Below are 115,765 nucleotides of genomic sequence, written 5' to 3' on the forward strand. Positions count from 1 at the left end.
GGGTCCAGTTACTCATTTACAAATTCCCAAATATACTTTCCTTAAACATCCCCTGTGATTCCCACCCTGCCACTGCCCTCCAGTAAATGAAGGCAGAAAGAGAGCCCTTAAAGTTAAAAAAAAAAATCTATTTTGCTTGGTTTAAGTGAGCAAGGCTCTGCAAGAAGTTGTGTGGATGCTTTTGCATCCCAGCAGGAGGTCAGACGAGGCGAGAGGAGCGGCAGTGGCCATCCATACCACTGCCCCGTGCTTCCCATCTGAGGTCCACCAGCCAACTCTGTTGACAAGAAGGATAAATTTTTACCAAAGGGTAGCAAACATGAGTTTGAACACCGTAGTGGGGGTGACACTCTGCTTTCTTGGCCAGGCACACAGCCAGGGTCAGCTGAGGTACAGAGCCGACCTTGCCTCACTCTTTCCCAGTGAACATTCTGAGTGATGGCTCTCCTTTGCCAATAACAAGGTAATGATGTTTGTTGTCATGTTGGTAAAGCAAAATAACCCTCATGCTGTCACCCTCCCACATCATCCCACTTCAATGTTGGCAGAGCCAGAGTCTGCTCCCAGTTGGCGCCGGTCCCCAACTCCACGTCTTGGATGGGAGGGCACAGGAACTCTTGTAATGCAGCCCCCAGGCAGGACCATTTGCAGGAGCTCAGCCGACCATGACCAACTGCAGGACAGAGGGGAGATGACATTTGGTTTTTTCCCAGATCCTGAATACCGTATTCAACCAGAAATCACGCATCAGACCAATAACATCACCTGGATGTAAAGCACTGCACCTCATTATTGCTCATACCGCATCTGCTCTCTGTGGGTGAAGGGTGTGAGCATTTCTCCTCATTTCTCAACTAGCAGGTGCTGCAGGAGTTCAGCGGCCAGGGAGTTATCAAAGGTGAGGGCCAAGGTGAGGATCATCTTATGAATTTGGCACCACCACCACACTTGTTCCAAGTGTTGCACAGGATTTGCAGCAGCAGTTCACCATCTACCTGCCTGCTAAATAAATGTCCTCGCAGCTGTCCTTCTTGCACGAGGAGCCCTGCCCTCACACACACCTCTCAATCCAAACATCTTCAAGCCAGTTTTTATACTGGCTTAAGTTGCCAGGGATTGATAGGCTGTCTGCTGAGTCTTAAAAATACCATGAGTAATAATCTACCCCGTACAGCCAGATTCTTCTTTCTCTCAAGGGTTTTATGTTGCCCACAGGCGGTGGGATCATTGGAGCAGCAGGGGAGCAGTAGGACCTTTCCTACCATTTCTGCCCTTGAACACTGAGCTCGAAGTAGCTTTCAGTATTGGAAGTAGCCCTATGTAAACCAACACAACCACATTTGCATGACAACTCTCAGTAGGCTCAGCTGAGTGCCTCCAACTCCCTCTGCCTCACATGAACAGAAATACTCCCACCTCGGCTGGCCCATCAGTATTTCCATGGCTGAGTAAAATTACTTTGGCACGCTGGTACTGGACCTCATGGTTCCCATTCATCATCCCTGCTCTAACTGGGATATTTCCATACCAAAATAGGATGGCACAGACAAAGCAGAGACCTCTGCCCAAATCAAGTTGGCCAAGATTCAGATTAGACATCAGGAAAAAAATTTTTACAATGAGAGTGGTGGAACACTGGCACAAGTTGCCCAGAGAGGTGGTGGATGCCCCACCCATGGAAACATTCAAGGCCAGGTTGGACGGGGCTCTGAGCAACCTGATCTGGTTGGAGATGTCCCTGCTCCTTGCAGGGAGGTTGGACTGAGTGGCCTTTAAAGGTCCCTTCCAACCCTAATGATTCTATGATCTTAAGTGCAAACTAGGTCCAGTTGATAACTCCCAGTCATGTACCGCTGAGGATATACCTCAGGGTAGACCCCAGCCTACGTGTTTTTCTCCTCGTATTGTCACTTTGAGGTGCTCTGGAGAGGTGAACAAAATTCCCATTAACCTGGATTATGGTGGCTGACCCTTATCCTGCTGCTATGAAAAAAGGGGCTCAACATTGCAAGGTTGAGCAGGTTAGTGTCATCGAAGTGCTGGTGAGCTGCTGCAGACAGAGCCCAGAAAGCAGGTTAACCTGTCGGCAAAGGAAATAAATTTCAGTCTAAACCATGTGGCAGGTATAAATAGGTAGATGTTGAAACAGAAGTCACCACCTGAACGTTTTGATATAATAGTATAAGAAAAATAAGTCCCCACTGCATCTACCCTCCATCTAGCTGCCCTCCATGCCAACATCTGAGGTGACACATCTTGGAGTGCCAGGATGACAGTGCCTAAATCAGCCCGTTAACCAATGTGCATCACCCTGAATCACTCATAAACCCATATGCATCAACCCAGATCACTCCTAAAGCTGCATGCAAAGGTCAGGACTGGCCTTGCACCCCATCTGTGTCCTTAATCCACACCAGGCACTGCCTGATGGATGCCAGCTCTCACACCTTTTCCCTACAACCTACCTACATTTGGCTGGGATCAGAAGTCACCTTTCAGGGAAGGTTTAAAGTGCCTTAAAGCACTTTTATTACAAATCTTGGGCCAATCCCAGCTCTTTCAAACTGGAAAGTGAGATGCACCATTTGCACAGCTCACCTGGTGACCTGCTGGCCCAACTCTGCTTGCTACTGAGTTTATAGGATTCATTCCCTCCCTCTACAGCCCTGGGGCCTGGAGAACTATCTCCACCCCATAACCAACTAGAAGATCCATCATCTAAGCAGAACAATACGGATGCTTCTTTGCAGATGGCTGCTTTGATGAATACAATTGTCATATACGTGCTCATGCGTACACACAAAACTCTACAGAGAGGGTTTTCACCTTGGTTTTTGGATGTGATATTTCACAAACTCAACCATATTTCAGCAGGAGTTTCCTTGTTCTGGCCCCTGCCCTGCTACGTGTCGCAGTGGCACCAGCTACAACGCAGTTGTAAGATGTGTATTGTAATTATTGGTAATTGTGTTCACTTACTCCATATAAAAATATCAGCGCAGCAACATGAATGATTTGTGTAATGATATATTTGCTGTTACTAGGACCTAATATGTTATGCCTGTAATTACATACTATGCCCCATATAATAGGCCTGGAATTGCTGTGTAAATGTTGGGTAATTACAGTAAACTATGCTACAAACAGGTCCCTCTAGACCAAGTCGAGCATTCACTACCAGGAAACTACCATTATTAAAGGCTCTGCAACAGACAAATCGATAGACTGAAAGCCAAAAGCTCTCTGAATGTATAGGAGTAAAGATGGGGGAAAGTAAAGAGTATGTGGGTATATTATGGGGAAAAATAATCAGCGCAGAGGAGCGAGAGAAGTACGAGTCCAGGTAGTGTTATCCCTGGGGAACATTTCTTCTGACTCCAACTTCAGCACTACTCCAACAAAAATCCAAGGAACCTCCAGTGGGTGCACCATAAGGTCCAAGAAGCACGGACGCATTCAGATGCCACTGTTTCAAAGGATTTAGAAGCCATGCTCATCATTAAAAAAGAAAGTTATAATGCTTGCCTCTAGGTTAAAAGTCTGCCAGAGGTCTTTACAGCTTAATGCATAGTCAGGCTTTTCTAAATCGGCTGGAAACATTGACATTGATTAAAATTTGTCCTCTCCTTCTCAGATCCAAGAGCTTTTCCAGATTTTAGCACACTTTTTTTTTTTTTTGTGAAGCTGATCCTTCCCCTCCTCATTGCAGTGTCTGCTCATCTTCAATCTAAAATCAATAGCAATAGCACGGTTCCCCCTGGGCTTCTCGCAGTCATGAATGTTTCTCCCAAGGATGGGACATGATGGGAAGAAATGAGAACAGCCATTTTTATGGCTGAGTGAATAGTTATGGGCTTTGAGAGCTTTCTCATGGTCATGAACCTCAGAGCAACTTCTGATTATTTTAATTTCACTGCAGCCTTCCAGCTTCACCATCTACACTGCCAACTTCTATTAAGGTTCCGTTAAAAGGCAATGAAACATAGGGCTTTTTACAATACCCTTGGCAGAACAATTTCCCTTTCTGGACACAGTGAAAATTTTCAGCCAAAAACATATCTTTTGGGTTAAAAAAAGAAGAGAGAAAGAAAGAGAGACAATTTCAAGCAGATCAAAATATTTCATAAAATGCTGTCAATGTATCAGCCAAAAAAAAACAACACAGAAAAGGTTAATTTTTCTTTTTCCTTTCTGCCTATTATAATTACATTTGTTTCCAGTTGCTTATGAAAAGCCCTACATTTTGGACAATATTTCATTTTGCATAGAGCTGCATTTTGTTCAGATCAAAATGTTTTCCACAATATTTGGTCGTTCATAGATGCTCCGTAATTTAATTTTACTGTACCTTTTCCTTCAATGACTCTAAAATCTCTTTGCTTTAAGTGTAACTAAATTTAGCAACAGAGAGAAGGACAAACCCTGCCCTCAGATATAACCAGGTGAATTAAAGCAAATCCTGATTGAAACAAAATGTGTAGTAAAAAGTAAGAGCTGAGGGGAGGATAAAATTTAACCCTAAATTACAGATAGAATAAGCTTGCCCTAGACACTATTTTAAGAGTTTTAATCCACAACATGCCAAAAACTTATAAAATCTGTGGCCTTCCATATCAGTATTGAAACAACGAGTCTGATTTGGGGGCATCCAGGCACATGGCTGATTTTCCTGAAGTTTATGGGACTTCTCACAGCCCTAAGCACAAGCAACCGCTTTGGTGCTCCAGCCATCCAGTGTGAGGGATGGGGTTTGCACGGCGAAGGATTGCGTAGCTTCAAATATTCATAGATATTAAAATTAAGCTGGCAATGTGCCCTTGCAGCCCACAAGGCCAGCCACATCCTGGGCTGCATGAAGAGGAGCATGGCCAGCAGGTCGAGGGAGGGGATTCTGCCCCTCTACTCTGCCCTGGTGAGACCCCACCTGCAGTGCTGCATCCAGCTCTGGAACCCCCAATATCAGAAGGACATGGACCAGTTGGAGCGAGTCCAGAGGAGGCCATGAAGGTGATGAGAGGGCTGGAGCACCTCTCCTATGAGGACAGGCTGTTCAGCCTGGGGGCTGTTCAGCCTGGAGAAGAGGAGGCTCCAGGGAGACCTTATAGCGGCCTGAAAGATGGGAAAGATGGGAAGAAACTCTTCAGTAGGGCCTGTTGTGATAGGACAAGGGGTAACCATTTCAAAATAGAGGGAGGTAGATTTAGATTAGATATTAGAAAAAACATTTTCACAATGGGGGTGGTAGAACACTGGAACAGGTTGCCTAGAGAGGTGGTGGATGCCCCATCCCTGGAAATATTCAAGGCCAGGTTGGACGGGGCTCTGAGCAACCTGATCTGGTTGGAGATGTCCCTGCTCCTTGCAGGGGGGTTGGACTGGATGGCCTTTAAAAGTCCCCTCCAACCCTAACAATTCTGTGATTCTATGAAAAGAGATGACTAGGGCTGGCCCCCATCCCATGTACGTAAGAGAGTGTAAAACATGGGCTTAAGCATAGGGGGTCTTTCCAACGAAGTAGAAGATCTCATTGCTCAATCCCTTTCCATGATACGCCTTATAATAGTACATAACTCATGAATTACACCATAAATCACTCCTCAGGTTGCTGTGCGGAGGAAAGCAAGAGAACTTTTTGGAAGAAGCCTGAAAGCGCTGAAAGTGAGACAAGTTGGCAAGACCCATGGACAGGCTTGAACCCCTGATTGAGGAGCTGGCAGTGGAGAGCAGGACTGCAGGCTGAGCAGGGCCCCGAGCAGCCAGGGCTGATGCGGGGAGAGTCGTGATGGACTGAGATCCCCACCTCATTGGTAGCACATGTGTTGGAGCAACCACGGTGCTGACACGAAATATTGTGTGGGTGCTCCTTGCGAGAGTGCTGCCTCTTCGGTGAGCTGAATGGAGGATCCTGCACAAAAATACAGCATCATGGTCATGAGACCATCATGAGACACAGGCTTGTGAAAGCTAAATGAAGATGGGAGATAAAAAACTTTATTCTGGAATCTCCTAACTTCTCCATGCTGGAGTTCATAATCTCAGTGCAGTTTATAGACATATACTACCTACGCACTCCAGCACTGACCTGAGTTTTACAGGCCACACATTTCCACATCTACAACTCAAACCTAATTGTGATGACCTCACATAAAATAGTAATAATCAACTATCAATAACACGCTGGTAATTGGGGGAAAAATAAAGGGAAATCCTCATTCTTAATAAAAACTAGTGCTGACGTTCAGGAAATTGAACCTTCTGCTAGCATTAGTTACAGGAGCCAAAAACATTGCTGCTGAATGTTTCTGGGGAGCATATGCTTTCTATACCTGAGAGATACTCTTCTGTATCAAGTATTTGTAATTGCAGAGACATGGAAAATAAAGGTAGAACCCATAAAGATTTCCTTTTCCTCTGGTAGCTAATCAGCCCAGGGTGTATTTATGTACAAGCAGAGAGCTGCCTTCATCCCAGCCTCTTTCCTCCCTGCATCCCAGTTAGCTGATGTCTTCCTAATGAATCAAACTGCTTGCTCCAGAAATACAAGATGCAGGGCCAATATTTTCAAAAGCTGCCTTTAAAACTCTGGCAGCAATCTAGTGTGGTCATGTTTCCGAGTGTGAAGGTCTTCATGTATGAATGCTTGCACTCAGGATTTATTTGCTTGGACTGCACTCACATCCGTGCGGGGAGCATGACCGTGAACCTGAAGTTTTCCATGTGTTATCTACTAGATGGGGAAAAATGGGTTTAAAGGATTAGAAACCAGGTAAGGACTGGAAATGTGGTAAGGATTTGCAAATCCAGGGTGGTGTTTAGGGCTATAGAGCGGGGAGTGCATTAGAGGAAAGGAAAATGAAAAAAAAAAAATTTACATTTATGTGAAACAAACCAAACAGTTTCGCTATATTCACTGCAATTTTTCTTTCCTCAGGCTTCACTAAGGGGGTGAGAAGTGCCTTTCTTCGTGCGTCTGGGAGCACAGTACATGGAGCATGGTGCACAGATCCCCGAGGTGGCCTCAGGCTTGGAAATGGTCTGCCCACATCAGCATCATCCAAAATCAAGACTAATTAGTCCTTGCGGGACCGTACCACCTGTGGTGCTGCCATGTTAACATGACAGGAGACTGCAGTCAGGACCTGAATGGGGACCCGCCGTTTGGATGTACTAACCCTTGCTGACTTTGCCTGGAGACCCCTAACACACCCCTGCCTTACACCTCATCTGTTTTCCTCTGTGCTTAGAAGGAAAGGGCCGCAGCTCAACCTAAACAATATGTTTGCACTGTGTATTTTTGAATGATTAGCGACATGAACCGTCTCAGATGGACAGGGCAGGACCATCCTGTATTGTGCACACCGTAAGTGCGAACTGGAAAGATGCCCCTTGCCCCAGCCCACACATGAATCTACTCCAGTTCTGTACCACCACCTCCATTTTTAGCCTTTTCTACTTTTAAAGAAATGCTGAATTTAATACAGAAATAAAACCACCAAGAGTCTCATGGCTTCTGTGGAGGAAAGTGTCCTTGCTCAGGAAGCGTGAAATTAAAAGCTCTCGAGCGTGCGTTTACTCGGCTCCACACCACGTGCACTTCTCCAGCTCCGCAACGGGCTGGGAGCTCGCTAATTCGCTCCATGGCCTCATCCTGCAAACATGCACCCCCGCAAGCGAGGCTTACTCATGGAAACACTATGCCTGCATTCCCGTTAGCGAGCAGCTCCGGGGGGAACCTGCTCTCCGGGCTGCCCAGGGGACGTGGCTGGCACCGTCCAAGCTGTCAGCCTGGCACCGTCCGGAGGGCTCCAGCAGCACAGCAAGCCACCAAGCCTGGCCAAGAGCATGGGATTCCCACATGCTCTGAAGGACACCCTCTGGCCATGCTCGAGGCCACACTTGGATATTTTCTGACAACAAGGTCTGCAAAATCTCTTCTTGGAAGAAAGTCCCTGCAAGCGGCTCTCAACAGGCTCCAGAGATACCCCCAGGAATTTTACTAAAACCAACTTGCCCACCCGTCCATCCCTGTGTTATCAGAGTTTGCTTTGTGGTATATTTTCTTCAGGAAAACTTGGATGTTGCTGTGCTCCAGCTCCCTCCAACAGCCTTCAAGTCCCCATGGCCAGGCGTGAGACACAGAACATGGGCCCCTGCCCGTTGACCTCCCAACCATGATAGTGCCTCGCACGTTTGCTAGGCTGCGTAGTGGTCAGTCTCCCACTTCGCAGCTTCGTGGGTCAGGCACAGAGGGGCAAGCTGGTCTTTGATTCACAGGCCACATTTTCTGAGGCAACACAGGATCACACCAGGTCTGGAAGCTGCGTTACCTCCCAGGGCTCTCAGCTCAGACAATCCCCATGGGAGGTCTTAACTGCGTGCTGTGACACAAGACCCTCTGTCCCTGCCTGCGTACCTTCCTATCCACTGCTGGGAGGCTCAACGTGTGCGATCTCACACTTTGGAAAATAAGGAAAATGAGGAATATGCCCTTGTTTGAAAGTTGGGGTAGCAAAAAGTTGTTTGGTTGCTTTTAAACCCAACAACGTTTGAAAGGTTTATGACCCCTGGGGACAAATCCTCCTGGGTTTGAGCTTTGTCCCCGCCATGGCAGAGGCTGAGGTACTCCCCAGGGCCTCAGAAATCCCCAGAGGACCACAGTGCCTTTGCAGAGGTTTGGGGAGCGCCTGCTGTGACCCCCTCCCGCGTGGCCACAGCTCTACTGGTGACGGTGCACCAACATGCACGTAATACATTCCAGACTCCTTCGGTTTGACTGATGCATATTTTGACATCTCAGAGAAAACATTTTGCAAGATGCACAGTCAAAGGCTCTTTCAAGCCGAGGTGTTGTGGAAAGCCGCCTGAGCTCTCCAAGGCGCTATCTGCCAGCTGCTCTAATGAAAGCTCCCTGTGCAGGCCAGAAGATACAGCAGGGAATTATACATTCCTTTAAATAGCATCCTAGCTGGCTTGAGGAGGCCATGAACATTTTAACTCACTTATAATCTTCCTGCGGTTCAACTCTCCCTCCTGCAGCATTCTGCTCTGGGCAGCGGGGATGAACAAATAAATGAGAAGCCTTTAAAATGGCATTAGCTAACCCATGACCGTTCGGGGAGTGCTTGAGTCCATGTCCTTTCCTGAGCAATACTACGCGCCACACAATACCTACCCTGTAGCGTGCCGCTTAGACCTTAATTACCAGGAGGCAACTGGCAGATGAAGATGTAGTGCTGAGGTCAGCAGGGGAGACCTTGATCTGCCAGGGATTGATCTCAAAGAGATGATCGCTTCAATAACACGTGGCGCTGGCCAGAAAATGCTCCCCTCACATCGTCCACGTGACATTTTTCCAGAGGCAAAGCCAGCCAAAGAGGTCCCTGAGTGTCCTCCTCCTTCAGACCCATGCAACCCTCTGTAAACCAAGTCAGTGAAAGAAAACACTTGAGGTCAAGAGGGGAAATAAATTAATTGAGATTAAAAACGCACAGATCCCATCTGCAACACGATCCACTAGCAATTCTTTTGGCGGAGCAGCGGGACAGCAAACTCCTAGCTGAGCAACAGCAGGAAAACGTTTGGGTCTGAGAAGCATTGGGATTCCCCTAAATCAGCCTGGCTTGAGGAGAAGCTTGTACACGGGACTGTCTCCTGGATGACTGGGAGTAGCATGAGGGCAATGTTGAGAGGTTTAGGATTTTTGAATAAAAAGAGTTATTTAGAATAATTTTCAGTCTGCTGCCCCATAGGAAATTTCTAATGAAAACTTAAGGTTCAGTGGCAACAGCAGTCTCCAGCCTAAATAAAAAAAATTAAAAAAAAAACACCAGGAAAATTTGTTTGGGAGAAAAGATATCAAAAGGATCATTATGTCTGCTGAAAGCTGAAATTCTTCCACGAAAAAAAGTCATTTTGCCACTCCCCAGAAAACCAGAAATAATGTCAACATTTTCCCATGGGCAATTTTTAATGGTTGCCTCATTGTCTTCAACGTCAATGATCCTTCTGCAGAGCCTCCCAGCCCTGCCCTCACCTCACTGCGCCCATCAGCTCGCGTACAGCTTCTCCAGGATGGGACAGGTTCCTCTCTCTTGCAGCTCACAGCACACTCGGTGTCGATGTTTATTTCAGATTATATTGCTGGTGGCAATACTCTGATACAGCCGTAGCTTTGCGATGCTCAACGCATGTGATACCAGAGCATGTCAAAGGTTCTGGGCTTGCTTTCTGGTTTAATTTCTCTGCACCACCCTGTGCTTCATATCTTGCTCTGTTACTTCCCTAAAATACATCTACTTCTCATCCCAAAAGTTCAATGTTACAGAAATAATTGATGACATTGTAATACTTTTCAACATTGTGAGGCAAATGGTGTCAATCAGCCCTAAAACATGTTTTACAGGGGAATTTTAGGGAATATCCCTAAATTTTATCGGGTGTTTTCCTTTGTTATGCAGCTCTACCAAGGATATTTAAGTCTTGGCATAGGTTTGCTTGCTGGTCTAAATTATTTGTGTTGCACAGGTCTACCAGCAACTTGTTCAAGATTATCATAGAACTATAGAATCATAGAATCCTTTAGGTTGGAAAAGACCTTTAAGATCATCAAGTCCAGTTGTAAAACTAGCACTTCCAAGTCCATTACTAACTCATGTTCCTAAGCTCCACATCTACACAGCTTTTAAACCCCTCCAGGGATGGTGTCTCAACTACTTCCCTGGGCAGCCTGTTCCAATGCTTGACAACCTTTTCACTGAAGTAATTTTTCTTAATGTCCAATCTAAATCTCCCCTGGTGCAACTTAAGGCTGTTTCTCCTCATCCTATCACTTGTCACTTGGTAGAAGAGGTTGACACCCACATCGCTACAACCTCCTTTCAAGTAGCTGTAGAGAGCAATAAGGTCTCCACTCAGACTCATTTTCTCCAGGCTAAGCAACCTCAGTTTCCTCAGCCACTCCTTATAAGACCTGTGCTCCAGACCCCGCTCCAGCTTTGTTGCTCTTATCAGAATAATGTTGCATCCTCATGGAAGTCTCAGCAGAACCAGATCTTCTCTTAGCTGGAAATATCTGGTTTCTGTATCAGCCTTTACCCTGAGAGAATGAAGTTCTTTATATTTGCTTTACAGTGAGCAATTTGGCATCTTGAGGGCCAAAATTACCTTTCCTCACTTATTTCCAAAGTTTGAGAATGGCCATGGGTTCGAGGAACCCTGACCATGGCTTGGCTCAATGCACAATGACCCAAAGCACAACTCCGTTTGCTAGAAATTCATCTCCATGCAGCATTTCCAGCACAAGGGGAAGAGATCAAAATAGCTTTTCATGGGAGCTGAACCTCTCCTGTGAAAGCTGCAGCTGTGTGAGAATGGACTCTTCATTTTAACTGTACTGAAATATCATGACTCTTCTGGTGACGGTGAGGACAGGTGGCCTTTCCCTGCTTCCCAAACTGCAACTGTCGCAGCCGCAGCATTTTACTTTGTCAAGCAGCTCTTTGGTAAGTTTGCGATGGTGGTGTGCACCGTGCCCTGGCACCAGCCTAGCACAATGGGGACCGGGGCATGCTGACAGGGAGAGGACCTATGTCCTGCATGCACTGCCACCAAAACTCCGTGTTTGAGGATTATGAATGCTGAGGAAACAGGAGCTGGAGGAGATGCAAACAAGCCAGATTAGGCACCAAATTTGCTCTCTTGTGAGCTTTCCCATCTTAAGTGTCTCACACAAATGCTGACCAGAGATGGTCACCTATCTCACTATCTCACTATCTCACTGTTCCCCAAACCATTCCCTCAAATTACACAGAGCTCCCAACACCACACCTGCTGGCACAGGAAATCTCCATTCACTCCAAAACTTTTAGGTCTTTCCTCACTTTCCACATAACTTGCACTTGTTTTTTTATTCCCCTGTCCTGCCATCAACCATGGGGAAGTTCAGGCTCCCCAGGAAGTTTAGGAAGTTCAGTTCTTTGTCTCCTGCCCAAGGAAGGGAATGTCAGAGCCGATGTAACCAAGAAAAAGAGTCAGTTATCCCAGTAAAGCCTGAAGCAAAGACAAATTCCTGCTCTGGGCTGGGTTCATGCCATACTAGCACCCAGGCAGATCTGTTCAATTTGGGTATTGTCCTATCACACTGCATTCAGACCCGTGTCAACCAGCACCCAAGCCATAGAGAGCTTCAAAAACTCTGTGATGGCACCATTATAATTTCATGCACAAGTCAAACCCTGCAGGAACACATGCAACATATTCCCTGCATGTCGGATTATCACACGCAAGGAGGCAGCTCATCTCTGGACGTGTCCTCATGGAGAGTGCATCATGGAGTAGCTAGTCTGAGGTCAGAGCTCAGTGTGTTCCCCATACTGTCACCACCACCGGTTCACTCCCTGAAACCCTCCAAATTCTAAACTTACTTGACGTGAACATTCAACTCATTGCCTTTCTATCCAACTACTGCTCTTGCCCTCAGTCTTTGCAATGTCTCAACCAGCTTGTTCAAGGCAGAGACACCGCTCTCCTCGGGACACCAGAAGGGAGAGGAGGAGCGATTACCCAGGACCCCAACCCTCAGATGAAGGCTGGTACCTGCGGAGGTCCCAGCCAGAGATGTCATCCCTGGAGATGGGTTGCCATCCCCCTGGCCTGGAAGGAGCAGCCTGCAAGCACATCCATCGCTCAGCTGCGGGAGCCTGCAGCCCAGCAAATTAAGTATTCAGCAACCACTAAACTCACAAATAGACAGTAGGCGCCAGAATCCTCAGCTGTGGTTCTTTGGACTACACTAGATGTAGGCTGATTTAAGACAGCTGAGGATCCACACCACCATCCGGCCCAAGTCCCGCTGGCCTACCTCAAGCTGATGGCTAGTTGACGTGACTGATTACTAAGATTTCCATTTAGCGTAACTCAAAGCATGAGCTGTGCCTATGTAGTGCTACCATTGTTGACTCCAGCCTTTTGTCTCGGGCTGTAACCGATAGGCCTAATAACCGAAATCATACTGCATGCATTCATTCACCCTCTTCGCAAACAGCATGTTATTGAGCTCAGTGGTGAAAAGGCATGCACAAACACAATGGAGCTGGGATTAAGCCCAGCTGCATTACCAAAGTAAATACTTTTGCTGCTGACAGTTTGTCTGTAGGGATTTGGAGAAAAGTTTTGTGCATCTACTTAGGCAACATATGGTTTTATTTTCCCTGTTAACAGAAACAGTAGTGGTCAAAAGTCAACACCCTCTGATGACTGTTCGGTGGCCAGTGTGGAATGGGCTTGGTGGTCTAAGTCCAGTTCCTTACATGTCCACATAAAAATGATCCTCTTCCTGCATTCCTCTCTCACTTGGCACTGTGGTTTACAGTCTCCGCAAGGAAGCTGAGGGGTTTTTGAGGTTAATCTCATCTGTCCTCCTTCCTGATTGAAAGCCATTGGTGATGTGGTTCGAGTTAAGATACCTTGCTAGCTTCTTTAATTCCCCTTGTGATGAAAACCCCTTCACAATCTCTTTCCTTGAAGACTGAAGAGAGTCAGAATTAATCTGTGTTAGCCAGCGGCCAGGGCATAAAAGCTAGTCAGACTTCTAAAGCAAACACAGAGTCGATGAGGACGAGCACCATGCCAAGAACACAAATGGTCTGAATTTAGCCCTTCATCTCCAAACCGAATGCGTGCTGTTCTCCAAAGATCTCTGCAACACTCAATCAACAGCTGGTCACCTTCACATCTGAAACCGAGAAGAAAATCCACAAGGGCCTGGCTTTATATTTGGCGATGACTTCAGTGGGGTGGTAAAGGGCAAAAAGTTGGCTGAGCTTCCATGGATGCCCATCTCACATAGCTCTGGTGAAGTTCTTGGCAGATACTGGCACTCAGCATCGCTGGGGAGAAAAAACCAACCACCACCAGCCAACCCTCCATAGCTGATACCCCTACAAAATTTTAAAGCTTTCAAGGTGCAAACAGGTCTTGTCTACACTGAGGTAATGAGAATTACAGCAGCTACAGAACAACTGGTAACTGCATCTGCAGGACCAGAGGCAGCCTGAGAACTGCGAAGGGGTGTTAACTAGACCTGCCGCATGAAGTAATTGTTTTTAAGGGAGTGTATCCAAGCTGGAACACAGCAGTGCAGAACATGCACACTAAGACAGGTGTAATCCCAGGCATGGTGGGTGGGAAGCAAGGCTGGAAAATCACAACTAAGAAGCCAAGTGGTGTTGCATAATCCAGACTTCCCCGCCAAGACGAAGGTAGTTTTATTCAGGGCCAGATCCTGCATGGTGACCAGCTACTCCTACAATGTGTTTGCCCTCCTCAGATGCTACTGACATTTCTGGAAGCTGAAGGTCCAAAGTATTTTACAGGGGATGATCAAACCTGCCTGTGGACAGCCAGTGATGGGCAGACAGCCAGTGCTGGAGGAGCTAAACCAAGAAGAGAAAATGCTGCAGCTCAGGTTGACACGCAAAGGGAGCTCGCAAACGGGCCATCACAGTCCCACGGTCGCACATGCATCCATCCTCAGAGGGAAAAGGTAAAGGCAGAGATTGTTTCTGTTCCTGTGAAAGACAATCAGAGAAAACAAAAGCTTATCTTAATGCTTTTCTGCAGAAGTTCAGGGGTGTTCATTCAAAAAGCAACAACTGAAAAATATTTGGTTTCTGGCAATCCAAAAGTGGAAACTTTTTGGCCACAAACCAACATAATTTGGGGTTTCTGGGTTTTGGTTTTGTTTTGGGTTTTCGCCAAACTCTTTTTGCTTTCTTTTGCCAAAAAAACTGCACATTTTTCAAGCTTTTTCTTTCTCAATGAAAACCCTAACATTGTTGTTGAAATTGGACATTTCCCACAGAATTTTTTAAATTTTTTTTTAAAGGCATTTTCGGCAAAAAGAATGTTTTGAATGAACAATTTCATCCAGCTCTGTAAGCAGATTCCTTGGAGGGACTATCACACCCTCACTTTTATCTCTTCTCCCCAGCTCATTCTTCTCACTCACAGGACTCAGAGCTGTGACCATGGTCTTGTTTTGACCGCCATGTGGCCAAGCTTTACAGCTGTGGACCAGTCGTGCTGACCTCCCTGGGGACAAACAACTCAGTGGTGGGAATGGCTTGAGCTTTTTTCTGTGAAATACCAAGTGTCTCTGTGGAAATTAAGAAATGTGTAAAGGAAAATTATTATCTGGAGTCTAGACTGAGCAGTTCTTGTACTTGGACAACATTTGGGCTCGTGGTTCTGGGAGATGAAGGTGCTGGTACCTGTCCTCCAAACCATGGATTCATTAGAGCTGCTGGCCCTGGGTCCACCATAAACTCCACAAAGTACATGGCTGATACAGTCTGCATTAATATTCAAGGTTTGGCACAGGAAAAGTGGATGTGAAAAACGGACAGGAAAAAATAGGTATTATGGACTTCTGACACAAACACAATACTAGTGACTAAAAAGAAAATTAAGAACTTCAATACTTTTTCACTCCAAGAACTGAACTCAGAGATGGAGCTGAAGAGCGATCCCAACTCAGAACTGAGAAAACCAGTGTTTGCACCCTGTCTCCAGGGATAGCTTTGATCTGACCCAATACTGAAACCAGAAACTGCACAGAAGTGAGGGAAATTTGGACTGGAGTCTGAGTTCCAGAGTTTAGACTGCACTTTTACGAGGCAGATCCAAACTACAATAACAAATCTCAACTTCCTGCAGTTCTATGAATGTGAATTTGGATCGGGTTTTGAATTTCACTCTTCCAACCAATCTCCCATTAAATGGCCATTGAAAGAGCCATTCTTTGCCCAGTTAAAACTAAGAGATCTTGGAATCTTTATAACAAAGCAGAGCTTTCTTATGACTGCTTTTTTCCTGGAAGTATCCTCTTTTTGTGCTTTCCAGGTCTGTTTGGATATTTTCTTTGGTTGGGACACTGAACTCAGTATTTGATGACCGAGCCAGAACTGGGACTCCTGTGAGGAAGGCCAGGAGTAGGAAGGCCAACATGGGAAGGGCAAGCACACATGTCAGTGGCAAGTGGAAGAGTATGCCAGGAGGGAGAGGGGAGGTGAAAAGTCGCAAAATTGCGTTTGTCACACAGCAAAATTGCCAGCTTGGAGGACTTTGAGCAGGATGTTTGGAAACATCAGCCAAGACAAGAGTTGATGACAGGAAGAGTTGGAGAAGAAAAGGAATTAAGGAATGGGTGGCTGAGGAGGAGGCAGGTCAGGGGCTGGTTACAAGGATGGAGATATCTGCCAGGATTTGGGGACAGGTCAGGGATAAGGACCAGGGTCAGAGTGGCTGGTAGGTTCTCAAAGGGCCGTTGAAGAGAAGAGGGTAATGAGTGATTAAGAGACTTGGGTGGTTGGTGAGGAAGAGGAGCAGATGATGTTTTGCTTTTCTTTCTTTTTTTTTTCCCCACATTTGGATAATAACAGCCCTCATACTATTTTTAATCTGATTTTCAGCAAAGTTTACTTAAGCCTTGACATAGTGTAACGCTGCCAGTCAGCTGAGCCATGGTTAACAGTGCTGTCCCCTAAGCCCAAGGCAAGCAAGGCAAGGGGAATAAATTAGTTTAAATCTCTGCAAAACATTTCCCCATTGCAACAGGCTGAAAGCACGGACGCAGTAAATTGCTTTGATTCAGCTTACTGCTAAGTCGTGCATCTGTATCTTCCAAATGCAGAAGATACAACCTGTCATTAATATAAACCTAGAAACAAGCCAAAATACCAGCACAGGCTGGTTTTGGAGGCCCTTAAGCAGAATTGTTAGCTTGGAAGGTGAGCTGGGGCTGCTTGTGATGAAAGCCCCACAAATGGAGAGGTAATTGAAGTGCCAGACAGCCCTGGGAGAGAAGGAAATATTTATATTGATTTATTCTGACATTTGAACTGTAATGTCCTTATAATAAACCAAGCCCTAGGAGTGGGTGTTATTTGGATTGTCTTGACACCAGATAGTGAGGAACCCAAGAAGGGGAAACTGAGGCAGGGCCAAGGTGTGATGTCCAGCTGCATAAGCTCTTTCTGTGGTCCTTTACCAGGACTGTTTTCACCCATCGTGCACTCACACAGTTAAGAGGATCTAGGAAGCTACGATTCCTTTGCTTTCCAAAGCCGTTACTCAGGAAAAGAGTAATTAAGTGGCGGTGTTATTACAGCAGGTCCTCGAGTCTCCAAACACAACCAGCGGCAATTAGACAGGCGTCAGCTACTGGGCGGGATTTCCCACTGTCCAGCTGTGTAATTATCATGGCAGTGAAGCCAAAATCACTCGACAAAGAAAACCAGCTGCAGGCTGCAGGTCTGGGAGATAACACATGTCCAGCAAAGAGAGAGACAGTAACCTCTTCTTCTCTGCATTTTTCCAAAAGATCAATGAAGACAACCACACCACATTCCTGTAGAGGAGCAGGTAGCAACATCGATTTCTGGGGAGCACCTGAAATAAGAATCAGGAGTACAATACAGCTCACTACGGGTTTTCTTGGAGAGTTTAATATTTTGAGGGCTGTCTTTAATAACCCCAATAAAGCACTGGCGTGGACTTTGAGTGATGGAAAAGCTTTGTCTTTGTTTCCTGAAAGCAGAAGATTTCTGTTGCCTGTGACCTTGAGTAGCCTCCTGCCTCCGTTTCCCCATCTCTAAAATGATCACATCTGTGTTAGGTACCTCACTGGTTCTCTCAGCCACATCGCATGATGCCTTTAGACAAACTGGATAGAGCCCAGCCCACTGGACAGAGCCCAGACAACAGCTCTGGGGCTTTCTTCTGCCTTTCTGTGCCACCAGATGGGTCTTCAAGAGGTGTCTTCCCTGTCTATGGTCACAAGGCTCTTGATTGTGTGTGAAATGGCCATTAGCATCTCCAAAGCTGCTCTTCCCTCCCAGCAACGAGCTGCCTGCCAGAAGGGATGGCTCATGCACAAGAGGGAGTAGAAAGCCAAGCACAGGAGAGACAAACTGGGCTGCTGGCATGCGTGGGAGAGGAACTGGAGATGTTTGGAAAAGCATATGCAGCTCCTTGCCATGGATCAGCAATGCGTTTACAGGTGTAGCAGAACAAAAGCAGGTTAAGAGAATGAGGAGAAGCTGCAACTAGGGAATACACCACCACCAGTGCAGTGTCACCTCCACCTTGCAAGCTACCCGCCAGGTCCAGCTGACCCATGTAGGTAGAGAGGCTTCCCCTGGTTGTTTCTGGTATGCAGGTGTCCTGGCACATTGCAGCATGTTGTAGATCTGGCTGTGAGGAGCTCAGCATGAGTCGCACATCCAGCATGTGGCAATGGCCGGGACTGGACACAGGACCCATCTGGACCTCCTGGAATGAAGGATGGTATGAGACACAAGGCCCTTGGAAAAGAAGGACAAGCACAAAAGCCAACATTTTCCAGAGAAACAGCATGAAGACATCTATTTCCATTTATATGTAGTAGTTCTTTACCCAATTCCCGTTTCATATCACCATCCAAAGCCATCTCTGCGCTTTCATCTGAATTTATTTGGAGCAATCCTCTCCTTTCCTTCAAACAGCCAAGCAGGTCCTTTTCGATAGGTCCCTAATGAACACTATTTACTTAGTGAACAAGGGACAGGCCTCACTTGATCTGCTGCATGACGAGCTTGTTGCTTTCGTGAAGGTCCCAGCCACAACCTCTAACTACATTCTCAGCATCTGTGCAAATCTGCTGACCATTAGCAAATGCCTTCTCAGAGGGCTCTTCAACCTGCAAATCCATTTGCACTTAAATTACCCAACGCACAGCGCTTGGCCTAGATGAGTAACGAAGTGTGTGACCTTCCGCCGATCAAGCATTGCTAATATCTCAACTATTTCAAATGTTTAATAACTTAATTTAATGCAGCGAGAACGATTTGATTGAATGCACAATACCTCTAGCAGCTAATTAACCACAGTAGCCCAGAGAGGTCTTGGACTTCATACAACCTTTCAATATAATTACACATTTTTAACAGCAAAATGAATTTAAATCCAACCTGACACAGCAATCCATCTTCATCTCCAGACAAAAGGCAGCACACGCGGTATTAACATTTAAACAAAGGCCATGGGCAGCGGAGAGAGACAAGGAGCATTAGCAGATGTGCAGAGTGAATTACTGACAGCGCTGCTGGAGGGGAGGGGTGGAAATGTGCATTGTGTTGTACAGGTCGGACGAACAACATGGCCACTCACTTTGCTGGCTTTGCCTGTAATCCAGAAGTTTATAGATTTCATGGCAAAGGCAGGGCCCTTTGGGTCTACCTACGTCTCTTCTGGAGGACCAGGTGTGTTACTGACTCATCCTCCTCGTTCATGTGCAACATGCCACACACCAGCAGGCATGGGCGATCATATCCTTGCTTCTATGAGAGCTTCTTCCCAGCAAAGTGAATCCAAACACAACAATCCCCACCCTCCTCTGTGCCTGGGTAAGCAAGAAAATGTCTCAATGCTCTTCTTACTCCCATCTTGCAGTGACCCATGGGATCTCTACCCTCCTGTGAGTCACTCCAGGAGCTTCTCCTGGAGCATCTTCTCTCCTACCTTGGCTTGCAGGGATGTGAGGATTTGAGTACGAAGTTTCTGGGGTCAGGAACTTCGGCGACACTTGCTGTAACCATGATGGGGATTATACTGGACTTTAGGACACTAGATGGGATTCATGGCCTCCTAATGTGGCATTTCAAGTAGTTCAGGGGAGTTGGAGGCATCTGTTCCTCTCCACTGGCTGTAAAACACAGATGTGTCAGATGTGTGATTCAGGAAGGGAATAGGTTTGGGTCCATCCTATATGCAGAGCATCTCTGAGCACAAAGCTTTTGTTGGCATTAATGGATGCAAGAAACGTGGCATGGGGTCACTTATTGCAAAGCCCTGACATTCAGTGGTGTCTGACCTGAAAACTCAACAACCACGAGACACCTTCCCAGCTACCTCCCAGGTACAAATAACAAGAGAGGAAGAATACATCTGGAGTTTTAATTTGCTTTCTTGGTTTGAGCCTTCTGCATTCAGAGAGCCTCTCCTAAAAGTCATGAAGGTGAGAAGCAAATTTTAAGTGAAAGGTGAGGGTTCTCCTTCAATAAGCAACCACCTGACCTCAGCTGCTTGGACGAGGCATTTTAAGTCTCTCTGGAGCCTGGACTACTGTAAAGTCCATGCAGTTCATTTCTGTGGAAGTGCTCCCAATTTACACAGGTGTAAATAAGAACAGGATTAGACTGACAGTAAAACAGACAAAAACTCAGTAAGAATAAAACACAGATGTCCTACAATCATGATAGTGAGTAGCACCTGTGGATATTAGTAGCTCAGAATAAATAGATAGGACATAAAGGAACTATTTGTTCTTGCAGTTAAGAACTTTTCAGATTCCTACTTAGCCTGTATCTGTCAAAGATGTTTTTTCTCCAAGAGTTTATGAAACATCACCATAAATCTGTCCCGTATAGAGTTTTAATTGCCGAGTTCAAAACTAGCCTGACTCTGCCAAATGTGATAGCATCAGCTGGTGGCGTCATTTGTCTTTGTTACAGGCAAATAAACCAGCGAGTTAATCAAAGGGGATGAAAAATGAGCTGGTTTCATTTTTTGGAGTCCTGAACCCAATTCCTTCTGCTTTCTTCTCACCAGTCTGCACCAAAATGCCAACAGCACCAGCTGGCCAAAAGGCACTCATTCAAAAATCTGTTGTAGACAACACATAGGCACATTCTCAGCTGATAAAATCAAGGACAAACGGGAGGAGATAACAGTAAGTAGGAGACAAAGAGGAAAAAAACATTCTCTGGACAATGTAGCTGAAGGAGATGAGCAGATAGGCAATCACTGCTGCTCAGACAGCACTTCAGTCCAAGCCCTTCCATATCAAACCGCCATGAGGTCTCTCTGGAAGGACAGAGTGGTGAAACGTATTATTCTGAGGGCCCCTTGGACTACCGCATAAAATAAGCAGAGATCAAAACCTGAATGAGTCCGAGGGTTTGGGAATCCCCTTTGTCAGCAATATCTTGCCTGTGAGTTCAGACGTGGGCTTCTGCTAATCCTACGCGAATCCCAACCACGAGGTGCTGTTTGACCACATGACCGCTGCCCTTCTCTTGCAGACAGAAACCGGGAATTATTGCTTGCAAATCTTTACTCTTAGCATGCCGGGAGACCTAACGTATTTCATGCAGTAACTCAAACTGATCGAGCAGGCTCCCTGTCTCTCAAGAGATTCAAAGTGGTCCCTTTACATCCCCTTTACATCCCCTTTACAGACTTCTAGCTCCTCTGAGTCACTGTGAAGTGATGTGACAAGTACCACACTGAAAGTCTGTGAGGACGCACAGGCACTCACGGATGACCCCAGTGATGGGTTTAACATTGGAACTGACAGCTGAGCGCACGCGCTTCTGGCCTGTTACAACTGCAAAGTAAATGTATGAGCTGAAACCTTTGCACCTTGCAATTGTCAATATGTGCCTTATGGTTGACCCTGGGACAGAGCCCAGGTCTTCCAAGTCTGCGGCCAACACCAGCAAGAGCATGTCTCCTCATTCTGAATGTTTTGAAGATGTCTTCTCATACTTTTTTTTCCCCATTTGTCCATCCCCTACTACCAAACTTTACAATGAATATAATGCCAATAATCCTGAGCCTACATTTGTGGAGATATGGAAGACTAAGAGCAAAAGAGGGACTTCTGCGCAGCTCTGTCCTCATTCTCCACCCAAATGCCCTTACTCCTGCTACAAAAGTCCCAAAATCTTGCTTGTATAACAGTTTCACATCTCCTGCTATTTCTCTTTCTTGGTTTTCCCTCTCTTTAACAAGAAAATCACACTGTACTTCCATCATCCCTTGACCTGAAGTTTGTTCAGGTAGGATCAGAACAGGTATAGGGTGAGGATCAGATACTTCTCCACAACCATCTGGGACTCCTTTTAACTCCATCTTTTTGGTATCTTCATATCTGGAGATGAGCAGGTCTGGCCCTGCCCAGGTGCTGCTCTCCTGGTTGGGGGGTCAGATGGGGCAAGGTGAGCTTTGCACTTTGAGATGCTGGAAGAAAAAAAAAGCTGTTTTCTTCTGCAATATACATGGAATAGCTTTCTCAATACATGTGGAAGAGGCGGAGAGAATAGTGACATTCTCTTTGCTCAGAGTTCCCACAGTTTTTAGGACTTTTAAGCTTTCCCCAGAAAAGTGAGGACTTTACCCAATAACACAACAGCATCTGTGAAAAAAAACCCAAAATGGTAATTTAAAGAAAAACAAAGTTGCCTCTCCCAGGGCTTGATCTTATGTTCTCTGAATTTGACCTCTCATCCACTAATGTGCATGAAAATACCCTCCACAATGAAACATTTCTTCATAGGCAATTATCTTAATTTTTATTACACAGGAATTCCTTTTCCTGTCAGACGGGATTTGGGTGAGCTGAGTGTTGCTCATGGCATCTCTAGTTCCTCCCAACAGATATTATGGTGGATGATCTCACAGAATGTGCATTTCCCCTCCACACAGGTTTCAAAATGGGACCACATCCCTACAGATTTCCTACAGCCTAGGAGGAGGGTGCATCTGTTTTTTCCCTCCAACTCAACAAGAGCAGTGGTCAGACATGCTACAGGTTTTTAGGAAGCAAAGATTGAGACAGAAGAAAGAAATGTCATTGTAATAAACAAGTGGATAACAAATATATGCTACCAAAAAAAAAAAAAAAGTAGTAAGCTGGAAGAAAGAATCAGTATGAAGGAAATTTGGAAAAACTGGTAGAGTAGAAAGTTTCTGCAGGTAGGACGTATGACTAGGATGCCTTCTGTTTCCCTAAAATGCAGCAACCAGCACACTGGCATAGTGCATACGATAGCAGTTGGCCTTAGAGGTCAAATCATCCTACAAGGCTCAACATCGTCGCTTTTACTACAATATCTTGAATCTCTTGAGCTGATGTCTACTGAAGATAGTCTTTGTATCCCCACTTCTGGCAGCGCAGAGCATTGGTCATGGTCTCAGACCCCTGTGCCAATGGCTCACTACATCGGCATGTTCCCTTTCTGAAAGCAGAAACCAAACCAAAACCATGTGTCGTCTTGCCAAAACTTACAACTCCACCCCAAATCTCATGACCTCTGAAATCTCAGATCCTAGAAGCAAGGCTTTTACCTCTACCTGGAAAGAATTCCTTGGTGGAGAGCATCCCATCCCATACGTTCATACAAAAAGGAAAATAGCGCATGTTTTCATTCAGCCCTGCCAATGAGCTCTCAGCCCCACTGAAGAGAGCCATTGTGGAGCAACTGCATTATAAAAGATGTTAAGACCTCTTCCAGACCATAAAATATGCAACAAAACAGAGTGCCAAATACCAGTCCTTTCCATGGCCCAAGACAAAGAGCCGCCCTGCAAAGCATTAATCCCTGCAGCTGCCTTGAACTATTCATGTCTCTCAGCTTTACGTAAGGAGCCATTCCATTCTGGCTACCACTCTCCCCGAAACAGAGATTTGCAGAGTCTTTAACACAATTAAAGGTCATTCTGTGAACACAGAACCCAAAGATTTGAATGAGAGACTGACTTCTTAGCAGACAAGGCCAGACTATTTATTTTCAGTGGAGATGAAATTTACCCAAAATTGAGGTTATGACTGTTTCTCCCTTACAAACATCAACACTCCTTTCTTTTATCTGATAGCTTCATGGTCAGTACATTCACTTAGACTACGAGGGACCCTGCTCCAATTTCCTTCTCTTCCTGGGACAATCTCAACATCTCCCATCTTGCTGCTCCAAACCACCAGACCACAGGACAGAGCTACACAACAAAGCATTACCAAAGCCCAGTGGGTTTTCTTATCAAGGTCAGCTCCTCAGGAGAAGCGTGCTGTCCCATGGGCCAGCTGGGAACCATGCACCATCTCCTGCTGCTGGAGATGGCAGCCTCCAGCTTCAGCTGACACCCAAGAGAATGTGACCTATAGAAGACACAAAACCACCTTCAGAAATGCATGAAGCATCGTCATTTGCTGAACTCTGGGCAAAATATACTCCCAATCCAGACACGGGCTGCAGTGTGCCATCTGAGTCAGCCTGTTATAGACCTCTGGTGGGATTTTTCATTTTCTCTTACTGACACTATTAAACTTTTGTTGCGCAGAGAGGAGGTTGATGCCCCATCCCTGGAAACATTCAAGGCCAGGTTGGACGGGGCTCTGAGCAACCTGATCTGGTTGGAGATGTCCCTGCTCCTTGCAGGGGGGTTGGACTGGGTGGCCTTTAAAGGTGACTTCCAACCCAAACTATTCTGTGATTCTATGATAATATTGGGAAACCTAATCTACAGGCTAGAGAGAGAAAGCCATCGTCTCTCCTTCTGTGGCAGAAAGGATTTTTAATGTTTTGTCACACAAAGCTCTAAGAAGTAGATTTGAAGAATATCCTCTGCTGAATATCATACAGCTTTGCAGTGGGACTGGTTACTTCAGAGGCTGAGTTTTGAAGCTGGACCCTCCACCAGTGGGAGAGGAAATTGCATTGAAGTTTCCTTCACTGTGGGTAAACGCCCAAAGAGATGGGCCTTTGGACATAAGGCAGCTGCCACTTCCACACGGATATTTGGTTCTTTGCTTTTTGTCTAGAGGCCTGCAAATAAAATGTTTTGCTTTAAACCGAAAGAATATTTGGCTCAACACAAGAATGTTTTTTTTAATTTCTTGGGTTATTGAAAGAAAGCTAAAAATTTTAAGCTTGGCTGGACCTAAATTTTTTACAAATGTTTGGTTCTGTAACTAAGGCACACAAACAAACAAACGAAAATCTGTTTCTCACAGCCCAGCTTCTCATCCCAATAAAAGATTTTTCTCCAAACCACTAGTTTTCACTGGGTATATGATGCCATCTTCAGTGGTTTGCTTATTGGGAGGCTGGGAGACCTCTGCTTAAAAGCAACTAGAAGAAATGGCCCCTAGTGAAAATAAGCCCACGTTTCTGGCACAAAAAAAAAGCATTTTGCACCTTCAGGTGGCAGTTTATGACAAGATTTGTAATAGTGAAACTCATTGCACCAGCAGCCAGGCCTTATCTCACGTATTTTAATTCAAAAGGAGGCAAAATGAGAGGCTGTGATGCTGCACTTCAGCTAGGGTAGGTCACTTGGAAAGGTCGAATGGGCAAAAGACTCCCTCTAGAAGGGAAGTCCCCAGCTACCCAGCACAGTCCCTCTGAGGAGCAAGTAACTTGCCCAAACCACTCACCAGAGTGCCCAGCTCACACCTTTGGAGGAGCACTGAAGACTTCCGGGACAAAAAGTAATTCAAAATCGCTAAAAGCTGGCAAGATAAAGCTAATTTGTGCTTCCTTGTGAGCCACCAAAATGTGTTTAAAAGGACCTTCAATAACAGAGTTCTCCTTGCTTGCACTGTCCATGCGGTCAAAGAGAGCTTCTGGGCCCAGGCATCATTTTATGGGCATCATTCTGAATAGGAAACAAAAATAAAGTTGCTTCATTAGCAAAGGGACTTGTTTTCCCAACCACTCCAGTTCCTCGCTGTCCCAAAGCCCATAACAGCTCTGATGCCCTTACCTGCAAATGCTCTGATGAAGTACTACCAAATCCCAGCTCTCAAGCCTATCCCACACCAGTTTTACGTGACAGCAAACCTTCAGTTTAGAGGCTCCTGGAAGTTCAATGTGCAGTGACTGAAATAACCTGTCTGTTTGGCGACCCGAAGTGGCTCAGACAATCACATATCCATTGGGATTCTCAGAGCTGTGGGGTGCACAGAAACCAGTGTATATTGAGCCGTCAGCTGTGAAAGCATTTTTACTCCTAAATGTGTGAATGAATTGGAGAAAAAAAAAAATTCAGGCCAATGTTTTTCCAATGGTGACGGCATTTGTGATCTAAATTTTCAGGTAAGCAAGCTGGATGCAACTGTAAAAGTCAGTCCAAATGTTGGTGCAGGCTCATCCCTCCTGTGTACCAGCTCCAGTGGGCTTAGAGAAGATGTTGCTCCAAACACCCAAAAGGGGGTTTATTAAATGCAGGCTGCTTTATACCTTCGTATGTCGGTGCACACAACTGTAGTCGTATATTAGGTAACCTTGTCTTAGAGGGGAGCCACATCAAGGGTTATACATCAGCAATTTGAGAAAAGCAACTTTTGGAGTCCTTCTCCAGCAGTGTCAAAGGATTATTCAAAAGAAGACACAAAGAAAGCAAAACAACCCCCTAAACAGATATATTTTAAAATGCACTGAAACAATGGACTAAAAAATTGGGGTGGCAGACCTAATGAAGCCTGTGTTCCTGACGACTTTTCACCTACAACATGTCCACACCATCCCAGGCCGGCAAAGACGTGGCCAGTGGTGTCCTACTAGCTGCCCAGCAGTGAAGGGGCTGTGGCCCCACTTGGGGGCATAATCCAGGTCTCTCCTGTCCCTCCCATGAGTTTGCACAAATCCATTAAAAACCAAAAAGACTTATGAGACCACCTTGCCTTTGTCAAATATGGTTGATCAAGTCATTCAGGTGAAGGTAATGACTGGATGGCAGAGAGGCTGCCGAGGAAAGGGAAAGGACCAAAGGTGGAACAAAACATATCCAAGATACTTGGAAAGATCCCAGGGCTTTCAGCTGGCTACCAGTTAAAAACCACAGGGAAATTGATTTGATACAGATTTGTGCAACAGGCTGCTTAGGAGTGCACACACTATTGAAATCCACGGGCAGGGACACATTTCACTGATATCGCACTGACCTGATTGAACTTAGAGGGACCCAGGCTTGAACTCTGCTCGGCTACAAACCCAAACTCCATTAGTAAAGGCAGTGGAAATCAGGACCAGGCTTTGAAATTGTGGGTAGCATAGACTTCTGTTGGGCAACTTCAAGTAGAGGTGCAAACCTCTCATGGTGGGTGGAGATGCTGCTTTCTAGGCAGTTGAACATCTGTACGGAAGATGTTCTGTACGGTAGATGCTACCTTGAGAAAAGCAGAGCTTGAGCTACCCCTTGAAATACCCTTGAAATACAAGTGCTGATGCCCAGGGGGTGGTGAGCAAGGGAAAATCCCTATGGATTTTCCATCTGATCACGAAACCAATTCCAAGGCAAAGTTCAATCACCAAAGCTCAGAGTGGAAATGTTTCGACCACTCGGGTCTCTTGGTCTCCTGGGCTGTGTTTGCCTTTCCTTGGCTTTATCTTCTTGCTGCCCTCATGTTCCTACCTCTCCTTGTTCTCCTCTTCCCCAGTCCAATCTCTCTTACCCAGCTCTCACTTTTATCTCTCAGCTTTTCGGAGAGAAACGAAAGGCTTTATACCCAGTCTCCGGGCTCATTCCCAGCACAACAAACAGCAGCAGTTCCCACAAAACAGGCTGCTCCCCTCTCCAAAATCCCAACTCAGCCTCCTTCACGGAGGAAGACAGATCCGTCCCGGCTCACGGCGTTCAGCCCAGACGCACGCCGCGTGGTCGATACAAGCATCGTTGGGAAAATCCCAAGCCAGCGCCACTCTGTTGTTAAAATACGCCTCATACTCAGCCAGCAAAGCCCTGGGGACTGATTTGGGTGCGACAATCATTGCTGCTGCTGCAGAGCTTTTTGCAAATATCCGATGGTACGGCCCCTCTCCTACAGGCAGCACAATATAATTAGGCGAGAGCGCGATGGAAGGAAAGATAAAAAGGAAACACGGGTAGATCTGGCACACAGCCTGCTGCTCTCTTCCTTTGTTTATAATACTTACAAGGGAGAAAGAGCAGAGGAGAAGAAAGGATTTTGTGTATTTGCAGTGCATGCAGGTCTCGCAGCATTTTTAGAGGCTGATTGCATGATCTGCAGTTTTACATTCTGTTCTTTCCAAGATTTGTGAAAAAGTGCACGGGACAGGCAAAAAAAACACGGTGCGAAGGGCCTCTAAATCTCTTTCCAAAGACAATTAACTGTTATGATAATTCACTAATAATGACTTCGTGTTTGCAAACTAGCCCGACTGCAGAATACGCTAAACATGTTATCATCAGCTCTGAGCTGGGCGAAACCTGATAGCGCTTCAAAACACATGGGGTTCCTCGCTGTGCGGAGCGTTGCTTGCTTTTTTATCTTCTGCCTCCAAATTTCAGTATTATTTTAAAACGATAATTGAACTTCAATGCTCTGTGTGTGTGTGTGTGTGTGAAGAAAGGAAACACTTCTCCCAAGATTTACTGCACGTCTGTTACTGTGTGGGCTGTTTTGACTCTGCAGCATAGCAGAGACCATGCAAACCGCGCGCTATTGGAATCGGTTCAAACTTTTACAGTCCTTCAAATTGGGGCTGGAGCCGGAGAGGAAATACTAAAATCCTGTATATACAACTTCTGTCTGTAAGGGGGAGTGAAATTCCATGAAAATTAAGAACTCAATGATGTATAAATTTATATTCTGTTTAAAGGGTGGGTTGGGTTTTTTCTTTTTTCTTTTCTTTTGAGTCTTTTTTTTTTTTCTGTTGAAAAAACAATTGAACTCTTATATAAGGAAACCTAGAATCTTTAAATAACACTGGGTCCTGCAAGCTGGTGGTAGAATAGGGTCTCAATCTTTTTAAGCCAAGCCATCTAATTAGCATGTGAGCCAAGTTTTATGAAGGTGGGTCAGTTTAGACGTGTTGCTCCTGAGAAAGCTGAGCCAATTTCTTTTAATGGCGTGTGTTGTGAGTAATTAAACTGGATTCTGCAATCAGGGTATTGTCCTTCCCGGCCGCAAACAGCTGCCAGCAGGCTACAGTCAACGGCACATCCACAGCAGCTCCTGCCCGGCAGGGACCCGTTAAGCCCCATGGCCAGGATGGAAAGAGAAGAGGATTCAGGATGCTTTTAGCACCCTCTGATGGTTGCACAGCCTTGCCCCAAAGAACCTTTCAGCACAAAAAATAAATCAAATATAATAACCTCATCTTGGGGTTTCCTATCCTGCCAGCGCGATGCCCAGCATCTGGTACCCAATTGGCCCTGCTCCACCGGTATGGTTCTAGCACAGCACTGGTTTTGGAGATGCAGATGCCATGACCCACCTTCAGTGGCTTTCCAAAGACATCTCACAGCCTCCCCAGCTTCTGCACAGGGCTCTCATCCAGAAGGAAGCTGCTCTAACCAGGACTATTCCCATATTTTTTCAATTATATTTTTATGACTGTCATGTGAACACAGGAAAAGGGGAGGCAGGGGAAGACAAATAAGAGAAAAAGAGAAGCGAGATGTCAAGTTGTCTCTTTGAGGAGCAAGCTCACAAAAATGCAACAGTCAACTCCCTCTAGCACGTACTTGCAAATACTGATAATCTGAGTGAGCACAGGCAGCCCTGCAATGGGAAGGACCAAGTGCTTCCTCAAATGCAGTTTTACAGCCTCTCTTGCATCCAAGAAGGCTACAGCCTCAGTCGTCTGTCCTTTTGGTTTCTTTTTTTTGGCCTGGGCAATTTGTTCTTGATCACACAGGTCAGAAGAAAGTAAGCACAGCAATTTGACAAACTGCTTTCTGCCTGGAAAGCCTCGCATGACTCCAGTGGGACACGGTGCTCAGCCCTTCCCCAACTGATGCCACGTGCTTGTGGTCCAGTGATGACACCACACGATCTTGTGGGTCACAGCATCGCAATGGGCACATCACTGTGGGCCCAGCACCGTGGTTATTTGCAACTCACATCTGCAGGGTCATGTTGACCGATGTGTGTCCCCAGACCCTTGCTTGCTGCTGGAGTGGGCCAAGCCATCTTGTCCCCCATCCCTGTGGCAAACATCTGACCCTGCTGAGGCCCATCTTGAAAATGAGATTATTTCAGTGTGGGTCCCTCAGCTGGCTGATACTAACAAGTTAAAGAAGTGCTGTGGCTCAGCCCCGGGTTGATGCCGCCATGCTAGAGCAGGAGAGCTCATGTCTCTTACCCCACACTGCTGGATGTCCATGCCACTGGGGTTTGGCTCTCCTGTGCTAGTCTCCATTGGTCCCTGCCCTTCCTCCACACACTGAAACATCTCTGGAGTTTATCTTGCTGCCAAAGGGAAGAAAAATGGGAGTTTCACTGAATTTGTCAAAAAGAAAGAAGCTTCCTAAGCTGGTCAGGGCATGGAAGGCAGAATTGAAGACTTCTCATTCAATAAAGAAATGAGTGGTGATATTGGGACTATCAAAGGAAGAGACAAGAGAGACAGATGAAAATGGGAAATCATCTTCTCCAAGTGCTTTTATTTAGTAAAAACCCTGCACCAGATGCCAGCTCTTTCTGTAACTGGTCCTTACTGTGATTTTTCTTAGATTTGTGCCTGGGAACCTCACCTTAACTCTTCAATATCTCTTGAAATAAAGCATGTACAGTCATCGCCGTCAGTGTATAGACAGGGCTCAAAGCAGCACATCACACACAACGTGGTTGCATCCAATACTCCTACAACATGACAATAAGCACCAGGTGCACATAACTAGGGTGGATTTTCTTGTCTGTATATGGCCACATGTTCATCAATATTGTTTTAGCCTTTCCTCAGAAAATGTCATTTTTGTCACAGAATTTTTTTGACCACAAGCAAACCATCAGACCCAAAATGTGCATCACAGTGCTCTATGGGATTTCCCTTGGGGTTTCTGAGGTCAGGAGGCACAGCCAAACCGTCTCCACAAGTGCACCACAAGAACATCTTTCAGCCAAAAAGGAGACATCAGGATGGGCAACCAGGTGGCAGAAACAAACCAGAACGGGAAAAGCGAATTACCGCTGCTACTTTCAGCTGCAACATTTTCAGTTCCGTTTTGACAGACCGAAAATGCTTTTGTTTTCATCAAAAGTCTCTACAAAAGAAAAATCACTTTCAGGCAAGGACTCATTGTTTCCTTCCTTTCTGCTGAGTGATGGCAGATCTTGCAGAAGTCCCCAAGCATAGGTGGAGTAGGAGAATCACATAAACATAAGCTAAAAATGCGGCTATACTTCCTTCCCATGAAATATCATCAACTCTTGTAAATTCTGCAATGTGAGCAGCTGGGTTGGAGGCAGAGGGGAACAATAAACAACGCAGGAAGCAATTGCTGGCATTGCTGGAGAAGCTCCTGGAAACCCCAAGAGTGGGTTCTCCTGCAGCGCTCCAGGCTGTGTGTTGGGTCCATGTGGTCCCCAGGGCAGTTACAAGCCAAAGAGATTACAAGAAAGCAGAGACATGGAATAGCTGCTGCAGGGTCACCTAATGCATCCATGGCAAAGCCGTGCTCTCCATTCCTTCACACTCTGTCTGGAGACTGGTGTGTAGACACCAGAATAAGTCAAAGATGGGCAGCAACCCCTTGCTCCCACAGTTTGTGCCTCTTTTTCCATTCACATGCTCTGTGATGGCTGGAGAGAGTGGGACAGGCTTCAGTATAATTTTTTTAAAGCCATACAGAGGTAGAGTTGCACCACCTCTCCACCTGAGTGACTTATGGTAGGAAGAGGCATCTCTGAATGGAAATGTCATGGTTTGGTCTCATGCTTGCACCACTTCTTAAAATTCTTAGGGCAAAAGTAAAATGATTGCCTTTGGGGTCTCTCCGCAATGGGTTGTTTGTGATTCCTGAAGCATCGGCACAGCTCCTTCCTCAGTCGTTAGCAATTTCTCAGCATCCTTTTGGATGTAGCACAAAGGCAGCGTGACTCCACTACGCAATGTAACATGGACTCCATCTCTTGGGCATCATCACACTCATGTGCTGCTACCTAGAACGTGCCGGCAGGGATATTGGTTGCCCAGGTTGCCCTGCGGCTCTTTGTTGGGACTGCACAGCCCCGACACCCCGGGGCTGCTACGGGCGCCAGCCACTGTCAGGCCAACTGAGATGCATCTACACATCTCTGCTCCCTAGGTAGTCATCTGCTAAAATAGCTCATTTAGGCCACAGAATGAAAGTTAAGAAGAGACACGGTTGCTGTCTATAAATACATCAGGGGCAAGCACCAGGGAGGCAGTTGAGCTATTGAAGCTCAAAGACAATGTTGGCACAGGAACAAACGGGTATGAAGAGGCCAGGAATAAATTAGGCGAGAAATTAGAGAGAGAAGAAAACCCTCTGAGAAAGCTCTCGCCTGGAACAGTCCTTCAATAAGGACTACAAGACACAAAGTGCTGTTCAGTCAGATGGATCTGACTAAACTAATGAAGATGTGGGGTGGACGTGGGATGGTTGTATGTCACTGCTGTCTGAAACACAAAGGGTCACAGTGTGCATCCAGACGATCCTTTCTAGTCCCACATCCCATGTTCTTATGAATGTGTGGGTGCCACTATGTGAGACATGTAGGCAACAGAGATTCAGCTGTAAAGGCTACATTTGACCTAAGCGGTTCCAATGACCCGTCAAAGTGTCGATGTTCATAGACACAACTAAGAGGCAAAAAGCCCACTATAACATTTTTTGTGAGTTTGGCCATTTTCATTACCTCTTTTGTGCTGATGCCCACCATCATGCTACTGCAATATGTACTGATAAGGAGCCATAGTCCCTGGTCAACAGAGCTAGCCTAAGTCTTCTCCAAAGTGTAGGTAAAATTGGAATTCACCACCTTGATGAGGAAAGGGTAGGACTAGACTGCTCATTCTGTGGAAAAAGGTAAGGAAGTGGCCTGATCCATCCAGAAGACCAGATGGAGAAAACCAGTAAGACTCACATTTCCCGATGTCAAGAGTCACTGAGATAACACATCCTGCCATCTGTGGTTACTAACACCATGTCACGCTCCCAGCTGTCCATGGATGAAGGTGGAAGTGAAAAAACTGCCCTAAGGTGGAGCAAAGAGAGACCTCCTTCCCTTTACGTTGAGAGTGGAAGGAAATCCACAGCACAGCCCTGACACAAAGCAGCACTAGGCATGGCCATGGGGTTGGAAGGCCATGCAGCCTTCCAGGCTGCTGCCCCATCTCACCTCCAGCATGGGTAGTGCTAGATGAAAGGATGAAACCCCCTGAAACCTCACTGCCCCACCCCAGGGGCTGATTTTGCCCCTCAGCAGGAGGAGCATGCTGGCATCCTCAGGGCTATAAACAGATTTACGAGGTCCATCCTGCACAGGTGGAGTCACCCTTGATGCCATGTCTGCTGCAGAAGCCTTTTCACGCCACATGCTCCAAAGCCAAGGGTGGGCAGAGATAACTGCAGCTCACTGCCTTGTTCATGCATAGTAATTGGCGATTTATGGCAGCTGAAAGGGGAGAGCCCAGCTTTCCTGGTGAGCTCTGAACACTTCCCACCAGCTCTCAATTCCAATGTAAGACTAAGTAATAACATCTACTGGAAGGAAATGGTAGGTGCTCCAAACAACATATTTGCTGTACAATTTTTTCTCCTTCTCATGCCATAAGAAAGCTCTGGTTTAGCAGCTGGAGACTCACCAAAAGCCAGCCCCCATTATCAGATCATACTTTTGAAAAAATTGCAGAAGTAGGTTTGTGCTTAAATACGTATGATGCATAAACACATGTGATATACAGGTTCCCTGACATCCCTGAGATACCTAAACAATACTCAGGTTCTGTAACTCAGGTACTGTAACTCAGATTCATTCTGTAAACACTTCTAGGCCACATTGTATTTCACATCTATTTTACTCAAGCTCTATTATCGCAGTCATCCCAAACGAGAGCCAATAAACCCTCCCTACCACACCCCGTATCATATGTTCCCTGTACACATCATATTTAACAGACAAAGTTCACTAGGGATGTTTTAATCTGGTTGCTTTAAAAAAAAAAAATACATCTATAAAGCCAATTCAGGGCGGATGGGTAGGTGAAAGGTCTAATTGCTAAACTTATAATTAATATGCAGCTCAATTCCTCTGTACGTTCAGGTTCAATCCTGGGAATGCTGTTACCAAGCATAGCACGCATTGTATATATTTTTTCAATAAAAGTCAATGGCTGTTCTCACAGGCACAGAATCATCTTACATAAAACTCCACAAGCTCATCTTCTTCAAGTATTTTTAGGACCTTTCTGACCGTTGGAGACTCTGAAAACGTGAGCAATTATGTTTAAGAGCTATTGGATGGGTGACCATCAGGAGAGGAGCCATTTTGTGTAACTCTCCTGCTTCCCAGAGAACCTCAAAAGGCTCCACCACATCTACAAGTGCACGTAGAGGAAAACAATTTAATTTAATTCTCTTTAGAAACAGAGAAAAAGGCACTCTTACAGCTGTGCAATAATCAACTGTGCAATAGCCCGTGTATTAGAAGCTTAATATTTACTCCAAAATCACTTTCACCTCAGATGCACTTTGTTTGCAGACTTCAGGAAGATGCTCCCACTCCTCGCAAGGGAGATGAAGGCAGGGGATGTTTGAAAGGGCTCTCCATTCCGCATTGCCCAAAGACGTTCGCCCCCTCACCGCATGCCCTGAAGGAGAATAGCAGGAGCCCAGGAGCTAACCCCACACTTGTGAATTGAGACCATCTTCCCATTCCAGCACACGGCTCTCGCACATTTTTGTTTCGAAACGAAACGGTGTTAAGGAGGCCTTTGGGAAATGAAACAAAAATGGCATTTTATTTCTTTCTTTTTTTTTTTTCCTATCCATCACTTCTCCTCAAGACCTCAAGTCCCAGGACATCCTACTTGACACAATCCAGAGCTGGCCCCTTCAGGCTCTAAATGAAGTCACTGCTTCAGGGTTTCCAGGCAGAAAGTTCACTGGAAGGGCCATGGGAGGGGTTTTGTCCTCCTTCCTAAGGAGGATGAGAAGTTGCAAGAGAAACCTGGATGCTGGTTGAAAAGGTAGGAACCAAATTTTGGCTTCTCAGCTTTTTGAGAAGTGGAATGAACCCATGACAAATTTTTCTTCTTCTGCCCGCATTGATGGTGTTTTAACAGGGTATAGCTTAATTCAAAAGCATCCACAGCAGCTCACAACGGTGACAAGAATAAATGAGCCATGACATTTCACTCCAAGAGAAGTAGATGGGGAAATCACAGATGGGAATTTGTGAAACCTATGAATTCCCTGCAGCCACCTCCTCTCTCTGTGTTCATCTGAAACTCTCATTTTTCAGATCCTTGTTATGACACAGGAACAGCTTTCCTATGGGAAAAGGAAAGGGAGTCACAAGAAGGTGAGATGCTTAAATATTGCATGGGGACACCTCCCATGTGCCTGAAGATCCCACTCTCCGTACCCTCCCATAGAGGACAATGAGCCCCAATTCTGCTGAGGCAACAGCCTCAAGAAGGAGGAAAGGAGTTGAGCCCTGCATGCTTTTTGTACCCCGTAAGTAAAGGAGCATAGGAGAGGCACACACTGCAGCTAAATGTGTTTGTATTTCTGGAGGTATTTCTCCTCTTTATGATTATGCATCACTTGGCTGCCGCTGTGCAGGGATCTCAGTAGGCGTATCTGCTGTGTCTTCAAGCATTGGGAGCTATGTGGAGACTCACAAGTCCTTAAATTTCACCCTCAGTTTCCTTGTTTTGCTTATCTTTCACGTGCAGTAAGAAGAAGGATCCGCCTTGAAACCCAGCGACAGCAAGTCAGCCCATTTCACCCCCACTCAAAGCAGGCATGAACATGCAATCTGGAAATCGTCATCGCCTTGTAAAACTAGCCACTTATTTGAGGACCCAATAAGTCAGAGTTTGCTTCATATGTGAGGCTTGGCACAGCTTTCCTCCCAACTTTCCTATAGCAAATTTTAGGCTTAACACCTTTTTTTTCTGCAAAATTTGCTTTTGAGTGTTCAACTATTTTCCTGCTAAAGTTTGCCTCATGCTGAGATATGAAAAGCATACATTTTGGCTAAAAATTAATCACTGAGGTCAGAAAGTTTCTACAGACCTCGTAAACTCCATAGCCCTCAGTGATTAAAGGCCACAATCCTAAGGTTTCTCTTGGGCCAGCCTTTGACTGAACCAGAAATTTGGTTGACCACCATTCAGTTCCCAGTGGAGACTGTCACTTTGGGGGATATTTTACAATTTGGGATTGATTTCAAGATGGTGGTTCTGACAGAAGCATCTGTTGTGTTGCACAGACCGTTGAGACAAAGGTTGTTGCAGCAACAGAGCTCTGACTGCCATCCACTCAATGAAGCAGTGCAAGAAGGGAGGAGGGATCCTTCCACATGCCCTTCTCCTCGGTCTCTAGTCCTCAACATCATAGGCTACTGGCTTGCCATGCCACACTCATACTGCTCCATTCCAGAGCATTGCAAGCTCGTTTTTAAAAATCTTTCACCGTTTCCCTCTAAAATCCCCCTCCTCTGCCCAGTGAAAGGTGGTTTCCTCACCTCCCATGTCAGGATGCAGAGGGGCACCAGCCCCAGCGCAGCCACCTGGGAGCCAGCAGCCACGCAGGATGCCAGGGCTGCCATTTCCAGCGCAACAAAAATAACATCAAGACTATCAACCTATTTCAGGACCTTTCCCTCATGCAGGGCCACCCAGCCAAACTATTCCAGGCTGCTACTGTACTTGCTGATGGATGCTGCCTGCGTGTGCCCGGCATACTGTACATTCCCTTGTAAGGGCTTGCCCCATTCCCTGCTATGCTCTGAGCTGTCATCTGGCTGTTTGCCCCACACCTGCTGACGGGAAGGTCCTCGCAACACCCACTCTTGAAAACCCACTCCTGAGGCTCCTGGGAGATCCCTGGCAGGCTACAATGGCTTCAAATCAAAGGAGGTGCTCACAGGGCAGAGCTCAGGTGGCGCATCGTGGTCCTGGGGTGCAGGGTTGCAGTCCTCTGGTCATGCGGCATCCCATGAAGCAGACACATGCTTCTTGTTAGGAAACTGGGTCCAACACAGGATCCCCAACTCAGGCCTACGTCAGCCATCCTAGAGTTGGAGCTTCACTCGGGGTTTATCATTGCTGACATCAGCAATTTAACACAGAAAACCCAAACTTTTACAAGGTTCGCAAGGGCACTTCAGTCATCACTCAGGAGCAGGATGGCAGCAGGCTGTGTTGGCGTAACACCTTGTGAAATGGGATTCTGGGCCGCACCAAAGTCTGCAGGGATGAGTAATATTAATGAGGAGACCTTGGAAGAGAAATAGGTAAAAGCTGGTATATGTGGGACTTTGAGGGTGAAACCTTTTCAGATCTAAACCCAGAGTGCTACAGACTGGGGCGTGAATTCATCCTATCCCCCCGTATTTTTAATAATATGTTTCGCTGTTCTGCACTTTCTTTACAGCCTGTGAAGACGATTCAAACTCTAGGTCTAGGGCATCTCCTCTCTCTCTCTCTCTGTCTTGACCTTAGAGGGAACTTAGGCCAGAAGCCACCTCAAAGTTAAGACCTGAGTTTGTGGGTGAACCTAAGCTGAAAATTCCAGTTTACCACCAAGGTGAATGGAGCTCCTAAACAAACACCCCCATAACACATTGAACCTGGTGTCTGCCAACACTGGCCTGAAGGAAACCCTTTGGTCAGCTTGCAAGACAACAGGCTGGCTCTGAACTTTCTTTGGGGACAGGACTGCCTCCTCTGAAGCTACACACTTAACCTCAGTAATACGAATGTATTTTTATTTTCTCATCTGCTTTTTTGCCCCACTGAAAGCATAGAAGAGACGGTGCTCAAACAGTATGTCATCTGTCCTCTTCCCCACCACGCTCTCTTCAAAACCTGCCCTGAATACAAGCTGCAATTTGTCTCTTGAGCTTTTCAAGGGCACATCACCTCCGTTGGCCTGCGTTTACCAAAGACATTGGGCACATAAAAGCAGGGACTTTCGGTGCTTAATTCAAAATGCACATCTCTCAAATTCACACAGCTGCTGATTACCCCTGGAGATGCCTAACATTGGTAGGGTCTATGGTTCCCACTGGCAAGGTGCCCACCTGCCCGTTAGTGGGCACTGCCTCTCCCTGTAACACTGCTTTTTCCTTCTGTTTTAAGGTGTTTCCTGCAAGAAAATGTTTAAATATTCAATTCAAAAATTGTTATGATTCTTACTGTGCAACACACATCAAGCTGAAGAGCAGCGTGAGTACCGAGATCCACAGTCCTGGCAAAAGACATTTTGGTGTTGCTCGTTTCTCACATGGTGCACAAAGGAAGTTATGGTGCTGTCAAATGCTTGGGTTTGGCTCTGGAGATGGATCCTTCATGAGTGCGAAGCACAGCAGCTGTGACAATTCTCATCACAGGAAGCATGGAACATCTGCCAAGAGCAACAGGAGTGTTTTGGGCCACGTACAGAGGCAGCCTTGCAGCAGGAGATGCCGCCTGCCACTCCAGCGGCGTGCAGCCATCTCACACCCGTATGTGAGGAGCTGACAATGTGACTAACCCACACTTAAGCGTGAGATTTTGCATCTAAGGAGCCTCTCGTGCTCACTTGCTGCAGAACCTCCTTCCCATTTGCCGTTGGTGGGGATAAGTCAATCAGGACAGTTAAGCTTTCAAAAATCAACAGAAGCTCTGCGGTTTTTGGCAGCGATGCGTCCCTGCTGTCTCTGCAATACTGCTTCCAGAAATGCACAACCTTCAGTCGAAGGCACCGCTTGACACTGGGCACACCTTCAAAACTTCACCCAGCGATCCCAAACCGTCTTGCTGCCCCATCGCCCCGCATGCGGATGAAGCACTTTGCAAAATCTGGAAGCCGTTCCCTTGACCCATCAGATAAGGCTGCTGCCGGAGCCAATTTCTCGGCAACGCTCCTGGCCTGCAGCTGAAGCAATCCCTGCAGTAGCCCAGCCTGATAAAACTGCTGCTAGATTCCTCCCTTTTTGGCTGGAGATTTAATTTGAGATCTAGTATCCCACTGTGCACTCCCCCAGACTTCCAAAATGTTCTTCTCTAAACAGCCTTCTCGTCTCACGCTGCCAGGCTTTGCACATCTGGAGTCCAGACTTCATTGTCACTGACCCAGGACTCACCATAGTTCTCCTCCTCCAGCTCAAAATTAAACACATACAGTCATCATCCTGATCCCAGCACAACCCTTCTGCCAGGTGGTGTCAGCATCCCACAGCACTAGGTCCAACAGCTCGTGTTGAATAAATAAAATAAAACAGTCCAGGCTCAAGGCACCCGCGCCAAATTTCTAGGAACCCCAAAAAAAACCTCTATGGTGTCCTTAGTAATCACTACGACCTCTCCACCCACATCAGTCTGAGGATTAAATCAGGGAAAATCTGTTGTTGGGCTGCTTGTTTCCCCTCTCCCCAAGGTGGAAAAACTCCAAAATAGCCTGTGGAAATGGATGGTACTGGTACCCCTGCAGAAGCGCTGCAGCCGCTGTTTAAATCTGTACCAGTGGGAAGCCTCTGCAGACGAACACGCCGGTGGGTGTAATTTCTGTCCCCCGCTGCATAAGCCCATGCAGTCTTTGGAGTCACAGAGCCGTTAGGATGAGGTGACAGAGGACAGACTGTCACCAGCCCTGTAGGAAGTGCAAGAACCACCCTTTCCTTTGCTTTATTTGTTTCTGAGAAAGTTACCCAGCTCCATGCCTGCCTTGTGTGTGGTGTCTTCTGCCTGTGTGTCACCCTCCCCAGAGCCATCACATAGACCTCTTGCAGCTGTGGACCCTTATGATGGCACAGGACCAAAGGAAGGAAAAAAAGATCCACATTATACAGCCACTTTGCTCTAACAAAAAACTTCCTCTGTTCCATATTCTACTGTGCAACCAATTTGGAGTATGTCTGCAGCTTCTGCTGACTTTCAGGATGTCACTGGAAACACTCAGGAGAGTAAACTGCTGGCAAATAGAACTCTTTGTCTCACCAAGATTAATCCCTCTGCTTATGGAGCTTGTCCCCATCCAGCTTGCTCAAGCAAAGAAACTCTCCAGGTGCAGTTTCTCCTGCTCCTGACTGAGGAAAACATCCTCATCCTCTGCTCTTGAACCCTCAGGTGTAAATTTGCAGTAATGCTGCCCACAAGGAAGAGTCGGGAGGAAACAGACTGGACAGATGTTCTGCTTTCAGAAGAAAGCAAGTGATATCTATGCAAGAGCAACGGGCGCTGTGAAAGAAGTGGGACTGCTGTCCTGCAACGCTTGGAGGAAAGGGTCAGCTTCAGCTACTGGCAGCTTGATGCTATCAAGCAAAAGAGAGAAGCATGGGGAGATCTGAACCCCTCCTTCAGAAACTCCTTCCTCTAGCATCACCTAACCTGATCCTTGCTGTATTAAACATAGAATCATTTTTGCTCAATACTTGAACACTAAGGTCCCATCCATTCCTGGACACTATGATGGCAGGACCACGTCCTGTGCATGCGTCTCTCCTCTTTAGCAAGCAGCCAAGTATCTCAGTGCATCTGATGTCAAGTGAAATGGGCTTTAACTTTGGAGAGAGCTCTTGGGTGCCAGAGTGACAGGGCTGAAGAATGAGATCTGCTGCTAGAACTGGCGCTTGGTCAGCACTGACTCAAGAAAGGAAAATGTCACTTGCTGAACCTCCAATACTTCTTTCTCAACAACCCAAAGCTCTTGGAGGTCTCCCATCTAAGTGCTAACCAGCCTCACTGCTGCGTGGCTTTCAAGACCTCACAAGAGCAGGCACAAGGAGGACGCTGCACTGTTCGGAGCAGGCCGGGAGACTTCAATTTATAGAAAGGCTCTCTTGGATTTTTAGTAGATGAATCATGAATGTTTTGTTTGAACTCTCCTGCTTCAAATTCCAGCTATCCATGGGTCGATGTGTAAAACACGCAGGTTTGGTTTGTGTGCCTTGCTGTCCGAGTGCGAGGCTTTGAGTTGGGGGGGGGGCGGTCTGTGACCGGCAGGGAAATGAAAGGGAGGAGAAGGAAGAGGTGGCTAGTCAAAGAATAAAGATATTATTACCTTTACCCACATTTTAGGGTGGTAGTTTTCTCCTGGCATCACCTCCCAAGGTGATCTGCAATCTGCTGTCAGTGTACTTGTTCAGGCAAAAATTGAAGGGCAGAACGTGGCATTTGAACTGTGTTCCCCCCAAGCCCGAAATACTCACTCAAAATAAACTGTGCTGAAGAGAAATCCTGCCCAAGAACTGCGCAAGAATTGGCATCCTGCAGGGATCTCTTTAACCCACCCCTGTCCTACCAAAGACCCACACCGAGCTCAGGTTTTATGGGCCACAGGCACTGTCCTCATCAGCTGGGGAAACAGGAGACCGAGCCTTGATCCTGCCAGCTTCTGAGCAGCCCGGCCTCGTCCAGCCAAGCAATTAAAGTATGCGGCTTATGCTACAGCTTAATTGGCTCGGGATCCCTGGCTGAAGGGCCCCGGAGAAGAGCAAAATAGCGCTTGGCGGACGTCGTGCATCTGTCACTGCCCTCTGCCGGGAAGTGCGAGGGCTTCGGGACCACACGTGTCCGGCGTGGAATGGAGATGCTGGGGATGGAGAGGGGAGAGGATGCAAACCCTCATCGCCTTTCAGGTAAACAACTTCTCTGTCCTGCACCACACAGAGAAGATGAAACCCAAATGGGAGCGATGAGTGAGTGTTTTTTAACACTGATTGCATAGTGAGCACAGCTTTGCATACGTGTGTCAGTGTGGTCATCACCGAAAAAAGGCAGGCAGAGCTGGTGTAGGCACAGGGAGGAGGCATTCTGGTAACAAAAGTTGCTAGATGGAAACCAAGATAAACACAAAGGGCTGCAAAAAGGCAAAGCATCCCCCAAATACACAAGGAGGATGGCTGGCAAGACAAATAAATCAAGGTAAGTGGTATCAGGAGCAGAGGAACACACCACCACCACCACTCCCCACCTCCCCTTTTGGGGACTGGGCAGTAGCATAAAAATATCATGCATAAACAAGGGAAAATGGAGGAAAAAGAAAACAAGCGGTTTGGTTCTTACTTGGTCTCTCAAGCTTGGTGACCTTGACTTGGGGGACCAGGAGCCACCGAGACAGCAGCCACCAGCACTCCCTGCAGAGCATCCAGCAGTTGTGCATTTTCACAGCTGGCGTACATGGGATTGCTGGAGACTGAGTCTTGTATACGCAGTGATGCCGATTGACACAGTGAAGGAACTGACCATCAGCAAGAAGCCTGCTGGGAATTTAGCAAAGTTTAGCTCTACAGTTCAAAATCAGCCTGATGTGCCAGTCTTCTAAGCACTCCCATGGCAGCCATCTCTAATTCTGCCACAGATGTGTAGACGTGTGGATGGATGGTCAGACAGATTCATATGCAACACAGGGCTCTGCTGGAAGAGGACTACAGTGTCAGCAGTGTTTCACTCCCTGTCTGCTTGCTTAGGTACCAACCACGACCTCTCCTCTCCCCAGGGCAAAGCAACCACCCCAGGACCCAGGCAGAGGATGGCAGCTGGGAGCTGAGCTTACATCCATGGCCTATGTTGTCTGCAGGCGCCTCCTGTTCCCTTTGGTGGGTTTATTTGTACCAGAGACTGTGAGGAGCACAGCTAATGACAGGGCACCAAAATTACATGGTGGCCATCAGAGGTAATTGTCACTTACCTGCCTTGAGGGGTGGTGAACCCCAAGCCTCACACAGGTGCCTTATTCTGCTCCTTGCTCACGATGGGTTTGGACCCTCACTCACAACTTTCTTAGCCTTGTAATATAGATTAGGGAGAAGAGAACAAGAATTGTCTCTCAAATGACACGAGAAGATAGTCCACACAATCCCAGCATCCAGCACGGGGCTGGAGGCAGGTTTGCAATCCCTCTGACAGAGACTCACCTGTGCTGGCTTCTCCTTCACTCTGAGAGCTCATAGAATCACAGGATGGTTTTGGTTGGAAGGGACCTTAAAGATCTCCTAATTCCAACCCCCCTGCCATGGGCAGGGACATCTTCCACTACATCAGGACGCTCAAAGCCCCGTCCAACCTGGCCTTGAAGGCTTCCAGGGTTGGGGCATCACAGCTTCTCTGGGCAACCCGGTCCAGTGCCTCACCACCCTCACAGTGAAGAATTTATTCCTTATGTCTGATCTAAACCTACCCTCTTCCAGTTTAAAGCCATTATCCCTTGTCCTACCACTAGATGCTCTTGTTAAAAGTCACTCCCAGCTTTCTTATCAGCCCCTGTTAGGTACTGGAAGGTCCCTATAAGGTGTCCCCAGAGCCTTCTCCAGGCTTAACAACCCCAACTCTCTTGTTGGGAAAAGCATGACACTTGTCAGGAGCATCTTGCTTATGATTCTTCAGCCAGTCCACACATGCTGCAAGTGGACAGCCACAGCAAGAAAATGTGGATCAGAGCCATGCTTTCTCCAGCACACAGCAATGGGAAGGTACAAGAAAACATCAAGGAGATAGATATTTGGGAATCTTTCAACCACGAGGTTCTCTTCCTAAGCTCTAAGCACTAGAGAAGAGCTGAGGTCTGAAAGCACTATTCAGATCTGCTCCAAAACTTGTTAGCGTAATCCCTTACGGGGCTGGACCAGTGTTGTGATCCATACAAACATCTGACCTCCGTTTGAGTTTTACTAAGTGCCTGGATTCAGCAATACTCCACAGCAACACGTTCCAGAACACAATTGCACTTTCCATGAAAAAAACGTGTTCAGATGCCCCTTGAATGAGGTGTGTGACAGAAAAAAATACAGTGCAATCACATAAAACAGCGGGAGACCCTTACTTTGGAGAGCACAGTAACAGTTAGCTCATCTCAGAAAGGAAATCCTAGACGCTCAGGCCAGGTCCCCAGCCTGGATTTTTCCTGAGCTCTGCACTTCTCTAACCATACAGCCTAGGAAGCACTGTAAGTGATAAAGAAGTGAAACCCCCTGCTTTTTAGCTCTTCATCCCTCCTTTTCATTTCGAAGGAGGCTATTTCAGCACTGAGCTCCAGGATCTAAAGGCCACAGAGTTGGGTGGCGATCAATGGAAATTCTATCTGAGGGTGTGAAGGAAAAGAAACACGTTCGCAGAGGGAAATCTGGCATCAGCAGAAGCAGCAAACGAGGCAGAGAAAAAGGTTTCCTCTCTCTCAGAGGGGGAAAGCACAAGAGCTATCCCAGGAACTTTTATGGACCACAGTCTTGCAGCCAAACCTGGGATCTCCTGCATGCTGCGATGGACTTTATGAGGTTCCCTCCATACACGCGCTGAAGTAGCCTGTTTCATACACTCCACTTGTCCCTTTTGATTTGTATCCCCCTCAAGCTTCGTCTGCTGGAAGGAAAACAGAGCCAACAGCAAGCAAGGTTCTTCAAGGAGAGCTTGACTGTCAGCAGGACTGCCTTTCTCACGTGGGTTTGAAATGGCTTTGGAGGAGCGGCAGCTCAAGTTGTATAATCACAGCAGTGAGAGTGCAGGAGAGCATCCAATCACTGCTGCTATGGAGAAAATGCAAGACAACAGGAGGTGAGCATTGTCCTTCCATCCCCTTCCAGCCCAACCTGGTGATGAGGCTGCCTTGTGTTTCCCGACACTAATGCGATTCCCCACTCATTGCTAGCAAAGAAGTCATCGAATCCAGCGGTTGCCTCTGCTGAAGATGAGACTCTTGCCTGCAAAAACTCCCTGTTGCAATTTCAAGTATAATCTCTTCAAGCAAAATGAAAAACGCCATGGATCATGCTTCTGCATCCCTAAATTCACTCCTAAATTTGTACCTCCAAAAACAAAAGCTAGAAGGTCTGTGAGCAGTAGGATTAAGCAAGCCTGGATTCCCACCAAACATCGCAGGTAGAGCTGGCTGACCAAAACAGGGTGGGAAATGACCTACCTTTTTCCTCCCCTGCCCAGGTACAGATTTTTGCATTGTTTATGAAATTGTAATACCTTTAACAACTCTCCCCATATGTAAAGTTTATTCAAAATCGGCCATGAGAGGTCCCACTGCGTGACCTTTATTTCATCAGTAAAGCTATTGAAAAAAATAAATTAAAAGGGGAAAAAATACTTGTCATTTAACAACAACTTGTTCAAGAACCAAGTGAAAGCCAGCTTCAGGCTATGGCAGAGGCAACACGCTGAACGGTGGCCCTGTCCCCTCTCGCCTGCTGGCTGCGGGCACGCCTGCCTTGAAGGTGCATCAGCAAAACACAAACCACTCTCCTGTTGAAATGGAGACCTGAACTACAGGGCTCACAGAGATCATGCAAAAGCAAGATTTGACCTGCTGAAAGATCCATCCATTTAAAACTTCCTCTAGTGTTCTCCTAAGGCAGTTGGAGGTATTCCACGGTTCTCCCACGGGAACCCACTGCCGGACCCGCAGATCCTCCTGGAGCGATGTCTACGTGTGCACTGGATGAGGGGCCTCAACACCCAGTTGCCTCCTTGTTTCTGTACAGGAAAACACCTGCATGTCCTCTCTCTTCCCAGGGGGGACACAAGGGATGCCCGCGGGCTTTGTGCGATGCGGCGGGCTGGGGGTTTCAGCTGCTGTTAGCAAGGGGAACCACGTGCCATGGACAGCACGTTACACCTCTGTGCTGTTCCTGCTCCTTTCTTTCATGCAGCCCTTTGGTGAGATGATGAATTGAACATCATTTAGTTCCTGCCTAACAGCTGGTGCAGATGGGAAGAGAAGTCAGAGGCAGAATAAAACTGCTCCAGGTGCATTCGCTTCATCCCTGCATTTTGCAGCAGTCTTCGTAGCACTGCTGGCTAGGAAAGGATACATTCTTGGCTCACGCTTTTCATGGGAGCTTTACACCGGGAAACATCTCTGTCGAAGGACTGAAAGCCGCACAGGAATGTATTTCATCTGGAGCTCTGTATGCTGATGACTGCCAGCTGCTGGGATGAACATCAGGATCTCTTCAGGGGTATATCAGGAGGTGGTTGTACTAGCAGGTGTGATCATTTTATGGCAGCTCTGCCTTTCATGGGCTGCAGAGAGAAATGACAGCAAAGCTGTGATCTGGGAAGCACTGTTGGGAAGGAGAGGGGTGGGACTCTCCCTGTCTGGCCCACATATGCTTGGGAATCAGCTTAGGGTTAAAAAAGGTGAGACCTCCAAGCAACGTCAGCTGGAGCAAGGGCTCAGAAGATGTTATTGCACTGCCATAACCCACTGCAGCCGTCACCAGCTGTAAGTAAACCAGTCCGGAATGGGAGAGGAGACTTGACTGGTACATGTGCTAGACCAGGGACAGGCTACATCCCCCAACAACAGTCACAAGCTAAGGGCAAGCACGTATGCTAAGAATAAATAATATGGGGTCACGCTTGCAAGCGCATCCCAGAACAAGAACAGGAGCGGTAGGCGTGCAATCCCACTATAGTCAAGGACAGGGCCGAGGGCAAAATGCTTGAGTTTTCCAGGCCAGTGTTTTAACCAATTATGTTTTTCCTCTCTTCTCTTCTCCCATAATAAACAACACAGTGATCAGAACACTGGCACAGGTTGCCCAGAGAGGCGGTGGATGCCCCATCCCTGGAAACATTCAAGGCCAGGTTGGACGGGGCTCTGAGCAACCTGATCTGGTTGGAGATGTCCCTGCTCCTTGCAGGGGTGTTGGACAGGATGGCCTTTGAAGGTCCCTTCCCACCCAAACCATTCTGTGATTCTGAAACTCAGAGTAGTGAAAAGGAAGAGGTCCTTCAAACACAAGGAAGAGATTATTCAGGGACATCGGTCATGGCAGAAGCAGCTGCAGTTTATATCAACGGGTGAGCTCACGCCCTGTCATGGCATCAATCAACGCAGCTCTCAGCCATGCAAGAACCCACCCCTCACCATGCACCAGTGGCTTCACGGGCAACGGTGGATGTGCTGCACACGGACGGAAACCCATCTCCCCCGTGTCACCTCACCTCACCTGCGCTGCAGGTTTCACACGGCAGCTCCTCCAGTTGCTGCCACCACCACAAGTGTGAGGAGCAGCTGAGGTAAAAGGGCCGGCTGAGAGTGCAATGAGCCACGGAGCAAATCCTCCCCGGACAGGCCGCAGGCAGGATTTAGCTGGGAAGTGTTTTACAGTGTTAGGGTCCATTGCATCCCTCGGCTGCAGCTGGCTTCTCCAGGTTTCACACATTATTTTCACAGGAGGAGAGAGAAACTAAGGAGAAGTGCAGAGAACTGGTTTCCTGCAGTTTCTGAGCCTCCCCTTTATTTCCACACAATGTGGAATTTCTTTCATTCCCAGCTCTCCTCTCCTGAGCTGACATTCCCAATCACCACTCAAGAAGAGAGGTAAGTTCAAGCTCTGGTGCTCAAACACACCTGAAGACGCATCTCCAGCTAAACAACAACCGCTGCAAGCTGATATGGTGCTTTTTCCAGGGTTGTAAATTTTACATCCATCCAAGAGATGCTCTAATTTTGGCCATGGTTCAACATGCAACTCCTTCTGAACCAATGATTTGCAATTCCCTCCCCTCTGCCCCAGTGTCAACTTTCACTAGAGAGAAGAACCTGTCCCCAGTTTTTCAGCAGGACTTTGCTTTTTCATAACATGTCCTATAAGTAGACCTAAAACCGCTTCAGGAGGAAGGGTGAGTAACCGCAACGCCAGCATCAGTGTCTAATATCATGCATCAAGACAAAAGGGCAGAAAGAGGGAGGCTGGAAAGAACACTCCCTTCCTCCCTCCTGGGCAGCTAAATCCATCCCCTGCCCATGGTGGGATCAGCTGCAGCTGAAACAGTCCCGGCTGGAGCTCATCCAACAGAGTCTTCAAACTTTCCAGTGCTGGAAGACCTCCCAACACAAGCCATGCCAATGCTTCTCTAATCACGTGTTAGAAAAAAATCTTCTTGCTGAACCTATACCTCCCAGGATGCTCTTGCATCCGTTACCTCTTGTCCTTGCCCTGGGATGATGCCGAGGGAAGAAGGCAATCACTCCATCATTGACCTTTTGCATCGTCTTCTCTGGATTAGTTGGTCTCTGCTCGTGTATCCTAAAACCAGCCATGTTTTTTGAGGTCTCAGGATTTTGGTTGCCCTCCAAGCCTCTCTGGTGGCATAGAGGACAGAGCCAGGTTGGACAGACTGCCACACATTAGTCCAACTCCCTGGGAAGCAGAGCAAGGCACAACACACGCAGCAACGCTCCCTCTAGAGCTGGAAACTGTTCCCTTCCACAAAACTCTGTAGAGTCCTACCAAACACAGAAGGGTTTGGGTGAATTCAGCAGGCAAACACCCAGTACCTTCACCCTGGTGCTAACGAATCCCTAACAAGTGAGCAGGTACAACCCCAAAAGTCACATAACTGCTTGGTTTCTGCATGGCACCTTCCTTCCTACGGCACTACGCCTGTGCGGAGCTACCATGGCTTGGAGTATTTTATTGCTCTGGGAAGCTGGCTCCTTCCGACATGGTCCTGAGCCTGTTGAAGTCACTGAGCCTCTGCATTTTAGTGGGCTTTGGATGAGGTCCTAAACGACCTCTGTGGCAACTTCACAGCAGAGAACTAGGAAACACTATCGATTTCAAGTCTTCTCTTGAAGAGGACTCACTGTGAGTACCCAACATAAGAGACGCATCTGTGTCAGATCAAGACTGACTCATCGCTACAACCTCGTGGGCTCAGGCTTTTCCCGGGGCTTAGTCCTGATCTCCTCTCCACTTGCCTGTAGCATCAGCAGTCTGCTGAAACTGTCTCACACAGAGATGCATCAGCACTGAGATGAGCTGCAACATTAGCCACCACCAAACGAGCTCTGGTTTACCAACTATGTGCACCGAAGCAAGGAACAAACTTAAGCACCATAGCTGGTGTCCTGGCTGCTGAAGATTTTACATGCATCACTGTTATCCTGTCCATTATGGCTGCCCAGACATTCCCATGCAGATAAATCACAACTTTTCTCAGATCCAGAAGATTCCTGCTGTCTACAGACCTCTGAGAATCATGAGCTACAGCCTGTATGCTCATGAAGGCTGGAGCAGGAGGCATCAGTAATCCTGCACATGCGTTCCCACATCCAAAGTTGCATCATAAAATCTCTGTCTCAAGTGTCTTCTTCCACTTTCTCCTGCTGGAAGGGAATAAAATTCAGGAGAAATTCCTTCAAATGATACCAAACCCCAGTGCTCTACAAATCCTAGGAGGACAGACCTTCTGAGCAACCCGTGGTTCTGCATCCAGCAGTAGCCAGAGCTTCAGGCTGGCAGTCAAAGGGCTGAGATCCCATTTGAGGTCATTTCTGCAGGGTTCATGGGTGCAACCACTGAACCAAGAGCGAATTACACTGTGTACGAAGGAGAGCTCATTCCTGAGCCCACAGAAGGGGACAGGAACCATGCTGGGCTGCACTTGGGGCACCTGCCTCCCAGAAAGGCACTTCCAGGTGCTACGGAGGCAGCTGAGGGTCACAGCATCTCTGCTGCTCTGTGACTTGGTGCCAGTTCCCAGAGTAGGGGAAAGACATGAACTTAAGGGAGGAAGCATGGAGACTCCTCCGTGTGCGGGGAAGGACCACCAGATCTGGCTGATCAAGACCGTGAGGTGGTTCTTCAGAAGCTGCACAAAGCAGGCTCAGGGCAGGAGGTGGCAGAGACCTTGACTGTTATCTCCAAAACACTGTGTTGGATCCTCAGAGATTCAGGGTTTCTGGTAAAGGCATTGGTGTTTTTTGGACTGTTCTGAAGAGGTCTGATGAGTTCCTACCTTGGCAGGCAAGCTCCACGCTTCTGTCTTCACCAACCTCAAACACAAAGTGACCAGTTTTGTGTTTTTCCTTCTACACTGCTGGAGCAGCAGCGTCACAGCTGAGCAGTGACTTTCCCTGTCCGTGTAACCTGCAAACACATCCCAAACTGCCCCTTCCAGGCCCCAGGATCCTGAACTGGGCTGAGGGAGTAGAATAAATTCCCTTCGCCCAAATGCTCTTAAACACCAGAGCAGGGAGGAGGAGACTAAAAAAAATACAAACATCCTAAATCACTAAGTGGTGTCTCCCACTCATTTTCCATGCAAACATCAGAGGAAGAAAAATAAATAAAGAAGGGACAAACCTAAATAGCTCTATGCAGAGTGTGAAGAACCACGATTATTTTTCTCCAGGTGTGGGCAGTAGATCCAGGACTGGTGCTGTATTCTGGTGACCCAAGTGCCACCAGTGCTAAAGGCGAGTGATGCTCTGCTTGGAGGACACAGACTGGAGTCTGTGGGTACACAGTGAGTAGGAATGGGGACATCAGCTCTCCTCCCTCCAGCCCACGTAGCGCGTCCCACCTCTTCAGGTGGCTTTGCTACAGCTGTGCCCTCCGTCCACACCTCGCTTCACATGCTCCACCCCAACAGCCACCACCCACAGAAACATTTCTGTAGTCAAACAGGCTCATCACTGACGAGCTACCAAACATCACACACAAACCCACTGCAAGACAGGGAGAAAACTCGTTATCCATCCCTCGATTGTCACTTTACACCCTTCCTATCCAAGAGCTCCGTGACCCATCTTGCCCTTACCCTGCGCTCCTGGCTCTTCTTTAGATGCCTGATTTAGGAAGATTTGTCCCAGGCAAGGGACACACAGGTGCAGAGTCAGACACACAGGTCCTTTAGCAGCTCTCAGATATCCTGCCTTGGTCCAGCTCCTGGACCATCAACGGAGACTTTGACTCTGAGGAAAGGGAATTTAGAAATATTATTAGATACAGATAGATAATACAAACTGGATAATAATATATTATTTTACTACATTCACGCCTACACAGATTAAAGAAATTGAATTTGCAATCCAATAAAACATTACCTGATTTAAAAAACCCTTCGCTCCTCCTGGAGAGTGCCAGGCCTGGGTGGAGGTTGATATTTGCCACCTTGGTTGCATCCTTTGCTGTGCTGGACAGCAAAGGATGGGACAGCAGCTGACTGTATTTGATACTCAGCCATGGGATAAAGGTCCTTCTCTTGAGCTCCACTTGCGCGTTGAGCAAGGTAAACAGCTCGTTTCCACAGCTCTCACTTCAGGCTTACCTTCCAGCACCCAGCCCACATGTGTTGCGTTAGCGGTTAAGGGTTTGGGTTTTTATTTTCTGCTTTGATCCTTCCAAACGGCGCACGGCAGCTGGAGGAGGACCTCGGCCACACGTGCACATCCCAGCTCAGCAGCACGATTCAGGCCAAAGCACTAGATGGGGCTACACGCCTTCTCATCTCCAACTCTTCTGCAAGTATGAAATTCTTGCCTCAGGCTCAGCTGCCAGAAAAGCCCAAGCTGCATTTTCTGACCGAAGGGAGCCCTCCTTGGCACTGCTCTCATGCACCGCTTCACCGCATTTGCTTTTATACCATGGTGTAAAATTCATCGTCTCTTATTTGTGAGCCTCCAGGTCTGCTGTCCGGCATGGAGACATCTGTTTTGGTACCCAGGGATGTAGAATCATTGACATTTCTTACGCAGACTGAGTGTGAAACATTATGGGACACCAATGGCCAGGATTGTCCCTTTGCAGCAGGAGGTTCCAGCCCAGGATACCCCCCAAATGTCTCCCCCAAGCTGCAGAGCTCCAAACTGACATTCATCCATCCACTTCTGAGAAGCGGCCAGAGCCAGCAATGAGCTGGCAGAAGTCGCTGGCTGGTGACATGGGAGACGGACCATCCAGGGGGGAAAATTAGGCTTAGAAATCAAGCCTGATAAAACCAGATGGGAGGAACGGTGACAGGCTTCAGGCCCTCGTGACCAGGCAGAGGAAAACCACTTGGGGTTTTGAGCTAAGCCGCGATCTGTCCTGATTAACAGCCTCTATAAACAGAAAAGGACTTGCTTAAAAATAACCCCAGATCTCTCCGCTCAGCCATAAAACTGAAAAAGCCCACGGTCATCTTGATACTCGACTGCTAGCACAAACCAACCCTTCTTCCTTTCTGAAGATTTTGCATGAAAAGGTGTGATACTACCAACTACAACAACCTGCAAATCTCTCCCTAACAGAGCAGCACAGAAGGGTCATAAAACTGCCCCAGACCCATGTCCTGATCTTTTCCTGCAGGTACAGCAACAGCCAAAAAAAAAAATCACACCAGCTGCTTCTCATGAGCATCTGCTCTCCTTGGCAGGAAGAGAGATTGGCCACCGATTTTTAGTGAGTGATTTTCTGGTTATTTACGTTACAGCAGCATGAAAGGCCCCGGCACACAGTGCTACAGAGGGTCGATCCCAGCAGCTGCTGTCCGGCTGCAGAGGCATCGCTAGGGCCACACTTGGACGTTCAAATGAGATGTGAACTCCTGCCTTCTCCAGCCCACTGTCAAGGTCCTGGTTTCATTCCCCACCAGGCCTGCTTGTCCCAAACCTCCCCCCCCACCGTACCCCTTGTTTTCCCAACTCCTTTTCTCAGATTTCTCTGCTGCAGCCTCTTAACCCCATAAAAAAATACCTTCACATCCCTTGGGCACAAACCATTTCCACCTGAACTTCTCCAGTGTGTCAGCCTCCAGAGGAGACCAGAGATATCACAGCCCAGCGTGGCACACAGGAGCACAACAGGGCAGCAGAGAAGGGAGAAAAATGGCATGAAAAACAACAAAACATATTGATGGCCCAAAATAAAGGGGGCAGAACCAAATGGGGACACAAGGGGAAAAAACAATGAGCAACAATCCAGGTCTTGCAGAGGAAAAACTCCTTTGCAGTTTCTGTACTGGATCTACCAGGTCCTCACATCCTCTCATCCTTAACTCAGCTTGAGGTGGTGGCGGGGAAATAACTAGAGCTTCTGCAAAATGTGCTTTTTTTTTTTTTTTTTCTCCTTTTTAAGCTGAGATCAGGCAGAAACAGGTTGGAGAAAAGGAGATATTTGCAAGGCACCTTGTTTCTGCTTCCCTCTCAGGAATGGCTTACATACTCAAGGTCCAAGCTGGGGCTCAAGACTTCCTTGGGCCACAGCATCATTATTTTAGCTACAGTAGGAAAGTAAAGACTGCTGAGAAAGAAGCCTGCAATGCCTAGCACTGCAGTGCCTGCCTGTATTTATAGTTTTCCTTTGTCAAAAGGATGGGGGGAAAAAAAAAAAAAGTTTATTTTTCTGCAACTTGCCCATCACATTGCTGTTGACCCTTGGCAGCCCCTTCCAACGAGCAGCTCCAGCCCGTGACTGCTGCCAAAACCGTTCCAGGCCACTGGAAGCACCTCCTTTCCAAGGCCAGGGGTCCTTGCTGCCCACGAGGAGGAAGCTGGAGTGGCTGCACTGGACAAGAGGGCTTTGTTCTCCTCAAAGGCACATGTAGGTGCTTGGAAACAAGTTAGTTTTGGCTTGAGCGCAAGGGAGGCAGGCTGTGAGAACGAATGACCAGGCAGATGACCCCAAAGGGAGGTCAGCCCTGCTCAACCCTCCAAGCGTGAGCAGCTCTAATTCCAGTTCACAGGCTGGAAAATGCAAGTGTTAACAGGTATGAGAATTTCAATCAAGATTCAATCACAGGAGTTCTTTGTGCATTGCTTCTTTGTGCTTTAACAAGTGCTTGAGCAAGAAGAAAAGGGTCAATCAGCTGGAACAAGCAGGTAGCTGAAGAGATTAACAGAGTCCACAGGTGCTGCCTCTCCACCTGAAAACCCAGTCCCACCAATTCCTAACTTTGCGTACGAATATAAACCACAAAAGTTGTCACAGCACCGTTGGCTTAACACCTGCCTCCTACCTTGACCATCAGAGCTGCCACTGATGGTGTTGTGACCCTACACGTGATAAAGTTTGAACTCCAGCTTGCGAGGAACGCATACTAGGCCCCCACCGAAAGATCCTTTGTTGTGCTTGAAGGAAGGCATCTTATTGTATTCTTTTTAATTAAAAAAAATGTTGCTTTTCGCACCCAAGTGCAACACTTTTGATACAGAGAGGTGCAAGGAATACAGGTAGCATTTGAGCAGAATTCCCAAACAGATCCCTCACCGCTGATACCAGCACAGAGCCACTGCGGCTCCTTCTCAGGAGCGGTGGGGAGGATTATCTACATACATAATGTGGGAAGTTTTGGTCAAACAGTAAGAGCACTCATCTTGTGACACAGACCTTTCGGCTGGGGACATGCTGAAATGCAGACACGCACTCGATACCCAAGTTTGTGATCCACACCACCAGCGGGCACGTGGGGTGGGTGCTTCAGTCCCTGCTCACAGGGCTGGTGTAGGGAAAATGAAGAAAATAGCCAAGGAGCCAGAGAATACTGGACTCTCTGCTTGTAGCAAGAAAAGCACTTTTGTGTGCAATGAGACATACAGGGAGTTTTAGGTGTGATGTGACCAAGCCCCTCAGGGAATCTCTGAGCAGGTCACCTACCTTCCAACAGCTCATGAGACGTGGGGCAAAGCTGACGCTGAACCGCTCAAACCTGCTGTGACCAGGATGTACCTACATTTGTCTACAAACGTAACTCCTACAGCTTCAGGAACTTTCAGAGAATTTCTACTTATGTCACCCGAAAGACCGTAACAGATAATGCAAGTACTTACCAACCACTCTAAATTCAAGGGACAACAAAGTTGAAGTTGTGTTCCCTGTACAGGAACCACAAAAAAAAATTCAGCATCAGAACAGGTCAGACACATACAGAACAGTGACAGCTCCTATGCAGAGGGGAGATTTACAAGCAGAAGTTCCCAAATTCTTCGTTGACTTTTTAAGCAAACAGCATTAAGGCCTATCTACACGGGATGGTGCAGAGTATTTGCAAAGCGTAAGATCTGGGCCACAGCAGCACAGACACAGGCTGAGTTTTTGCTCTTACCTCACCTCCAGCAAGACTGAAGCACAGACCAGAAGCTACAATCTGTCTCCAGCGTTGAAGGAGACATCCTCAAATTTAAGACCAGTGCCAAAATCCAGTCTCAAATATTCTCATCCACATTAACCTGAAAATCCTGGAAGCCTATGATATGGTCAGTGTTCAGATGGATTCTCTCTTCCAGGCACCAGAGACACATAGCTCCACTTACAAGTATTAAAAAGGCATAAATAAAAGAAGAGTTATCATCAGCCACTAACTCTCCTCTGCTTGAGTGGGATGCCCAGGATTGCATCAAGACTTTCAGTTGGACCATTAAGACACGTAAATTCCTTAATAAAGGAGGCAGAATAAATTGCAAACTGTGAGACAAATACATAAGTAGAAAGTGGTTTCATCAGTTTATTGCTTTTTGCAACCTGAACTTTGCTGCCATTTCACAGATAGTCAAGCCTGCACAGGCAAATTCAATGCAGGACACGCTACCATGGAGAACAATGTTTTACACGAGCCATGACACTGGTGGGAAAGTAATCTAATCCTGCATCAACATAATTTGAGAATTTGACAGTAAATACAGCATCTCCAAAAAGCTATTGGCATTTACATCAATCAACTGATTATTTTTAAGTTACTGAGTAAAGCAAACTGGTGAGGAACCAAGTGCTCTGAAACACCTACTTTCAGTGTATTCAGGATGTCCTCCCAACACAAATGTTCTGAAATCTTCCAAAACTTCACTCATACCAAATGAAATTAAGGTACTTTGCTTCCAGTTTAAATACCAGGAGAAAATACTTAGCGCATTTTAATATATTAACTAAAAGACTATCTGTATAAAACTCTTCACATATGAAATATTTTTAAATTAAACAATATAATTATTATACTTACAAGAAAAACACAGACTAGAAATTTATTGCTAGTACAAAAATTAATGTGTTTCACGGAGGAGAAGTTAGATTAGTATTATTGCTATAAACACAAACAGTGCCACAGACAAGAATCTGATTTTCAAATTTGCTCACCATCCACAACAGACTGTCAAGGACATGTAGGTACAGGGGACTCCAGAAAGATGAGGTCCACAACTTTCTTCAGAGTTACGCTTTCAGATCTGATGTCATTTTTTTGCCTTTTATGGCCAGAATCAGTCTGCTGCTCACGCTTTCTAACATTATCATCCTTTAGAACTTCTCTCCACCGTGGGGGAACAACAAAAAAAAAAAAAAAAAAAAAAAAACCCCAACCACCCTAATCCTGCTTTCACACATCAGTATTCTGAAAATTTAAAGCTACAACGACATTCACATCTCAGCCCATAACAAAATAAAAAGCGGGAATGTTCACCATGTGGACAGTCTATGACTACAAACAATGTTTCCAGGTCAACCTTTGATCAATTTGCTAACAAGCTTTTGTTCCCAAATAAAGCATCTTTCACGTACTGCAGATTGTGTAACACTACTCAGTGCAATACACTACTCAGTCATACCTACTACTCTACTGGTAAGGAAATGAAAATGGACACCAAATCCTGCTTGCAGTTTTGCACAGTCCAGTTTCTTCGCAATACACTGATTTCCAGTCACAAGAACATATATTTATAGCTTTTTTTTTTTTTAATATGCTGCTTTCAGCAGTTATCTAGCTCGCTCCTAGATCATGCTACTTCCTCAAAGTTATTTTCTTCTTAACTTACACACACTCACCCAATTGCTCACTTAAAAGCTGATCCAGGAAAACCAACAACTCTATCTCTCCCTTCAATTACATAACTAACACTAGAGTTCATAAGGGTTATCATAATTGTAAACTATTAAGGTTACAATATCTGTAATTAATTGCTAAAGGATCATAAAGTGAACCCATGGAAATTTTAGCCTAGTCAGATTCTGTTATTGCTAAATGGAAGATTTATACAAACCAGTGTTTTATAGAACCAGCAATTCTCAACGCACTCTAAAAAAAGAAGGGCAGGGAAGAGCAAGACTTTGTAGTAACGCCACTTCTTTAATTGGGATAGCTGAACTCTGCTGCAAAACAAGTAGTTAGAAACATCTATCTGGGTCTTAAGGAACAGAAATGACAAAAGATCTGATTCAGGGGAAAGTCTCCTGCTGGCTAAACCCTCTTACAGCGTGCTCTGGGCCAAACACTCCTCACAATAAAGCAGGATTCTAACCCATACATTAATGCATCAATGATTTTAATATCAACCATGAAGGCCAAAGTACTTACTACTCAGTTGTGGCCACAACGGTTTCTTTTTCTTCACCTCCACTCCCACACTTCCCCTCCACCCACCTCAAAAAAATTAGCACAAAACTAAAATATACGTATTTGAGGGGGAAACACAACGCTCAAGTTGCAAGAAATGAGAGACTTGAGAAGCATACGCCTTTCTTTTCATGGTACGCATGAAAAGGAGTCATACACCAAGAACTGGATCAACAAAGACAGTAGTTCAGTGGAAAACAAACTCTTGCACACTGTTAGGGAACTCAGGCTAGTGTTGTGCGTACTATATCCATCTGAAAACAAAAACTCTGCTTTTCTTCAGACAACTTAAAACATTAAATATTTTAAATTGATCTTTTTCAACTCCAAGTTATATTTACACAGTTATCCACAAGAATGTGCAAAGTAAAATCTGACAGCAGAAAAAAATTTATAAGTCCAACAAATTGAACTTGACATTTAAAAAGGCAGCAGAGATTCCAGGTCCATTCTATACACATTTTAAAGAACTACTTGAGACAGTGAAAAGGTTGTTCCAGCTGAACCTCTGGAAATTTAACAAATCCAAATCACGTTGCTCTTCAGTCACTAGCTGTCCTTGCCGCAGAATTCACAATGTATCCCCCCAGTGAGGTCTTTGACAACTTTTTCTTTGATCAGTTTTTGCAGGAATTTTGTTTCGCTTGTCACATTGTGCATAGTTTGTCCGTTCATGGCAGCCATGCAGAGGTTGTTGTAATAGTGCAAAGGTGTGCTGGGCTGATCGAGGTCATATCCAAATCCTGCTAGGCTCACTTCATCACATAAGTGTGTGGCCAGAACCACTGCTGTGACCCCAATTGTAGGCACATTCTAAAAAAGAGGGGGAAAAGAAGCCTGTTGAGTTCAAGTATATTCTCCTTCGTCAGTTTTATAAACACTTTACAAAAATATTGTAATTTGTCTATTCCCTCTCCTCACTTAAAACTGCAATCAATTAAACAATCAATTACAACTAAAGTAAATTACAACTAAAACTAAAAATACATTAAATGATCAAGTAAAACTAAAAACTTAGGGCCAAATACTAATACAACTTGAGGATTTGCCTCTAACAAGACTTTTGGCTGTCAACTCTAAATTTTTTTTCTGTGAAGGCAATATTCTATATATTACATATTATATATTACTATGTATTACTGTGTAGTTAAACTACAAGTGAACCCTTGCTCCAAACACTCAAACAATTCCTGACATGCAGTTAAAATTGACATTTCTTGACGTATGCTTACTCTAGTCTTGAGCAACAGGCTCTCTAACAGTATTCCTCATATGACTCTTCACTGAATAACCCGTGAAGAAGGCAAGTATACTACAACACAACTAAAAGACAGGTAGCTTGGTATGTTCCGTTCTTTCTGTAAATAAATGTCAGAAGATCCTTCAAACCTCTGTGCCGTAACACTATCATTAAACACTTCCACACAAAAGGTAAAAAGATGATTGTTATTCAGTATTTCTCACAGTTGAAGAGAACTAGTGACATGAATTTCTCAAATAATTAAAATAACAAAAATGCACTGTATAATTAAACTGAGCAATTGATCACTCCATACTACTGCTGGAGTGAAGGACACAGAGGGAGGCTGTACCCATCAGTTCCTATTGAGCACACTGGCATACAGAACAATTCCAACAGCTGGAAGGTTGCTTTCCACTGGCCTGGTTTCTGTACTCTCTCTGCTTTCCCCACAGCTGGAGACACATGTGTCCATAGCTGATTGCTGGTTTGACTTAACAGAGTGGCTCTTAACACACTTAACATACTTCAAATGCGTGTTTTGAATATTCAATGCCAGTCACAATGTGAGTGAACACATACTGGAACGAATTTACATCTCAGTGCATCTGAATGCTTTGCAAAACAGGCCGTTTCATGTCAATGTGCACATGCATAGTATCTTATCTAAAAAGGTCAGCTGAAATCCTACTTTGACTTATATTAAAAAATGCAAGAGTCTTTGAAAGCACATTAATTCCCCTATCACTCGAGACCAGCTCTGAAATTGCAGAGAAACTCTATTGAATGAAGAGCCCAACACTGTTTTCACTTCTTTATTTTTTTTCTTTGTATTTTATAGTCTCCTTCTCCTAAAAGGAAGCTTCTTACCTTATCCCAACCCCAGAATTTTGATCGAGGTTCAGGGAACTGTAAAATGTCCAAAGCTGTCTCTTTGATGATGACTGGATTCAGAATCCGAAACTGCTTTGACGTAAGAGGAATTTTCTCAGCAACCTCCTTCCAGAAGAAGAGTCGCACCCACAGAGGCTAAGAGAAAGAAAAAAAATAGTTCAGCAAAGGCAAACAGACTGCAAAGTGTCTGGCAGACAGTATACAAATTAAAGAACTCATCAGTAATTCTGAGAAATTCAGGAAACAATTTATAGCTAAGGTGGGTTCAGCGTACAGCTCAAGTGACCGACCCAAAAGAGGAAAAACCTTCTAAGTATTTGGAATTGGATAGAGGACAGCAGGGGGGAAAGTTGTTTATTCTGAATATTTGACTGCACTTTGTGTTTAATCAGCCACCGGCACCTCCAGGGTCTTTGTACTTCCCCCAGCACAACTGAGCATGCAGTAGAATTTAAAGAAATGGGAAAGGGAACTGCAGTTTTCCACGAACATTAACCAGGCATTCTGAAGCAAGCGCTAGATTTAAAATAATTTTGCTCAGGCTTTGAAGTGAACAGCTGTTGTTTGACAGCAACCACCTAGTGATAAATGAAACACTTCAGAAGAGGATTTACACAAGACTCAGCGAACTAGATTCTGATCTCGTGCCACTTGCAGTCAATTAGATGCATGCTAATGAAAAAAAATAATAAATCAGGTTCATTTTGCAAGTCTTTCCATGTAATCCCAAAAGCAAATTATAAAACTTATACAGCTGCAACATAGACCTATATTTTTTAAACAGGCTTACTGCTACCCTAACATACCACTCTGCAGCAGCTTAAACTGATCAAAACTAGGTTGCCATGGTCCTGTCTTCCCACCTGTGCTCTGCATCAGTTTACTGAAGTACCAATGCCTGCACAGAGAGCTGATCCAATTGAAAGCCCAGTACTTGAAAGCAGAAGTAGGTTTTCAGTTCACAGAACCACAGAGTGGCTGAGGCTGGAAGGGACTTTGGAGGTCAAGTGGTCCAACACTCCTGCTCAAGCAGGGACACCTAGAGCTGGCTAGCCAGGACCATGTCCAGATGGCTTTTGAATATCTCCAAGGATGGAGACTCCACAACCTCCCTGGGCAACCTGTACCAGTGCTTGGTCACCCTCACAGTTAAGAGTGTTTCCTGATGTCCAGAGGGATCCTCCAGTGTTTCAGTTTGTGCCCACTGCCTCTGGTCCAGTCACTGGGCACCACTGAAAAGAGCCTGCCTCTATCCTCTTTGCATCTTCCCTTCAGGTATTTATACACATTAGTAAGATTTCCCTCTGAGCCTTCTTTTCTCTAGGCTAAACAGTCTCATCTCTCTCAGCCTTTTCTCATAGGAGAGGTGCTCCAGTCCCTTAATCATCTTTGTGGCCCTTTGGTGGGCTCTCTCCAGTATATCCATTCCCAGATCAGTTGCCAAAACTGGCTCGCCACACCAGCAAAAAAAAAAAAAAAAAAACAGAGCAAGGAAGAAGGTGGGAATGAGCAGATCTGCTGCTAAGCCATGCAAAACAAGAAGAGGTATGTTTTTCATAAAGCACATACTTCAACCTTGTAACTCACTAACAGAGGACATGGCAGATGACAAAAAGCAATCACTCTTTCAATTCCCCCAAAACAAATTTTAATACAGAAAGCCATCCTTGTACTAATCATTCTTCAAAACCAAACCTCAAAACATTAAATAGTCAGAGAGCTTGTAAAACAAGTTACGGATTCAACTCAAGTTAAAAAGCTGCTGGTCATCAGAATTACCACACTGCTGCAGGGAAGGTCATAGACCAACATCGCCTGGTCAAAAAGTCAGGGAGCAGAAGTTCTTAAACCTGTGCAAATTCATGCATTCAGAAAAATCTCCCCTCTACAAAACATACTCAGATTATTCAAAACAAGGCAACATCCCTGCACACACTCTCTGGACTAAAGTAGTAGTAGCCAGTCACGGTCAATGTTAAATAGACCTTCCACATGTTCTCACGGTATAAAAATCACAGAATTAAGAAGGGAACTTGGAGTACCTAAACTAGTATGTATCAAACTGTTCAAAAACTTGACAGGCTTTCTTCTAAATCTCTCTCAATAATTTAGAACACTTGTTTTCAATCTGCGGTCAGAGAAATCTAGCTACTGGTTTTCAACTTGCAGAAATCATCTGCCTGCAAATTGAAAGAGGTGAAACCCACCAATTTAAAGAGAGTTTGGAAACATGGAACTCTTCTGTCAGCTCCATAGGAATCTCTGCACTTCTTTAAATATTCAGTGAGAAATAAACGACCTCTTAATTTTGGAACCACACACAAATGTGAAGTAACACCTGTGATGCTTCAATTAAACATTGACTGTATGTATGCCTATCGTAGCAGCACAGACTTCAGCTGTTTAAAAAAAAAAAAAAAAAAAAATGGACAGGACAAGTGTCCAGAAACCTCATTTCTATTTCAGGCTCTGCAGACTTGAACAAGTCACTTAAACCTCATGTGAACTGAATTCCACTTTAGTAAACACTCAGTATGTCCTGTAGCTTGGTGCGAACCATCAATATCTGCAGGTTAAAAAGTGTTACTGTCAGCATGGGGCTTCAACATGAATGCTGGTACCAATTGTAACTAGGAGATGTACCTAAAAATCCCATGAAATTAAAAAAAAAAATCCTCAGTATAATAAAACGGGAAGTAACAGATTAGTCAGCTTCCTAAGCATTACAAAAGAACAAACAAATCACAGGCATATAACACTGCCACATTACATACCAAGGTTTCACTTTTTATCATCGCTTGAAGCCAATTGAAATCAACACTTTTAAACAAAACAGCCACAAACAAGCTATCAGGAGGGTACTCGTGTTCAGGAAGAGGGGCTCCTTCTGGGTAAGTCATCCGTATAGTAGTTCTGTTACCAACATCATCTGTGTATCCTTGAACTGGCGCATCATTTAACCTACCAAAAAAAAACCACAAAACCCCACAATGGAGAGAAACTGTTTTTAACAAGCATAGGTTACAATCTCATTAAAACATCAGCCACTAAGCAAAGAACTTGTATTTGGCCCAGACATTTTTAAAAGGGCAGAGTACAGTGTTTTCTCAGTATCTCCACATTCCTCGCCTCACACGCTCATCCATTCCTTATCTTTGAGAGGAAGCCAATTCCATTTCTGGATTAACTGGCACAAGTGGAAAACTTCAAAAAGAAAATTCTGAATAGAAAAGTAACTTAAAACACCATTGCAGAACTTTATATTCATTGCCTTGTGCCAACTCAGAGAGGCTTTAAACAGGAAGAAAACACACAGGAAGTTGCCTGCATTATCTTTATACACACACACACACACACACACGTATATGAGTACTACACAGACAGACATTCAAATTATCTCTTCAATGCAATGTAATGTATCCTGTGGGTTTACATCATTCTAGCTCATCAAAAATTTCAGATGCTAGCTCAGCACTGCCAAGAACGGCATCAGCTCCATCAGTTCTGTAGAACAGCCTAAGTCCCACCAATTTTTCTATATCAACAGAAAAGTCGCCTTCATGGTGCCAGTCCGAATTTTGGAGACCAGTTAGCGCCTGTTCTCTGCCCCTCTACGTGCTAACAGGTTTATTTACCTTTGCATAAGAGACACTGACTCACTGTATCAAGTCTTCCCTTTTTAGAGGAGCAAGTCCTAGTTTACCAAGTAACTTGGGAAAGTGCCTGTATTAAATTTATTTGTGACTTTACATGATTTAAAATAGAAAGAAGGAGGGTTCAAACAGTAATGTTCAGAAGGCATGAATACAGACCACATATTCATTTAACTCAGACATCAGAAAATACAGGTAATGAAAGAAAGCACACACTGATCTTGTAAAGATAAGGAAAGATAAGCATGCTCTACAGTGTGTAAGCAAACTGCAAACTGAAACATCAATTAGTTTTTATTGTGTTTGAAATAGCTGTTATAAAAAAATCCTTCCAATAAGCACCCTAACTACAGAAGAAAAGGCAGAGATGAGTCCTAAAGACTACCTCTGAAAGTTTAAACACATGAATGGGTAAAAACAGGATTGCCTATGATTTCACTGGTTTCTGTCTCATTTCTGTCCATGCTTTTTTTCTATCTGAGGTCCACAATTACACTGAATTTCTGTCTTGTGACAGAATTTATTTTGCTCCTAAGACTTTGAATTCCATCAAGTCAAAAGTAAATTTCCCAAAAGCACTTTCAGAAATATCCTTGTAAGTTGCATAAATGTTGAAGATACTTTCACTTTAAAAAAAAAAAAGTCAGCTCAAAGTAAAGTTGAAGTAGTTGGAACCCTTAAATGTAAAATACATACCTTATAACAATATCAAACTGATTCAGCAAGTGACCCAGCTCTGATCCATGAAGAATTCCACCACTGCCAACAACAACACAACGCTTACAGTGTTTTGACTTCAAATCTTCTGGTAAATCATGCTCAGGTAAGAGTTCAAGGAGATTTTTAAGCTTGTCAAAGAACTTGTGAAATCCAAAAGGAGGTTCATACTTAAATAAAGCTTCATCTTCATTTATATTTTTTCTTACAAAGGGAGGTATGTCCATGCCATATTTCTCTGCAAATAACTTCCCCATTTTTTTCTTCACGTAAGAAGGTCGGCACTGTTCCTGCAGTGCAGCACTGGCATACTTTTGTGCTCTCTATAACAAAACACACATTATTTCAGTCAAGCAAGCTAGCTCCAGGAACATACAAAGTCCTCTCAATGCAACCCACTAACTGACCACCGGCAGCTTAGCAAACACAGGGATTTATAAAGAAAGCTTAAACATGGAAAGGTAAGACATTTTAAATCATTAATTCAAACACAGATAATAACCAGTGCGGGGTGAAAACCTGCAAAGGAATGCCTCTCCATCCAACTTAAATTTGGATAGGAGTTTTTCTAAAGAATAAATCAGGCTAGTAAGAGAGGTAAGTGAAAATGAGCCGTCTGAGAACACTTGTACTGTTATTTACAAAAATACATTAAAAAAAAAAAATCTAGGCCTACTTCTACCCATCTAATTCAGTAGCAAGCCAGCAAGTGGAATTCAACTCTGCAGCTGAACTGCATGACCTGAGTTTTGCCTGCAGGAGGATTTTACCAGAGACATATCCACTGGGTAAAAGTTCTGTGAAACAGCAGGCTGGACTTGCTTACCAATCAAAATGAAGCAACAATTCTTCTGTAAGTATTGCTGAAGCGATATTGCTAATGACTAAAACATAACTTTAAAAGGAATGCAAGGTAGGGGTGTTTCACCTCTTCATCCAAACATGAGTCACCAAAATACTACAGCTCCATATTGCATAAAAAGATTAAGGTGTCAGATAAAACTACACATTGATCCATCTAATTAAAGAAAAAAGCAACCCAAAATATTCATGCATGTTTTTTAGAAATCCGTAGTGGCAAGCCGGTATCTGATGTGAAGAAGATAAGAAACAAAGGTATTTTTATCAGTTAAAATATTTTTGCATGTTCTCCTCCCTGATACAACTCTGCTGATCTTTCCTCTACTGCAATTAAAAAAAAAAAAAAAAAAACCATGAGCAAATACAGGAGTCAGTCAAGATTCAAGCCCAGTGCTAACTCAGTTCCCCTGAGTACAGAGTACTGTTTAGGAAAGGGAAGTGCATATCTGGGTGCACAAGAAGGGAAGTTGTGCTGCTTTTATTTTATATTTTTGAAGCAAGACTGTTCTATAGAACTGCCTCTGCCACCATTACAAAGGTCTCTGCAAGTCTGGGCATAAACACCACGCTTCCTCCTGGGCAAAGCAGGACTGAGCAACTTCATGCTGTACTTTGCCAGCAAGAGTCAGTCCATCTTTGGAAAAGCCCGATTTTATGCCTGACAGTTGTGTATCCTATCAGTAGAAATTAATGTCAATCACTTGCCAACCACCCCAAACAGTCTGCAATCAGCTACTACCTAACTAGACAGAGAGCAATGCTATTTCCTCATCCTACATCTAACAAACAAAATTAACCGTGAGACAGCAATAAACACAGTCCATACAGTCTTCAGGTTTCCTTGGCTTAAGGTGGTAGTTGTTTGGCAGCTAAAATATGTTATTGAGAAAATAAATAAATTAGAAGTGGAGGCAAAGAGGCTCAGAAGGGAAAAAATGTGTACTGAAGAAGATGGGAGGTGAGGGATAATGCACATGCAGCGATGCTAAGACGAGACTTAAATCGGGGCTTCAGCTGTAAGTTGTGTCTTAGTATTGAGACATTCAAAGACAGAAACGTAATAACTCCAAGCCAAGGCAAGTACTGTTTGTCGTGGTTTAGCCCAAGCCAGTAGCTAAGCACCATGCAGCCGCTTGCTCACTCTTGTCCCTCCCCAGGGGACAGGGGAGAGAAAATATAATGAAAAGCTTGTGGGTCAAGGTAAGGACAAGGAGAGATTATTCAGCAATTACCATCGTAGGCAAAACAGACTTGACTTGGGGAAAATTAACTTATTTATTAACAACTAAATCAGAGTAGGATAACAAGAAACAAATCTCAAAAACACCTTCTCCTTACCCCTCCCTTTTTTCCAGGCTCAGCTTCGCTCCTGAACTCTTTACTTCTTCCCCCTGAGCAGCACAGGGGGATGGAGAATGAGAGTTGCAGTCACTTCATCAGACATTGTTTCTGATAATCCTTCCTCCTCAGGGGAAGAACTCCTCACATTCTCCCCTTGCTCCAGCATGGGGTCCCTCCCACAGGAGAGTCCTCCACAAACTTCTCCAACACAAGTACTTCCTGTGGGCTGCAGTTCTTCAGGAACTGCTCCAGCGTGGTCTCCCCACAGGGCCACAAGCCCTGCCAGTAAACCTGCTCCAACATGGACTCCTCTCTCCACAGGTCAGAGGAGCCTGCTCCAGCGTGGGCTTCCCATGGAGCCACAGCCTCCTTCAGGCACATTCACCTGCTCCAGCATGGGATCCTCCATGAGCTGCAAGTGGATTTCTGCTCCTCCATGGTCTGCACCATGGGCTGCAGGGGAATTTCTGCTCCAGCACCTGGAGCACCTCTCCCCCTCCTCCTTCACTGACCTTGGTGTCTGCAGAGTCATTCCTCTCACATATTCTCACTCCTCTCTCCACTGCTGTTTTACCCAGCAGGTTCTTCCCTTCTTAAATATGTTATCACAGAGGCACTACCACCATCACTGACTGGCTCAGCCTTGGCCAGCAGCAGGTCTGTCTTGGAGCCAGCTGGCATTGGCTCTGTCAGACACAGGGGAAGCTTCTAGCAGCTTCTCACAGAACCTTCTGTGAGAAGCTGCTAGAAGTTTCACCTTCGTCCGGTGGACTCAGCTAGGGCTAGGGAGGACTCATCGCTGGCCAAGGCCAAGCCAACTGGTGTCAGAATTGTCAGTGATAACACCTCTGTAATAATGTATTTAAGAAGGGGAAAAATAGAAAGAAAAAAAAAGAAGTGAAGAAGCAGAAGCAGGGCCAGAGAGGGGGAGTGTGAGCCTTGTGGGCCTTGTGGCCCTCACCCTCTGGCCTCTTGCTGGGCAGCCATCTGGGCCCGATTCAGCCCGGCCCACCTGCAAGAAGTGAAGAGAGAAGACGACAAGTGAAGAGAACCTCAGAGTTGTCTGCCTGCCTGTTGTGAAGAATTCCTTGTGAGAGGAACAGTTGCAGATGCCAAGGTTGGTGAAGAAGGAGGGGGAGCAGTAATGCTGCTCCCGGCAGAGATTCCCCTGCAGCCCGTAGTGCAGCCCATGGTGAAGCAGGCTGTCCCCCTGCAGCCCATGGAGGACCCCATGCCAGGGCAGGTGGGTGCCTGAAGGAGGCTACAGCCCGTGGAGGACCTGCGCTGGGGCAGCCTGTTCCTGAAGGACTCCACTCTGTGGAAGAACAACTCATGCCAGAGCAGTTCATGCAGGACTGTAGCCTGTGGGAGGGGCCCCATAGCATGGGGCCACATGCAAAAACTGTGGTTGAAGTAAATAGCTGCTATCTGAAATAAATAAATGAACCAAGAGCTGCACCCTCCTGCACATTTGCCCTATGATTCCAAAAACATCTGAGCAACGATAAGGCAAAGCAGACTGTAGAACTAACTTCAGTAAAAATTAACTTTTGGTTTACTGTGTTGAGTTTGGGGCTTTTTTTTTTTTTTAAATTTATGTTACTTCTCGTTTGCATCCATTCTCTGATCACCAGTGTCATCCGCAGTGACACAACAGTATGATGGCACACCCATTTTAAATGTTTTTCTTAACAGTCACAGTTATCTCATTTTACTCCTAAAAATCCAGTTTCTCTATGCACTTCTGCTGTCACTCCACAAGAATAAAAACCAGAAGTTCTACAGCATGAAATGAAACAAAATATACTTCCTCCTCACAGGATAATTTCAGCACTCTAGTACTTCGTTACAGACCTGTATAACTCTTATATTGTCAATTAATAACTTTTTTTAGGCTAAGTAAAAAAAACCAACAAAAAAAAAAGGCAAAAAATACCAACCCTTACACGATCGAGGTCCACGTATGGCATTTTTGTTCTGTCACATTCTTCAGGGCCAAAACGTAATTTAAGGATATAAAGGAAGCACCCTCCAACCACAAACAGGGCAAGAAGTCTAAAAACAAACAGAAGGATATAGGGGTAGGAAAGAGTGAAAAAAAAAAATTATATTTTCCAGCAATCCATCAAATGTTAAATGAATATTTTAAAACAAATTTAAGGCAGTTGAAGAACTTCAGATGAATACTTGATTTGATTCAAACCAAGAAAAACTATTGCTTTGTTCACTGTAAGTCTTCCACAACTCTTCAGAGCTATCCGCAGGAAAGTAGGAGCATAAATAGGTGCTTTGATAAGGAAAACGTTGCATATTGACACTCCGATTTACGCAGTTCTATGCCTGTATCAGATAGTTTAAATGTATCTCTGACAGGTCAAAGAGCTCTCCTTACATAAAGAAACCAAAAGTGATTTTTGTTTTCCTACTTTAAAGGGCAACTCTATTTTGAAATATGTATTTTCATGCAAGTCAAAAAAGGATAGAAAGTCAAATTGCAAGATTTTGGGTCAACGGCCACCACTCACAAGCAAAAAACTTTCAACCCACTGGCAGGTCAGAATGAAGAATTTAGATGCTTAGGTTTATATCAAGAAGCCTAATTTAGGCATTTACATCCTCAAAACGTGAAGAAGAAAAAAAAAATCCTTTAAAATTGAACAATATAGACCATCCATATTTTCAATCATTTCTAATTCCTAAGGAACCTCACTGTTGATCTCCAAATATTCATTTCACATGTAAAGCGATTTGCAAAATTTACATTATTTAGTTAGAGCTGTGGTTGTTGCTCAAATACATAGTTTGAGCTTTATTATTGATTTTCATTTCCTAAGGTTTCCTAACAACTGGACCTTTGTTTAAATGTCTTGAAAAAAATATACAATCTACTAAGTGTTCAGTGCTTCTTGAAACTCCTTCAGATGAAGTTTATAAAGGTTTCCAAGATTTTTTTTTTTCAAAAAAAGCTTGTACCATATGGGCTAATAGATGCAATCCTGGCACTTAATTTGCAGTGCGTGCTGCAAATAAGGTGGCCACTGGAAAAGCACACTGTTCTCGCATCTGATTTAATTAAATTAAATTAAATTTTGTACTGATAGGGGGTCTAAAACCTTTATGCTGCACCCCCTGGAAATTGTCTGACTGGCAGTCACTAAACATCCACTGCCCTTCATTTATCAGACTGTACAAAAGTCTCAACATTGTTACTTATTTGGATACAAAAGAGACTGGAAATACTTGTGAGTGAAGTACCAGGATCTCACATTGGCTTGGGAAAACAGCCAATGCTACCAGAGAGCCTAACCTCCTCAAAGTGTTTTAGGTGCCCCAGGGAAAGCTGTGTGCCTAACTCTCTATTCAGTTCCTGTTCCAATCTCATCCCTGGCTTTTTGCATCCTTTTTTTTAACTGTCTAGGCCCGGGGGGAGAGTAACTGACCTCTATATCGCAGTGACAATGACACTTACTTGCGAGTACCTTTTAAAAACCAGCTTGGTCTTCTCATCTTCATGTGCAGCCACCTCACACCATTGCACAGGAGGTGAACGATCACTCTTCAGCTTCCTAGAGTTACTGTCACTCAGCATTGCTGTAAAAAAGAAAGAAAAAAAATTTGCTATAACGTTCTCTGAATGGAAAAAGTTCACGGGGCATCCAGTGACTGTTAACCTACTGTGTTTCTCCGAGAAGACTGTGATTCTGGTTGTTGCGTCAGGAATACCGAATCGCTCCTGACCTCCCTGAGATCAGTAACATGCTCATTTCAGATACATTGCCAGGACATGATTCTCCTGGAAACCATGCTAAGGCACATGGAGAGCAAGGAGGTGGTTGGTGACAGCCAACATGGCTTCACCAAGGGCAGATCGTGCCTGACCAATTTGTGGCCTTCTATGACGGGGTGACGGCATTGGTGGACAAGGGACGAGCAACTGACATCATCTACCTGGACTTGTGCAAAGCTTTTGACACTGTCCCGCATGACATCCTTCTCTCTAAACTAGAGAGACATGGGTTCGATGGACGGACCACTCGGTGGATAAGGAGTTGGCTGGATGGCCGCACTCAGAGAGTGGTGGTCAACGGCTCGATGTCCAGGTGGAGACCGGTCACGAGTGGCGTCCCTCAGGGGTCCATGCTGGGCCCGGCCCTGTTCAACATCTTTGTCGGCGACATGGACAGTGGGATAGAGTGCACCCTCACCAAGTTCGCCAACGACACCAAATTGTGTGGTGCCGTCGACACGCTGGAAGGGAGGGATGCCAGCCAGAGGGACCTTGACAGGCTGGAGAGGTGGGCCCGTGCCAACCTCATGGAGTTCAACCAGGCCAAGTGCAAGGTCCTGCACCTGGGTCAGGGCAATCCCAGGCACAGATACAGGCTGGGCGGGGAATGGATTGAGAGCAGCCCTGAGGAGAAGGACTTGGGAGTGCTGGTTCATGAGAAGCTTAACATGAGCAGGCAATGCGCCCTTGCGGCCCAGAAGGCCAACCGCATCCTGGGCTGCATCAAGAGAAGCGTGGCCAGCAGGTCGAGGGAGGTGATTCTCCCCCTCTGCTCTGCCCTGGTGAGACCCCACCTGGAGTACTGTGTCCAGTTCTGGAGCCCCCAGCACAAGAAGGACATGGACCAGTTGGAGAAGGTCCAGAGGAGGGCCACGAAGATGATAAAAGGGCTGGAGCACCTCTCTTATGAGGACAGGCTGAGAGAGTTGGGGCTGTTCAGCCTGGAGAAGAGGAGGCTCCAGGGAGACCTGATAGTGGTCTTCCAGTACCTCAAGGGGGCCTACAAGAAAGATGGGGATAGGCTGTTTGGTAGGGCCTGTTGCGATAGGACGAGGAGTAATGGTTTTAAAATAGAGGGGGGTAGATTTAGATTAGAAATTAGGAAAAAATTTTTTACGATGCAGGTTATAGAACACTGGAACAGGTTGCCCAGAAAGGTGGTGGATGCCCCATCTCTGGAAGCGTTCAAGGCCAGGCTGGATGAGGCTCTGAGCAACCTGACCTAGTCAGGGATGTCCCTGCTCCTTGCAGGGGGGTTGGACTAGATGACCTTTGAAGGTCCCTTCCAACCCTAACCATTCTATGATTCTATGATTCTAAAAATACATACATGTTGCCAGGGATAGGTCTTTGCATTCTTCGTAAGCCTGAAGTCTTATAATTGCAACTGCATCAGTTACTGTCAAATACTATTGTTTGATCTTGGTCAAATAGCACTTTGTTTGAGCAATACGAGCCTGTCAGTTTTGCCCTGAAAGGAGAAGGGATATGGGCAAGGGTTTTTCCTGCCTTACCAACCTCCAGAAGCAGCACTCCCGTTGACAAGCTAGCCATGGAAAGGTGCAGCCTGACCCACCACAGTGGAGGATTTCAGCCTTACTCATTCTCTTTGATCCCAGTGCTTAACCGTCTCTGCTCTCCACCGCAAAGATGTTCACACTCTTCTGTTCTCTTGCCAAGATCTCTGTCACAAGAACTTTTTTAAAAAGCAGGGCTAAGGGAAGGCTTTTATCTAGGAACGATCTTCCACATTCTCTTTTCCGCTCCACCTCCTTTTATCTGGTGATATGAATAATTTGAACCAGCCTGTACTGCTACTTCAAAACATCACTTGTTTATCCAAACACCAGGATAAAGGAGCTGATGAGACAGAAGCGTCCCCTCCAGATCTCAAATCCAGCCCACTGAAATTTCGAGGATATCTAATTCAGAAGATGACTCAGTCTCTCTTTGCACAGTCATGCATCATTTCCCAGTAACAAATTTGATATACACAGTAGGAGGCCAAAAGCCAATTGTGAGACAAGGAGAGACAAAGCATCCTTTGATGGGCTGTCCTTTGAAGAGAAGACAACAGCTAAGTGACACTTTCTAGAGTCACCTGCAAGTGGTCATAACCCACAAAACAGAGTGAGAAAAAAAAAAAAAAGCCTAATGGTTTTTGCCAGCAGAAAATTTCACCACTTACCTCAAACATAGGTAACTTGGTTATTATGATACCACTAAGAACCTCAAATTACCCACCTAGCTGTATTTATTAATTGCACAGACTCTCTGAAATGTCACATTTGTTTGTAGGCTTTTGTCACAAAGCAGCAACACTTTAAACACCACTTTTTAGCAGACCTGAAAGCACTATACAAACCAAGGTCAGCAGAATTACGCTTGTCTTGGAACAGGGTAAACCAAAACCCAAAGGGTAAGTGACGCCCCAAGGTCCCCCAGAACGCTAGCAGTTAAGCTGGACATGAAATTCAGCTCCAGTCTTGACACAAGCTGTCAAGACGCAAGACATGAGGTCACAGGGAACCTATCAAGCCTTACAAGCTCATCATCTTCTCAGAGCATGCAGACCACAGTTTGCTTTCACTTGGAGGTGGGTCCAGTACACCTGGGATAGACTCCCTCAGGGGTGGAAACACGGCCCTACCGTTTGCCGTGGACTGATCCACACTGCACTGGAAAAGGGTGAAGCTCCAAAACACCTGCAATACATTGATGACATCATTGTGTAGGGCAACACAGCAGCAGAAGTTTTTGAAAAAGGGGAAAAAATAATTCAAATCCTTCTGAAAGTCGGTTTCGCCATAAAACGAAGTAAAATCAAGGGGCCTGCACAAGAGATCCAGTTTTTACGAATAAAATGGCAAGATGGACATCATCAGATTCTGTGGATGTGGTCAACAAAATAACAGCCATGTCTCCACCAGCTAACAAAAAGGAAACACAAGCTTTCTTGTGGGTTTCTGGAGAATGCATATCCCAAGTTACAGTATGGTTTTAAGCCCTCTCTATGAAGTGACCCAAAGAGGAACAATTTTAAATGGGGCCCTGAGCAACAACACACCTTTGAACAAATTAAACAGGAGATTGTTCATGCAGTATCCCTTGGGCCAGTTCAAACAGGACAAGATGTGAAAAACACCCTCTACATTGCAGACGGGGAGAATGGCCCTACCTGGAGTCTCTGTCAGAGAACATCAGGAGAAACTTGAGGTTGACCCCTGGGGTTTTGGAGTCGGGGATATAGAGGATCCAAGGCTTGCTACACTCCAACTGAAAAAGAAATACTGGCAGCATACGAAGGAGTTCGAGCTGCTTCAGAAATGATTGGTACTGAAGCACAGCTCCTCCTGGCACCCCAACTGCCAGTGCTGGGCTGGATGTTCAAAGGGAAGGTCCCCTCCACACATCATGCAACTGATGCTACATGGAGTAAGTGGATCGCACTGATCACACAGCGAGCCCGAATAGGAAACCCCAATCACCCAGGAATCTTAGAAGTAATCACAGACTGGCTAGAAGGCAAAGATTTTGGAATGCCACCAGAGGAAGGGGTGATGTGTGCTGAAGAGGTCCCACTGTATAAATAATCCACCAGAAAACGAGAAGTGGTATGCCCCGTTCACTGGTGGATCTCATCGTATTGTAAGAAAATATCGAAAGTAGAAAGCTGCTGTGTGGAGTCCTACACGACGAGTCGCAGAAGCCACTGAAGGCCAAGGTGAATTAAGTGAGTTTGCAGAGGTGAAAGCCATCCAGCTGGCCTTAGATATTGCTTGAATGGGAAAAATGGCCTGTGCTCTATCTCTACACCGACTCATGGACGGTGGCAAATGCTCTGTGGGGGTGGTTTAAGCAATGGAAGCAGAGCAACTGGCAGTGCAGAGGCAAATGTGGGCTGCTGCACTGTGGCGAGATACTGCTGCCTGGTTAGAGAAGCTGGTTGTCACGTAGGTGCCCATGTACTCAAGAGTCAAGCCACAGAAGAACATCAAAACAATTGGCAGGTAAGATCAGGCTGCTAAGATTGAAGTTTCCCAGGTGGACCTAGACTGGCAGCATAGGGGTGACCTATGGCAGTTCAGTGGGCCCATGACACCTCAGGCCATCAGGGAAGAGATGCAACATACAAATGGGCTGATGACTGAGGAGTGGACTTGACCATGGACACTACTGCACTGGTTATCCATGAATGTGAAACGTGCTGCAATTAACCAAGCCAAGCGGTTAAAGCCTCTTTGGTATGGAGGACAATGGCTGATGGTGGAACCTTCAAAAATCAGGATACACATTTAGCCACCTGGTTAGTCAACACTCAGGGATCCACCAATCAAGCTGGCCATGCCCAAGCAGAACTTTTACATACTGTAGAAGGGGATAAAGTCCCTGTGGTGCATGTAAAAGGAATATGTTGGGGAAGACAGTCTGGGTTATTCCTCTCCTGGGCAAACACACCCACGGGACTGCTTTTGCTCAAGGACCTGGATGTACTTGGTGGTTAATGCAGGAAGATGGGGGAGTTCGATGTGTACCTTAAGGAGATTTGGTTTTGGGTGAAAACAGCCAATAATTTGAACTGTATGTTATCATTTCTACAGTTATTATATGTCATATCAAAGATACCGCAACAGGATGTCCCTGCTCCTTGCAGGGGGGTTGGACTAGATGACCTTTGAAGGTCCCTTCCAACCCAAACCATTCTATGATTCTATAAGAATCACCCTGATCAGTGAAGAATGAACTTTGATGAAACTGAGCAAGATGCAGCAGCAATGGAACCAGAACTGGCACCCAACAACTTTCTTGAGATAAACATCTTCAACTCGCAGACCATGAACATGATACATCAGCCAAACCAGACATATCAGCTGCGAGCTCCAGATGCAGCATGCAACAACCCCACACTATGTACCATTTCTCCTGCCCTGAAAGACTTAAGACAGATGGAGCCCAAAGTCATGGACTAAACGAACACCACAGACTCCAGAGGCGTGGCCCATAGATTGAGGGAATGATATTTGTGTATATATACATATGACGTAGATGATATGCAACAAGGTGTGGATACTGTCCTGGTTTCAGCAGGGATGGAGTTAATTTTCCTCTCAGTAGTCAGGTATGTGAAGAATGTGGATAAACACCCTGATGATATGAGTTGTTGCCTATGAGACCCAGGACACTGTCCGGATCCCCAGTGTGTGGGTGCAGGGAGCTGGGAGGGATACAGACAGAATAATTAACCTAAACCTTCCAAAGAGAGCATTCCATGCTGTAAACGTCACGTTCAGCATATTAGTGGGGGTTGCCTGAGGGGAGCACATAGCTCGCTGGCATCACTCTTTACCTTGCTGGCGCTCTTTCATTGCTTTGCTTGCTGCTGGGCTGTATCAGTCATTGGGACATCAGGTGGTGAGAAATTCTGTATTGTTTATTTTGTATATTTTAGTATCCTTATATTTTGTTATTATTGCCATTTTCCTTTGCTATTCTAGTAAACTGCCTTCATCTCTCAACCCATGACTCTTCCTTTCTTCCCAATTCTCTCCCTCATCCCACTGTGGAGGGGGAGAGCGAGCAAGAAACTGTGTGCCAGTGATGGATCACCAAGTTGAACTGCCCTACGTTGAGATGTCCAACACCAATCTAGGCAATCCAGCAGGACTTTCACAGTCACCTTATATTCCAGATACAACAAACGTCCTTCCTGCCACACTATGCAGACAGCTAAGCACTCCTCATTGTTACCTGGGGCCCAGTACCTTCATACCTTCATACATATGTCTCATCTTGGAGACAACAGGTATCCACAGAGATCATGTTGCCAGCACACACAGGGAGCAGCCTCAGTTCATGGCGCCTGCCAGCACAGCCACACGTGGCACACAAAATGAGCAGCCATCAGAGGATGCTGCGGAGGAGAGCATGAACAAGGTCTGCAGACCATGTGGAAACTCTAGGGTTGTTCCACATACTACAGAGAGTACCAACAGCCAGATCACCTCGGAGCAGATTTGCTCAGACCAGCACGAACAAGAGGCACTCAGCACTGTTTGGCAAAAGGGAAGGGGATCACTCACCAACATGCACAGCTTATTGCATGGAAGTGATTGCTGAACGTCGCATATGCCTAATCAACAATGTACAACAGAACAATAACTACATCTGTCAGTTCCTCAGATCTCTACATACACAGCTGAGGAGAAGTATAAAATGGAACTTTTTTTTTTTAAAGAAAAAAAAAAAAATCAAATAAAATGCAGGAAACAAGCTTCGGTCATTTTCGCTAGAGAACAATGCCGGCCATAATTCTTTCTCAGGTGAGCAACATAAAGAGGTAACTTGATCACAGCCTACAGGAACCTAGAACAGAACGGATTCTGCACAAAAGAACCAGTCAGACTACATATCAGAGGATCCTGCTATCAAGAAGTCATTGCAACAACATACCAAGTGACATCAGGAGGTCTGGCCCTGGTACCGGTAACTTTTATGAGGGAACACACTCCAGATTAAGCACGTATTTTCCAGTAGTTTGGATCAAATTCACAAAGTTTTACAGTTTGAATTATAAGGGTAAGGTTAAAGCCTCACTGCCTTTGCTTTGCTCAAAGCAGGTTTTCACTTCTTTGGAAATGAGTCTTTCCCATTCTAGGATCCAGGTTCTGTTGTCATTTGACAGAAAGATATGCTTGTGAAAGACAGTTCAATGCATCTAACATTTTTTACTGCCCAATGGCACTAACGTACTCCTGTAATCATCCTGCAGCACAGCACAACGTGGCCCATCTCCTCCGCTGTACAAATTGTCAAAGAGCGCTACGCGAACAGCATGCTTTTAACCATTTCCAAGGGTGAGAATTTCCTACTACAGAACTGTTTGCAGAGATCCTACAAGGGATGCATTTTTCATGAAGTCTTTCAAAACAAAGAAAAGGGAAGGCTGCAAGAGATGTGAAAGACGGAGAAGCAACTGAAGAGGTGGAAAGTGATGAAGACAGCAGAGGATTAATGAGGAATGCAACACTGCAATAAACGAGCGCTATCAGAAAGTCTTCCCTGTCTCTGAGCAAAATAAATTCCAGCCATCCCTAAACGGTTGCTCCACTCATCCTGGATGTGCAAAAAGGGCCAAAGAAACACAGAATTTAATTAGTCACCTCAGTACATCTTTTCTGAGTCCAACTCCTAGTACTCAGTATGCGCAATGGTTTGTTTAATTTCTTTATATAACTGAAATAATGTCAGTTTTCATTTCATTTGCAACAGTTCACTTAGGTTGACTTTTGTGAGTTCTGTTTACTTCAGATGATTCCTTTCTTCAAGTCAATATATTTAGACAAATATATAGATATAGCAAGTCAAAATACATCTGTCCAGCACAGTATTTTTTCAAATCACTCACGGTTTGATCCTGCACTCTTATCTAAGTCAAAAAGCACCTTCCATTGGCCAGAGTGGCCTAAGAGTGCTCAGAAGAGCAAGGTCGGCAGTAACAAGCACCTGAGAGCACACCCTTCCCACAGTCTTCCTGAACTTCAACAACAACAACAAAAAAATTCTATGAATTTACAGAGAACACCGTGGCAATTAAGAAACCAAGCACCAAAGAAGACAAGCTGTACCTATAGCATCCAGATTTTGTTGTTTGCATACGAACATCACCGCTAAACACCACTACATCCTCTCAGAAAGGGGCAGTGCTAGGGTTGTTTTGGCAGCCATAAATGCAGATGTCTCAATTTGCGTACAAAAGATGTCTCAGTAGTAAAGCTGTCTTACAATCACATTTTGCACTGACATTTCCAAAGCTACTCATTGTGGTGTAATTAGTGAGGACTCAAGGGACTCAAATTTGCTTTTCATCTACTGAACTTAAGTGATCTGTTTAAAGCTGCTTCCAAAGCTGAATTGTCCGTCCTCAGGAACACACTCCAAAGCTTTTTGTGGTGCTATTCTTTTCACCATTATTTACTTTTGTCTCATTGTTATTCTTAAGTAGACAAAATTTCCACACTTGGAATATTTCAGAAGCAATTAATTTAAGTCTTCAGGATGTCTTTTTATGTGGGAATACAAAAAAACAGTGTTTGTCAAGTTGTACATGATCACTGCCACACCCTGAAAAATTGCATTTGGTTACGTATAGCACCTGGATTTACCCAGAGACAAGGACTCTCAGCCCCCATTGTTTGAGTGTCAACAGTGCTACCAAGCATGGAGACAGGACCAGACCAGCCTGCATCTGAGTGCAGAATTAAGCACATTCCTGCATCCCTCACCATCCTCTCATTAAACCCCCAGAACCATAATCCCACACAGGGAATGTTTCCACTTACCTCCTTTGCCCTGCCAACATTCCCATCTCCCTACACACCACAAGTCCAGTCCAGTCTGCAGGGCTGAGCTCAGTATTCGATGTGGGCAGGTACTCTTCCAAAATAACTATCCATGCAGGCAAGGACCAGAGGCACAGAGGAAGCACCAGCATGCACAGTTCCTGTCCATGTAGGAGCTTATCCCCCAGATCTACCAAGTATCTGCACATGGGCAGATGCACCATGCAACATGCAAACCTACCAGCTCTTACCCTAGCCCACGGGGAAGCTACCCTAGGCAAGCCGCTGCTGAAAACCCAGCGGGACAAGAGGCATCTTCTCTTCTACAGTTGTATAGCATCTAGCACAACATGATGTTGGACTACACCCGAAGCTCCTAGGAGCTGAAAATAGAAATTAACTTTCCCTCTTGCAGTACCACCTGCAGTAGCAGAAACAGCCAGCTTTACAAGTCATCCACAAGACAGACCGTATCAAAGTCTTGCTGTTCAACGCAGCTTTTGAAGTTCACACGACAAGATCAAGCAGATTGCAGTTTAAAGCCCACAACTGACACCTGAAAGTCACACCTGTATAAACGAACCAGTATCAAGAGCAATAGGGCGTGAGCAGGCAGTGAAACAGAAGGTAAAACTAGTGCAAAAACACCCCAAAACACTTGCTGGTTTCATGCCCCCTCCTCTAAATCAGATACACATAAATTACTTATGAAACATACTTTCAGAAACAGTAAATGATAAAACAACAGCTATTTTTGAGCAACATTTATGTTTCAAAAAAGAAAGGTGAAGTTAAAAGGCAAAGAAGGCATTTTCACATGGGATAAACTTGAGCAAGAAGCTCTTCATTGAGATGTTGTGCACATTATCAGCAATGAATTCCGTATGAACTTCCTGTTCCGAGGCTTTTTCAAACAACAAAAAACCCCACAGACATACTGCAAAACTTAATGCAAGAAGTTAGAAGAGTACATTTAAGAAAACTTTAATCAATTGAAGATTGTTTCCCGGGACACATTTGGGGAAAAGAAATGACAAAAATTAAACAGCTACACCACTGATGTCTATGATTACTCGCACAAGTTGTGCCCATAAAAAGACTACACATCTTAATCTATACTCATTATCGACCAAACAGATTATACACTAATTTTCATTAAGGCTTTCAAGGCTGACACTACATTTGAATAGAATGTTACTAATTTATGTAACAACATGAAGGAGGCTCCAGAGGAGGCCACAAAGATGATCAGAGGGCTGGAGCACCTCTCCTGTGAGGACAGGCTGAGAGAGCTGGGGCTGTTCAGCCTGGAGAAGAGAAGGCTCTGGGGAGACCTTATTGCAACCTTTCAAAACTTGAAAGGGGCTTTTAAGAAAGATGGGGAGAAATTTTTTAGCAGAGCCTGTTGTGATAGGACAAGGAGTAATGATTTTAAAATAGAGGGAAGTAGATTCAGACTGGATATAATGAAGAAATTTTTCACAATGAAGGTGGTGGAACACTGGCACAGGTTGCCCAGAGAGGTGGTGGATGCCCCATCCCTGGAAACATTCCAGGCCAGGTTGGACGGGGCTCTGAGCAACCTGATCTGGTTGGAGATGTCCCTGCTCCTGGCAGGGGGGGTTGGACTGGGTGGCCTTTAAAGGTCCCTTCCAACCCAAACCATTCTATGAAAAATACTTTGGTAAAATTTATAGTTAGGATTAATTTTGTTTGCTTCTGCAGTCCTGAAACCCACAGAGATCAAAGGTAAGGGCTGAGATGTAAGAATAGAAAAGAATGGTTAATTAGGTGGTAGTTTTTGTGGGGTTTTTGCGTTTTTTTTTTATTTAAACAGATGTAAAAAATGTTCAAGAACCATCTGTTAAGGAGAGCCTTTCAGTTAAAGAAACCTAAGAATATGTAAAATGTAACCTCTTTATTTTCTGTTCAAAAGTCATAAAAAGCTCTCATTCAGAAATCAGGATAAAACTCTCCCAGTTTCCTCCCACATCTTCAAAACCTGTTCAACTCTGTAATGGGCAAAACAGTCTTGATCCAGGGAATTTTTCAGTAATATAACTTACTGCCAATTAATACACCTTCTAATCACTGATTCTAATATTGAGAAAAAGAAAACAAACTATCTAATCCACGAGTAAATAGCTTTCCTTCCCCTTCCATATGCTAAATTTAAGCCAAACACTTCTCCTGCCTTCCTTGTCTCAGTTTCTCTTATTTTTTCCCCGAGTTACAGGGAGCCTCTCCCAACTCCTCTGGAGAGGCGACAGGCAGTGCAGGAGCTTGGGGTCACATGCATAGTGGTTTCTGTCTGCAGCTCCTCTGTGATTCTCACTGGGTTTCCTCTGCTCCTCTGTGCTTCTTACCAGCTTACCTGCTCTGGCACAGGAGCCCCACAAGTGCCCCAGGGGTGTCCCTCCTCTAGGACTCTCCCTCCCAAGTCTCCTAATCAACTTCATCATCTCTTCATTGGAAACAATAAACCATAATGAAAGACATTTTGCAAATAATCTCTACTCTGTTTAAAAAAAAATCATAATAAACATTTTTTTTTTTACATCAACAGTGGATCAAGCCCCATCCCAATAACAATCAGGGAGAACAAATGATAATATAAAGAATAAAAAAGCTGAAGCTAAGAATAGTTAGTTGTACAACCCATTATACACAAAGAAGTCCGCAGTTGCAAGTGTTGTACAGTCAAACTGCTACCTTATAACTGCAATGGATTACAGGTATTTTTATCCACCCAAAACACAGATCATTTTTTAAATACAAAACCAATTTGGAAACATATTCTCTCATGACTTAAAGAATGTTATTAAAAAAAAAAAAAAAAACCAATCAACCTGGAACAATATACTATCATCCTCTAGCAAGACACACTCCAGAAAATGCACCATAGTGAAGGACTGCCTCACTTTCCAATGACTTCTGCAAAACTGAATCCAAATTCTTCAGCTAAATTTTAAACACAGGTTTAACAGATCAGGAAAGCCAACCGAAAAGCTGCACAGAGGTTGAAATCAGATTTCAAATCTATATAAGGAAAGTAAAAAGCTTTTTATGTGAATGGGCCCATTTGCCTGTAGTGACAAAATACTCCGGAGAAAGCGGGGAAAGAAGAGAAACAGACAAGTTATCCCAAAGGAACTGTTTCTGATTGGGAAATCTCTTTCAATAAACACAATAAACATTGAAATACCTTCTTTAAGACTCTTGTTCAATGGTACATGACAAAAATCTCTTAAAACCACAAGTATGAGGAAAAATTCCAGAGATACTAAAGATTTAAGGCAGACTTATCAGGGACACACTGAGGCATGAGAGACTCTTATGCTATAATCTGTAGCAATGTATTAACTGTTGGATATTTATCTTCAAATAATCCTCTGATCATCATCCTATCACTTCCTACGAGAAACGGTCACAAGACACAAAAAGACGGCAGCCTAGGAGCTGTTGCAGATTAGAGACTCACAGCTTCTCACTAGAGGAAAAACTGGAACTGAAGTTAAAAATTAGAGACTTCTGTCAATTATTTCTTCTGTTGCAACTACTCCCCACAGTAAAGCTGGTATTTTAACATATTTAGATATTTGATAAACTTTCTTTGAATATTATCTCCTTAGCACCTATTACTATTGAATGAAAAAAGCATTTGACAGACATGCCTTTTCTGATGAACAGTAGAATCCATTGTTTTCATTAATTTAATAAAATCAATAGAAATAACACAACTTTGATGGCAGACGGAAGTTTAGTCTACAACATGGTTATAAACACCTGAAAGAGGACATGGATTACAGTAGTGTATAACGCATCTTACAAAATGAACTTTGACTGGTAAGGCTTTCTAATCAGACAACAAAAAGTAAAAACCAATGTCTGTACAATCTGCAATTCATTTAGTCAAGACCTGTCTTCTCAGAAAATAAAAACATAATACTGAATCCTACAGGTGTGCACGCAATTGGCAAAAAGTGAAACGAGGTGTAAATTCAAATTCCAGAGCAGTTGACAGGCACAAAGCCACTGACAAGGTCACAGGTGAAAATCATTTTTGCAAGAAGCAGTAGTACCTTAGAGGCATCAGTACTTTTCTCTCCAAGCCCTATGATGCTCTACTTGAACTTTCTTCTAATTGTTTAATGGCTCATTCCTACACTCTTTTTGCAACATCAACCACCAACGAACTCATGAAATCATTATTATCTCTATTTGCCCAGTCTTTTCCTTTAAGGACACACATATAACTTGCTCACATTCAGTCCAATTATCAGCTTAGAGATATTCAGAGTGTAACACCACCACTTCCTTCCAGCAGCACCCACAGGAAGCTTTCTCAATACATAATAGTTCCTGCTAAAATAACGTTCTAGGCAAAGAACTCTTAGTGGGGTTCCGAATGACAGTTCAATGTTCACAATATTGGTTGGTGACAGTCAACATGGTTTCACCAAGGGCAAATCATGCCTGACTGATTTGGTGGCCTTCTACAACGGCATTACAGCACTGGTGGATAACGGAAGAGCAAGTGACGTCGTCTATCTGGGCTTGTCCCATATGACATCCTTGTCTCTAAACTGGAGAGACATGGATTTGATGGACGGACCACTCGGTGGATAAGAAATTGGCTGGATGGCTGCACTCAGAGAATGGTGGTCAACGGCTCAACGTCCAAGTGGAGATCTGTGATAAGTGGCATTCCTCAGGGGTCGGTATTGGGACCAGCCCTGTTCAACATCTTTGTCAACAACATGGACAGTGGTACAGAGTGCACCCTCAGCAAGTTCGCCAACGACACCAAGCTGCGTGGTGCAGCCAACATGCTAGAGGGAAGGGAGGCCAGCCAGAGGGACCTTGATGGGCTGGAGAGGTGGGCCCGAGCAAACCTCGTAGAGATCAACAAGGCCAAGTGCAAGGTCCTGGGTCAGGGCAATCCCAAGTGCAAATACAGGCTGGGTGGAGAATGAATTGTGAGCAGCAGCCCTGAGGAGAAGGATTTGAGGGTACTGGTGGACAAGAAGCTCAACATGAGCCCGCAATGCACACCTGCAGCCCAGAAAGCCAACCGCATCCTGGGCATCACCAAAAGAAATGTGGCCAGCAGGTCAAGGGAGGTGACTCTATGCCTCTACTGCACTCTCATGGGACCCCACCTGCAGTACTGCATCCAGCTCTGGAGCTCCCACCATAAGAAGGATGTGGAGCTGTTGGAGCAAGTCCAGAGGAGGCCACAAAGATGATCAGAGGGTTGGAGCCCCTCTCCTATGAGGACAGGCTGGGAGAGTTGGGGCTGGTCAGATGGGAGAACAGAAGGCTCTGAGGAGACCTCATAGCAACCTTTCAGTACCTAAAGGGGGCCTGCAAGAAAGCTGAGAGTGACTTTTGACAAGGGCATGCAGTGGTAGGACAAGGGACAATGGCTGTAAACTGGAAGAGGGCAGATTTAGATTTGACATAAGGAAGAAAATCTTCATTGTGAGGGTGGTGAGGCACTGGACCAGATTTCCCAGAGAAGCTGTGGATGTCCCATCCCTGGAAGTGTTCAAGGCTTGATGGGGCTTTGAGTGACCTGGGCTAGTGTAAGGTGTCCCTGCTCAGGGCAGAGGGGCTGGAACTAGGTGATCTTTAAAGGTCCCTTCCAACCCAAACCATTCTATGAAAACAGTAATCACCCTTCTTGATTTCACTCCTGCCTCAGCACCCTCTTCTCTAGTCAAGCTTTCCTAAGCTTTTCTGTGAAATTTCTTTCAGGTGCTCTAAAGTGAAGAACAGCAAAAACCCATAATGCATAAACACAAGAAACATCAACAAGATGTGCTTCAACACTTAAGAGGGCAGCTGATACTTTGCGACAGACAAAAACAGTATCTGAATTTGGAATTTTTCTGACTCCCAAATGAGCCACAGAAAGTCAGTGTTCCAGCCAAGCAGGAAGAATCAGGTGAGTTAAAGCACTGCTGTTGTGAACAGTGTGACATTAAAAAGACAAGCTTATTTCTTGCAGACGAAGCTTTTAAGCCCACAGTGCACTCTTTTTTTTTTTTTTTCTTCTTCCCCAGAGCAAATCCCAGTTTTCCCTTTTATGTTACTTGTGTAAGAAACAGTGGCCTGCCTGCTCAGGGTGTTCAGGACCTGAGGTCAGCCACTCCTCTCTGCATCTGCTGAAGCCAGCAAACACGCAGAAAGAATGAACTGCAGCATAACAGCGGGCAGTTGCTGTCAGAAACCCCTCCTATGCACATCTCGCACGCTCCTTTCTGCGGCACGTCCTCCTCCCAGGGCCCACAGACCCTGCACGTGTGGAAGCACTGCTCCTCCAGTACTTGAGGAAGAGTCACGCAAGCCAGAAGGGTGGGAAGAGAGGACAGTGTATCAGCACATCACCCACCACCAGCTGGGCGAGTTCATCTAGCACAAGTGGAAGATATTTCTGAGCAGGGAAGTCAAAACAAATTAGGTCTTTCCCCTTACATGGAAAGTTTGAGGAATAAATCTGCCCTAAAAGAAATGGTCGAAAAAGATAGGCATAGCATTAATCTTTGCTGGGTAAGGAAACATGCCATCAGACTTACACAGCCAAGATGTTTCATATTACATCTGAATTATGCAGCAGAATAGCACTGAACAACTGGTAATTATGGAACAATGTTAATAGTACAGCAGCATTTTTACCACAATATCATCTAACACTCCAAGAGATCACGGTAAAAATCACACTTGAGCCTAGAGAAGCAAAAGAAGAGACGCCAAAAGCTTCCCATGAAGAAACGGCTTAAAAGGAAATTGCAATATAGCAAAGTACAGTGCTGGAACCAATTTTACTGTTTAACTTCTGAATTCCAGACTTCAGGACCTAACAGGTTGCAGAGAGAGCTGGTGGGACAGGTGAAGGAGGATCTGCTCCCAGGGAGAACGGAGAGCTCGGCCTGTCTAGCTTCGCAAAACAGGCTGAGAGTTTGACCTTAGATACACCAAACACGTAAACACCAAAGGCAAAAGCAAACAATCCAAACAAAAGGACAGTGTTAGCACACTGGAAAAAGTGGTCAGAAATAAATATGGACTAGAAGCAAAAGATTCCTGAGCAGCAAAGGAATAGCATTCCCATAGGAGTAACGGAAAATAACAGCCTACGCAAGTTTTAAGAAAGTCCTTAGTAATTTATGAATGACCCTACGAGACAGAGTTGCCTGCATCAGGGGAGACTCCTCCGTGATCCAGAAGTCCTATGTCCGAACTACCGCTGTGCAGTTTTGAAGCGTTGAATGCTCCCGCTGCAGAAGTTTTCATCTGTTGTGTTTGAATAAGTTTCATTCAGACCTGCTCGTAATTCGAAAATTACTCCATGACAAGTTTGAAGCACTGCCTGGGTCTTGCTCAGTAACTTAGCCTTTATCAAAACTCAAGACCTACTTAAGTTTTCCAGGATCTCTTACCGAAACAAAATAACTCGCTTTCCAAACATCCCAACTCTGCAGCAATCTTGGCACGTTCTGCATCCGTCACCTAAACAGATGTATCTAAAGCAAACGTAATTGAACATTTTTAGCCCATTTTCATCAGCGAAAGGAAGTTTCTGCTATCACACTTTGTCTTCCTACATCCTGCTCCTAACAGCCTGTCAGTCATTTGGCTGATTTAATCAAACTCTACAGAAGGGAGGATGCTAAATGCCAAGACGTTTCAGGAAGCCAGAGGAAGGACAAGCCCATTTCTCATCAGTCCAGAGGAAGCAGCCAAAGCACTGGCGTGCACTAATTCTCCAGCTGCATTCTGACCTTTCAATGAAATTCTCTGCTTTTGCTGCCTCTTGTCTAGCTAGCAGAGGGCTTGGGAGACAACTCAAGGTTTCCTGTTGTGTAATCTGGGAAGGAAATGGTAACCTGGCTGCAGCAAACCAGATGGAATAAAACAATCTGCAGGAAAACCGCACACCATATCTGAACTGTATCTGTACAGTCCCATCGTAAGCCGTGTTTAAAAACATTTATCCACTTTAGACACATAAAGAGCATTTATCGCAACAAATTTTCTTTAGAAAAGTAAGAAATATGCATCACTTTTTCTCAGAATGAGAAACTAGTCATTTATGACAAGAAAGCTGTTTACCTCCAGTAATTTTATGAACATTTCCCATTCATTTCCATAGCTAAAGAGAGGTGCAAAATAAAACCTCTCCTCCGTCAGGTTTATATTTTGATCTTATCTACCAACACAGAAAAGAAAACAACAGCTCAGTACAAAAAAAATTATTTCTTCCCGAGTAGTGCTGAAGAAAATAAAAAGGTTTTGGCAGCACCAGCAGAAGTCATTTCAGTTTGGATCCGTATCGCTCCCGAGCAGGAAAAGACAAAATCCCTCAGAACAAGGCTATCGCAACCCGCGGACAAACGGAAGCCTTTACATTTTCTCTCAGACGAACAACTTGAGACAGTCCCAACTGCATTCCTCTCCCTCCCAGCCGAGGCCCAAGACAGACCCGATTTCCATCGCTCGAGAACCGGTAGCCCCGACCTCACCGCCCGGAGACCTCCGCGCGGCCCGGCCTCTCCTCGCCTTCCCCGGGAGAGGCCTGGGAGCACAGGTGCCGGCGGGACACATCCTCAGCACCTCAGCCCCGCCATCGCCGAGGGGTGGACGTGGCGGCCTGGCCCGGCTGACCCCGGAGGCCTCGGCTGAGGGAGCGGCGGCCCCACGGCACGTAAATACCTCCCGGCTCCCTCCAAAAATACCCCCAAACTCCTCGGCGGCAACTCGGACGCTTCCCAGCGGCGATGAGGCCCCCGGGGAGCTCCTGAGGGCAAAGCCCCCTCAGCACCACCCCGGCTCCCCGCAGGCCCCAGCACCGCCCACCGGGCGGCTAAAAACCCACCCGTTCCCCCCTCAAATTACCCCAAACCGCCGCCTCATACCCCCGGGCAGCGCCGGTCCGGCCCGGTTCGGCCGCCACCGCCTACCTGCGCTGCGCTCGGTCCGGGAGTCTCGCCTCCGCATCGGGGCGGGGGCGAGCGGCGCGCCGCCGCCGCAGGTAACGGCTCCGCGCGAGCCGGCGGACAGAGGCGGTGGGGGGGCGATGGGGAGGGGCGGAGGCGCCGCGGCACGTGGCGGAGCGCAGCCAATGGGGGCCGAGCGCGGCTCCGCAGCGGGGTGGGCGGGGGGGGGGGAAGCGGGGCCTGCGCTGCAGCGGGGCCGAGGGGAGGTAGCGGAGGGTGGTCGCTGCGGTCTGAGGCAGGCTGGGAGCTGGCGAAAGCGGCCCAGGCCCTGCCCTCCCCAGCCTTTTGTGTTGTTATTTCCCGAAATGAACATCTTCCAGACCTTTCTTTCCTCAATAAAGGGTTTTTTTTTCCCCCCGAGGGACCCGCTGCCCCTCTTCGCCACCTCATTTCCTCACCGCCTGTGCAGGGCCTTCGCTCTCCCTCTGTGGAAAACCAAGATCTGGCCCAAAATCGTGACATTCGAGCTGCTTTTTATTGTGTCTTACACTCCCAGGAGCTTGCGTGCGTGAGGATTTTCAGGCTTCTGTCTTAGGAAACTTGTTTTTCCAAGAGGACTCGCCCAACACAACCACAATAGGCATTAAAAAAAAAAAAATATTTAGTGGTAGACTCATGTAAACAGCTGCCTGACTTGCACGAGAGGAGAAACGACCTTGTCGACCCGCCTGACTGTGGGCGTAGAAGTCACAAGTTGAACCATCAAAAAAAAAAAAAAAGGCGGCAGAAAAACCACTGGAGCGGAGCTGGAAAGCCTGGCCGCCAGCTGTGGGACAGAGGTGATTAAGCAAGAAAACAGATTAAGTCGTTACAGATCGTGCTAGCGAGGAATATTTTTGAGGTTTTTTTTTAAATATCTGGTTTATTGCTATGGTATCTAAAAAATTGCTCCCTAGCCTATGTGATTGCTGCAAAACAGAAACAGCCATTCCGGACATTGGCGGCTGCTGACGCGCGATGGCGGCCATGTCAGGAGGGCCGGGGAGATATGCTTGCTCTTAGATAAGGTGGGATAAAACTTATCCTGTGGTATCATTCACAATTAAAAAGGGGTGATGTGGCAGATCTGGGTCTGCATTGCTTCCCTGTGAGAAGAGCTGCTGCACAAGGAGATCTGAAAACAACCACGATTTTCTGACAGATATGTACGTTTCCTTACTGCAAGGGATGGATGAGCTCATGTCCTGAAGAGGGACAGTTTAGATACTTTCAAATTTTATAGAAGATAAATGCAGATGTATTTCCTTCTCCATTTTTTCAGCCATTAGCATAACCGAAGACAGAAGATTTATTTAGGATTAGCTCTTTAGTCCTCCAGAATTGCAAGCAGTCAGTTCTTTCAGATTAAGCCAGAAGCTGCAAATAAAGACCCTGACTGTCCAGCCAGGCGTGCATCAGGGTGTCACAGGGCCCGTCACATTGGGCTTCGGGCTGGAAACAACCAGGCTTTGCAAGCAGCCTTGAAGAAGAGCAGCTGCAACAAAGATTATATTCATTTCTTAAAAAAAAAAAAAATGCAGGAGTTATCTCAGTGGATCAGAAATAAAACCTTAATAAATCTGAGGAAAAACATAATTGTAAGAGGAAAAATGGCATCTATGGGGGGAAAAAAAAAAAAGAAGAGAAATAGCAGAAAGCATTTCAGAACATGTTCACTTCTACTGGAATGAAAAAGTGCTAGAAATGAAATAGATTCAAATTAGTTTTCAACTGCTATATTTGCTGCTGAAAGTATGCCACTATGGCAATTTTGACAATGGCAGTGCCGTGTTGCAGTAAATATGTTTGGATTTGGGAGCTGGCAGAAGTGTGGACTGTGCTGCCATCAGCTCCTGCTCCTGCCGTGTAATGTGGGCTCTGAAGCGCTGCTGGCTTTTCCGTAAGGGGAGACGGCACATCAGTGGTCTGGAGTTTGGACGTGATGGCGATGTGCTTGTAGCTCACAATGCTGGAAGGGTAGATGGGTAGAGAGGCAGCATCTCATCTAATGTTATACAGAGGCAGTTCTTGTGATCTCTGAGATTTGTGGTTATAGACTCAGTGATTCTCAGAGACGTTTAGATGCTTAAACATACAGTTAGGCATGGAAAGGGGTTTTTAAGTGCATCAGGGCACTTCTTTGCTGAATCAGTGGGAGTTAGGCACCAGAACGCTTCTGAAAGCATCACGTCATGTTTATCCTCAATGTCTTTAAGCAAGCCTGCAAGCACCATCCCCTTGGCATACGCAGCAGCTGCTAAAAGAAAATTTATTTGGGTCTGGGTTTAGATTTGTGGGCACCTGTTATTTTCTAAGACGAATTTTTAGAATTGCCTTCTTACTCCACCTGTATTATTATTTTAATTGTGAGCTGGTGTCTAGCTGTTTCCATAAACTTTACTTTTCTGTAGCGGAACTGGGACCCTGGATGCCTTTCAGTTTTAATCAGTGAATAGGAGCAAGCCACCGCTGAATCAGAGACATCAGAGATCTCAGCTTTCCGAATAATTAGGTGCATACAAGAAAAATGTTTTCAGGTTCAATCAGCAATTTTGCCTTCTAGGAATGAGTCTGAGTTACGGACTCTGCTGCTTCCCATGTTCCAGCTGTCCTACTCTGATGGGTGCGGCAAGGTGAGCCATCACTTTAAAAGGATGCTCCATTTAAGTAAATGCCTCTCTCTTATTATCAGTCTTTGTAATTATTTCTGTGAAACAGCTCTAATGGTTTTATTAAGCTGTGTTATGCTTTAATGTTCATTCTGATTGATGAATGAATTACAGAATAGTGTCACTGCTGTTGTACTAGAGAAGAAGTGCTTAGACAGTCCCACTGTAGTTCATAGAAGTATTTTCTCAATACAGTGCTTCTGTAACTAGGTGTTTGTTGCCAAAAATACAGGCTGCTTTCCACAGTAATTTAAAAGAAGTGAAGTTTCTCCTCTGGTTAGACATAAATTATGTACCTAGAAGAGCATATATAATGACATTAGTCATCTGTATAGGTGGGAGCTGCACACTTTGCATGGAGGACAAAGGCAAAACCAGGTGGATATTTGCCGCCTTCATGTCCTATCCCACTCTCTAACCTGGAAGATGACTTCTTCTGTTACTGGCCATGAAAGATGCTTAGTGCCAGCACAAAGAAATTGAAATACATTCTAGAAACAGTTAAGGATAAAGTAATGGAGATAAAACTGTATTTTAAAGAAAGCTTAGAAGATCTTCCATTTACCAGTTAACTTTGTCAACAAATAAGATAGCGTCTCAGTGGGTTCCAGTCCCAGAAATAGATAGGAAAAATGCAGTACCAGGACTGCATCAGCAGCCCAGCTAACAAGGCGAGGAGGTCAGAGAGTCTGCACGGCAGGAAACACGATTGTAAGTGTCTTCAGTAACTCAAATGTAGGTTGGGTAAATGTCACGGGAGGGGGTGATGCTGTATCTGTTTAGAAACTGTCCGTGACCGCTACTTGGGAAACCAGAAGAGAAAAAGAAATCCCTGGTTTAGTCCTAAACAGTGTCATAATATTATTGACAAAGAACCATGCTCTAACAGTAACTGTAATGTCCTTGGATTCAAAACCCAGGTAGCACCAAGAAAAAGAAAATCAGCAGCATTCTGCTTTCTTTTCAGAAAAGCACAGTAATATAAAATAAGACAAACCTTTCATTAAAAGGAATCTCTAAAAGAGTGTTGTAGTTCAGCCCTAATCAGGACCAGACTACGCAGTCCGTCTCTCGCTCCCCCCACCCTCCGAGAGAATAGGAGGAGATGATATAAGAAAAAACAGCTCAAGGTTTGAGATAAGGACGGGGAGAAATCCTTAAAGTTACCGTCACGGGCAAAACAGACTCGACCTGGGGAAAACTATTCATTTATTTCTAAAATTAGCAGGAGAATGAGACAGGGAACAAGATAACTTCCCCCCACCCCTCCCTCTTCCCGGGCTTAACATTATCTCTACTACCTTCCCCTCCCAAGCGGCACGGGGGGGGAAAAGGGAATGGGGGTCGCAGTCAGTTCATCACGTGTTGTTTTATGCCGCTGTATCATCGTCAGGGGAAGAACTCCTCGCATTCCTCCTCTGCTCCAGCGTGGGGTCCCTCCCACGGGCCACAGTCCTTCGTGAAACTGCTCTGGCGTGGGTCATCTCTTCCACGGGGTGCAGTCCCTCTAGAACAGCTGTCCCAGCGGGCCCTCCACGGGCCACAGCCTCCTTCAGGCCTCCACCTGCTCCGGCGTGGGGTCCTCCACGGGCTGCAGGTGGATCTCTGCCCCTCCGTGGACCTCCATGGGCTGCAGGGGGACAACCCGCTCCACCATGGTCTTCACCACGAGTTGCAGAGGAATCTTGGCCAGGAGCCATATTACTCCTCCCCCTCCTTCTTCACTGACCTTGGCGTCTGCAGCCGTTCCTCACAACAGGCTGGCAGACGTCTCTCAGGATCCTTTTTACATCTTATTCACTTCTCATCTCCTCTCCACTTCTTGCAGCCGGGCCGGGCCGAGTTGGGCCCAGTCGGCTGCCCGGCAGGAGGCCAGAGGTTGAGGCCTGCAAGGCCCATGAGGCTCGCGCCTCCCCCTCTCTGCCCCCCGCTCAGCTGCTTCACATCTTCTCCTCCTCTTTTTCCTGTTTTCCCCTACTTAAATACGTTATCGCAGAGGCGTTATCACGGGACATTCTGCTACCAATTGGCTCGGCCGTGGCCAGCAGCGGGTCCGCCCTAGGCCCGGCCGAGTCCACTGAACAAAGGGGAGCGACTTCTAGCAGTTTCCTACAGAAGCTACCACCTTAGGCCCCCCCTCACTAACAAAACCAGAACAAAGAGTTAAGTCTTCCTAGGTGGCATGGAGACTGTTTAAAGCTGCTGTTCTGGAGACAGAGTAAATGCATCAGAAAAAGATAATTTCCAAAAGGAAAACTGTGAGTAAAAAGCAAGGTAACGGACATCACTAGATGAAGAAGGCTTCCTTCAACAAGCAGAAATTGTATACGAATTAGAAAAAAAAAGAAGGATAACCTCAGATGGGTTAAATACAAAAGCATGATAAGCAGCCAGAAAAAGAAGGTTCAGGGTTGACTTGCGAAAGATATGAAAAATAATAGGAAGTCTTTCTCGGAACAAATCAGGAAGCCTACCAGAGTTTGACTGCTCTGTAAGGCAAATAGATTGTTTAAATGCAGAAGCAACATCTGGAGAAGATACAGCCATAAAAGAAAAGCTAAATGGATTTTTGCATTTGTGAATGGCATGGATGAGCTTGGGTAAGCTCCAAAGCTGGAAAACTTCTTTAAGGGGTGTAATTGGGAAAGCATGTTTTGGATTAAAGTCTAAGTATAAAAAATGAAGGAATACCTTAACAAATTGAGCAGTAGCCAACTGTTGAGACAAGATGGTGTTCAACCAAGAGTTTTCAAGCAGTTCAGAGATGAAGTAGTTTAGGTACTCACTGCTGTCTCTGACTTCTCACTTAAAAGTACCTTGGCGTCGGGGACTGGAAAGTTGCTTGTGTGACATCAGATTTTTTAAAGGATTTCAGAGATTTTGGAAGCTGTAGACCCAGAAGCCTGACATGTTTATTAGACAAAGAACAGAAAAGACTTAGTGGGCGCATGAAGGTGACACATTAGGGGAAGTCATTATGGCTTTTGGTAAAGCAAATTAGTGTCTCACAAATCTACCAGCTTTCTTTGAAGAAGTCAATAAGCTCATGGACCAGGGGAGAGAGATTCAATTAACCATCTATGATGATTTCCAAAAGCACTCAGTAAGATTTGTCCCCAAAGGAAGTAAAAAAATGGGCTGCTAATGGATATGAAACTTGGGAAAATAAGTGATAGAAATGGAAGTGAATAGTGATTTACAAAATGTGCTGATGATGCTAAGCTATTCAGGGTAGGGCTAACTGAGAAGAGCTGTGAATGACTTGTTACTAATAGCCTCAGTGACAAAATGGCAGATGAAATTAAAATCAGATAAATATGAAAGGATAACACATGAGAAAAAAAATCCTAACTTTGCATGTATACTGAGGAACTTTGAGTTGAATTTTACCTCTGAGGAAAAAGGCCTTGGGGTTATGAGAAGTGGTTCTCTGAAAACAGCTCAGGGATCAGCAGTGATCAAAATGGAAATTGAGAACTGTTAGGATTATTGTTAAAATTTATTAGGAGAGAAATTGAGATGAAAAGAGAAAGAATAAATCCCTGCTGCACCTGCATCTTGAATTCCCTGTGCAGTTGTAGTATCTCCATCTCAGAAATAATATGGTAGAACTGGAAAAGATTAAAAAAAAATAGAATTATCAGAAATAGTAAGAGGGCTTCCAGATGGGCCATGGCTAACTTGATTGGATCTCTTCAATCTGCAATGGAGAGGGAATAATATCACGGTCTATATAAAGTCTTCAGTGGTCTAAATAAGAGGAATCAAGATTGTTCACCAACTTATCAGATATGAGAACTGAGGTACCTCAAATGCAAACAGAACTTGGAAGGCCCAGAGCAAATGAAAGGAGGTTATACTTCATACAGTCTATGGTTAAGCTATAAGAAGTCTTTTTTTTCAGGTTATAGTAGATACCAAAACTTTGCATGACCTTAAAAAGCAACTGAAAAATCATCTAAGACTTTTCATCCAAACCAGTATTGGGTTTTATGTACTTGTGATTACTTTAATGTAGTCAGCCCGATAATATTACTTCCCAATCCAACTGTTATAATCTCCCCAAACCGTTTCAGGTCATTAGATAATTGTGTAGGGTTTCTGCGCCTCCTTTTTGTCTTTGCCTTAATTCCTTCACCGTGCATTGCCCACTTGCTTTTTTGTCACTGCCCACTATTTTGAAAAAAATTTCTCATTAAAACTCTTCAAAGTGTCCTTCCCAGAAGCATCTCTGCAGATGTACTGCCTTTCTCACTTCCAGGGGAACGCAGGTTGTAAGTGTCATCTTAAATACAGCCTAATTGGAAGGAGTAACGTTATACATAGTGTGCTGCTCTAGAGGGAGAAAAAACATTGTATTGTGGAGAAGTCGGTGGTCAAAATGCGTGGGTGCAAAGCAGTTTGTTATTCTTCAAACATCTAACTTGGCACTGTGAATTAAGGGGAAACAGGATAGAAATATTCATACTTCCCATTTTAACTGGTGCAGACAGGCTTAGGACTACTGGAGTCAAGAAGTATCAGTACAAATACGTAGTTTATGGTGATGATAGACCAGATACAATCTGTGTCCTTCTGAGTTTTTTTTTCCTAGAAGAAAATATTTTTCTTTTTCCTGGAAGAAAATATTTTCATGCAGTTCATATTGTTTTAAGTCTATTAATAATTGTACAAAGCCATAACAGCAGAGATTGTAATGTATATATTATTAATGTGTTTGCAGAGAAAAATATACTAATGCATCCTAAATGCTCAATTAAGCAATTACCTAATGCCACAAAGCTTTAGTAATAGAGAGCAAGTACAACCTTTAATTCGTTTTACGCACTTGTAGATGTCTACGAGTTTTTCTAAGAAGAGAGAAGAGGATGTGGAGTGAAGCAGCCTGAGAGGAGAACAGCATGAAGCCCGCCCTGACAAACAGCCCTGGGAAGTTGTCCCAAGCTTTCTCTGTGGCTCAGCTGGCCAGGAGCTGTGCCTTAGCCACAAGGCTGTGGACTGCTGCTCCTGGGAGCATTAAATACGATGACATCAGCCTGAGCCAAAAGGAAGACTTCTCTGGCTTCTTTCTTCCCTTTCTTTCTCCCTTGCCCCAGCCCTTCCTGGAAATGGCCGTGTTAAAATGGAAACTGAATCAATCTAAAACACCGAGAAAAAAGAGCGAATCTGTAGATTTGTTTAGCAAGCTTTCTTTTGAGCTTAGGTAAATGTTGCCTTTTTTATTCTAGAACATTACTAATTCCTGTGCAGCTCCTTTAACAGTTATCTTTAAAACCCAATAAAAATCACTGATACAATTTGTCAATTTTTTCCTGAATTTTGTTTAGGCAGATTAGTAGATCTCTTCAGAGTAAAGTGTAAGCACTTATCACTTGCTGGTTTAAATTTCAACACTGTGGTTTTGACCAGCCTGTTTACTTAGCATATCTGCTGTAACCTTTGGCATACCTCTGAAGTGGGGACCTAAAAAAAAGAGTTGTTTAATGAGAAGTATGTACACACCACAGACCACACTCTTTTTGTGATATTCTTTATCAGTAAAGCAAACTTTCAAGTCACCTTGTCTACCATTTTTAGATAAGCTACTCTGCAGATAAACTTTTATTTCATACGTTAAGATGATATGGCAATTCGAGTTGGAGAGAAGAGATGAGGTCTCTTCTCCAGTCTCCTCCTCAAAGCAGAGTCAGCTCAGAGGTCAGACCAGGTTGCTCAAGATGTTGTCCAGTGTGGGCTTGGAAACCTCCAAGGATGGAGTTTGCGTAACCTCCCTGGGCAACCTGCTCCACTCTTTGGGTGTCGTCACAGTGAATACGTTTTTCCTTATGTGTAGTCAGAACCTCTCGTGTTTCAACTATTGCCTGTTGTCTCTTCATCTTCCCACCATGGACACCAGTGAGGAGCCTGACTCCATCTTCTTGATGTCCCCTTCACAGGTACTGGAGGGCTGCTATCAGATCTCCTATGAATCTCTTGTGCAGGCTGGACAAGCTCTCAGTTTCCTCGTTCTCTCCTTGTGAGACATGTGCTCTTGCAAATGCAGTCATTTTATCATAGAAGGGAATCAGGTTGATCAGGCACGATTTACCCTTGTTAAATCCAAACCTCTTTCCTGTCTCCTTCTCCTTCAGGTGCTCAGAAACGTACTCCAGGAGGACACGCTTCGCAATTTTCCCAGAGTCTGAAGTGAGACTGTCCCATCTACTTTGTGCAAGTTGAACTTTTGGATATCTTTGAAAATGTGTTTGGCATTTGCCCTTTTCCAGTTGTTGGGATCTTCCACCAATCTCCATCACTTTTCAAAGACAACAGAGAGTGGCCTTGCAAGGATGTCAGCCAGTTCTCAGCACCATGGATGCAGCCTGTCAAGTTCCGTGGATTTGTATGTGTCAAGATCTCTCAAGCAATCCCTTGACTTGACCTTCGTCCGTTGCTGTGTAAGTTACCCCATGTGCACGTTTAAATGAGATACGTTAGTATTTTGCAGCTAAGTCATGGCAAGCATATGTTTGTTCCTGCTCATGCTTGGACACACAAAATACAACCAATACGGTGTGACAACTTAGCAAAGCAGAACTAGAGTCTGCACTGATTCAACCTTCTGTGAACTGGTAAAAAGGTACCATGCTGTTGAGAAAATCACCACTGTAATCTTCACAGCAGCTTTGCTTGAGGTGAAGCAAAGGCTGCCAGGCTGATGTAGAAGATGTGAAGCTGTTGTAAAAGGGGAAGGTGCTTATTAGCTCTGCTCCAGAGCTGAGAGGGCTTCTCTTCAGGCAATGGTGAGATCTGTGAAACTGAGCAGACATGCAAGCTTTTGACTGCTTTAGTGTGTGCTTTCCCAAAAGTGTTTTTACCCAACATAAAGCGGTAGGTTAACTCTGTCTGGGCGTAACATTCATAACTCATAACTGGGCAGCAGTGTTACAGCTGCTGAGTTGCAGTCACATCTGCAGCGTGGTTCCCAGGGAGATCCCTGAAATCAAATCTATGGCTTTGCTCTGGGAAGGGGGTTTTTGCTTATGGGAGACATTGAAGGGTGACCATTGACCCCCAACCAGCCAACCACGCCCAAACATTTCTATTTCTATTGCCACGTGTTGTATTTTCTCTGCTCTCTGTGAGCCCAAAGGAGTACTAAGGAGGAGGAAAGAGCCGATTTAGCAGTGCCTGACAGATGCAAGAGCAATTACCAGAACCCATCAAGGCTTCTCTCAGCTGCAGAAGGCGTGAAGAGCGTATTTTGACAATGTGCCACAGGCAGACAGGGTCCTGCATTGTGTTACGCTGTGAATAAATAGTGCCTGGCCACGTCAGGCGTGTATGCAGGGTTTGCAGGATCTGCCGAGGATCTGTCACCGAAGAGTTTCTTCTACTGCTCTGAACTGCATCACAAATTAAAGTGGGCTCTCTGCTGCACACAGTTTTACTGTGCCATAATAAGAATCAGAGCAGGACAAAACAATTAAAAAGCCTGAAAAAAGAACAGGCAAGACGGAGGCTGTGCAAGGGACAGATCAAAACAGTCCCTTTTCCGTACCACAGAGATGTGAGGCTGCTTGCTGCTGCCCGAAGAGGAAGGATGCAAGCCTTGAGAGCATGGGGTTATTCACTCTGCACTGGCCAGTTTTGACACAAACAGAGCATAGAAATCCCACAGCTGATCCCTCCACTCCAGAAACAAGGCTTTTTTTTCTCAAAAATTTCCCCAAGCTGCTATCTCTGTTCCCCTGACTGTGCCAAGCCCTGCAGGGCAGCATGGTCTGAGACCCACTATGCATATTGTCTGTGTGCCTCTGTCTGCTATCATGTGTGGCCCACACATGACCAGAGCATCTTCTGGGCAGCTCCAAAGCATCTCCTTCTTTTTTTTCCCTTCCCTTCCGCAATTGTCAGGACCAGGTTTTATTTTGAGGAGTACTCATCAAAAGCAGACTGCTCCAAGTCATTGCTAAGTCAATTTTTTTTGTGGTTCAACAGCTCACAGAAAAAGAGTTTCCTTTGACTTTTTTTCTGTAAATCTGCATAGATGTTACAACAAGGGCCAGTGAGTGCCCATGTCTTGCTCTAACAATGCAGATGTGGGAGGCAGGGATGTGCATTTAGAGCTGGGGACTCAGCAATGCTTCTGGGACCCCCCTTCTGAGGGTGGACTCACCTGCCAGCTTCTCCACTGCAGTAAGACCACCAACACTTTCCTGTGTGTGGAAGATGTCTTATCCTGACAGGGGAAATAAAGCTGCTCTTCCTAGAAATGTACAAATGTTAAATCATGCTCGCCCGCTAGTGTTGCTGAAGTTGTGCCAAAGAACAAAAGAGGCGCCTGGGCCAAGATAAATCGGCGCTGAAAACAGAGAAGAGCATTGTTTGAACAACGAGGCTGGTGAGCCAGTTCGAAACCAAGTGCCCTGAGCCAACGCATGCTATTTCTACCCTTCCCACTGCTGCCAAATGACTTGCTTAAGATGTGGCATTTCAGGCTGAGAAGCAGAAATAATAGAGTTTTGATATTGTAATAGATTTATAGAGAATTCTTCCTGCAAAAGCGTGTAACCTGAAAACCCAGTTGCAGGATTGCTGGGAGGCATTTTTGGACCTTCTCCATGCTTGGATGCTCAGTGTGTGGTGACATGTCTTTACTTTGAGTTAAATTTGCATTGTCTCTTCTTTCTATTTTTGTTTCCATTTTGTTTTTATTTCTGTTGCCAGAAAAAAAAAAAAGAAAACCATCCTTGGAATGCATGTTGGTTTCTGAACACTCTCTTTCTGCTTAAAGGTTTGTTCCTGAGAGACGGTGGCTAAAGCCTGCGAGCTCCTGGCTGTTCAGATGCTGCCTTAATGAACCAGAAGGATAAATACAGCTCTGCAGCCAGACCGAGAGGTCTTTGCTTGCAAGAAGAATGTTCAATGAGAAACCGCAGAAATAACTTGTGGGAAGGATGCTGTGTTTTAAAACACAATTGGAAACATATTTTGTTATTTTTGCAGTGTTTCATACCAAAAAAAAGCTATCATTCACCTTGCTTAAATATTGTTTTTAAGCCTTGCGTAGTAATGTGTGCGATTACCATGAACTGACAGCTACAGGACACTAGTTCTACAGCAACATGAACACGAAGGATGGACTGATGCACTCCGGGAGCATGTGAATGTGGCAGCAGTTCACCTTGCCTTCCTTTGCTGAGAGCTTTTTGCCTTGCAGATAGAAGAGGATGTCACCAAGCCTCATGGCATGTACCACAAAGGCTTCCCATCCCTGCCCTGCATCGCAGCACCAAGCCTGAGAGAGGGACCAGAGCTTTTCCTGGCTTTCCCTTTCCCCTCAGCAGTGCTGCAGTATCATCCCCTTCACCAGCATTGCTGTTTCCCTGCCAAATCCCTTTTTGCCCATTATCCCTTCATCCAAACAGCGATTTCCATCCCTCTGGCAGTGCCCACAGCACTCCTTTCCCTGGCGAGCTGAGCTGAGCCAACACATTTCCTTCTCCGGGATGCAACTCAAGGTTAACCTGAGCCTTTTTATTTTCAGCTGAGGCCAGGAATCTGTACGCTGAGAATGCTAGCAGAAAGAGAGATCTTTCCAAAACTTATGGGAAATATTAAGGTGGAAGAGAGACTGGTTGCCTGAATGCCTCTTTGCAGACTTTTCTCTCTCCTCTGATTAGAGACCAGTGAGCCCTTTCTTAGCCCTAAAGTTAGTTTTTTCTAAAGACTTCCCTTTTTGGGTCTAGGACAGCGTTCAAAAATTCAAGCAGAGCTGCCAACATTGCAGAGCTAAGGCATGGAAGCATCGCTGCGGTGGTGGTGCCGGTACCACAGCCCGACAGGCGCCAGAGCAGCCAGATGACACTGCGGTTCTTCCTCTGCAAGTGGTTTCAATTCACTTGTCAGGAGGTTTGCTGGCACCACTGTAAGGAAGGCAGCAGGCAGCAAGCTTTGTCGGTAGGACTTTGGGGATGTCTGTCTGGCCTTTGGTGTTGTAATCCCTTATAAAGATTGAAACTGCTTTAATTAGGGTTGTGAACTTTTCTGTTTGCTTGTTTGTTTTTTTTTTTTTTCACAGAGGCATGCTACCAGGAAAAGCCACAAATATTGTAATATAAACATGCTCACATCATTTTATTTTATTTCCCTCCCCAAATGGAAATGCACTTATATCCCTATTAAATACTTACTGCTTTGAAGGTTACTAGTTGAAAAGCATTAGAGAGAAAGCAATGTATTAACAAGCATGAGGGTGAAGTGGCTTCAGAGGAAAGGCAGCATAAGAAGAACATGGACCAGTTGGAGAGAATCCAGAGGAGGCCACAAAGATGATCAGAGGGCTGGAGCACCTCTCCTATGAGGACAGGCTGAGAGAGTTGGGGCTGTTCAGCCTGGAGAAGAGGAGGCTCTGGGGAGACCTTATAGTGGTCTTCCAGTACCTCAAGGAGGCCTGCAGGAAGGACAAGGAGAGACTCTTCAGTAGGCCCTATTGTGACAGGACTAGGGGTAATGGTTTTAAAATAGAAGGAGGTAGATTTAGATTAGATATTAGGAAAAAATTTTGTACACTGAGGGTTGTAGAGCACTGGCACAGGGTGCCCAGAGAGGTGGTGGATGCCCCATCCCTGGAAACATTCAAGGCCAGGTTGGACGGGGCTCTGAGCAACCTGATCTGGTTGGAGATGTCCCTGCTCCTTGCAGGGGGGTTGGACTGGATGACATTTGAAGGTCCCTTCCAACCCTAACCATTCTGTGATTCTATGACTCACAGATGATTGTGGGGCTCCTGCTTACAGCGTGGGGTCTCCTCACCCTGCTGCAGACCTTGCTACATGAAGAAGGGTGGATCCTACCTTTACCATACCTATTTCTCTTGGCTGCTGCAAAAGGCAGCCCAGAGAGTCTGACTCAAATATGCACGTCGCTGTGGGAGGCCTGGAGGTTGAGTCAGATGAACCTCAGGGGAAACCAGCATCACATTTCAGATAAACAACGTCAGGCAAGCGGATATACAGACCTTGCCTTAAGCGAGGTTGAACGGTATTAAAAGACTAGAGTGGGAAAGAAAACAGAAAAAAAATGCTCATTTAATTACACATTATAGCCTCTGATGGATAGTAGCAGAGATCTAGATCTGTAGAGATCTACAGAACTGGAGATGAAAAAATGCGATGTTTCAGATGGCTCACGCGTGAGCGCGGCCGTGAGTCACCTACTTGCAGTTTTTCTTCAGCAGCAGCAGCAAGCAGAGGTATAAAAATTAGTCTGAGTTCTTAGGGAGTAACTTGTTTGCAAACCACACAGAAGAGCCATAGAATGTGGCTATTTAAATCAAATTAGAGTTATAAATTCTGCTGATAATGTAGTTGTAGTCTCTGGTAATTACATTCATATCTATATTCTTCCGATCACTTACCCTGCGTTGGGGAGGGTGAGTGTTTTATTGCTTCACATGAAAGATATGAAGAGTAAGGTGGATAGCTATCTAGGAAAATGAGGTCTTTGGCTTTCTTTTAAATGAATTTTACTACTATTTAATTAGTGGTAAGAAGACGGAGCTCAGTTTACTTGCCCCAGCCACTTTTACTTATCGCTAGCAGAAAAGTGGGCTTTTAACACAGCAGAAAAGCTTCTAAAAAGTCTGCTGAAGATGTAATCTAATCCAACGCAGGCACTCTTAGTGCTTCCTGTCCTTGGAAATGATACCGTTTGACACTCCTCATGTGTGGAGATGAAGGTGGGATGAAGAGGTTTTGGCCTAGAAGTCCCAGGCCATGAGAGCTTCTCAGCATCAGCTTCATAAACCCCCATGAACAGCAGATAGAGGCTGGGCAAAGAGGACTTTTTAGCGGCTCAGAGAAACAAATTTTTTTTTTTTTTTTGGTAACCACAGATGACTACAGTTTGTTTTCCAGTAAATCTGCCATAGCTTTTCTGTAGACAAAGGTCATCTTAAAAAAATAAAATAAAATGAAATAAACCTTACCCTGTTTAAGCCCCTTTTTCATCAGTAATGGACTAAAAATGTTGTTTTCACATGTCCTTTTAAGTGACATTTCTCCAGCCATCATGTAGCAAATTGTGACAGAGCCAGTGTCTTGCTCCTCTGGCTGTCTGCTTGCAATAACGCTGCCAAAAATATTTGCAACCGCAAGGCTTAGCTGGGAGGCCAGTTTGACATCCAATACATCATAATTTCATTCTTTTACAGTTGCTTGTATCTGAAGCTGTGCACACAGCTGGTCAGATCCTTCTCTATTCCCCATTTTGAGGGCATGTGAGAGTGAGATATTTCATCCCCAGGGGCGGTGGGGCTCCTTGTGAAATGCTGTTGCTCTTTTAGCTCCCCTGACAGTTTTTCTGTGAAAATAATACTAAAAATAATTCAAGAATCAGCCTTATCTGTATCATTAAGGAAAGAGTTGCAGTTCTCTGATGTTTAATTTTTGGCTAACGTACAGCTACTTTTTTTTTTAAAAAAAAAAAGTCTCTGGCAGTGCTGGAAGAACACGTGCAGAGATTTTGGTATACAACTGAGACAAGAAATCTCACCTTCCTGATGCTACTTACTTCCTCATTACAGCTTGGCAGCATCCTTGTAGTTTTACTGCCATGTTCGCATCTTCTGCATTCATCACGCCACTTCCCAGCCCGCACAGTGCAACTGGCTTGGCTCTGCACAGACCACCCTGCAAGCCTGGCCTGGTTCCAGTAGCTTCCTAACGTGCCTTCTGTTGGCTTTTAGCATGCTTTATTTGTTCTGCCGTACAGCGGATGCTGAATGTAGGTCAGGCAGAAAGTGTTCACTTCCTCCTTCCATGCTTTGGCTGTAGACAAGGTGCATTGAGCAACCAGTCTTGCAGTGACAGCCTTGCTCCTTAAATCTCCCTTCCCCTGTTCCCATCTTCTCTTCACTCATTGCCTGCTTCTGTTTGGCCTGGGGCTTTATCTCCACGTACTTGGCCTCCTAGCAAATCCTTGCTGGCTTCACCACTTCTCCATCTCACTTGATTTTGTGTTTCTTTTCCTGTTTTCTGGAAGAGAGAGATGATACTTGGCTGGAGAGAGGACAGGAGGGGACTGGACATGCCGTTATGGACCAGTTGGAGGAGAATTCAGTCCATCAAAGGAACCAGGAGGCAACGAGTGATGGAGTTGCCATTTTCAGAGGGGTGGAGTGACACAGCAAGGATTTCCCTGTCCTTTCAACTTGATCTTCCAAAACTCAGATCCACCCCTCAGAAAATGTACTCAACCCCTAATTAACAAAGCCTTAGTGGTTTGGAGAGCGCCCACGTATCCAGCCTACACACTGCCGTATACAGATAATTTTGTCTTTATTGATTTTCTTGAACAACATCAATTAATTGCTAGTCAGGGATGGCAACATTGCATATAATGATAAAAAAGCTGACATACCTTCAAGAGGAGGGAAAAGAAAGCAAGGCAGCAGAAGAGCTGATAAGCGTGAGTTGAAGCCAGACTAATTCAAATGGGAAGCTCAGATGCCATTTGTAGCTGTAGCCATGGGTAGTTTGCACCAATGTGTTCCCCGTTCTTCTGAGGTCTTCAGATGGAGATAGATGCTGTCTGAAATAGATGTTTTAATCAATTATCCATCTTTTGGCTTTCTGCTGCCCTTTTCCCCCGGGGCCCAGTGGCTTCTCCCACACTGTGTGCCTTGTTATACATCTAGCACATGCCGTCATGGCCTCACAATGGGGCATTCATGTTAGGTCACTCAACTGGAGGCCACGTGTCGTGACCACAGGGGTGGAAGAATATCAAATCACAAGCTAGGGCAGAAAACCCTCAAGTTACTATGGAAGATGAGTTCAGCATGACCGATTTAGTTGAACATGAAGTAGTGGGTGCAGTATAGATGGACCAAAATGAGATGTCGTGGTTGGTGATGGTCTGGCAGACATTGGTACTTCTGACCTTAATAGCTGGAGTTCATGAATCGATTAAATGTCTATTATTGGGTGGAACTGGCTGTGGTCTGGCTACATAACAATGTGCACTAGCGAGAGTTTAATTAGTCTAAAGTAACGCACACCTGCACTACGAGGGTACTTAACCTGTCTTAACTCTTTCTTAAATTGTTTTAGCTTCTGCCTGCAAATTATTAAATTCTAGTGTAATTGATTTAAGGAAGGGTTAAATTGGATTAAGTGCATCTCCATTATGTGCTCTTACGGCTTTAATTAGGTCAATTTAAAATCAATTTAGAAAACTTGCACCGGTTAGTTTAGCTAATGGAGATCAGAATCTAGATATGGTGAAAGAGCAAAATACTACATTGAGCCATCAATTCATCATTTTTTATAGCTAGATGTTAGATGGTCTCTTGGACCTAGACTTATGTTTTTTGTAAGCCCAGCTCTGCCAGACCAAGGGTCTGAAATGTTCGGGGGCTGAAATTAGCTGAATTTGAGAACAGCTCTTCCCACCATGCTGCCTTAGACTCAAGCCTGGTTGGGTTTGGTCTACTTGTTTCACGCTAGAGGTGTTGGTAGCTGTGACAGAGTTAGCAGCCTTGGCATTAGCCTGTAGCCCTCTGGACAGCCTACACCCAACCAGTCTGCTTCAGGCCTGAGCTTTGCTCTACCAGGACACTTGCTGAACCAAGAACCACCCTGCATTGTACATGAGTTTATTGCCAGCTGTCTGATGGCACAGTTGGCAAATGTCGGACCTGAAGCAGAAAGCACCCTCATGACCCTAAAATATGACATAGAGGAAAGTGCTTCCAGAATCACCTGCTTCTGAAGGTCCTCCCCAGCACTACACTGGGACACCGGTGGATCCAGAGACAGGGAGGATCATCAGATAGTGCTTGCTCTAAATTCACCTCTCCACTGCCAGGGATAACCCACTGCACGGAACACAAAACCTAAATAGGAAGGATCATAGAAGATCAGGCTGAAGGACTGAGAGAGATCGTCTGTCCCACCTGCTGCCTCAAGCCAGAACTGACTACGACAATGACATTTCTGAAGCAAGGGTGACTGGTTAGAGCTAAACCTGCCAGGAAGGGGATGAAGTTTGTGGGGATGAGAAGCTGTGAGGATCACTGGGCAGAGACTCTGGAGCTCTTGTCCCTCAGCCCAGCGGTTTGGACAAGGAAGCCAGGAAAATAACGGGCTGCACTGAACCCCGGAGCAAGGCAAAACCATGATGAGCGTCAAGGGGAAGGCTCAGAAAAAAAAACAGGAAAACCTCATTGCTGGCCACAAGGGTCCGTAGCATGGTCACGTGCCCCAGAGTCAGAAGGGGAGACCAAGGCAGTGCATCACAGCACAAAGACATCCTCCTGATAACTCACCTTCCTCCAGAGCAAGAGGTGGCTGTAGCAATTTGGGAAGGAAAATCACTGAGTAAAGATGTGGCTCCTTGTGTTTTGACATTGCCTGCCACATCAGCCAAAGTACTAAAAAAAAAAAAAAGAAAATTGGAAACAAGCTCAGGACTTGAAAAATTTTGGGGTTTTGTGTGGGGCAAGGGGCAGTGACTGCTTTTGCTTTGGACAGGGTACGGCAGGAGCAGCTCTCTGGCAGTATTAGAAACTCGAAATCCTTCTCGGCGTTTGTTGGGCAAGTCGGTGTTGGCAGGAACCGGTTAACCATGCCAGTTGTTCCGTCTCAGACCTTGGCAATAAGAAATGTGAGGATTTCCTGAAGCAGAAGCTGTAAATAGGCAAGCGTGCCCCAGAGCTGCCAAGGACTCTCTGCTCTACAAACTGGCCTAATCTCTTCTTAAACTTCTTTAGACTTTTCATCACTAACGAATCTCGTGGCAAGGAGTCCCACGGTTTAATGGTGCTGGGTATGAAATCGTTTCCTTTTATGTGGTTAAAGCTGTTTCCTGCCAACGTCTTCTGAAGGCGAAGCGGGGACTGCCTGGCTGAGAGCCACGGCACTGCCGCTGGGGTGAAGGATGCTCAAAGGGCAAGGATCGAGTCCCACGGCTCGGCAGCTCTTTGAAAAAAAAAAAAAACAAACCTCTGGGTGGAAAAGGAATGGGAATTTGGGAATTCAGTCATCCGGCACTTGGGCCAGCGGGTGAATGGGCAGGAGGGCGAGCAGCCCCAGGAGAAGGGAGGGTTTGCCCCCATCGTGCACCCATTCCTCTCTGGCTGGGCATTTCTCGTCAAAGCTGGATTTTGGGGAGAAGCCAGAGTTTTCCAGGTCAAACTTTGCATGATTTTTCCAGTGTATTCTTCTCCACTGAAAGCAGATAGACTGGAGAAGGAGTCTTTCCTAATAGACAGTCAATAATTAATTTGTTTAACCCAGAACTGTAGTGGTTTTGAATTCTCAGCCAAATAAGTGTTTAGGAAAAAGTACTCCTGTGTGATTTTTATCTCTCTTCTCTCAGTGGTTGGATCGGCTTGTTCTCTACCCTCAGCCAAACTTCCCAGCTGCAACACTTAAATCTCTTTGTAAATCACATTTCTCATAGCTTTCCATCCCTGGGATGTACCTTTTGCAACTCAGGGCTCTGGTTTTCCATCTTAGAGGAGCTAGAAAAGCCACAGCGGTAGTTTCTCCAAGGAAATCCCTGCTCCGCCTGTTTTTCAAGTCAGATGTAAGGACAGCCGCATGCACGGTGGGGAATCGGTCTCTGTGCTTCGCAACTGCTCGTTCGCAGCCTTGCAAAGGGGCCACGGACAGAACCGGCTCGTTGCACGCGTCGTCAAAGCAATTGCACTTGCAGGTGTTCAGGCAAACTCCAAGGAGGTTATTTGCATGAACAGTTACTCTTGCTCTGCAAAGAGATCACCGCAATTAACTTCTTCGCTGCTGGGCAGACTCATTTCTATTTATTTGTATTTATCTGTGTCACTGTATGCATGCTCACAGCTGCATGGTTAGTTTAAAGCTGGCTCAATGGGCCCAACACTTTGGTTCTGATTTGCTTATCAGGAATATTATTTGCACCTAAATCTTTCGTGAATAGTTGAAGTGATGCATTAAAATATATGACTATTGCCAGACATCTATATCATTACGTATATACATACATACATTTGACATAGTGGTTTGGAGATAGATAGGCTGTTATGCTTCTGCTAACAAAAAGTGACCGCATCATGAATTTAAATCTAAAAAAAAAAAAAGGAGGGGAAGGAGATTGGACTAGATGACCTTTAAAGGTCCTTTCCAACCCTAACGATTCTATGGTTCTATGATCTATGAGAAAGATCTTTTCTGAAAGCCATAAGGAAAAAGGGTTTGTATCTCAGCTTAGAGGCAGGGCTTTTAAAAACAGCTTAGTGCAACACAAATAGCATGTAATTATCCTCTATAACTATATTCCTAAGCCTGAGAGCTGAGAGTCTCAGCTACGGGCAAACCACCTGGTGTTTCAGGGCGGGCACCCGGCGGAAGCTGACCGTGAACAGTCACCGGAGACGTCCCCAACTGCTCCCCGTCCTCCTGCCTACAGCCTGGAAAAAAACGTGGGAGCACAGTATGATGGAGAGTGAGTAGACAGGTTGTAAAAGGAAGGGAAAGCAAAGTCCTAGCTCTCTGCCATTAGGGATTGCTTCTGGAGTGAGAAGAGCTCCAAATTCTGCCTTTTGTAATGAATGGCCCATGACCACCATGGGGGCATGGGGGACACCAGGCCCTGGCTGTCCTGCACACACAGAGGGGAAGAGACAAAGCGGCTGTCGCAGTTCCCTCCTACCTTTTGCTCCGCTCTGCGGGGCACACGCTGCTCGCGAAAGGAGGTGGTGGGTTTGGGCTGCTTTGAACACCCTCCTGCTCATCCTGGTGAGATGTAACAGAGTGAAATCCTGCCTGAAGCACACCTGAAAGAGTATTCTGGAATAATATGTCTATATTTAATATATTAATAACTGTTACATAGATATTATATGCATTTAAAAGTTAACACAGCTGCTTGTGTTGGGATCCAGCCCAGCAGCGGGGCGGTGGGAGCAGACGGCCCTTTCTAAAGTCACCTTCCTCCCCTCCATCTTCCCCTTCCTCCTCCCTGCTGCGCACCACCCATGCCGTGCACTAACTTTGTGCTGGCGTTTAAGCCCACGGGTAACATGCTGAAAGGCGGTGGGAAGGATGGGGATGCAGCCAGAAACATACAGGGATGAGGGGACATAGGGAATTCAGGACATCTCAGTTGGGGTCCTCCAGCCTTTCCTCTCCCCTCTCCAGCCAGAACAATGGCAGAGCTGTGTTGACCACCATCCCTCTCTGATATTTCCAAAGTAAATCGATGTATTTATTTTTCCTGGACAGTAAAACTTCACCTCAGGGCCTGGCATTTTGTTCCAGCCATTAATTATTAACTGTCTCACCTTACACTGGGGTCCAAAGGCCTAGGCACCTCTGAGAGCCGGGTGAACCCAGCACCCACCTAGCAAGTGCAGGGGAGGGTGGAGAAGGGGGACGTTGACCTTATCCCCCATGAAGGCATACACCAGAGCTCGAGTCTCTTGGCTGCACCAGCATTTGCCATTCAAATCTGCTCCAGCAGATTTTCCAAGCAGGAAAAATAAAAATCCAAGCCATACCTAGGAAAGGCACCTTCCTGGCAGCTCCCACCAAGCCAGAAGCCGTAAGGGTGGTGGACAGGCCAAGGCTGGCTTGGGAATCATAGAATCCTTAAGGTTGGAAAAGACGTCTGAGATCATCAAGTCCAGTCATCAACCTAACATCACCATGCCCACTAAACCATGTCCTGAAGTGCCACATCTACACGTTCTTTGAACACCTCCAGAGATGGTGACTCCAACACTTCCTTGGGCAGCCTGTTCCAGTGCCTGACCACTCTTTCAGTAGAGAAATTTTTTTCTAATATCCAATCTAAACGTCCCCTGCTGCAACTTTAGGCCATTTTCTCTCATCCTATGGCTAGTTAATTAGGAGACAAGACCAACACTTGCCTTCCTACAACCTCCTTAAGGTAGTTGTAGAGAGCAATGAGGTCTCCCCTCATTCATCTGGAAGGCAGTGGGCAGCAGAACCTCTTGGTCAAAACTGTCAGTAGGGAGGCTGGTGGTCACAAAAGTGATCCAGGACACCATCTAGCTCTGATACATCCCTGGTTACAACCCAGCTCGATGGTTTGATCTTCTTTGTTTTAAGGTCTGTGGTAACTCAGGAAGAGATTTCCATCTTTCCATTGAAAAGGAATCCACTGAAACCCAAATCATTAATTCATTCCTTCCATTCATTCATCTGAATCTTTTTCCAGCTTCCAAGCTCTTTACTACTAAATAAATGATGTGTTTCCTTATTTTTATTATTCGTGAACCCAGATATTCATAATCTGTGGCTACCTGATATGATGATTTCTTAAAAGTAACACATTTGGAGTTTACTTTGTTTTCTGCTGTTAATGATCTGATTTCACATATCGGAGTCCTTAACAGTAACCCTCACAGTAAGAAACTATTCTTTCAAAAAGAAAAATAAATATTTTCAAGGAGTCAAATCTCTGAGAGAAACCACCCATCACCACATCAGATAAATTTGTGACAGTTATCACCACTGCAGCTTTTTAAAAGGGGGACATTGTCACAGCTGGAAAACCAAACACAGACTCTGTACAAATACAGAAAATTTCAATTCCTTCACCGCCCACACATTTGGGGCTTGCCGTTTCACAAGGCTGCCTCAGCTGCAGGCATCCTCTCGAAGGAAATAGCCTGACTGGAGTTCATGGGCTTGTGGAATTGCTCCGTTGGTGGGTAAAGTCACACAGCTGCATCTGTATCCGAATTCTCCCTAGGGTAATCAATCCTAGTATTTACTTGAGCATAGCATATTCCCAATAGAAAACTCCAAAACCCCTGAAATCTTGCTTCTGGATGACCTCCAGCCGTCAACCTTCACACCTGCGGTGTGCAGCCATCCCCAAGCCCCTCAGATGGAAGATGCGAAGCAGTCCTGGGGCTGCCCCAGCCACTCAGCTCCTCACACACCTCCGAACGAAGAGCAGTCCGCAGGCGCTGAGCGTAGCCTGGCAGGGCACGGGACCTGGCCGTGGCTCAGCAGAGGCGTGAGGACCCGCATTGTGCCGCACAAGAGCTCTTCAGGGCCACCCTTCCACAGCACAGCCAGCAACAGCATCCAGGTTGTTCCTTACACGGCACCAGGAGAAACCACGCACCTCCACGGCTGGTCCACCTTGGCCCTGAAGGAGCTTCCCAACATGTGCCACCATCTCAGCAAATCATCTGCTGGATCCCTCTCCCCAAACACCCCAGTGGAGAAGGAAATGAAAAAGTGAACGGGGGATTTTTAGCACCTGCTGAACATCAAACAGCCAGCCAGCAAGTGTGCTTTGATCCTTGTTGCATTTCAAATGCGACTTGACATCTGCATGCCCGCGTGGGAAACAACACCAGTGGTGCCCAGCACATGTCTGGCTGAAGAACCGTGAAAACCCTGTTACTAAACCACGTGCAAAGGTCTCAAGATGGTTTGGGCTCATGGTTGGTTCTGTTCTGCAGAAAATACCTGGACTCGGACACCACTGCTTCTTCTCCTCATAGTGAGAGGCTCTTGAGCTGGTGTGACAGCAGGAACAAAACCTCTGGAAAAGTCACGGGGTGGGGGGGCGGAGAAGAGACCCAGGTTAGGCAAGACCGTGCCCTACGGATCGATGGAGAGGGGGATGAACGTGCTAGCAGTGATCTAGCAGAGCACATGGGGGTCTATCTCAGGAGTCACCCAGGCTGATGATGGGAAACCATGCTCCTGGGGACGTTGACTGTGTCTTCATGTTCTGGTCTGCATCAGAACCCACGCAGGAAAGCATCACCTGTGTGCAACAGTCTGGCCCCTAATCCTCGCCCGAGTCCTGTAAACAAGCCCAAAATAAGTGCCCCTGCCATGGGGCTTGGTTTCTGGAGGTAGGTGCTTTCTGCTGTGGGAGTTTCCATACCATACAGGGGTCATCAGCTAAAGCTGGGAAAAAAATAGAGAAGTCATCTAAGCCAGGGTCTTGCAAGGCGACGCTAAGACGAGCTTTAAGTGATGCAGCAATGGGCATAGATAGGGCTGGTGGGTCTGCTAGAAATCTGAGCTAGTGACTGATGAAACCTAAAAATATTCCCCTGCTCCTCTCCCTCAGGGGCTCGGTTGCTTCCTGGGTATTTTGCCTTTTGAAAGGTTTAGTGTGAGGAGTAATTGCCTGTAAAACACTAATGAGACCAAGTGTAATTGATGTCTGGGAATTGAGTTAAACCTCTTCAGTGCATCATCGCACCTCTGTCTCCCGGAAGGGGATTATCTGGTAGATGGAAACTGCATTCGGATGGACGGCTTGCTTCCCAAACGCACTGTTTTTTTCTCGTCAGAGCGGAGCAGAAGATGGTTGCAGTCTGCAGGATGCTAACGTACGTACTGCCAAAAAATGCCCAAGTCCTCTGCCAGGCTCCCAAGGTTTGCAGAAATAGCATCACTCATCCTCGAGGCTTTCTGAGCTGACCCAAAATTGAATGGCAAATGCAAGTGGTGAAGAAGCAGGAGGACCCCAAGCTCCGGATCCTCCTTGGATCCATCATCTTGGGGTCTGGATGGTTTTTGATGATTCCCTGTGGCCAGAAGGTAGGAAAGCAGGCTGGGAACCCTTACGTTAAAAGCACAGGTTGTGCTTACAGCTGGCTAAAGAGCTAGGAAACGTTCTCTCTTCTTCTGTGCTAGGAAGTGTTCTCTCTTCCTTGGACCAGCACAGCAGAGGACTCGTACGTGATGAAAATAGAAATGCTTACGGTCTCTTCCCTCTTTAATAGGACAATATATTAAGTACAGTTTGGACAGGCTGCTTCCTAACCATAATTCTTTTCTTGCCATGCTGAGCAAAATAAAGGATGACTGTGGTTTGCAGGGTGCTAAAACAAGGACTGACTCAAAGATGCCAGGAAGCTTTGTGCAGGGCTTTCAGAGTTAACAAAAACAGCAGCACATGCCTCTGTGGTGATCAGAATTGAGGCAGAAACGGACAGCAAATGTAGTCAGGAAAGAGGTTTAGGAGCCTTTATTTAGGAGTGGTGGCTTCTGCTGGCAAATCTCACAGCATGCTGCAAAAGTGCCTTTTTTAATAAAGTATCTGCTGCGTAGCTGATGGCCCCCTCCCCACCACCACGCGTGGAGTAGTGATGCGATTTGTTTGAGATCACGAGACATCTGCATTTCAGCTGGGAACAGAGCCCAGATCTTGTGAGCATTAAAAACATTTGCTTTAACCACGCAGCTTTTCGCTTTCACTTAGTGGAAGCCTTGAGTTGCTCCAGCTTCATTGCATTAAATCAACCTGTAACAGGACCAGGGTGGAACAGGCTCCTCAGGGAGGTGGTGGATGCCCCATCCCTGGAAACATTCCAGGCCAGGTTGGACAGGGCTCTGAGCAACCTGATCTGGTTGGAGATGTCCCTGCTCCTTGCAGAGGGGTTGGACTGGATGGCCTTTGAAGGTCCCTTCCAACCCAAACCATTCTGTGACTCTACAGAAGCCAAGGCTGAGATGCTCTGCCCTGACCTGATGCGACGGCACTGACACGGCGATGCCAGGTACTCAGCTAACCAGCAGCAGCCAGTAAAGAATGTAGCAAGAAAAATAGTGACATTTCTGCTATTGAGCAAGAAAAAAAAAGGCAGTGCAAACCGTAGCAGGACACCCGTGGGGGGTTAAAGCTCCGCGCTGTGCAGCACTGCTGGACACTGCAGAGTGTTGCATTTTCAGGTCACGAACGGAGGTAACTGATTGCCAGTTGGCTGGCAGATAGCCGTATCGTGGTGAAGGTGCATAGGTAAGGAGTCATTTTCTTCCCCAGTGCACGTAAGGGTCAAATGCCAATGTATTTTTCTGACATAGTGGGAAAAGCTCGGCAGTGACACAGTAACCTTCACCCCACCTTACGGATATTAAAACCAGAAGGCTTGGCTTTAATGGGAATGACAGGACTTTACTGGTCCTTTCCCCTTCTCTCTCTCTTCTTGGTACTGCTTAGCTCGGTGTGTTTATCCGGGATTTCTCAGCCTGTCATCCCAAACCACCATTGTAAACATGCTCTTCGACACATACCCATCTGAATTCGTACCAGTTTCAATCATACCAGGTCTGACAATTCTTTTTTTAAGCCACAGGAGGTTTTGCTAGGAAACCAGAGACGTGCTGCAGATCCAATGCTTTGTGTATATCAGGTATGCGTGGGATGCAGTGACTCTCAGACGATGCTTCCCGCTCTGGGAAGGAAAGTAGACATGCGCCAGGAGTGCTTTCCATAGCTCCATGTTCTCCAAGCCCTCGCTCATCCGAGATAGTCCCTGAGTAAATACAGAGGCGATGGCTCAAAGGAGGCACTAGCAAGAGGCAGGTGGGTGGGTGTTTGGCTGTAGCATGGGATTTGTGACTGATCCTGACAAAGATGTTTTGTATCAGGAGGGACTGAGAGTCTCAAGAAAGGTAAGCTGCATTTTTCAAAGTGACTTAAGCCCTAGGACCCCACATCCATCAGAAGTTTTCCTTATTTATTTGTAGGTGGACAGTTTTCAAATGGTTTATCAGGCAGTGAGTAAACCCCCTCTTATCCACAAGACTCCCCCATTAATATAAGCAGGATTTAGAAAATAATTTGGGGACAAAAAAAAAAATCAGAACTGCAGATGTTGAAAACTGGCTGGTTTATTTTATTCTGGCACAAACCTCTTGCCATCTAAAATAACTTCAAAAATTGTGGTATCTTAAATAACTGCCCTCAGTAGAGGCTCAGGTGAAATCTTTTGGTTGACAGCAAACAAAATGTCAGGGTTTGTTATACCAGGAAAACTTCTGTCTCTTGGTTTGATGTATCAGGAAATGGGGTTTGTTTGGGGTTTTTTTGATGACTCAGTGAGGTTGAGGTGAAAAGCTGAAGTCAAACCAACTCTTCAGGATGTCTGCGTTCCTCTTGTCAACATTTCTGCTTTCTCATCCATAAAACTTTATTTTAAAGGATCAGGATCTTTAGATGATGAGGATCATCAGAATTTTAAAGGATTCTTCTTGCACAAAAGATGGGGTTCTCAGGAGTCCAAATCCTATTGTGTATCCCTTCCACCACAGTGAAGAAAGCTTTGTTTCCCTGGAACAACTCAGCATTTCCAGGAAGAAAGCTCAATCTCATTTTAAACATTTCCTTTTAAAAATACCCACAAATCCCAAGAGGAGAAAACATTTGCCTTGCGTAGCTTTGTAGGACCACATGGAACAAAGTCCCAGCTGCCAACTTAAATTCAGAGTCAGAGAGGCCCTGGGAAACGCAGATCCCTGCAGCGCGTAACGTCAGGATGTGGCTGCGATGGATGAACCCCAGCCTGGTTTTACGCTCCGTGGCCTGACCAGGTGGACACAGCGTTGGTCATACGCTCTCCATGCTGCTCTCCCATTCCACCTCCAAAATGAACCAGCAGAGACTCACTCCCAGAAATAGCTTGGTGTGGAAACAGTTTTGGATGACAGATATTGGTAGAAAAGAGGAAAAAAGAAAACCAACAAAAAAAAAAACCCATTTAATTTCAGTTCTTTGAATCTGAAGCAAGGCAATTTCCCCAGACAGAAGAGAAAAGCAGCAGGTGTCAACTCCAGCTTTTGTTACCATCCTGCAGCTAAGAAGGGGAAAGGACCTTCTACGGTCACAGGCTGCCCAGCTGAGGAAGAGAGGGACTGGATTCAGTATTGATGGAGAGACACAAAACCCAGGCAGGGGAGGCATTTGGGCAAAGAGGGCACAACGCCACTGCCCAAGGGGAAGGCAGCAGTGACGCGTGCCTGTCCCTTGCCTCCCTGGCAGCAGCGTGGGGCGTGATGCTCCTTCTCCCCATAGCACCAGCCGCACCAGCAACTTGGGCAAGTCAACATTAACCACAGGGAAGATAAGCAGCAACTCCATCGTGGTTTTTGGAAAGGATGATCACCACTAAGCAAGGGGGAGGCTCTTGGGAAACCGGGGTGCCGGGGATGGAGATGCAGCAGAGGAACACAGTTAAGCTAGACACAGCTAGGTCTGGCTTTGCTGGAGCTTCAGCTGCAAGAGCTGTTTGTTCAAGTCAAAGCAACACCTATGAAACCTCTGTGAGTGAAAGGCAAAGCAGAGAGCCTGGAAGAGCACTGCCCAGGAAGGACTTGGCTTCAAGGGGCCAACACGGAGACTTGAAGCTGCTCAGTGGCAAAGGTTTGGGTCAACGAGACCCCACAGAGCAAGGTAAAAGGGGTAGGGTAGATCCTGCCCCTGCTCCCACCACGTGCTTTGTGTCACTCAGTTGCTGTTAAGTTGGAGCACATGCGTGGGCATTAGCTCCATCTCAGATGAAGGACGATGAGCTGCTTCACCAACCAACCCACAAGCTCGTAGCCATCTGGCTGCACCAGAGATAACGGAGCGAACCCGCAGCCGGGTGGGTGGAGCAGGTACATTATCAGCACCTCAGGAAGAGCTGTTTCAGCAATATTCTCCTGCCCAGAGCCCTGGCCTGGCCCCAAAACATGAGGCAAAGCATGAGAGCTGCTGCATGAACTTCAGTTACTGTAAAATTACGCAGGGTTGCCCCCAACACTGATGTTTGTTCAAAGAGGGAATGAAATGGGCACTCCCTGCTGCTGCCCCCGGCTCGGGAGTGTTTACTCTCCCTTGGCATCAGAGGGAAAAAGAGCGTCCAGGTCCAACCCCAAACTCCTGCCCAGCCTGAGCTTGGCAAGAACAGGAATTCAGACTCTGCTGTCTTTCCACTCTTCTAAAAATTCAGCTCTGTGGCTTTATCCAAAATGAAAGAAGATGCACAAAGTCGCAGCTGATGCCCGTGGGAGGCTGAGGGCGCTGCATTATTTACATTCATGAGGCTCTTGGGTCTAAAGCACATCTCAAATTCTGCATCTTCCAGAAATAATCCAGGCTCCCAGGCAGAGGAAATACGGTATAACGGAAAGCAGAAGAACCCTCTACTGAAGTGTTTTACAGAGCATTGGGTTTTTTCCAAGGTACAGCCCTGGGATTTTTCCGCAGAGCTGTTGTACTGTCAGCACACGATTTGCTCTACTTGCCCTTTCAGTTTTAATGTCCCATTAATAATGCATCCCTGTATTTATTGCAGTTTGCGTTTATGTTCCGCTGTTACTTCTTGATCACCTGTTATTCTCTCTGTAGTGCTAGGCAAGGCTCCAAAACCCAAGCACCGGCAGCAGCGTTACCACAGACCAAGCCACAGCCCCACCAGATTCAAGGCAGCCCCGGCAAGGGGGATCATTTGTCTTCCCGAAGCTGGCAGAGCGTGCTATACCCAGGAAAATGCGAACAGCTCTACATCCTCTCCAGCTCCCATCATCAGACCCAAACTTTTCCAGGGCGATTTGGACACTCAGCTCTTTCGAGGGATCCAAGCCAGCAAACTGTGAAACATCATTAACGAGCAGCTTGCTTAATCCTGGCTCTACGGCTGCCGCTGTAA

At 45.6% G+C, this 115,765-nt stretch overlaps 1 protein-coding gene and 1 long non-coding RNA gene across 4 annotated transcripts; both read right to left on the reverse strand.

Moving 5' to 3' along the window:
* Positions 1-54,938: 54,938 nt before the first annotated feature.
* On the reverse strand, positions 54,939-86,741 carry ST3GAL5 (ST3 beta-galactoside alpha-2,3-sialyltransferase 5). 3 transcript variants are annotated; one of them, XM_086747622.1, is made up of 7 exons: positions 86,639-86,741; positions 69,016-69,137; positions 67,487-67,601; positions 63,324-63,667; positions 61,749-61,935; positions 58,951-59,109; positions 54,939-57,653 (listed from the first exon to the last, which is right to left on the reverse strand). In XM_086747622.1, exons 2-7 carry the CDS (start codon positions 69,057-69,059, stop codon positions 57,390-57,392), a joined length of 1,113 nt encoding a protein of 370 aa, XP_086603748.1. In that variant the 5' UTR covers positions 69,060-69,137; positions 86,639-86,741; the 3' UTR covers positions 54,939-57,389. The 3 variants fall into 3 exon arrangements, with proteins under 3 accessions (XP_086603748.1, XP_086603747.1, XP_086603746.1); XM_086747621.1 differs by having other exon boundaries at positions 69,026-69,137; positions 86,639-86,735; XM_086747620.1 differs by having other exon boundaries at positions 69,026-69,137; positions 86,594-86,721.
* Positions 86,742-102,741: 16,000 nt separating this feature from the next.
* Positions 102,742-107,131, reverse strand: LOC147601037 (uncharacterized). The gene is made up of 3 exons (XR_015258580.1): positions 107,002-107,131; positions 104,636-104,740; positions 102,742-102,897 (listed from the first exon to the last, which is right to left on the reverse strand). It is a non-coding gene; the product is annotated as an uncharacterized LOC147601037 (long non-coding RNA).
* Between the last annotated feature and the right edge of the window lie 8,634 nt (positions 107,132-115,765).

Source organism: Chlamydotis macqueenii, chromosome 4, assembly GCF_036417535.1.
Source record: "Chlamydotis macqueenii isolate bChlMac1 chromosome 4, bChlMac1.mat, whole genome shotgun sequence".
NCBI classification, from domain to species: Eukaryota; Metazoa; Chordata; class Aves; order Otidiformes; family Otididae; genus Chlamydotis; species Chlamydotis macqueenii.

Coding starts and splice junctions, on each gene's coding strand:
- ST3GAL5 (XM_086747620.1), bottom strand. CDS start 86,675: ATGCGGAGGCGAGACTCCCGGACCGAGCGCAGCGCAGGTAGGCGGTGG. Junction 67,602..69,025: donor ACCAAGCTGGTTTTTAAAAG/GTACTCGCAAGT, acceptor GTTTGTTTTTAG/ACTTCTTGCCCTGTTTGTGG. Junction 57,654..58,950: donor AATTCTGGGGTTGGGATAAG/GTAAGAAGCTTC, acceptor CCTCTTTTTTAG/AATGTGCCTACAATTGGGGT.